This window comes from Ovis canadensis, chromosome 5, assembly GCF_042477335.2.
Source record: "Ovis canadensis isolate MfBH-ARS-UI-01 breed Bighorn chromosome 5, ARS-UI_OviCan_v2, whole genome shotgun sequence".
NCBI lineage: Eukaryota > Metazoa > Chordata > Mammalia > Artiodactyla > Bovidae > Ovis > Ovis canadensis.
The window spans coordinates 31,884,325-32,008,180 of record NC_091249.1 but is presented as its reverse complement, the minus strand read 5'-3'; the positions used below and the strand labels follow the sequence as shown (position 1 = coordinate 32,008,180).

Sequence of the window (123,856 nt, the reverse complement as noted above, 5' to 3'; positions counted from 1 at the left end):
ACTCTCACATCCATACATGACCACTGGAGAAACCATAGCCTTGACTAGATGGACCTTTGTTGGCAAAGTAATGTCTCTGCTTTTGAATATGCTGTCTAGGTTGGTCATAACTTTCTTTCCAAGGAGTAAGTGTCTTTTAATTTCATGGCTGCAGTCACCATCTACAGTGATTTTGGAGCCCCCCAAAATAAAGTCTGACACTGTTTCCACTCTTTCCCCATCTATTTCCCATGAAGTGATGGGACCAGATGCCATTATCTTGATTTTCTGAATGTTGAGCCTTAAGCCAACTTTTTCACTCTCCTCTTTCACTTTCATCAAGAGGCTTTTTAGTTCCTCTTCACTTTCTGCCATAAGGGTGGTGTCATCTGTGTATCTGAGGTTATTAATATTTTTCCCGGCAATCTTGATTCCAGCTTGTGCTTCTTCCAGCCCAGCATTTCTCATGATGTACTCTCCATATAAGTGAAATAAGCAGGGTGACAATATACAGGCTTGCTGCTGCTACTGCTACTGTGGCTAAGTTGCTTCAGTCGTGTCCAACTCTGTGCGACCCCATAGACGGCAACCCACCAGGCTCCCCCATCCCTGGGATTCTCCAGGCAAGAACACTGGAGTGGGTTGCCATTTCCTTCTCCAATGCATGAAAGTGAAAAGTGAAAGTGAAGCCGCTCAGTCGTGTCCGACTCTTGGCAACCCTATGGACTGCAGCCTACCAAGCTCCTCTGTCCATGGGATTTTCCAGGCAAGAGTACTGGAGTGGGATGCCATTGCCTTCTCCCCACATACAGGTCAGTGCATAGCAAATCAGCGCAAGTCACATACAGCCTTGATGTACTCCTTTTCCTATCTGGAACCAGTCTGTTGTTCCATGTCCAGTTCTAACTGTTGCTTCCTGACCTGCATATAGGTTTCTCAAGAGACAGGTCAGATGGTCTGGTATTCCCATCTCTTGAAGAATTTTCCACAGTTGATTGTGATCCACACAGTCAAAGGCTTTGGCATAGTCAATAAAGCAGAAATAGATGTTTTTCTGGAACTCTCTTGCTTTTTCCATGATCCAGCAGATGTTGGCAATTTGACCTCTGGTTCCTCTGCCTTTTCTAAAACCAGCTTGAACATCAGGAAGTTCATGGTTCATGTATCGCTGAAGCCTGGCTTGGAGAATTTTGAGCATTACTTTACTAGTGTGTGAGATGAGTGCAATTGTGCAGTAGTTTGAGCATTCTTTGACATTGCCTTTCTTTGGGATTGGAATGAAAACTGACCTTTTCCAGTCCTGTGACCACTGCTGAGTTTTCCAAATTTGCTGGCATATTGAGTACAGCACTTTCACAGCATCATCTTTCAGGATTTGAAATAGCTCAACTATTTCAGATAGTGGAAGAATTCCATCACCTCCACTAGCTTTGCTCGTAGTGATGCTTTCTAAGGCCCACTTGACTTTGCATTCCAGAATGTTTTACTTAGTCATAAAAAAGAACCAAATCATGCTATTTGCAGCAACATGGATGGACATAGAGATTCTCATACTAAGTAAGCCAGACAAAGACAAACAACATGATATCACTTATATGTGAAATCTAGAATATGATACAAATGAAGTTATTTACAAAACAGAAATAGACTCAGATTTAGAAAACAAACTTATGGTTACCAAAGGGGAAAGGTGGTGGAGGAAGGGATAAGTATATATAAAAACTGAATTCCTTTGCTGTACAGCAGAAACTAACACCGTATTTTAAGTCAACTACACTAGAATTGTTTTTTAAAAAAGGAACTTGAGGAAAAATTTAAGTCCCCCTAAGCAAAATTGGAAAGCTGACAACCTATTTAGGTACCCTGATTTAAAAAAAATCAGAGTCTGTGAAATTCAAGCACCTGGAATTCACTGTCATATGGGGTAAAAAACTCAGTAGAAAAAAAAAAGGACTTCAGGTGGGAGGGGGAGAATCCCTTTAGGATTGTATTTTTGAGCCCCTATTAAGGCTACCAGATTATATTTCTGTCTTTCCCACAGGTTAGGGAGTTCCTTGGGAGCAGTTACTATTTCCTGTTTTTTAAGTTAAATTTTAACTGCACAAGGGTATATCTGAATATAGCCCCCACGAGGCTACAAAACACCCTAGAGCAGATTAACCTCCTCAGCAGCTACTCTTTTTAAACCAACCTGGATCCCTCCTCTCCAGAAGATTTACTTTTCTAGGTTTGGGGATGGCCTTGTTCTGCGTGGGGCCACAGGCAGGTGGCCCTTAGAAACCACACAGCCATGAGTTGCCCTGCTTTCCTTTCCATAAGACACTGAGTTGTGCACCATCCTGCTGCTGTCCACACGGGTGTAGGGGGGAGTCATTCCTTGACGGGTACTTGTAAATCTACCCCTTTTTAATGGCTACATAGTTAAAAGTATTCCAAAATTAGTTAATTATCTAATCTACAGGTGGATGTTTAGAGCACAACACTGGAAACAAACGAGTACATAACTGCAGCAGCTGCTGCTGCTGCTGCTAAGTTGCTTCAGGGGTGGCCGACTCTGTGCGACCCCATAAACAGCAGCCCATCAAGCTCCCCCGTCCCTGGGATTCTCAAGGCAAGAACACTGGAGTGGGTTGCCATTTCCTTCTCCAATGCATGAAAGTGAAGAGTGAAAGTGAAGTCGCTAAGTCGTGTCCGACTCTTAACGACCCCATGGACTGCAGCCTACCAGGCTCCTCCGTCCATGGGATTTTCCAGGCAAGAGTACTGGAGTGGGGTGCCATTGCCTTCTCCGATAAGTGCCGCAGTATCCTTGAACTAGGCAAGCTCCAAACTCCACAGCCTTTTCAGAGTCCAGGACCTCCGGAAATAGAGCGTAGATGCCCTAGCCACGTTATTATGAAACGTCCAGTTGTCCGATTGACACTCTACCAGATAAAAAGGGGCGTGGCCAGCTACTGCCTGGCATGCAATTAATAACCATCATGATGATGATCGCGCAAACCTTAATTACATGCTCACTTTGCCAAGTCACATCAAACGATTTACCTGCCTCCTCTCACCTGACTTAAACTTTCCAGGAGAGGGGCACACGGTGAGGGATTCTATCGCTCTTGTATCTATTTCACAGGAGAAACGAGGCTCAACAAGGTTACTTCGACCACCGTGAGGCTTGTGGGCCCAGCTGAACTTTGAACTTAAGTCAGGAGGCACCAAAGTCCTCGCCTCTCTTATGTTTTAGGGATCTCGCAGAAGGTCACCTAGCTTTATCCGAAAGCCTTTGCAAAGTTTTGTGGATTGTGACAGAAATGAACTTGGAATTTGTGGGTGGTGGGGGAGAAAGGAGAAATGGAGGCAGAGGCGCTTGCTGTTTGAGTTTTACTTCTCCAGCTCTCAGTGCAAGTTATCTTTGCTATCTCCTGATTGTGAGAATTGGAAAACGTTGAGCCCAGTTTCCGGCTCTGGGTCTCGAACCCCCTCTTCGAAGCCTTCAGGCGCGATGCTGATGCTGTGCTGAGTCTCACGTACTCAGCTGCAGCCTGATAACCGGGGCGGGATTCGGGCCGTGATTGGCACCCGTCCCTGCCAGTCCGCGCCTGAGGCTGATCCTGTAAGCCAATATTCTCTTGCCCCCTTGCGGTCGTTGGGCTGTCCGAGGCGCCCTTGTCAATCCGAGCCCTAGCGCCGTCGGGTTGGTTGCAGCCTCTTAGCTGGCGTGCGCAGCCTGCAATGAGAACCGAGCCGGTCACCGGGCACGTGGGTAGGCGCCGGCGTGTCCCCAGCGGCCGGCCAATGGCGAGGCGAGGCCGGTGGCTGCGCCCGCCCAATCGAGGGGAGCGGGGGGCGGGCCGTGCAGTGTTGATGGGCCCGGTGGAGGGGAGGGGCGGAGCTGTCAGCGAAAGCCAATAGGCGCGCGGGCGTGGGCTCGGGGGCCAATGGTAGCCGGGGCGGAGCTGGCGCGCGGCCTTATAAGCCCCGCCCGGGGCGCTCGCGGAGGGCTCGGCCGCCAGCGACCGAGCGGGGCCCGGCCCGAGTGGGGCCTGGGGGTGCGACGCCGAGGGCGGGGGAGCGCGCGCCGCTGCTCCGGACCGAGCCGCGCGCGCCGCCTCAGGTGAGCCCGCGGGGAGGCGGCCGCCGCGTCCGAGCGCGGCCCCCACCGTCGCCGCCGCCCCCGCGCCGCGCCCGGGGCTGCGGGCGGGCGGGCGGGCGGGCGCCCGGGACTCGAGGCCCAGGCCTCGGGCGCGGCCTGCTCGGGCCGCGGTCGCCGCGCTTTGTCCGGGCCCGCGAGGCGGTTGGGGGCGTTAACCGCCCGGCCCTGGGCGCCCGCCCGACCTCGGGCGGGGGCGGTGCGGCTGGACAATGGCGGGGCCAGGGGCGGGAGGCGGGGGCGCCCTCCCGGGGTCGGGGGCGTGCGGGGGCTGGGCCGGGGCGTCCCTGCCGGCCCCGCACAAAAGATGACAGCGTGGGTGGCCCGGCCCGGCTGGCCCTGCTTGGCGAGGCCCTCCTCTTCCATTATTCACAAGAATCCTAATAATTAAAAAAAATAAAGAGACAGAGATCCCAGGCCCTGGGATCAACCCGCCTGCATTTCCGGCCCTTTGGGAACCGGTGGGGTAAACGGGGCGCTTCCCAGTGGTGTCCCCCGAAATGTCCATCATTGCATCTCATCATACTGCCCGAGTCAATCCGCGGTGCCATCGCGGCTTCCAAACTCGCACCCCATTTCCCTGAGCCTCCCCTAAAATAAGCATGCAGTCTGGATTTCTCATTTAAAAAAATGTATCCACTTGCTATGCACAGAACAGTTTCCAGACGCGTTCCCCTAGGGCCTACCCATCTCTGCCCGATCGCCATCTCAAAGCCCCCCTTCTCTGTAGAGGTAAATCCTGGAGTCGCTCCCACGGGGACCCCCTGGGCTGCCCTTTGCCGCCGCTTGGGAGCTGGGGGACGGACTCCTGCCCAAAGGGACCTGCCCCAGATCTTCCAGGGCCTGGGTCTCCACCCAGTGGGCGCGATGACACCAGGCAGAATGGTGTGCAGGTCCACGGGGGCCAAAGTGGAAGGTTCTACCAAGGATTTTTTTTCCCCCGGGAGCGGGGGAGACGTGGACTGCGCCCTGGCGTGTCCCCTCTGTTTGGTCCTGGAGGATCTCTTGTTTTAATAATTCAGGTGCACCTGGGAACTGTTTCCCCAGTTATGAAACTAGTGAGAAGGTTCTGTTAAGTGGAGCCGAACGAGCCTGTTAAGACGTAGTGTGTGCCCTTTTCCATGTGTTTCTGTCCGCGGCATCGACTCAGAAGCTCCTTCGGGTCCCACTGGGAGCCAGCACTGTCTTAGGGTCGGAGGTTACTCTCCCTAGCCCTCCGCAGTCATTCCTCCAAATGTCCCCAGGCTGGAGGAAAGCCCTAAGAGGGGCTCATTACAAGAGTCCTCTGGGCTTTGCTGGCTGCCTTGCAAGAGCTGATGGCTCCCCTAATTCTGAAATAATAGCTTCCTTATGAGGCGTCGGGAGGGTTTGTCAACTCCTGGGTCAGCCTTTCCTCGCCACCCTTGCGGAAGCAGTGGGCAGCCTCTTTTCCTCCCGCAGTTTGCTCTTTGGAACCCCGAAAGGATGGAGTGTAAGAATCTGGAGTCAACTTGCGATGATCTGAGGGGAGGGGTTCTGAAACTCGCCGGCCCTCTTTCCGTGTTTCTGATTGGACGCTTGGCAAACGTTGGCGCTCCCCTCTGGTGCAGTGGGCACCTCCACGGTCAGACTGCCCCGCCCCGGGGGGAGGTCACTGAGGGGAGGTCACCCCGAGGGGAGCGGAGGTGCAGTTGGAGAAATGCTCCCAGGTTTCGCAGCGATTCAAGCAGATAACTGTGTCACGCGCTGCGTGTGTGCATGCGTGTGCGTGTGTGTGCGAGCGAGTGTGCGTGTAGCTACTGAGATGATAGGTATACAGGTCTTACTAACAATTGGTTTTCTCACCTTTTCTAATTCTTGCCTCTCTGGGGAGTGGGCCGCTAAGGAGGTGTTAAGAGCTTAAAGGTACAGGCTAATCGGTCATTCGGGACCCCGCCCTCCCTTTGTTGTACTTTTCTGTCTCCTGGTGGAGACTAGTCCCCAGTCCCTCTGGGGTGATGTTGGGGGCCCTCCATGCCCCTCTCTCCCAGGCTGGCCTCTCTGCTGTACTTGACCTCGAATTTCCCCACCTCCTATGCATTTTTTTGCCCCTGCCCTCCTGTGCGCTGCCTCTTCCTGGCCCATCAGAACCTCAGCTCCAGGGAACCCATCTGTTCCTTGGTTCCATCTGACACTCACCTGGCCTGGGCACGTTGTGTTTTGAGCTCTGGGGCAGGTTGCTTGGGTCCCTAACTTCAGGGGGTGCTGGGTCTGGCGGGAGAATATGCCGAGGTGTGGGCATACTGCCCACCGCCAGCCCCCCACCCCCTCACTGGCTCAGGGAGTGGGCATGACAGGCTGAGGGGGTGAGGGCTGATATATGGTCGAACGACCATTTCTGGGTGACTCTCTTCTGGGGATCTGGAAGTGTGTGGGGGGTGGTTCAGAGTTGTGAGACCTTGCACAGGTTACTTGCTCAAGAGCAAAGCTGAGGGGGTGGTCACCCAACCTTCCCAAACCTCCTGGTCAGGGCTGGTGGGTGGGGTGGATAACAAACTGTGGGCAGACTGCAGGGCTGTGAGGTCCCCACCCTTGCATCTCCCCCTGGGAGCCCCTGGCTGCGCTCCAGAGACCTGCTCGCAGGCTCAGCGCGGCCTTACCATCAGAGCTCTGACCCATCAGAGGGCTTGACCCTGGACTCTTCTGACTTGTATCGTCTGTGGTGTTCCTGGATTCCTGCCCTGATCTCCATTGCCCAGAGTCTGAAAGACCTACCCCTCCTCTGGGGCAGGCCCCTTCATGACTCTGGGCCTGGCTTTCCTCATCTGTAAGATGGGTATAATAAGAGCCCATGCCAGGGATCAAAGGGGATGAGAGTCAGGGAAGGGCTTCACAGGGCGCCAGGGTGCTCTGTGCTCTGAATCCAGCTCTGGTTTCTCACTGCCCTAGGCTCCTCCCTGCCCTGCCATGCCCGCGCTCAGGACTGGGTTCTCTTGTGGGAGGTTTGCTGTCCTGGACACTGGGGTATTGAGCAGCATCCCTGGCCCCCATCCTGATGATACCAGTACTCCCTCCCAGTTGTGACAACCACAGACGTCCCCAGACGTGGGCAAGTGCCCTCTAGGGGGCGCTGTTGCCCCCCCCCGCCCCCGTGACCCCCCTCTCACTCTTTAACCTCACAACAGCTTGATATATATAAAATATTTAACCTTGACCCTGATCAACCTCAAATTCTGAGTCCCTTTGTCTGTTTCTTCCCTGACCCCTTCCAAAAAAGAGGCGCTCCTATTTGCAAAGTGTGTCCCTCCCACGCTCTGCCAGCTCGCCCCCTGGAGGAGAGGAGCTTGCCTGCAGATGCACCCAGCAGGGGGCCGGCCAGGTGTGAAGTGGGGGTCTCCCGACCTCCACAGGGCCCCCACCCAGGCTTCCACCCACTCCTGGGGTCTGGAAGTGTGTGGGAGGGGCCAGGTTTAGAGCTGCGTGGCCCCTGCCTGTCTGTTGGCTCTGGCCGTTTTCTTCAGGTCGGCTCTGAGGTGAGTCAGTGCTGTCGTCTCTCTTCCTGAGGGTGGCGCCTGCAGCTCTGGGACTGTTACTGTGCCAGCTGCAGGCGCTCTCTGCACAGTGCACTGGACGGCCACACTTACTCACAAAGCTCTGTGCCACTCAAGGCCCGAGGGGATCCGTGAATCGACCGTGTGGTTGGAGGGACTGATTTTGAGTTTACTCCCGGCTTTGATGTGTTCAGGGAGTTTCTCGTGGGCTGGACAAGGCGTCCCAACTAGTCTGTCAATTCCTACTCCGGCTCCCTCGAAGGGCTTTTAGAAACTTGAAAAACCATCTTTCTTTGCTCAGGACCCTCCAGGGGCTTCTTGTCCTTGGAAAAAATTGCAGACCCTCTGAGGGGCCCTCCACTTCCCACCCAGCCCCCATGCCTGCTCCTTTCAGTTGAAACCACCTTAACTACCTTCTCTTCCTGCCTCAGGGCCTTTACACTTGCTGTTCCCTCTGCCAGGATGCTGTTCCCTCAGGTCTCTACCCAGCTGGCTCCTTGTCATTCAGGACTCAGAGAGGCCATCCCTGACCCCGCTGCCCAAGTTCACCCTTTTGTCCACCTTTCTCTCCGTCCTGCCATTCCTTCTTTGTATTCAGCACTACCAGAGATGCACATCCGTCTGTTCACATATTTACTGTCTGTCTCATCCAGTAGGGCCTAAGCCTTTCCTGTAAAGGGCTAGAGAGTGATGATTTTCAGCCTTGCAGGCTGGAAAGTCTCCATTCTGACTGCTCCTGTCTACCCTTGTAATACAAAGTACAGAAACCAGTGATTGCGGCTTTGTTCCAATAAAACTTTTATTTGTGGTCACGGAAATGTGAATTCCATGTACATTTCACATGATGAACTATCTTTCTTCTGTTGATCTTGCCACCCACCCAACCATTAAAAGCCATACAGAAACAGGAGGTGGGTTGGATTTGACCTGTGGGCCATTGGTTGGGCACACCCACAGTAGGATGCGAGGTCCCCACTGTGGGGATGACATCTGTCTTGGTTGCCGTGTGTACCCCCAGCATCTTGGACAGTTCCTGCCCACAGTGGGTGTTCAGTAAACATTCATTTGTTGGATGAATAAGTTTCCATCTTTCCTACAACAAAGTATAGTTGTACTTTATACGTTAAAAATGGGTCTTGGTTTGTTTTGAGGAAATTTAAAGAGCAGGGAATATAAAAAAATGTTCTGGCCCTATCCACCAAAACAATCTCAAAATTCAGAAGAGTAGATGTAGGGACTTCCCTGGTGGTCCAGTGGTTAGGGCTCCAAGCTTCTGCTGCAGGGGCTGCAGGTATGATCCCTGGTCAGGGAACTAAGATCCCGCATGCTGCAAGGCACAACCAAAAAAAAAAAAAAAAAACTGGATGTAAACAAAGGCAAAAATTAATATTTCATGGTTGGCCTTGTTGACCTCTCCAGAGTGTCACCTTTCTTTTGCAGCCCCGCAGCAGAAGATTGGGAAGGAGTGTACTCAGCCTAAGCTGTCTGTTTTGATCTGGCAGAGGCTGAGGGTTTAAAAGAAGGATGCTCTTTCCCAATCATTTTGTTTTGTAAGCATCAGACCCACCCTCCTTTGGCCTTCCGTAATGGCTCAGTGGTGGAATCTGACTGCAGTGCAGGAGATGTTGGAGATGTGGCTTTGATCCCTGGGTTGGGAAAATCCCCTGGAGGAGATCATGGCAACCCACTCCAGTATTTTTGCCTGGAGAATCCCAGGGACAGAGAAGCCTGCTGGACTACAGTCCACAAAGTTGCAAAGAGTCAGACACAACTGAACTGACAGCACACCACACACATGACCCATCCTCTTTACCAACATCATGCCCCTTCAGAAAGGACAGCATGGTCCTAGGTTGCAGCCACCCAGCTGCCCGCCTGCCTGGAGATGCTTGTGGGTGTGAGAATTGAGCTTTGTGGGGTGAGTAGAAGAGGGATGGCTGTGGAGAAGAATTGAGTCGGTTAGTGCCCATGGCCTTGCTCCCCCACCACGACTTTTGGGAGCGGAGACAGGCTGACGGGTGATTTCCAAGCTGGGCAGATCATTAGTGGCTTAGATCTGGGTCTGTCCCAGGAGTGTTCTGACTTGTCAAGGAAGCAGACTGTTAATTTACGGTCATGGCTTCTCCAGCTGATTGAAGTAAACAACCTGGAGAGTGTTGCTCAGAACTTCTTTGCTTCCCAAAGTTGCTTTTTAAATTTTTTTTGCTGGTCTGTGTCTCTCTCTGCCCCTCCGCCATCTCCTCCTTCCTTCCCGCCTCTTTTCTTTTCCTGTGGCTCCCGTGGCCCCAAGGGCATTGATGAAAAGTTTGCCATGCTGTCTTTGCCTCGAGGGCGGCCTGTGGTTCTCGCAGTGGTCAAGCAAGATCTCTCTGAGACTTGTGTGTGTTTGTTTAGTGGACAAAGAATAAGAATCAGAAAGCGAGCCTCTGAATGGGTCTCTGGTTGTAGCACGGAGCCAGAGGTAATGTGTTTGGCCCCAGCTGCCAGGACTGGTGATTGGTGCTCCAGGTCTCAGGCAAGCCTGGAGGGTGATCTGTGAAGAGGCGATCTGGGGTAGGAAGGCAGGGTTTGTCCCCAGACCCACTTCCTTTCCGTGTTTGCCATTGGGCCCAAGCGAGGGCTGCTCCTGGGCAGGTAGGGGTGGAGGTGGACCCATTTTCATGGTTTTGTGGCTGCTGGCCCTGGTCTCAGGGGAGAGAACGTTGAGAGAAGCGATTTGCAGAGGATGAGCTGGCAGGGGACCTGGAATGGTGCTTTGTGCAGAAGGAAAGCAGGGATCCGGGGGGCCTCCTTTGAGCAGGAGCCAGCCCGAAGCAGCCGGTGGGCTCTTGAGTGGGCTAGAGAGGGGCTGTATGTGCGGCCAGAGCTCAGGACCCTGGCCTGTCTGGGCAACCTATCTGGCGAGGCGGCAGCCTGGGAGCTGCCCCCAGGGTGTCTGGAGGACCCTGGCTGGGCAGCTGGACCGGGACCTGCTCCTTGCATCTTCAGACCTCTGCTCTTCACCCATCTGTCCTTTACAACCCCCTCCAGCAGAAAAGTCGGCCTCCGCCAGCCGGCTCCCTACCCTGCATGGATCTGATTATCTCGGTCACGAGTCAGGAGTGAGCCTTGCTGGTCTCCCGCTTGCGTGTGAGCAAAGACCCTGGAGCTGAAAGTCCTGATTCACTGCTCTGCTCCAGCTCCTTTCCCCAAAGAAGAGGAGGGAGCGGTGAGGAAAGAGAGCTCGGACACCCTCCTGGGAAGGAAGGCGTCTCGTCTCTTGGCCTCCTGGCTGCTTCACCCATGGCCTGAGCCCAAGCTGAGCTAGAGACCAAGGGGCAGCGTTGTTCTGGAGAAACGGGCTTCTCTGCATGTCTAGACCCCCAGACGGGGCCCCATGGAAGGAAGGGTGGTCGGAAGTCCGGTAGACAAGCTTTGGGGGGGGCGGGTGCAGGCGGGTCTAGGTTGACTGGGGTGGGGAGCGGGGCCCTAGTGGCCTCTGCAAATATCCAGCCATGCTGTTCTTCAGCCTCGAGGTGAAGACACAAAATCAGACCCCGCAGCAGCCCTTTCACATGGTCTTAGCCTGGTGGTCAGCAGCTTGGTTTCTCGATCCGACAGACCTGACTCTACAGCAGACCCGCAGCCATCGGGCGTGCGCTGAGCCTGGGTCCATCTGCGTATTTGCTGTCACCCAGCCGGTGGTCCAGCCGCGTGCTCATGGCCAGGTGAACTACATCTCTTTCCTGCCCATGGGGGTCAGGGCCCGCAGTGGGAGCCTGGAGCCGGGCTCTCGGGAGCATCGGGGACAGCAGAGACTGGGGATGCAGAGTGGCTGAGACAGACGCAAACGGAGCACAGGGCCGGGGTGGCATATGCTGCTAGGGTGGCGGCCAGTGGGCGGCAGCAGAGTTGCCACCTGGGCTGAGCCTTGTTGTTATGGGCGAAGTGGCACCAGGCGGAGGACTTGGAGCGGGCACTCGGGGCTCTGCCTGGGAGACCTGCTGGAGGAGGCCAGGGAAGGAGGGAGCTCTCCAGCCCCTTAGGCGTCTCTGGGGACTCCCCATGCCAGGCTCCAAAGGTTAGGGGCAGAGGGCAGCAGCTCTGGCCTCAGGGAGCATAGTCTAGTCAGTGAGGCCAGACCAGAGTTGTTTGAGTCATGTGGGACCACAGAGGGAGCCACGGATGGCTGCCTGGTGACTGGCTCCGGTGTGCTGACCAGACCTCGAGTTATCTAGGACAGCCGCTCCACAAATGCGCCTGCCCTGCCTTTTTAAAAATATGTTTTTAATTGTGATATTCATCCATGAAATTCATCCTTTTAAAGGGGACAATTCAGTGGCTTTTAGAACATTTACAGAATTGTAAACTGTCACCTTTATCCAATTCCAGAACGTTTTCCTCCCCCCGAAAAGAAAATCCCATACTTGCTAGACAGTCACTCCCCGTGTTCCTCTCCTCCTTGGCGACCAGGAGCCCACTCTCTGTGTCTGTAGACCTGCCTATTCTGGACATTTCCCATCAGTGGACTCACCCTGTGAGTCCCATGTCTGCTGCTTTCACTGAGCATCATGTTCTCAGGGTCTGTTAACGTGGGAGCGAGTCTCAGGGCTTCTGTCGTCTCCGTGGCGCATTGATGCTCCCATGTGTGGGTGGACACGTTGCGTGTTCACTGCCTGCTGTGGGGAGCTGGTAGTTTCTACTTTTTCCTGCCCCTTCTTCTCTGAACCATCTCAGAGTTCAAGAATTTCAGGGCTGGGCATTCAGAATGCTCACCCAGTGCTGTGCCCTCCCACACCCCACCCCGATCCCCCGCACAATCCTTTCCAGGATTCTGCGCCCCGCTCCCCCCACATCTCGTGCCTGTATGGCCAGTGGGTTTGAACACAAGCTGCTTCCTGGGCCACTTCCCTTTCCTGGTCTGCTCACCCCGGCCCTGAAGGGTTTGTGGGTTGGGTCTTTGAAGGCAGTCCCCTGTGTTGTAAATATCCCCACCACCCCCACAGGGCCCTGTAAGGTACACTAGCCTCTGAGCAGAGTCCTGCCCAGGCTCCCTTGCCTCCAGGGAAAGCGCGGTCATTAGGCTGGGTGATTCGGAAATGCAGCTGGCTTCTCCAGGGACCGCAGGGGCTGGACGGGGTGTGGCTTCATAGCCTCACACAGTGCAGCCAGCCAGCTAGCGTCGGTCCTTCCAGCAGTCACAGAGATGTGACATGCGGATCAGACACTTGCTGCCCCCCCCCCCCCCCCAGCAGAGGATATAGGAGACCTGGGGGGTCCTGAGTGGCAGGGAGGCAGCTGCCTGTGGCACGGGAGGACCCCGTGGGAGACACGTGTGGACGCTGACGGGATGTCACTGCAGGAACAGCAGACTGTATGGTGCCCCCCGCCAGGCACCGAAACAGGCTTGAACGTGAGAGCTGAAACAGCAGAACCCTCAGAAGAGGAACAGGTGAAAGTGTAAACAGTGGCTTTTCTGAGGCATCGCTGCCCAGTAAAGATGCAGAGCAAGCCCCGTGTGTCCTTTAAAGTTTTCTTGAAGGTGAAAGGAAGCAGGAGAAATTAATTTGAATAATGTATTTTATCTAAACCAGTATGCCCCAGAATGTTGCCATTCCAACGTGTGATCATCATAAGAATTGTTAGCGAGCTGTTTTCCTCTTCTTTTCTTGTGGTGCTGTCTTCAACATCCTGTGTACATTTCACATCTCGCGTTGGCCCTGGGTGAGCTGAGCGCTGGGGTGGTGGGGATGCTATATATGGGGGTGCCCATCCCCCACCCCATTCCCACCTGCCTTCTCAGTCCATCAGAAGTTCTGGATCTGTTAGCTTCTAGCTGGGGAGACCAGAGAGACCCAGGAGAAAGCAGCTTGGGGTGAGTGCAGTGGCCTGGCCCGTAGGATGTCGGCTGGAGGGCCAATCCCCATGGGCGGGGTGGCCTGGCCTGGGCCTTGATCCTTCCCATGGACCCTTGTAAGCAGCCTCTCCTCTTTAACCTTGTCCTGCCTAGGTCAGAGCTCAAGGCAGTGCGTGTGTGGCATGGGTGCTGACTGTCCTGGGGGCTTTCAACTTGGGGCTCAGGGTGGTTCTGTGAAGAGAATTGCAGGGACTTGGGGTGCTGCTTTGGCCGTGGGAAAGCTGAGACCTGTGTACAAGCAGAGTTCGGCAGTCACATCCCAGAGCTGCAGTCTTAAGTGGCCTGAGGTATCAAGGTAGGACTACCAGTGGGATCGGCCACTGGAGGCTGGTACCCGCGTGCCTGGCTTGCCTGGGCTTAGATCCCACCTCTGCTGGGTGTGTGCCCTTATCGCCAAAGTGGGGGTGACAGTGGAGAGCTCTGCTTCAAGGGTGGATGAGATTTAACTGAGTTAACCCATGGAAATCCTTCAGGGAAGTAGTTCCCGCCCTGGGGCAGTCCTGCCCCCAGAGGACCCTGGGTGATGTCTGGGAACATCTGGGGTTGTCATGACTAGTAGCGGCTTCTGGCATCAAGTGGGTGAAGGCCAGGAAGACTGCTCAGCGCTCCCTAGGGCACAGGGTGACCCCCATGGACAGTGACCGGCTCTGATGCCACTGTCTCTCTGGCCCAGGGAGAGCCTTCAGAGATGACAGCGGCAATTTTCCTCTGGGCCTCTGCCTTTCCCTGACTGTGACTCAAGGTGTTGCAAAAGGAGTTTCTAAAATCACTTTCCATCCTGGAATAGCCCATGTTTTCACACTGCTGTTCTGTACTCGTGCAGGGAAGAAAGTTCAGGAACAACAGAGATTACTCAAAGGCACCTTGAAAACAAGTTGGTTTCTTCTCTTCCTGGAGCTTCTTTATGTTAAAGGGGTGGGTGAGAGGGTTTGGCTGGGCTTTTGGACCGGGAAGCTGGGGTGGTGGTCTTTGGGGCGGCTGGACTGGAAGCAGCCAGTGCAGAGCTCAGAGCCCCTTGGCCTGTCCCGCACGCCTCATCCAGGGTCCTCATCCGGTGACTTGGGGTTTGCTGTGGGCCACCTGGCTGAGGACGGGGTTTCTGGGTGAGTGGTGTCCCCCTGGGCAGGATGGTGGAGTTTGCAGATGAGCTCCGGGTGAGGAGGAGGACTGGGTTAGGCGTCCTTGGTGTGGCTGCCAAGATGGGGACGTGGAGCTGTTGCTTTGGGTTCCAGCACCTGCTCCTGAGGCCCCAGGTCTGCCCGTGTTGGTTAGTTTAGCCTTTAGCCAAGAGAAGGCCTGAGAACTTTGGACTGACCAAGCCAGAGTGGCTCTTTTTCTAATAGGACTGCAGGAGAGACGGTCATTGTAAAAATAATGATCTTCCCCATGTAGGCATCAGCAGTTACAGTGAGACAAAACCACATCAGCGAAGGCTGCCGTTGGTCCCTGCTGAGTCCCTGATGTGCGTCCAGGGGGCGGTGTGGCATTGGGGGTCTCTGTGTGCTGCCAGGATCCAGTGGTTGTCTTGGGGGGTGACAGGACATTCTTGTGACCCTGAGAGGCTCAGGCAGTGGTTGGGGAGGCAGGGACTCCCATGTGGGACCTGTGATGTCGCCCTGGGACCAACAGGCAGGGGTCTTGTCACACAGGCTGGCCTCCCGACCCCAGTGTGCTCCAGGTCACTCAAGGGGCAGGGAGTGGGCATTGCTGAGTGGTGGGCCTGCCCCCCCACTCGCCAGACGGGAGAGAGCCTGAACCCATGCTCCCCTTCTGCCTGTAGTGCTGGCTGAGAATGTCCCCCAGACCCGTGGTTTTGTCTGAGCCTCACTGGGCTCCCGTGAACTTGATTGGGGCCATGGAGATGGGCCTGAGTGGAGAGAGTGGCCCAAGAGTGGCCCTTTCTGGAACCTACCAGAACCCTCCTCTGTCTGCCCCCATAGATCTGCATCCAAGCTTTTCTCCCTGGGCACGGAGCAGCCCCACAGCCCTCGCCTGGGATAAAGAGCCCTTGCTAGCGCCCCCTGAATGCTGCTGTGGTGTCCTGGGGTGCTCACCCCCTTGTGGCTCTCAGATGAGCTTGGCGGTAGGGAGGGGCAGTGATGGCCCGAGTGATGGGACTCGGTGAATCATCTTCCCTGGAAAGTGGGGCTGTGCTGGGGTCCCCTGGCACCCCTGTGTACAGAGACCCCTAGCCGTCCAGGCTCTCAGAGGCCCAGGGGACTTTGTGGGGGTGACCAGCTTCTCCAGGGGTCTCTTGGGCCTTAGCCCCAGGCAGTGCTTGGTTTGGAGTCTAAAGCCCTAGCTCAGCAAGTGACCTGAGTGCCTGAACTCTGTCACTGCCACCAACATGGGGTCCCGGTGTCCTCGCATGCCCTCCTTGTTAGGTGACAGCGAGCTGTAAACGGGGTGTGTGTGTTAATAAGTGCTAGTTTTCACCCCTGGTTGCGGCTTCACCTCGTGGGGGCTGTGGTGGAGGAGACAGCAGGAACCCACAGCCCCTGTGGCCTGGGCTCTGCTGTCAGCCGGCCGGCTCCGCGTCAGTCCTGCAGGCCAGGAGCCCTGGAGCTGGCAGGGGGCAGTGGCCCTGTGTGTGATGGGGACCAGGGAGAGGTCTGATCACTAAAGCTGTGGGTGGTGCTTCCTTCATGGTGCACAGGGAAGGCCCCTCCCAGCTAACATTGGGCAGAGATTGAATGACTTGAAGGGGCAGGAAGCTCCTTGTTGAAGCACAGAACATGTGCAGAGGTCCTGAGGTAGAAATGCCGGGGAGGCTGCTGTGAGTGGGAGTGAGTGCGTGCGTGTGGAGTGTCAAGCTCAACTCCCCTGGGAGGTCGAGGTGTGGTCCACGTGCCCAGCCCAGGGGCAGCACTGGCTTCTGGGCCACAGTCGCTCGTCCTGTTGGTTGAGTCAGCCGGCTGTCCCTTTGTTGTTCTCCCTTTTAAATCTTCTCATTTGGGGAGAATTGAGACCTTGCTATTGAGCAGATCATTTCCACCTGGAACCAGGGATTTTGAAATGGAGAAACCTTTGCAGAACCCGGGGCACTCCCTCCCGCCATCTCAAATGCTGTTTTTAACACTATCGTTCTTCCCAGCAGTGCTTCATGGTGGTCCAGTGTCTCATTATGATCCTTGTTGTGAAAATACTATGGTAGGTGTTTCGGGGAAGACATCAGATGAGATGGCAGCAGTCCTGATGGTGGGACATCTCTGAAGGAGATTCGTGAATCCGAATGAGGAAGGGGTCAACATTGTTATGGCTCCCTTTGTTTTATATTTTAAGATTTTTCATTACTAGGAATTTGAACACACAGAAAGGTGCACAGAATCAGATAACCCTGAGTACTCATCACCCAACCCCAGACCATCAACCTGCGTGGCAGTCTGCCCTTCCATCCGTGATGGATTATCCCCTGTATTTTTTTTTTTAACATTAAAAAAAAAAATTTACTTAGACCGTGCCATGCAGGTTGTGGGAGCTTAGTTCCCCGACTAGGGGTGGAAACCATGTCCCCTGCAGTGGAAGCTCAGAGTCCTAACCACTGGACCACTAGGGAAGTCCCAGAACATTTTGTTTTTAAAAATTATGGGGACTTCCCTGGCAGTCCAGTGGTTAAAACTTTGCCTTCTAATGCAGGAGGTGTGGGTTCAGTCCCTGGTTGGGGAGCTAAGATCCCATGCCTCTCCTGACCAAAAAACCAAACCATAAACAGAAGCAGTATTGTAACAAATTCAATGAAGACTTTAAAAAGGGTCTGCATCAAAAAAAGAAAAAAGGAGTTGTGGACTTCCAAGAACTTGCGAAACATAGAACAGGGTGGGTCTCAATGTACTTTTCCCCTGGTGGTGACATTTTGCATGACCAAAATCCACTGTCAAAACCCAGGAACTGGCATCGGTACAGAACACTACAGACCTTACTCAGATTTCCCTCATTTTAGCATGAACTCATTTTTGTGTGTTTCTGTGTGATACCATCACCCGAGCAGACTTGTGTAACCATCATCACAATCAAAATACAGAGCTGTCAAAAAACAAAACAAAACAAAACCCTACAGACCTGTCTTATCAACACAGACCAGCTCCCTCTTGCTCCTTCCTTAAAGCATCTCCCACCCAGTTCCCACCCTCAGCCCTCAGCAACCACAGGTCTGTTCTCCAGGTCTATAACCTCGTCACTGTGAGAGATTCAGGGAATTGTAGGTAACCTTTTGGGATTGGTTTTTTTCACATAAGATCCATCTGAGTTGTTGTGTGCATCCACATTCCATTCCTTTTTCATTGCTCGTAGCACTCTAATTATCAAGTATTGTTATTTTAAAAATATTTATTGTTTGTTTACTTGGCTGTGTTGGGTCTTAGCTGTGGGTTCTTTGTTGTGGGACGTGGGCTTCGTGGGCTTCCTTGCGACCAGGGATCAAACCTACTTCCGCTGCATTGGAAGGTGGATCCTTAACCTCTGGACTGCCTGGGAAGCCCCTCCAGTCTTGTTTTATCATCTTTATTTCTGTAAGGTAGGTGGTAGTAGTGATGTCCCGGCTGACATTCCTGATTTTAGCAGTTTGAGCTTTCTCTCTCCTTTCTCTTGATCTTTCTACCTAAATGTTTGTCAGTTTTGTTGATCTTTTCAAAGAACCAACTTTCGGTTTAGTTCATTTTCTCAGTTTTCTATTTCTGTTTTGTTAATTTCTGCTCTGATCTTTGTTATTTCCTTCCTTCTGCTTGCTTTAGGTACTGTTTGCTCTTTTCTTTCCAATGCCTTTAAGGCAGAAGTTTAGATTATTGATCTGAGAGCTTTCGTTTTTGCTTCAAATAGACAGCTATAAATTTCCCTCCCAGTTCTGCTTTTAGCTGTGCTGTGTAAGTTCTGGTTTGTTGTGTCCTTGTTTTCATTCACCTCAAAGTATTTTTTAAAAAATATCTATGTATTTGGGTGCGTCGGGTCTTAGTTGCAGCATGCAGGATCTACGTTGCATTGCGTGGGATCTCCCGTTGCACGCACGGACTCTAGTTGTGACGCAGGCTCCGTCGTATGCAGGGTTAGTCGTTGCTCCAGGGCAAGCTGCCCATTGAAGCTGACTGGTCTGTGGCCCTGATTCTGCCTTGGGGTCCCACATCTGGGTCAGTGTGCCACATCCACGTGGAGGTGGGTCTTGGGGCTTAAGCAGTGCCCGGTGCAAGGAGTCCCAGGTCAGCCTCGAGATAAATTTGTGGCAGGCCAGCGAGCTGGTGGGGCTCTGACTTGGATGTTCACTGTGGCTCTTTCTGTGAGAGTCCAGGTGGGCAGCTTGGCAGGTGGCAGTCAGGATGGCTCTGGGCAGAGAACCAGGGCCAGATAGAGTGGGCGCCTCTGGTCACTGACATCATGGGCGGCCACGAAGTTCTGGGTACATTCAGTTAAAGCTTCATAATAGCATCAGAGTTTTGATCAGAATGTTGGGGAGCTCTCATGCTTCTTTTTTTTTCTTCTGGCTTGGTGTTTTTAAAATTTAATTTTCATTTATTTAAAAAAATATTTATTGAAGTGAGTCTTGGATATACCCTCAGGATCTTTGTTGTGGTGCTCCAGCTCTCTAGTTGTGTTGTGCAGGCTCAGCTGTTGCCTCTCATGGGCTTAGTGGCCCAGCTGCGTGTGGCATCTTAGTTCTATGACCAGGGAGCAAACCTATGTCCTCTGCACTGCAAAGTAGATTCTTAACCACTGGATCATCAGGGAGGTCCCTTGGTATTTTGTTTAATAGCAGATTATTAAGTATTATTCACATCCACACAATCCACCCCTTTAAAGTGTACAGCTCAGTGATTATTAGTATATATAATGTGCTGTATTATATATACATATACATACTTACACATACATACAGGGATGTGTGACAGTCACCACCCTCGAATTCTAGAACGTTTTCATCATTCCAGAAGGAAACTCCGTACCTGTTAAACAGTTCCTCTCCATTCCCCGCTCTTCCTGGCAAGCATGAACCCACTCTATGTCTCTGTGGATCGGCCTCTTCTGGGCGTGTCCCATCCGTGTAATCGCAGAGCCCCCCAGCAGATCTACCTGTCTGTGGGTTTGCCGGCGTGGGTGCTCCGTAGAGAGAGCCCCGCGCTGGGCGGCCTTTGGTGTCTGCTTCTCTCGCGCCTCGTGTTCTCGCAGACTCTGGGCGGCCTTTGGTGTCTGCTCCGCGCGCCTCGTGTTCTCGTGTTCCCTGTCGACGCGTCAGACATTCGTGTGCAAGTTTCTGTGTGGACACAAGTTTGATTCTTTTGGGTAGACACCTAGGAGTGGAATTTCCGGGTCAGATGGAAACTGTGTTTGAGGCTCTAAGAAACTGCCGAATTGTCTTCCTAAGCGGCTGCACCCTGGTCCAGTCCTACCAGTCATAGACGAGGGTTCCAGTGTGGTTTGGTGTTATAAATCTGAATTAGGTTGGGGACCATGATCATTTTGGTGATGGTTTATTCCCAGGCACTCTGCCTCTTTATCCTGAGGTCAGCTCCTGTCCACCTAGATGGACCAGCCAGGGAGCTGCTGGAGGGACAGGACCATGGGTCCTAGGTACAGCCCTCCAGGCGGTTCTGAGTCGTCTTTGTTTTTTTCAAAAGTGACACAAAAGTGTTGTCAGTAGAGACAGAAGCCTGTGTGAATTACACGTTTCCCCAGGTCCTGCCCCCCAGAGACCCGTTCTTGGTGTCGACTGTCTGGCCATCACTCTGTGTCCGGTAGACGTCTTTCTAGCTCATCAGCTCCACATTCCTTCGTTTTGTGTGAGTGGGTATGATTTTCTTACTGCTGCTTCTCTCTTGTTTTTTAATGATTTTTTTTGGTTGCATCTCGAGGCATGTGTGATTTTAGCTCCCCGACTAGGGACTGAGCCTGCACCGCCTGCACTGGAAGCGCAGTGTTAGCCACTGGACCGCCAGGGAAGTCCCACTGCCTCTCCTCTTAACTTGCACTGAACTTACTTCTGTTTTTCCTCTCTAACACTGCAGTGAACACCTTGGCTGCTGTCTCCTCGAGGTAGACTCCCATGAGCGTTGTTGCTCAGGCTCCTCTTCTGTCTGGAATAGTGCTTCTCAGTTGTCCCCAGAAAGCTGGGAATACTCTTGCAACAGCTGGAGGCTCTCGTCATCCTGGTGACAGCCCCAGCTTTTGTCCCTCCTTCTAATCTGTCACTTCCTAGTCAAGCTGTTTTAGAGTTGCCAGTTCATAGCCATCCCCCGTATTAAATTGGGGTATTTGTTTTCTGACTTTTAATGGGGATGTTCAGCCTCAGCCTGTGGATATGTCTAAGCCAGACCCTTCTGTGGGGCTGCCCTGGGCCTGGGGGTCTGAACAGCACCCCTGACCCCCACCTCCGCTACGCTAGGGGCCTCTTTCCTCCCCCGGCTGTGACAGCCACAGATGTCCCCGGATGCCACCAGTGTCCCCTGGGGGACAGTCGCCTCTGGCTGAGAACCAGTGTTCTCTTATAACCCTGTCTATATTAGGGCTATTAGCGTCTTTTGTGTTATACACTTTTTGTCAGTTTCTCGTTTCTCATCCAACTTTATTTTTGATGTGTTGTTACATAGAATATTTTAAAGTTTATTGCCAAATTTGTCCTTTCTTTTAAAGCGCCTGATCTTGTGACCAGCCCAGAGAGGTCCTCCCTTCCTTAAGATTACCACAATGTTGGTCCACTTTTTTTCTCCTCCATTTTTCCAGTTTTAGAAGGATCCAGTCTGGAGGCACTGGGTGGGGCCTGAGCTGCCTATTTTTCCGTGTGGCTCCTGGCTGTGCTGGTCTGTGTGGGTTGGTGAGGCTCACTGCTGGGGCTGTGATCTCGAGCTGGCTCCCCTGGTGCTGGCTGTGTGATGCCAGCTGCCCCGTGCCTCAGCTTGCTCATCTGTGAAATGGGCAATGGCAGCAGTACCTGCTTCCAAGGATCTTGGGGGCTGCTTGAATGTGCCTGGTGCTTAGAGCTGGCCTGCACCTGGTGACCCTGGGTCCCCATCTTTGGCCTTTTCATCTGTCCTGGTCATCCCTGACCCTCACACCAGCTCTGAGGGAAGCCCCAGGCAAACTGGAAGACAGTGATGTTCACGAGGTCAGGGAGTCCATCCAGGGTCCCTGCCTGGGGCCGTGGATGATGGGCAGGGGCCTCTCTGGGCACAGAACGTGTGTACATGTTCATCCTTCACGCCTACACAGATGCCCACAAGATTAGGAGCACATTTGCAGAGAAATAGGAAGATGATTCTCTTAACGATTACTGTTTTAAGTGGTTAGTCATGGAGCGTCTAAGACCTACACACGTGAATAGAGAATGGGCTGGTGTTTTGAGTGTCTGCCAGGTGTGGCCTTCTGGCCAGGCAGGCTTGCTGGGGCGCCCCCTCCCAGGGCGCTGGCATCCACCCCTCTCTCTGTGTGGTGCCTGCCCCTTGCCTGGGCTCTGGGCCAGGGGGACAGGTGGCCTTCACCCAGGCTGCCTCCCTGACCCCCCGAGCCCAGTGAAGATGTAGGTGGGCCGGTAGGCCGTGTTCTTGTCCACGACGTTCCAAAAGCAGGTGCTGGCAGCCTCCGGGGCTCGCTGGCCTTTCGCCCACGTGCTTCCTTTTATTTTTATCTTTTCAAGCCAAGTGCTTTCTTTCTCTCTCTCTTTCTTTTTTTTGAATAAAATTATCTGGGGATGTGATTTCAGTTTTCCAGAAAAGTCACAAGAACGGCACACAGAATCCGCAGACGCCTTTCCCCCTGTTCGCTAGTTCTCCACGAGTTCGCTTTCAGTTTGCTGGCTATTATTCCTTTTCTTTTGTTTTTGGCCTCTCTCTCTCTCTGCACATTTTTTCCTTAACTGTTCCAGATACATGCCTCTTTACCTCCCAACACTTCAGTGTTCATCTCTTCTGAACAAGGGATGCTCTTAATCACATTATCAAAATCAGAAAGTGAATTCCCAGAGGAGAGTCCAGGTTCACTCCCTGCATTTCATCCATCATGTTGCTTTCATTTCTGTGTATCAGAAATGGGTCAGTTTCCGAGTCTGCCCTTTAAGCTCATGGCTTGGGCTTTGGGAGAGTTCAGGCCTGTTGTCCTGTGGGGCGTTGCTTGATGTGGGTGTGTCTGGTGGTTCCCACACGTCTGTCAGGAATGTCCTGGAAGTGGTATGGAGTCCCTGGTGTCTGGAGCCCACTTCTGTTGACGTCAGCCTGGCCTACTAGGATAAGGGCGTGTTCACCAGATTTCCCCACCCTGAAGTCACAATTTTATCATTTATAATTGATAAGTTTCTTGCAGCAGGTCCTTGGGGACCGTGTAAACATGCTGTTGTTCCCCAAACAATCACTGTTTTTTTGGGTAGCCATCATTGATTCTTTTTAAAAAAATTAATTAATTGGGCTGCACTGGGTCTTAGTTGGTCATAGCTGTGGTATGTGGGATCAGGGTCCCTGACGGGGGGATCGAAACTGAGCCCCTTGCATTGGGAGTGCGGAGTCTTAGCCTCTGGACCACCATGGGAGTTGCAGTCACAGTCGATTCTTGCAAAGTAGGGGGTTGTCTCATTTCACCACTTCTTCCGCACTTGTCAGTCGGCTTTCTCCTGGGAACAGCAGCTGTCTCTTCATCCCCACTTGTTCGTTGGTGTCAGCGAGGCCGTGTGCATCCTCACCTGACTCTGGGTTGTAACCCATGGCTGTGCTTGGTTTCTGTTACTCCAGTGGTCCCAGATCTCCCCCGGGGCGGGGGGTGGTCTCATCACCTTGTGGCTCCTTGTGTCCTTCTGGCAAGTGCCCGAAGCCTCTGGGCACTTAATTCCCTGCTTTGGGGCCTCAGCTCTGGGCTTGACTTCTCCAGGGAGCCCTGGTTCTTCTTGTGGGTGCTTAGAAACCAAGACCTGGGTGTTTAGAGTGCTCACTGCCAAAGGGGCGTCTCTGCTGCTGGGCCCTCTCGCCTGGGAAATACATGTGTAAATAAGTACACACGTGCACAGTGTATCTGTGTATGTATACCACACAGACACCACATCTATTTCTGCTTTGGCACACACACGCTAGTGCCCATGAATTCACGTCGACACCTGCACTTTCAGGCCTCCGTGCGGACTGCGTGCCAACCTCCCCTTTCCTGTTCTGTAACCCCTGACTCTGTCGCTGAGAACCCTGCGTCACCCACAGTAAAAGAAGCCTCTGGAATAAGTCAGTGTTTGTTTTATCTTGATCTCAAAGGCATGTAGCTCCAAAGCCATGTCTAAAAGCCACATGGGCCAGTTATTCCTTTTCCTCATCCTTGTGGTTGTGTTATTTACTTGAAATTCGGTATGGTTTGCTTCTGTTTGTATTTCATTGTAGGATTTCTGTCCACCCAAGTTCTTGTTGATTTCATTCATTCCCTCTTTCTTTCAATATGTGGGACATAGCATGGTTCAGGGTCAGAACTGTGCAGAAAGGTGTCTGGAGAGATGTCAGTCCCCCCCTCCCTCCTCAGGAACCATCTCATTAGCTTATGTCTTAGAAGGGCAGACATTTTTTTTTGGCTGTGCAGCACTGAAGTGACTTAGCAGCAGCAGCAGCAGCAGCATGGCTTGCGGGATCTGAGGTCTCTGACCAGGGCGTGAACCCACTCCCTCAGCAGTGCAAGCGCAGAGTCCTAACCATTGGACCTCCAGGGAAGTCCCATGTATGCTTTCTCATTCATGAAAAGTGCCACAGTGGGTTCTCTGGGTCAGAAGATAAGCACAGGTGTTAGCGTCCACCTGGGTCCCTCCCAGGAGGGCTGATGGGTTTGTTCCTCCGGCAGCACTGAGAGGGTCTGGGCCCTCAGCCTCACCAGCAGGGGGCTCTGTTCTCTTTAGAACAGACCTGCTGTCCTGAGCCGTCAGTACCAGGGTCTCTGTGTAGTTTTACTTGACATTTCCAAAAATGAGGAGTGAGGTTGAGCATCACCTAATATGTGAAAAGCCAGTTTGATATCTTCTGTGAGTAGTCTGTTGATGCTTTTCACCCACTTTTCATTGGATTTGTGCCCTTTCCCCCCTAATTTTGTAAACTTAGTAATAATATGTCTTAGGGAGCCCTTTGCAGCATGTATTACAAGCCTGTAATCTCAGTGTCCTGGGTGCATTTTGGCTTTTTAATGGTGGTTTAATTTTGTTGAGATAGTCAGAGTTACGAATCTTTTGTTTTTCTTGTGGCTGCACTGAGCGGCCTGTGGGGTCTTAGGCCCCTAGCCAGGGATTGAACTCGCGCCCCCTGCATTGGAAGTGCAGCTTAACCGTTGGACTGCCAGGAAGGCGCCTGAATCTTTCCTTCTGCTGCCTCTTTTGAGCCGCCGTTGGAAAGCCTTTTCCTCCGTGTTCCCTGTCAGTGCTTGTGTGGGTCCTCTTTCCTCATGAGTTCCTTGTGGATCTGACTTGACCTTCCTCCCAGTGGTGGACCCCCATCCCAGCCCCATTGTTTAAATTCCATCCTTCCCCAGTGCTTTGAGATGCCACCCTGCCTCCCCCGCCACCTGACCTGTGACCTCCACCCCCAGTCCCCAGAGGGGGTCACCCTCTAGAAAGCTGTGTGCATGCACCTCCCTTTGCGGCATGCAGCGCACATACAGTGTGCCCCTCAGGACTTGGTGGGTCACTTTCCTGTGTTTCGGGCCCACGAAATCTGGGCCTGGTGCTTGCTCAGAAGTCTGTTTCTTAACACCCTCCCCACACCCAGTCACCAGGCCCTTGTGCTCCCAGCCCTGCAGGGGCTGTTCCTGCAGAGGAGCCAGGTTGGACAGGGAGGCCATGTGTCCAGGTCATGAAGGCCTGAGGGCAGCCTGCTGGAAGCAGGTGGGGGTATTTTTTTCAAAAATGAGATGCTGCCAGACTGCCCTTGGGAGAGGTCCTGGGGGCCTGTCATCAGATCTTCCTTTCTGGTCCTGCTGAGGCTCCTAGGTGACATGGCCCAGGACAGCTGCCATTTACGAGGGTGTACTTTGCGCCAGGGTTCTCGGATGCCTCTGTCTGTGGTCAACAGCACGAGCAGGCTGTGGTGCCCCACTTGAGAGGCGAGGAATCTGAAGCACAGGGATTAGGAACTTGCTCCCGGTCATGTGGTGGGTGGGGACCAGGCCTCTAGGGATCCGTGCCGGCCCCTGGAGCCCCACGGTGGTCTCTAGAGAGTAGAGAAGGATGTGCAGTGGGAAGTGTGATCGTGAAGCTGTGTGAAGCTCCGCCACCCGGGAGTGGGCTCTAGAGGCCGCCTCTGGGGTGTAGCTTCTTTTTGTCCTTGGCTCCATTGCTGCAGCATCTAGCGTCTTCTCAGGTCCTTGTTGGCTGCTTCTAGATCTCCTTCCAGGAAGTGTCCATTTAAGTCCTTTACCCACTTGTGAATCAGATTTTGTGTTTGTTGTTGTTGAACTGTAAGAGCGCTTTATATATTCTGGATGCAAGTTCCTTTTGAGATCTAAGGTTTGCAGATATCTTCACCTTTCCTGTGGGTTGTCTTCACCTTCTTGATTATGTCCTTTGAAGCACTAAGTCAGTTTGTTACTTTTTTTCTGTAGTCACTTGTGCTTTTGCTGTTGTATCTAGACACCATTGTCTAATCCCAGGTCACAAAGGTTAATTCATGTGTTTTCTTCTCAGAGTTTTCGCACTAACATTTAAACCCGTGAGCTAATTTTGAGTTAGTTTCTGTCTGTCGTGTGAGATAGGGGTCCAGCTTCATTCTTTGGCACGTGGACATCCAGTCGTCCCAGCACCATCGTGGAAAAGACTGCTCTTCACCCCTTGGACAGTCTTGGCAACCTCATTGAAAACCAGCTAACTTGACATGTTTATTTTTGGACTGTCCACTCTTGTCCACTGAGTTCTCTGTCCATCCTGAGGCCGGGACCACATTGTCTTAATCGCTGCGGCTTTGTCACCCCAAGTTATTTTATTTCGCCATTGATTTATTTGGCTGCCCAGGGTCTTAGCTGCGGCAGGCGGGATCTTTGGTCTGTGTTGTGGCATGCAGGATCTTTAGTTGCAACATGTGGAATCCAGTTCCCTGACCAGGGATTGAACCTCAGCCCCCTGCTTTGGGAGCGTGGAGTCTTAGCCCACTGGACCACCAGGGAAGTCCCCCAAACTATTTTGTATCTAGTCTCAGGGGTGGACGTTAAAGAGAAACAATACAGTTCTTATGCCTCCAGGTGATGAGGTGAGAGCCTCCCTAGTGGGGATCCAGACAACGCAGAGGACCCACCTCCTCTCTGAGCCATCACCGCTTCCGCAGGGGCATTTTGTTGTCCATAAGGACACAGGATCTGGGTGAGATATCTGTACATGAGCGGCTCTTGTCCCAGGACGTGAAGGCGGATGAAAACACTAGCTTTTCAGGTCTGTCAAACAGGAAGCACCGGGAACTCATGTTCAGCAGGTTGGGTCTTTAATCGGCCCTGAAACCGGACTGCAGGCTGCTGTCAGCTGGCTTCTGCTTTTCTTAGAGGTTTGGATCTTTTGACATCCAGGCTCTCCTCTTCCAACTAAGACCCGCTGTGTGGTGAGCTTCAGAGGAAGAAGACAGAGGTGGTTGTGTTTTAAAGTTTTTTTGTGGGTGTGCTTTTGATACTTTATTTTGAAATAATTTGAGAGGCACTGAAATGTTACAAAAACAGTACCGAGAGTTCCCTGTGTTCCTTTCAGCCAGCCTCCCCGGATGTTAGCCCCTGACGTAACTGCAGAAGGGTGACCGGAAGGAGTGATAATAATAGCTTCAGATTTGATTAGGGTCCCAGTCCCCTCCCTGAGAGGGCTTGACCCTCTCAGCCCTGTTTCTGCTCAGGACCCCAGCCAGGACCGCAGTGAAGGTGTCAGCCTCCTTAGACTCCTCAGAGCCAAGGCTGTTTCTCAGTCCGCGTGGCTGTCATGTCCTTGACACTTGTGGAGAGCGCTGCTTGGGGGTTTTGGAGCATCCCTCACCTTGGCTTGGTTTCTCACCGTTACACAAAAGCTGGGCGTTTGCTGGAGGCTGCCCTGGGGTGATGTGCTGATGCGTCTCCTTGCCTGTGGGGTCAGCCTTCACCCCTCGGATAAGGTGGCCCTGGCCGGGATTCTCTGATGTGAAGTTTCAGGCTCTCCTGCTGGGACCTCGAGACAGCGTGCCTGTTTCTTATCAAGTATTTGCGTGCCGCTCTCGGTGTCCACCGTGGGTTTTCCTGGCAGCGGTGGTCACTGTGTGGACTCACATTGCATTGCATTTATGTGCCTGCATTCCTCCTGCATTTATGAACTAGAACGCTTTTTTTTTTCCCTTTGATATTTATTGACTTGGCTGTGCCAGGTCTTAGTTGCAGCCCTTGAGATTTTCGATCATCCTTGTGGCATGCAGGATCTTTGGTTGAGGCATGTGGGATCTAGTTCCCTGACCAGGGATCAAACCCAGCCCACCTGCATTGGGAGCCTGGAGTCTTAGCCACTGGACCACCAAGGAAGTTCCTATGAACTAGAATTCTTCTCTAGAAGACAGCTGTCGCTTCTTCCCCTTTCCATACATTTTGAATTTCATACCTAAGGATGGGCATGTGTTTATAGTATCCTGTGGGTTACAGTCCAGGATGCTAGCTGTTCATCTTGTCCTCACTTTTGTCGTTGGGGGCCCCCATCTTTTAGTGTTTGCACCCTCCCTGCCCCCACAAGGGCTCCAGCTCACCTTGTATCTTCCCTGCCCCCGCCCTGCACTTGACTTTCTCCAGGGAGCCCTGGGTCCTGCTGTAGGAGAGGGTGGTTAAAAGCCGACATCTAGGTGCTGGTATGTTCAGTGCTGTGGGTGGCATGGCTTCCCAGGCCCTTGGGTCCATACAACCTGGAACTGTGAATGTGAATCCCTACATAGGGGACATCTGTGCTTATTTCTGTGTCTTTCCGTGTATATTTTTCAAAAGCCCTTGAGTTCATGCTACTTTGATGATGGAGGCTCTGGGTGGCCTCCTTGCCCAGTGATGGGCACACAGAGCCCCTGCAGGCCAGGCTGAGTGACAGGAAGCTCCAGACCCCTTTTGAGAGCTTCTTAGGGCTCATGGCCGAGGGCAGAGCAGGCCAAATCGAGCCCTGAGCCCTCCTGGGTTAGGTAACACACAGGCGCCTGCTTCCTGCCTTTCTGGGCAACAGACACTGGTCAATTTGTTGTCTCTCAGGCCCTGGGCCCAGCTCCAAGGTCATGTGGGTGGCATAGGTGGCTCCACCTGAGGGCCAGCCCTGGGTGGCCCAGGTACCCCTGTGGGGTCTCCATAGATGCCAGCAGTCAGTGGCAGTTCCGGTGCCCCAGCATGTAGGAACAGATGGCTCGTCCCTTGTTCTGCCGCTTCTTCTCTGCCCCACCTGCCTGCCCTGTGCGGAGGGCGGAGGAGGAGGTGAAGGAGGAGCCATCAGCATCTGGGGCGTTGGCGGGTGCCTCCAACAGCGACATCATCTGATCGCCGCATGGCGCTTTTTAAAGGAGAAATGGTCAGACCGTGCCTCTTCGAGGTGGTGGTGTCTGAGGCCTAGCCTGTCATCTTGCTGCCTACCCCCACCTACTGGATACCCCCGTCTACCCTGAGTTCTGTCTTCAGCACAGGCTTTCCGGCCCTGCCAGCTTGTACGGTGGGAGACACCAGGCCTTTCTGTTCTGTTTTCCTTAAAAAAAAAAAATTACTTAGACTTTAATTTTTAAACAGTTATAGATTTATAGAGAAATTGAGGCTGGTAGGGCGAGTTCCCTATACCCTTGACCCCGACACCCAGTCTCCAGTTACTCTGTGTTACATGATGGGTGCGTTTGTTGCAATCCATGAACCTTATGGAGACTTTCTTGTAGACTAGGGTCCTGCTTCATCCAGCTTGCCTCATGTCTTCCTGGTGTCCTCTTCTGTCCCAGGACCCTGATCAGGACCCCTGTGATGTTGAGACGTCCCGTCTCCTCAGGCTCCTCTGGGCTCTGGTAGTCCTCAGACTTTCCTTGTTGATGCCCTGGATGGCTTTGAGGAGGACTGGGGTCAGAGATTTTGTTTAACTTCCCTCCGTGGGAGTTGGTGTTCTCTCACGGTGACACTGGGGCGCTGGGTGTGGGGAGAGGACACAGGTGAGGGGCCGTCTCATCCTTCATCTTGGGGTGCCTGCCGTCAGCATGACTCCTCCCTGCTGGTGTTGACCTGGGTCCCCGGGCTGAGGTCGTGCTGGTCAGGTGTCTCCACTGTAGAGTCACGCCACCCCTCTTCCCATGCCGTCCCCTTTGGAAGGAGGTCACCGTGCCCAGCCAACTCTTAAGCCCCCTCTGATCCCTTCGTCCTGGCTCCCCTTTGCCAGGTTGGCTGTGGCTGGGAAGGAGGCCAAGCCCCTGGTGGTGTCCTCAAGCCCTTATGGGAGCAAGAGAGGTGGGTGAGCCTAGCCCTGCATGGTCCGGGTGGACAGAGGCCTTGCCTTGCCTGTAGCCTGAAGACTGAGCCATGACCTCAGCCTCAGAGCTTGCAGCCTCCTCTCCTGGGGTCAGTGCTGTCATCCCCCAGAGCACGAGGGCAGGAGGACCTATGGTCTCAGTGACCTTGCAGCTATGGACGGCAATAGACTGGGGTCTGTCCAGCCGAGGACCACAGGCTCAGGTGGTCTCTGCCTAACCACCAACGTGCTGCTGGGTCGTCATTGTCCTCCGGGGGGAGAGTGTGCTGAGAGGCAGTGACAAGTGACAGGGGAGACCCGTGGTCCATTAGACATGCGTGAAGGGGGGGTACCTGTGGGCACTGGGAGTGAAAGGGCGCCCTCCTCCATCATCAGGGGGATGCGTTTGGAAGCTGCCGGGTCAGTTACTCTTTGCTGCTGTAACAAATGACCACAGACACAGTGGCTCAACACAGTGTGAGTCTGTCGTCTCACTTCCCTGGAGGCCAGAAGTCTGGCCCGGGTCTCCCTGGGTTGGGACCAAGGCCTAGGCAGGGCTGTGTTCCTCCTGGAGGCCCCGGGGGTGAATCTGTCCTCTCCATTTCCAGCTTCTAGAGGCGCCGCCTCCTCGGCTGGTGGGCCCTTGTCTTCAGAGCGCGTCGCTTTGACCTCTGCTGACTCTGACCCTCTCACCTCCCTCTCCTAAGGACCCTTGGGTGACACCGGGCCCCCTGATAACCCAGGAGCATCTGCCATGTCAAGATGCTTAATCCTGCCTGTGGTCTGTCGCCACTGAAGAGTACAGTCGCAGCTCCCGGGGACCAGGATGGGAATGTGCCGGGGGCCATTGTTCCGCCAGGCACAGCCGCGTGGGGGCGTGGAGGGGGATGCCAGAGTAATTGAATCCCCAGACACCAGCTCTTGTTGCTGGAGGGGCAGGTGGTAGCCGGGCAAGTGGGAGAGGCCAGGGAGCCCTTTGGATCTCACGTTGCCATGGGCGGCTTAGCAGGTTCAGAGGAGGCGGCAAGCACCCGAGGCTGGTAATTCCACAGCTTGGTGTGGCCTTTCAGCCCTGGAGGTGGGACCTGTTAGAAGGCAGTTAGATCAGGACTTCCCTGGTAGGCCAGTGGTTAAGACTCCACACTTCCAGTGCAGGGGCCACAGGTTCAAAGCCTGGTGAGGGAACTAAGATTCTACATGCCATGTGGCTCAGCTGAAAAAAAAAGTGTACAGAAGACCATGAAATCAATTTAGTGGGTTGTGCCCAATAATTTTAGTAACCCAATTAAAATAAGAAAACGTCAATAGGCATTGTCTATTGAAATGGTGTTTGTGGGACTCATGCTATTTAAAGCTACTGCTGAGTTGGGGGAAGTACGGGGGACCTAGTTCCATGCAGCCAGGACCCCAGGGCCCTAGGACCTAGCTGCCCAGCCCAGAAGGTCAGCCCTCAGCAACCGTGGGCAACATGTGCGATGGCACTGGCAGGAAGGATCTGGCAGACCCCAAGCCCCTGTGTCTGGAAAGTGGGGGTGGGGAGGCCAGACTGCTGGGGCCCTGGCACCACACCCCACGTTTGGAGTCTGGTCCTGTGTCCATTCATCTAGTGTCCCTGAGCCCGGCTGTGAGTGCTGTGATTGGGACCCTGTGCTCTGTGAGGGTCTCAGCTGCACAACGGCTGCCCCTGGGGGTGTAAATGGCAGTCACCGCGTGGCAGTTCCCGTCCAACTGTCCTCCTTCAGGGGCACCTTCCCTGCCTGCGGGGTTCCCAAGGAGGCAGGACTTTGTGTTCATCTCCCAGGAGGGCCTGTACCCTAAGGCTTCCAGAAGCTTCTTGGGTCTGATGTGATTGTTCATGGAGGCCCTCACTTCCTCAGCTGATGTTTAGGAGCTGCGTGTAGACTAGGCCGTTTTCGGGAGGCTTTGGGGGAAAGGTGCCCATGGTTGTGGATTTTCATGTCCCTGGAAACGTCTGAACAGAGGCAGGCGTGCCTGGGCTACACGCAGCTGCGAGCTGCATAATTTGGAGTTGAGATCCAGCAGCCATCAGTTTCGTTCACCGTGCTTTTATTCTGTGCGTTTTAGAAACCATCGCCATTGCTGAAACCCAACAGAAACCCTAAGAGAAGCCACTTACTGGGCTGTTGGTCTCTGCGGCCTCGCTCCCCACGACCGACAAGGAACCGTGAAGTAAGTGCTGTGTGGTTCCCAGGGCTGCTGGTGGAGAAGGCGGCCCTGTTTGGTTCTGAGTTCCTGGGGTGTCCAGGGACCTGATGCCCCAGGAGGAGCCCAGACCCCTCAGGGTGGTTCTGCTGGGTGGGTCTGTTCTCCTATGGGCTCCATGTCTGCACGTTGGGTCCTCGCTTCTAGAAGCCCTGAGAAGCCTCGTGTGTTTCAGGGGACACCACCAGGCTTGCTCAGGACAAGCAGCACTGTCTGTGTCATGTCCCTGGGCGGGATGCCATATCTGGCTTCACCGAGGGGCATATTCACCCCACCCCAGTCATGGGGAGAGGAGGGTCTCTAAAAATGAAGGATTATTTTTTGAATCCTTTGAAAAGAATCCTGTGGCCCAGCTGCTTCTGAGTTTCAGTTCCAGGGTTTCCACCTTCTCCCAGACTTTTCTAATTAACCAGGGACAGAGGGTTCACAGGGGGTGGCCGTGACAGGAGAGGGTGCAGCCTGAGTGTCTTGTGGTCAGCACCCACGGGTCGGGGAGGATTCAGGGTGGGACGGGCGGCCGCATGCTCCAAGCCACGGTGAGGAAGGCTTGTGTTCAGTGTTTACCTTATCCGGAGGCTCCTACCAAGGCCTCATGGCTTATGAGGGCCCTGCATGGACTAGAACGTGGTCTTGTGTGTTCTACCATGATTTAGGAACCCAGGAGTTGGGCCGTGGAGCTCAGGTTCCCCTCTCCCTGGGGTGGCGTGCAGTTTTGCTCCTTAAAGGGTAGCTGTCAGGCTTCTGAGTCCGTGGTGTGGCCTGAGGACCCCTTGGCCCACTGTCTGTTCTTGTAAATAAAGTTTTATTGGTGCATAGCTGCATCTGTTCATTGATGTCTCCCTTCTCACAGTGGTGTGGTTGAGTGGTGCCCAAGGGGCTCTGTGGGCAGCCTCATGATGGGCACATCCTCTTGAGAGGGTCGTGACAAGGAGAGGTTTTTTTTTTTCAAAGTTCAAACAGATACTGAAGATCAGGAGCAATTAGCCCAAGTTTTTCAGTGGAGAAATGAGCTAAATGTTTCTTGTTTGCTCCTGTCGTTTTGAGTAAAGGCCCCGACCCTAGGGTACACGTGACTGTTGATTCGCCTGCCGCCTGCAGTTTGGGGGGAGGTACTTAAGTGGAAAGACTGGGTGTCGAACCAGGACACCCTTATTGCCCGAGGTTGTGACCACGCCATTCATGGGGCTTTGCCCCACGTGGCTTATTGAGGTTTCTGTGGGCCAGTGCTGCTTCCAAGTGTGTGGGCCTGATCCTCGCTGTTCCCGGGTGGTACATGCTTGCTCTGGGATCAGCCACGGGGCTCTGGGAATGTGGAGGACGGGCCGAGCCTGGGCATAGAGCTCCAGGGCGGGACCTCTGCCTGCGGTGTCACATAGTCCAGCTTGCAGCTCACACCTCCTGACTCCTCCCCACAGCTCAGCCGAGTGGCAGGGGGTCTGATGAGGTGACAGCCTTGCACCTGCCTGCAGGAGCACTGGCACCAACGTGAAGATGCAGGCCAAGGTCACCTGGGGCGGGGACAAGTGGCTGGAAGCAGCTTCCAAGGCTCTCTGGGGCCTCAGGCTGTGCCCGTGAGTCAGCTCTGCGGCCAGAGAAAGACTCCAGGCTCTGTGCATGGTGGGAGGACAGTGGGGATGGGGGGCGGCATTGCAGACCACGGGGTATTGCTTGGTCCTCTTCCTGGTTTTCTAGAAACTTCTGTCTGAGCGAGTGGGCAGAGGTGTTTGTCCTTCCAGGCCGCCCCTCACAGACGCAGTCCCAGGTGGCAGGGGCGTGGTGACTGTTACTTCTTTCTTTCTGTGATGGATTTTTTTTTTAATACTCTGTAAAAAATATATTTTTGGCCCTGCTGGGTCTTGGTTGCTGAGCGCATGGTTTTCTCAAGTTGCGGTGAGTCGGGGGTACTCTCTGCTGCAGAGCGTGGGCTTCACGTTGCGGAGCACAGTGTGGGCACGTGGACTTCAGTAGTTGCGTCTCACGGGGCTTAGTTGTCCAGAGGCATGTGGACTCTTCCGGGACCAGGGATCCAACCCGTGTTGCCCGCATCATGAGGCAGAGTCTTAACCACTGACCTGCCAGGGAAGCCCTATGTGATGGATTTTTCTCGTGGTGTTTGAGGGAGATGGAATAGTGACCCCCAGGATGCTCAGGCCCTAATCATGGGACCTGTGAAGATGCTCCCTGACCTAGCGAGAGGGTCTCAGTGGCTGGGACGATGTTACAGATCAGGAGATGGGTGCTCAGCCTGGGTTATCTGAGCTGTCTGACAGCATCACAGGAGTTCTTCTAAGAAGGAGATGGGTTCAGAGAAGGAGACTGGTGATGGAGGCAGAGGTCAGAGAAAAGAGTCTGAGGGACGGGAAATGCCGCACTGCTGGCTCTGAGGATGGAGGGAGGGGCCTGAGCCAGGGAGGTGGCGCTTCTAGCAGCTGGGAGAGTCAGGAGCCCCCCAGAAGGCACACAGCTCATGAGAGATCCGCACAGGACTCCTGGCCCTCACCTCGGAGGGCACTCTGCGCCGTTGGAGCCCTGGGTTTGTGGAGCTTGTCTGGTGGCTGGCAGGAATGTGCACAGAGCTGTGGGCCGCTCTTCCTCTGTGGCTGTCAGCCTTGGCGTCGTTCAGATAAGCGGTAGGAGGGACCCAGCCTGGCCCTCAGGCCCCGCCCCCGCCCTGTGCCCACACAAGCCCCGTCAGGCTGTGGCCTCCCAGCGTCCTGCTCTGGGGCTCTGCTCGCCTTGTCCATCTCACCCCTGGAGCAGGTGCAGTCCAGTGTCACGGGGCGGACTCAGGTTGAGGCCGTGTCCTCGCGTCCTCTGAGGGGCCCCTGGCGCCTGTGATCCCCCGTCTTAGTGTTCCTGCTGTGTGGAGGCAGCACCCTGAGCCCCTGGTCCAGCTGCACAGGCCAGGGAGCAGAGGGGCAAAGGTTCCTCCGACGTGGGCTGGGGATGTGGAAGGGCATCAGGTAGTGGCCCTGAGTGCCCCCCTGGACTTCAGGCCCTGTGTGATCAGGGAGAGTGCCTGGTGCACAGAGAACCTGGGTGGACTTCAGGCTCCGTGTGATCAGGGAGCACGCCTAGTGTGCAGGGAACCCAGGTGGTAGACGGTGCTCCACGCAGAGAAGGAGGAAGTGGGGAACTGTATGCAGGTTCGAGGGGCACGTGACAGGGTGCCAGGCCCATGTGGTAGGCTGGAGAGGAGGTCGGGACAGGGCTGGGAATATCACGCCCTGCCTCCGTGGTGGGTTTCGTCTTGGCTCTTGTTGGAGGGGCAGCCGTTCCTCCTGGGCCCAGTCCTGCTCAGGGGCCCCTGGTTGTCGTCCCCTGTTGGGAACTGTGCTTTGGTGGCAGGAGCTGAGCCGAGATGGGGGCAGGCCCAGGGCTGGCCAGGAGTCCCAGGGAGGCTGGGCTTTTCGTGGCAGCAGGTGGAGCAGGTGGAGCAGGTAGAGGGAGGGGCCGGGGGAGAGATCTGGGGGAGAGACACCTCTGGGGTGGGGGCATATTGTACTCGGAGAGCCCCGGAATCCTTTTCAAAGACAGAGCACTCCTCAAGGTTTAGCTGTGTTGTGAGGTTCCGTTTTCTCCAGAGGACATACCTTCCCACACACTGTATTCTTGTCAAACCCCAGAGTTGCAGGTTCCCAACGTCCAGTTCCTGGACAACATCTGCCATTAGCTTCAGAAACCTTTAGTCCAGGGCCCACTGGGTCAGAAAGACGAGACTGTCTCCTGGGGAGGCGGCGTCCCTGCCAGTCACCTCTTGTCTGAATCCTGGGTCTCAGATGGACAGAGTGTGCTTGGCTGTAGGAGGCCCACCCCTTGGGGTGTTTCTTACCCACCCTCTCCTTCCTGAGGCACTCAGGCTCAGCATACTCCACTGTCCCGGGCTCCTGGGGGTGCTTATCCCAGGCCAGGGTCCAGATCCAGAGAGCCTTCTGCTCCTGGGAGGGGCGGGAAAGAACCCTACCTGGTCACCGCAGTGCAGCACAAGTCGGGTGGCAACCTTCGTGGGGGGCAGCCAGAGTACCCCCATGGCCCAGCCCACGAGTCCCCAAGTTTGAAGGCCACTGGGGGAGGTACCAGTGCAGGAGGGCCCCTCTGGGCTGGACTCACTGGGACCTAGAGAGTGGGGGATCCCGTCAGCCTGACTCAGTGCCCTCTGTCGTCAGCTGTGCCTTGGTGAGGAGGAGCCGCCCAGGACGGCCGGGAAATGCCCGTCCCGTGTGGTCCTGCTCCTCTGTCCCAGGCGGTGGGGTGCAGGGGGCCTGGGGGAACTGAGCGACTTCACTTTCACTTTTCCCTTTCATGCATTGGAGAGGGAAATGGCAACCCACTCGTGTTCTTGCCTGGAGAATCCCAGGGACAGCGGAGCCTGGTGGGCTGCCGTCTATGGGGTTGCACAGAGTTGGACACAACTGACGAGACTTAGCAGCAGCAGCAGCTTTATTGAGATTGACTCCACCCACCAGCCAGTTCCTCCATTTAAAATATATAATTTTGACGTGTGTGTTCAGAGTCCTGCAGCCGTCGCCACAGTTGACTGGGGAACATTTCCATCGCTCCCTACAGAAACCCGACCTTGGCCTCTGGGGCCCTTCTGGGTCTGCTCCATCCCACTGTGGCAGGTGTCAGGGCTTCCTTTCATTCCGTGGCTGAGCCACGCTCCCGACGTGCCGCTGAGTGGAGGGGCTTGGTTTGTGTACCTTCATTTGCTGATGGACACTCGAGGTGCTTCCAACTTTTGGCTGCTGTGAGTCATGCTGCTGTGGACATCTGTGTATAAGTTTTTGTGTGGACAGATGTTTCTTGGGTGGGTACTTAGTGGTAGGATTGCTGACTGTGCGGTCAGTGCCACATTTAACTTCGGGGAACTGCCGGGCTGTTTTCCCCAGCGGCAGGCCAGCTGGGAGTCGGGCTTCCTGTTTCTGCGCCTCCTCGCCTGCCCTTGTCATTACCTGCTTTCTCACTCTGGCTGCTGAGGGCAAGGTGTATCTCTCTGTGGTTTCCATTTGCTTTTCCCTGGTGGCTGACCGCCTTGAGCATCTTTCCATGCGCTTATTGGCCATCTGTGTCTCTTTGGAAAAATGTCTGTTCGAGTCCTTTGCCCACTGTTTAATTGTGCTGCTTGTCTGTTCACGACTGAGTCGTTAGAACCCCGCTTGTCTTGCCACGGCATGGTCTGGTCAAGAGTGTGTCCGTCTTTCTGGACTGTTCTGTGAGTTCCCTCATGGGGGGTCCTCGGTCCCCCTGTGTTCCCAGAAGGTTGGCCCAGGGCTGGATTTCAGTCAGATTCCTTTTGTTATCTTTTTAAGTAAGCACGTGTTTGATTTTCATTTGCCCTCCTTTAAAGAAACGTGCCACGGGTTATGGAGTATTGGGATTATAAACTGTTTTAATTTTCTTTTTCATATTTACTTACTGAAAGCTTCATTGCAAAGGGCACGAATAAGAGGAAAAACCTCACACTCGCCTCCCTGCTGAGCTGAACCTACATGGTGGTGGCGGGTGGAGAAGCCGGGGCTCTTGCTGGGTGCAGCTGTAGGAAGCTCCACCTGCTCGCATCCCCGCCCCTCGATGGGAAAGTGGAGGGCGCTTGGGTGGGCAGGACCCTGGGGCCACCCCACCCTGCGCAGGACAGGCTGGTCTTGAGGGGAGACAGGTGTCCTGCTTGGGCTCATCTCCCACCAACAATGTGGGGCAGGGATGGGGGGCAGTCCCTGAGGAAGGGTGGGCTCCCCGCTTGGTGATACAGTGGTGACCCTGTGTGTGCCAGGACCCCCAGAGCCTGTACCAGTTCTGCCAGCCGTGAGTGTGACCGTCACAGCGGGGCCTTGCCTGCCGCCCCCGCCCCTGCCCTGTACGCCCAAGTGTAGCATGGGGTGGCCCAGGGCCCAGCCTGGTTCCAAGGAGCTGCCTGGCTTGGCGGCTGTTCCTGGGCCTGTGGTGCCCTCTAGTGCCCACTGTGGGGAGTGTATTTGGAGAGCTGGTGGCTGTGACTTGGTGAATGGACACCGCCTGCCACTTTCCAGACAGGCAGGAGTCCTGCCCTTCTCACCCCACCCCCGCCGCCCCTGCTCACTTTGTGGGAGTGTGGGCTTGGTGAGTTTTCCTCTGAGTTCTGGGTGTGCGTGCACTGGGGTTCCTACCTTGTCCACATCCTGGAGCGAGTCTGGTTTTCTCTTCTTTGGAGAATTTAATCTGCCAACAGGGACCCTCCCCCTTTGTGTATCCCTCAAGTGTCTCCCTGACTAGAATGGGCCACAGCCTCCCTGCTGGTCCCTGTGACTCTCAAAACAGGATGGGCCTCTCTAGCCTGCAGCCTTGTCACCTGGAGGAGGTCCTCCCACCCCACTGACTCTCCCCCTCTATGCCACGTGGTCCAGGCTTGGCTGTAGCCCGGGGTGATGGGGCTCTGCTCTCCTGGTTTCGGGTCCTGCCTTGTGCAGCCTGTGGGTCGCTTGCATGGGTCGCTGGGGCCTGGGCTCCCTGACAGCAGCTGGCCCATTGCTTGAGGGACCCAGGCGCTGCTTGCCTGCTTGCCTCCTTGCCCATGGTGGCCCTGCCTGAGGAGGGCTTCCCTATTCAGGAAACACACACACATATGACCTTACTCCCTTTTCCAGTCTGCCCCATGCCGCTGCCCCTGGATTCCAGCTCCATGATCAATGTCAGTGAATCTGGACATGGCCCTGATATGAAAAGATTTTTATTTCCAGGGCCCCTTGTTTGAAATGGGGGCTCAGGCCTCCAGCATCGCAGGGGCTCTTAGGACGAGTCATCTCTCTTTGTAATTAATTGAAGTCATTTGGTCTTTTGTGTGGGAGATGAAGCAGCCCTGGCTCCCCTGGGCCCCATTCAGCTGCACAGCCTCTGTCCTTGGGTAGGGTGCTTTGGGCCCTTGTGGGGGCCAGGGGGCCGGCTGGCAATGGTGGTGCTGACGTCCTCTGTCTCTTCACAGGTGTGGCCATCCCCCCGCCGCAGCCATGGGGTCTGAGGATCATGGGGCCCAGAACCCAAGCTGTAAGATCATGACGTTCCGCCCAACCATGGAGGAGTTCAAGGACTTCAACAAATATGTGGCCTACATTGAGTCCCAGGGGGCCCACCGGGCGGGCCTGGCCAAGGTGAGTGACCCCTGGCCCTGTAGCCATTTTCCATGGCTGCTGCCCTGTACCCACCCCACCCCCGCCCCGGGACTTGGGGCCCATGAGGCACCCATTAATCCGCTCCTTGAGCCCCTTATTTATTAAGGACACCTGTACGTTCTTTCCCCAAGCCCAGCACTGTTTTGGGCACCAGGATCCCCGAGGGCGTGGACACAGGGTGGGACTCAGCGCGTCATGATGGGACCTGCAGCCACCTCACCTCCCTGGGGCTTCGCAGACTTGATGCTGAAGAGGGCTGACTTTCTGCCTTAATATTCCTCCTTAAACACATTTTTTTGGAGACTGTCATATACACGGGCAAGTTCAAACATTGTGATGGGGTCCAGGGAGAGCGAGCGCCCCCCTGACCCCAGCCCGCCTGCCTGGAGCAGCAGGGCACCGGTTCCTGCTTCTCTTCCCGTGCCTTTCCCACACGGTGTGAGCATGCGCACGTGCCAGAGCTGGCTGCCCACACCCTCCTGCGCAGCGGATAGGTCTCGGAGAGCTCCTTCGTGTGCACGTGAGCCTGTGTATGTGTGGTTCTGCCCAGCACGTAATCTGGGAGATTAATCTGGGAGCCTGTTTGGGGTTCTTTGAGTTGCTTCCCATATGCCTGCCATTGCGTCTCACACCCAGTCCTCTGTTAGTGATGCTGGGGGTCGCCCAGCCTTTTCTGCAAAGGCCAGATAGGAAATATTTTCACATTCTTGAGCCGGACTGTCTGTCACCACCTCTCAGCTCTGCAGCTGTGGTTGATTCGCATCCCCACAGGCCTGGCCGTGTGCCCATAAAACCTGATGTATAGACATCAAAGTGAAGGTTTCTAGAATTTTCACCCATTCTGAAATAAGTCTTGTCGTTTTCCCCTAACTGTTTAAAAATGAAAAAAAAAAAAAAACAAAACATGACATCAGCTTGCTGGCTGGACAGAAGCAGGTGGTGGGTGGTCCTGGGCCGCAGGCCCTGGGGTCTGTCCCCCAGGCAGTGTCTGCCGTGAGGGGCAGGTGTGCTGGCCTCCCCCATCCTCGGCTGGCTTTGGTGGCCGTGTCACACCCATGCTTTTTGTCTCAGCTGCGTGGAGAGTGAGAGGAGTGCCGTGGGCCTGCGGGGCCTCCTCCCTCCGATCTCTCTTCCTGGCACACCCCCTGCTCCCAACCCCCATCGCACAGACTCAGCAGAGCATTTTCATCAAGGCCCCTGGCTCTGGAAGCCCCCTGCCTGGTTCTTGTAGGTTCAGAGCCTGTGTTTGGGGCCGAGAGATTGGCTGGTGGCAGTTGTCGGGCCCCTTTCCCCCAGGTGCCCCATCTGTCTGGGGTGGAGGGGGACTCCTGAGGCCTCCCTTTATCTGGCACGTCTTCTGTCCCTGACCTCGTTCTGCGTCTGCTGGGATGCGGCGCCAGTTCTGTTTTTGGATCCCAGTCGTGCTTTCTGCCAGGAATCTTGTTAACATCATGGAATGTTCTGCCGGCAGCACCTGGCGCTCCCCCCAGCCTCTCCTCTCTGTCCTCTGCTGTCACCTCCGGCTCCCACTTCTGGGTGTTTCCAGTATTTTCTGTCGCAGGGCCACTCGGGGTGCAGACTTGTGTGCTGTGACCGAGTCTCGGCACAGACCTCGCCAGCCTGTATCCTCTGGGCTCTGCATCTCTGTTCTAAGCTCTTCAAGCTGCTGGACCCATTTTTTGCCAGCTTACTTGAATCAAAGGGAAACCACTCAGCCTGGATATTTTTGTGCGTCAGATGTCTTCAGGCACATCTTCTCTCTGCCCTTTGCTTGAAGGTTCCTTTCCACTCCTCTTAAGCGGTGTTTTCTGTGCCGTGTTTGCTATGGGCGGGCAGGCCTCTCTGGAAGGGCCAGGTGGGGGCAGGCGTGGCTGCTGGGAGAACTCCCCCGCTGTCACCAAGAGATGCTATGAGGAGAGTCACGCCGACGCACACGCTTGCACGCGCACCCGCCCTGCCCCCGTCTTCAGGGACGGCGTGCTGATGCCTCTCCAGGGACAGACGGGTCCAGGGAGGCACCCTGCCACGTCCCTCTTCTCACCCCCCCGCATACCGCGTATCACTTCTTCCCCGCGCAGCCCTCAGCCCTGCCAGTCTCCTTGGAGAAGGGGCTGGGTGTCTTGCTGGCCTGAGCGAGCTCTGCAGACACCAGGTCCCCTTCACTCTAGTCACCCCGGCCGTGACTGCCCTTCTGGGGTCGGGGTGTGTGTGTGGTGTTGGGGTTTCCTTTTCCATCAAAGATACGTTTGATGACTGCCCTGCAACACCAACAAAAGCTCTGTTGGGCTCAGGGCAGCTGGGTGGGGGTGGGGTGAGCACTCAGTGTGAGTGGAGGGCTGGAGCTCTGGAGGGTGGGGGACTCTGGGTATGTGTGGGACTTTCCGGATGACCAGCCATATTCCTCAGCTGTTCTTGTGCTCTGGGCCACTGCCCAGCTGGGGTCCTTTCCTCAGGCTGCTGGAGAAGGGCCGAGGGATGAGGAGTCAGGAGGGGGAATGGCCTGGGGTCCTAGGGCTGGGATTAAGGGTGGTTGGGGTCCTTAGTGCATCCCTGCCTGGCTCCTCTGAACACCAGGCCCGCCACCTTCAGGCCGGCTTGGGGTTCCACTGGTTCCCAGGAGCAGAGGCTGGCCCCTCCCTTGCATCTCACAGGGTCCCCTCCACGTGCACCCCAGCTGCCCACTGCTCCCGGCTTGGCCATTCAGCCCGTGTCCCTGTTCCCTGGGCTGTGTGGTCTCTTCCCAGGAGGTGTCCCGGAAGTGGGGCTCCTGGGATGGGTGTTCACTGCAGCATCCGCATCTCTGCTCTGGGGCCTCATCCATGGGAGTCCTGAGCTGGGCACGCGGTGGCCAGAGGGTATGAGAGTGGAGCCCCCGGATGCAGCGAGTGTATACTGTGCCAGGCAGCACCCACAGCCCACCCTGCCCACAGCTGCTCACTGTGTGATCACACAGATCCTAGGCAGCTGCGCAGTCTGCCCACTGCCCAAGCTGGTGATGCCCAGGTTGGCCTGGCCCTGGGGCTCCCGGGAGGTCGGTGATGTGGATGGGGGTGCCCAGTCCCTTGGTCTCTCTCCATCTGGCACCTGGTCCCGAGCAGCTGAGCCCAGGGAGGGGCCGCTGACCACTCTGCTGGTCTTACAGATCATCCCCCCAAAGGAGTGGAAGCCGCGGCAGACGTACGACGACATCGACGACGTGGTCATCCCGGCGCCCATCCAGCAGGTGGTGACGGGCCAGTCGGGCCTCTTCACACAGTACAACATCCAGAAGAAGGCCATGACGGTCGGCGAGTACCGGCGCCTGGCCAACAGCGAGAAGTACGCAGGCTGGGGCGGCGGGAGGCGGCGGGCGGACCGTGCCCACAGAGCCTGCCTGGGGGCCCTGGGTGGGCCCAGCACCCGAGACTCTCAGCCCCCAGGTTCTTACGGGGCGAAATCCAGCCCCTCACCTGAGCCAGGGCCACGCTGTGCACGCTGAGTGGCCCTCAGCACTGACTGCAGAAGGCTAGCCTTTGAGGGCCCGCCCATGTCCCCCGGCCCTGGAGTGCCTCCCTGCCCCTCCTGGGATGTCTCAGCTCTGCGGCACTTCCTCAGAGGGAGGCCCCCTGGCAGGGTCTCTCCGAGCTCCTGGTTCAGCAGGGCCCACATGGGCACACACTCCAGCAGCCCGTGGACACTCTCCCTCTCTGTGGGGCTCTCAGCCTCCCTGGCTCGCTGAACCCGTTGGTGCATTGCTCGCAGTGTGCTTGCTTGTTTGCTTTCAAACAGGCATCCTGTGAGGCAGGCGTTGTCTGCCCCCACCCCATGGTGCCCGGCCCGTCATTGGTACTGTCTATATCTTCAAGAACCGTCAGAGACCAGGTCCCTCCTCCAGCTCCCATGCCCCTGGCCTGTGGTCTGATGTGGGGGTCCTGGGCCCCGAGAGCTGGTGAGACAGGACCGCTGGGCACTGTTCCAGGCTGGACTGCCCGCCCGTCCACCCACCGCCCCGATGGTCGTCACACCTCGTCCTCGTGCTCCGGGGCTGGGCCCGCTCCTGGGTGGCCTGCGCTTGAGCAGAGCTCCTCCCTTGGTTCACCCAGCAGATGCCCTGAGCCCCAATACCCGGTCTGTCCCCAGGTACTGCACGCCCCGGCACCAGGACTTCGACGACCTGGAGCGCAAGTACTGGAAGAACCTGACATTTGTGTCACCCATCTACGGGGCTGACATCAGCGGCTCCTTGTACGATGACGTAAGTACTGAGGCCACCCGGCGTCTGGATGGACAGTGAGGGCGAAGGGGCCAGTGGGCTTCCCCCGGAAGGTCAGGGCAGGGATGATGCAGGGCGCTCCGTTGCGCTTCTGCTGGGGCTCTACTTACAGGTGGGTGCCGAGCTCAGGATGAGAGAAGAAGGCTGGAGGTCTGTAGACTCTTTCCTGCCAGGTCAGAGTGTAGCCCTGCCCGGATGGCATGCTGGGCCGCTGACCTGCAGCCTGACCACGGGCAGTTTTAAAAAGACAACAGCTACATTCCGTCCCTTGTCCCAGTTGCTGTTTCGTCTCAGTCGTGTCTAACTCTGGCAACCCCGCAGCCTGCAGCCTGCCAGGGTTCCCAGTCTTGGCCTCCCAGGGCCTCTGTCAGTTCCCATTTGAATGCTTTTCTGCTCGAGTTTCTATCACCGCATCTTCCTAGAGACCTGGGAGCTGAGTTCCCAGCCAGCCGAGCTGCCCCTGGCTGCATCCCGGCCCGTCCCTGTGCTGCCTTTGGGCCTTGCTGCCCGAGGCCTGTCCAAGGGGTGAGACCAGACCACTCCCCTGCCTGAGGCTTGATGCCAAGGCCTCGGGCAGTGCTGTTGTCCAGCAGAGTGGGACCATGTTTTGGGGGGATGGTTTGTAAATATTTATGGGACCTCGAATATTTGGGGGGATGGTTTATAAATATTTATGGGACCTCGGATAACCCTGGGATGGACCTAATGGGGTTCATTTCAGGGTTCCGAAGCCTGGCTCTCTCGTAGGTGTTCTGCATTGGTAGGATCCAGGCCTCTCCACTCCCCCTCTGCCCTCTGCGTGCCCCCCACTCTGTCGCTCTGAAGGTTGTCTGCTGAGAACACTCTTGTCCACTCAGCCCTGCTCCCCTGAGGGCGGCTGTGGGCGCCACCTGGTCTCAGGCTGGGAGGTAAGGGTGGGAATAAAGCCCCTCCTGAGAGAAGGGTCAGGACCGTCCCGGGCGCCCAGGGGAGGAGCATGTTAGAACCAGCGGCTCGTGTTTCCCAAGAAGCATGGGAAACGTGACCTTGCTTGGGTCCCGAGCTGAGTCGCTGCTGGTGTTTCAGCTTCACAGAGCCCGTCTGACCTGCAGCGTCTTCCCTCTTCTGCTAGCGGGTTTGCCTTGTGGTACAAGGCGCCAAGGGCATTAGTTTGTTGCCTGGGAGTCGCGGGTCAGGCTTCTTCAAGTGAGCTCACCCATGTCCGCTAGAACCCAGAGAGATACCCTCATCCTGGGTCCAGTACCGAGTTTGCCCCCGACCCCTGCCTCCTCCTTTCTGGGCCTTGGTTTCCCCATCAGTAAAGTGGGGCACCGCGAGCGCAAGGAGCCCTTCACTGGGGGTATCCCAGACCCTGAGCTCGTCCGCTTGGCCTTGACCCCAGAGTCAGGTGACCTGCAAACCCAGCCCTCCTCTGGACCAGCACGCAGCCCCTGGGAGCAGGGCAGTGCCTACTTGGAGGGCACGGCACAGATGCCCTGTCGCATGCGCTGCTGCCTGGGCCCGTGACTGCCCCTGCGCCATGCCCCTGCCCCCAGCATGTCCCTGCCCTGTGCACCTCCCAAGCACCTCGCCCCGTCTCCTGGCTGCACACCTCTGAACACCGGGACGTCGAGTTTTGCAGTTACACCGGTGTGTTTTTGTACCACCAGTCAGCTTGCCCTTGGGCCAGTGCAGAGGTTCCAGTGTCAGATTGATGGGGGGCTAGTGGGGCCGTGTGCCTTGCACTTCCTGGTGCTCCTTGGGGTCCATTCATTGCTCCCCCTGCTTCTCTGCTTACCTCAAGGGCCTCCAGACCCAGGGAGAGGGGCTTCACCTCCAGGCCCCCATTTCCCACATCAGGCCACTGAGGCCCTGAGTTGCCCTCCCTAGAGGCCAGAATCAGGGCTGGGCTCCCCCACCTCTCTCTGGTTTCATTGTTTTCATGCCTTCTCCTGGGAGCAGCTCTGGCAGAGCCCTGCGGTGGGCATCCCCAGGGCTGCGTCTGGTCTCTAAACACAAAGAGGGCTATTTCCCTGGGTGGGACAGAGCCCCTGTTCTCTAACTAGCACCCTTTCCCTTCGGACGCTTAGTCCCTACAGGAGCTTCCCCAGCTCTGAGTGGGGACGTCTCGGCTCCATGGCCGGAACCTTGCTGCATCCCGCTCCGTGTCCAGTCCCAAGCTGGTGTTAAAATCCAGGCCGGCTGGCTGGCGGCCCCAGCTGCCTCTGTTCTGCGCCTCCAGCCAGCTGCCGTCCTGATTTGGCCATGGGTGGGCCTCCGTGTGGGCGTGGTGGTGGGGGGTCAGTGTTTGCCTCCCTGCCTGCCCGAACAGCCTGGCCCCAGCTGGCCGCTCTGCTGCTCAGTTTATGGATCGTGACTTCTTGCAGGGGAATTTGACCCCAGTAGTCTGATGGGGCAGAAGAATGGAAGTTCGTGTGCTTGAGTACAGGGTGCGTGTGGAGTTGTACGCCTGTTGGTCAAACGACCCGTCATTTTCCACATAGAGTTTTGGAAAGTTAGTGCCAGTTGGGTTGCTTTGTTTATTTGTTGAGTATTTGAGTCATTGCTTTTTAAAACATTATTAAGATATAATTCACATACCATACAAACCACTCGTTTAAAACATGTTTGATACTGTTTAGTTGCCCGGTTGTGTCCGACTCTTTGCGACCCCATGGACCGTATAGGCTGCCAGGCTCCTCTGTCCATGGGATTCTCCAGGCAAGAATACTGGAGTGGGTTGCTCTTTCCTTCTCCAGGGGATCTGCCTGACCCAGGGATCAAACAGGCATCTCATACATTGGCAGGCAGATTCTTTACCACTGAGCCACCTGAAAAGCCCTATTTAAAGTGTATAATTCGGTGTTTTTTGGAGTTACATGGTGGATGTGTAGGCCTGACGGCAGGGTGAATGCACAGGGCTTTGGGGAGGTGCCCCCTAACGTCAGGCAGCTTCTACTGGAAGTGACGCCAGGCTTCTCATGCTTATGGTGGGGGTCTGATCCTGGCCTTCCCCTGCATCCTGGGCTCCAGCCACAGCTCACCTTGTAGAGACCTACCACTGGCCCTGTGAAGTCAGGGCCTGGAACGTGGATGCGGCATGAGGCAGGGTTGGATCTGGGGTATGAAGGAACACCGCCATGTGCTCAGCATCTCAGCATCTCCCTGAGGCTTCCCCAGGGACTGGGAGTCGATGGAAGCGTGTTTTATGAGCTCTCATGACAAGACTGGGCTTGTTTGCTTGCGGCATTAGGAATAGATGAACCTGGTTGGCGGGGATCCTCCCGCGTTTGCCTGGCTCTGAGCACCGTCCTCGCCTTGCGGTGGGAAGGTGCAGGAAGGCCTGTCTGGCTCTTGACTGTGAGGTCCCGTTTGATGTGTCTTTCCTCCCTCTGTGTCAGTGAGCTCAAGGCATGTCAGTTATTCCTCACTGGCCATGGCCTCTGCAGCGTGGCCTTCACTGCCCGTGATTCCCGCACAACCACGCACAGCTCAGTGCAGGATTGGGGGAAGCTGCATCTGACCATCTGGCCCAGGGTGGGGGCTGGGCGCGGCCCAGGGTGGGTTTTAGACACCAGCCTGAGCGAGGCTGTGAGGTGGGTGGGTGTGCGGCTGGTTGCTGCCTCTTGGTCCCTGTGTGGGGGTCATGTTGCTGCAGGGGGGCTCAGAGGGAATGATGTAGGTGTCTCACTGCTGGCATCTGGGGGCGGGGGTCAGGGGAGCTGGGTACCCAGGGTGGCCAGTGGGCTGACCGTGTGCTCGCCCTGCAGGACGTGGCCCAGTGGAACATCGGGAACCTGCGGACCATCCTGGACATGGTGGAGCGTGAGTGTGGCACCATCATCGAGGGTGTTAACACTCCCTACCTGTACTTCGGCATGTGGAAGACCACCTTCGCCTGGCACACGGAGGACATGGACCTGTACAGCATCAACTACCTGCACTTCGGGGAGCCCAAGTCCTGGTGAGGGCAGGCAGGGAGATGCGAGGGGCTCTACAGGTTGGGGGATATGGCTGCAGTGCTGGGTAGGGCTCTGCCAGCCCAGGCCCCTCTAGACAAGGCCACGCAAGCCCCCCAGAAACAAGCTTCAGATCCCCAGAGCTTGTGGTTTCAGCTGGAGAGCCTCACACTGAATGTGCCCGTGGCCAGGCTTCCGATAGTACCTCGTGGGGTTATGTGAGGCTGTTGTCTTGGGGCTCGAGGAACCGCGGTGTCAGCCTCCCTGTACCTCCCTCTTGACCTCCAGGTTGGAGTGGGGTTGGTGTTGCCCCTCCTGATTTCTGAGGGGCGGGCTCCACCTGCTGTTTATAATGTGGACGCGGGCATGTAGGCCCCTGAAAGGCAGTCTGAGAGCGTCGGGCCCCGCAGGCGCGGCCGGCTGTCCCGTGCGGTGGTCTGGTAGCTCGAGCTGAGCGCTCCCCTGACACGGCTTCTGCTGGTGGGATGGCGAGCGGCTGTCGGTGCTCCTGCGTCTCCAGCAGAGACTCCTGAGCTGGGGCCGCTGGGGCCCCCTGCCTCTCCCCAGCCGTTAGGAGGCTGGTTCTGTTGTCACAGTAGTTGTTGCAGCTCAGAAGGGGACGGGAGCTGGGGAGCAGAGGGAGACACTCAGGAGCTCAGCTGGAGAGCTGTGCTTGCCTCTGTTGCGGGGCAGCAGGGTCCCAGGCGGGCCCTGGCCCAGGTGCCCTGCCTTATCCCAGCAGAGAGCTGAGCTCTGAGAGGAAGGTTACCCTCTGCCCCTAAGTCATGGGGACATCCTGGGCCATTTGCTGAGGGGCGGGGAACAGGCCCTCTGGGCAGAGGGCCCAGAAGCCAGGCTCCCCTGTTGGCTGCTGGCTTGCGACCACCTCTCCTTGCCCCTGCCGTGGACAGGGCGAAGCCCCCACCCACCCCAGTCTGGCCATGGTTCCCGCTTAGTCGGGCAGGGGAGGCTGGGGACGTGTGGTTTCCCAGGGCTGCTGTGACAAAGGATTACAGGTCTGGTGGCTTTACCTCCCTGCATATTCATTCTCTGAGAGTCCTGGAGCCAGGAGGCTGACCTGGACCTCATGAGGCTTAATCCAGGCACGGGCAGGGCTGGTCCCTCTGGAGGCTCCAGGGAGCACCAGCTCCTGCCTTTTCCAGCTTCTAGAGGCACCACATCCCTGGCTTACGGCCCCTCCCTGGATCCTCACAGCCAGAAGCTCAGCATCTCCTGTCTCTCTCTGCCTCTGACCCCCCCGCCCCCCGCTTACAAGGACGCTGTGATGACACTGGGGCCCTAGGGATGCAGGCTCGTCCCCATCTCAGGGTCCTAGGGATGCAGGCTCGTCCCCATCTCAGGGGCCTAGGGATGCAGGCTCGTCCCCATCTCAGGGGCCTAGGGATGCAGGCTCGTCCCCATCTCAGGGGCCTAGGGATGCAGGCTCGTCCCCATCTCAGGGGCCTAGGGATGCAGGCTCGTCCCCATCTCAGGGGCCTAGGGATGCAGGCTCGTCCCCATCTCAGGGGCCTAGGGATGCAGGCTCGTCCCCATCTCAGGGGCCTAGGGATGCAGGCTCGTCCCCATCTCAGGGGCCTAGGGATGCAGGCTCGTCCCCATCTCAGGGGCCTCTGCTTAACGCCTCCTGCAGAATCCCCCCTGCTGTGAGGTGACAGGTCGTCAGATCGTAGGACTGGGCCACGGCGGTCTGTGGGGCCGTCTCTCTGCTGGCCGCAGGCGCTCTGGTCTGGCAGCTGTGCAGTATCGTGGGTTGCTGGGCTCTTGTTGCCCTCCCACAGGCTTCCTGTCTTCACCCTGTGCCTCTTCTTGTGTGCCTTTCTGTGGCTTCCCATGAGCCCACGATCATCAAAACCTCTAGGCCCTGGGGGTATTCATCTTTGGGAGAGATTTGGAGAGAAGTTGGTGGGGTTGGTGATGGTGGCCTGAGTCTCGCGCCTGTGGTGTGGCCCTCTGCACAGAGCAGAGGGGCTTCCTGGTCTGAGTGCTGCCCAGTCTGGGTGCTGCCCAGAGCTGCCCCCAAGGCCCCCCGACAGCACAGCTCCCCGCACAGCAACACTGGGCTGGGACTGCCTGGTAGGAGGGGCCCTTGTTCTGCCCAGGCCAACATCTGGGGGGTGAGGAGGGTTCTGGCGCCGTTTCCCGCAGGCAGTGCGCTCCCCATGGGCCTGGTGGGCAGAGTGCGGACAGATACCCAGTCTGGGGCTGCATGTGTGCATGTGAGTGTGTGTCTGTGTATATGTGAATACATTTGTATGTATTTGTGTGTGTATTTGTGTTTGTGTATATACAAATGAGTGTGTTAGTGTATATGAGTATATATATGAGTGTGTATATATGAGTGTGTGTATATGAGTGTATATGCTTGTCAGGTATCTATATATGTAGTGTAAATGTGTGTGAGTGTGTGTGTATCAGGTGCCTGTGTGTGTGTATATTGTGTGTGTGCTGCTGGGCCTAGCTCCCTGGCCTGGTCGGTGGAGGAAGAACAGCCACCAGGGTCTCTTGAGTGGCTGTGTCCAGTCTTTTTAATTAAATGAAATTAAAAGACGCTTGCTCCTTGGAAGAAAAGTTATGACCAACCTAGACAGCTTATTAAAAAGCAGAGACATTACTTTGCCACAAAGGTCCATCTACTCAAAGCTATGGTTTTTTCCAGTAGTCATGTATGGATGTGAGAGTTGGACTGTAAAGAAAGCTGAGTGCCGAAGAATTAATGCTTTTGAACTGTGAGGTTGGACGGTCCCTTGGATTGCAAGGAAATCCAACCAGTCCATCCTAAAGGAAATCAGTACTAAATATTCATTGAAAGGACTGAAGCTGAAGCTCCAATACTTTGGCCACCTAACGCAAAGAAATGACTCATTGGAAAAGACCCTGATTCTGGGAAAGATTGAAGGCAGGAGAAGAAGGGGATGACAGAGGATGAGATGGTTGGATGGCATCATCGACTCGATGGACGTGAGTTTGAGTGAACTCTGGGAGTCAGCGATGGACAGGGAGGCCTGGCGTGCTGTAGTCCATGTAGTTGCAAAGAGTCAGACATTACTGAGCAACTGAACTGAACTGTTCAGTCCTGCCCCGACACTGCTCCCCAATGACCACTAGATGGCACTCTCACCCTTCTCTCCTGGCCATGGCTCCAGGCGCAGTGGTGGAAATCTCCCACTTTCTTCCTAGACTCTTTGCCTGGTAGGGGCAGCGATCTGTCGCCCCCACAGCCTCCTGGGAACAATGGCAGGAGGAGAGTCTGCCTCCTGGCAGTGGGACCGCTCAGCTCTGCTCAGCCCTGGGTTTGGTTGGCATCTCTCATCAGGGGGTCCTAAGAGGAGAAAACCCACCTCTTCCTTATAAAAAAGAAAGAAGAAAAAGCAAGCCGCCGCTGCTAGGTCCTGGCATGTGCTCGGAATGGGAGGTGGAGCTTTCAGACACAGGCCTGCCTGGAGATGGGGTGACCCCTGGAGACTGGGGCCCTGTGTGTTCTCTGGGACATGAGGCTGGGGAAGAGCAGCGAGGGCCCCCCGCAAGAAGAGTGCGCAGGCACACTGGGGTCCAGGGCGATTGGAAAGCAGTGGGACTGGGTTCCAGGGAGGTCCCTGAGAGAGGGGATGCTGGGGACACGAGGGCCAGCAGCCCTGGGTGACGGGGCAGGGTGGTGTCTGGCTCTGCACACTCCCTGTCCCCCGGGACGGCCCCCAGCACCTTGCGCCCTGTGCTGCACCCCTGGTTTGCTTGGGGTGGCCCCTGCTGTTCCCCCCGCCACCTGCCCCCTCCAGCCCGATTCCTGAGTGCTAAGAAGCAGCCAGAGGGGTGTGCTGACCACAGCGCTGGTTCCCTGAAGGAAGAACATTCTGGAAGGCACTGGACATGAATCTTGGCTTCTGGTTCAGAGGGGGTGGGAGTGCACGTGGGGTCCCTCATGCTGCCAGTGTGGCTAGTTCAGCTGGACAGGGTGGGGACCCCAGATGCTGGCACGGCACCCCATGCTCGTCCTTCAGTGGTCACGTGCAGGCTGTGTGTGATGCAGGTGTCAGTCTTTCCCTGCCAGACATGGACCCCATGGAGTCAGGGCCTTCGGTGCCCCCTGCGTCCCCATCCCCAGCAGCCTTACATGGGAGGGGGAGGGCTCTGACTACCAGGAGAGCTGGGAGCACCATGGGCATGGAGATTCATGGCGTGTGGAGGCCACATTCCCTCCTGGGCCAATGCAGACATCACCCTGGGGGCAGGGTGGCAGGGGCTGCCGAGGTGTTCTCTTGTCCCTGGGCTGGGGATTCAGGAGCCACCCAGGATCCTGGGAGGGCGGTGCCCTGCTCCCCACCCTTCCCCTGGGCCCTGAGTGTTCCCCAGTGGATCGCGCGCCCACATCTGTCTCCCTGATCACACCACGCTCTTGTGTCTGCAGGAGCTTAATTGCAACTATTTCAGTGTTACGGTGGCAGCACTCTTCTTTAAGTGTTGACTTACTCAGGTTGTCTTCCTGAGCCTTTCTGAGCCTGTTGTTACTTTGGCAGTGTGACTTGAGTGTCAGCGTGATGCGAACAGCCTGGTGTCGATAAAGTCGTGGAATTTACTTTGCGAGGCCGGCGCTGTGCCGCACTCAGGCAGCAAGGCTAAGGATACCTGCAGGTCTGAGGCTCCAGATCCCTTTATAGACAAGATTTAAAATAGACCTGGCCTTCCCACAGCCTGGACCTCGGGCAGTGAGGCCAGGAGGTCGTGGGTGGCGGGAGGCAGCCGTTGTAGTTCTGTGTGATTCGGGGACCCCTCCTGTTGGGCTGGGCCTGGGTGCAGGTGGTGCTGGGTCAGCATCCCAGGGTCCATGTGTCTTCCCGGGCTCCCTGGGCAGCACGCTGCCAGAGACCACAGGTGAGTGTGTGGCACACCTGCCTATGCTTGCTGCCTGGACATAGGGCTGTATATCCATACGTAGCGGTCGGGGGACTGGGCGGCGGGACCAGCTGTGTTCCCTGTGGGGATTGTCCTGGCCGTGACTTTGGACTCTGCGGTTGGTTTCCCCCGGCTTCCCCAGCTGCTTGTGGTTGCTGGGGCATCAGGCTCGCCCGAGTCAGGGCACGGAGGAGAGGCTCTTAGGTGCTCAGTCCTGGGGTATAACGGGCGGATTGCCGCAGGCAGTCGGTGGAAGAGGGTGCAGGCGGGAGAGCCTGGGAGTGGAGAGCCTGGCCCTCTCCCTGACCTTTTAAGGAGCCTGAGCGCTGCTCTAGGCGTGGTGAGAATTTCTCCTTTTGACTGCTTGGCACCTGCAGTTTTTCTTTGGCATCTTTGCTCAGGGGAGTTCTGTAGGAGAGGGATCAGGCAGGCTTTCTTTTGCTGCTGGGAAATGTAACGCCAAGCAGGCAATTGGCTGAGTCTGCACTTGGTACTCTGGAGGTGTGCGTGTGTGTGTGTGAGTGTGCATGTGTGTGCATGTGCATGGGCATGAGTGTGCTCGTGTGTGCACAGGCACATTTGAAGGTGTGTGCTCCCTGCCTTGGGGCCCAGGGAGGACGCCAACTGGTGTTCCCTGCCCTTTGGCTGCAGCTTGGGGAAAAGGCTGTGAGTTAGGCTCAAGTCTGTTGCTATTTGGGGGCGGGGGCTGCTGGGCTGCTCCCCTCCCCCTTGATGAGTGCCCTGCTGGCCCCTGGGGACCCCCTTGCAGGCCCAGCCCAGGCAGCAGCTGCCCAGTGCCCAGCTGTGCCTACTGTCCCAGGGGACCAGCTCCTCCCCACCCCCCACCCCCCACCCCCTCCTCCTCCCTGACCACAGGCTGCAGGCTCCCACTCCGCCTGCAGGTGGCGCTGCTTTACCACAGTGCTGAGCCCACTGTGAGGGCCTTGGCTTTGTTGTCCCCGGTGGCAGAACTGGGAATTCTGATGCTGGATGGAGCCAAGCAGAGAGATCCCATGCGACCTCCTAAAGGCACAGGATGCTGGCACAGGGCTGGGAGAAGCAGTTTAACAGGAGCCCAGGAGGGCTGAGCCCCTGGGGCATATGGGAAGCACAGCTGTGTTACTCCCCTTCCCTCTGGGACCTCTTCTCCTCCCCGCATAAAGCCCTAGGCCCCTTCTTGTCCGGACCATGCTGTCTTCCCTGATGCCACCAACCCCACCTTTCTGCTTGTCAGGGTTGTGTCAGAACTCTAAAACCAAAAGCTGGCCTTGGCATTCGGAAACTAACTCCTGGAGTTGGAGAGACCTCCCAGTCTCAAACCAGGGCATCGAGTGTCATCAGGCTGCGAGGGTAGGATGGCATCGCTACGTATGCTGGCGGGTGAGACAGCCAGCAACTTCAGAGGGTTTTGTGTGGCGTGGCTCAGCATGGTTTGAATCACAGATCAGCCTAGTTATCGGACTGCTTCTCGCCAGCCTCGCTTGCACTGACCCCGTGGAAGCCTGGTGCTGCTCCTGCAGAGCTGGACAGTTTTGTCAGTTGACAACCCATGCTGCAGGCACCTCAGGTGGATTGGGCACCCGGGAGATCCCAGGGCACCCCTGGGGGCCTGCGCCCGCCTACTGCCCGCTTGGCAGTGGGATCCAGTCCGGAGGCTGCTTCCTGGGATCTCGCAGTGCTGGGGGTACAGGCACAGTTGGTGTTCGTTCGGCGATGCAAAGCGGTTTCACTTCACACTAGGCAGAGCTAGGTCAGCCTTCTGCGGAGGAGGATCTCACCATATGCTCTACTCCACAGCCAGTGAGGCTGAGGGGGGTGATCCGCTGAGGTTCCTGGTGGTCTGATGCCTCGTGGTGAGCCTGGGCAGCCAGGAGGCACTCCGGCCCAATTGGCTTCTTGGTGGGCAGGGCTGGGAGGGCTCGTGACGCAGGGTGCCCTGCACAGGTGGTTTGCGATCCACTGAGAGACCATTTTCCCTGTTCTTTCCGTGTTTGCCACGAGCTTGTCTGTTTACCCACTGTCTTGGTGGCCTACTCCCTCCCTCTCTTTTTACAAGAGTTTGTTTTTTAGAACTGTTTTAGATTTGCAGAAAACTGAGAAGCTAGCGCAGAGTCCTGTGCACCCACCACCCAGCTCCTCCTTAGTTCAGATGTGGCTGGAGCATTTGTTGCAGTTCATGAACCTTATGGAGAGATTCTTGTTGACTGGGGTCCTGCTTCATCCAGCTTGCCTCGTGTCTCCCTGGCGTCCTCTTCTGTCCCAGGACCCCCGTGACGCTCAGACGTTCTGTCTCCTCAGGACCCTCTGGGCTGTGATAGTCCTCAGAGTTTCCTTGCTCTTTTTTATTTTTTAGAAATTTATTTTATGGAAGTACGTACAACAAAGGGATTTAGTTATATGTTTGTATATATACGTACACACACACGCTTTTCATGTTCCTTTCCACTGTGGCTTACCGTAAGGTCTTGAGTATAGCTCCGTGTGCTCTACAGTGGGGCCTTGTTGTCTGTCCATCCTAAAATAATTTGCGTCTGCTCATCCCAAACTCCCACTCGACCCGTCTCCCCTTGGCATCCGTAAGTCTGTTCTCTCTCTGTGCGTCTGTTTATTTTTCATAGATAATTTCATTTTCTCATATTTTAGATTTTATTCAAGTGCCATCGTATGGTATTTGTCCTTCTGTTTGATTTACTCCATGTAGTACGATCCTCTGTAGGGCCATCCATGTTGCTGCAAATGGCATTATTTCATTCTTTTTACTGGCTGAGTAATATCCCATTGAATACATAAACCACATCTTCTTTACCCACTCATCTGTGGATGGACAGTTAGGTTGTTTGCGTGTCCTGGCTATTGTAAATAGTGCTGCAGTGATCACTGGGATGCATGTATCTTTTCGAATTACAGTTTTCTTTGGATATGTATGCCCAGGAGTGGGGTTGCTGGGTCATGTGGTAACTCATTGTAGTTTTTTGGGAGAACCCTTATGCTGTTCTTCACAGTGGATGAACATTCCACCAACAGTGGGGAAGGATTCCCACACTTTCCTTGTTGTTGATGCCCTTATGATTTTGAGGAGGACTGGGGTCAGAGATTTCATAGAGCTTCCCTCCGTGGGAGTTTGTCTGGTGTTTTCTCACAGTGACACTGGGGCACAGGATGTGGGGAGAGGACACAGGTGAGGGGCCGAATCATCCTTCATCTTGGGGTGCCTGTCCTCAGCATGACTCCTGCCTGTTGGTGTTGACCTGGGTCCCCGGGCTGAGGTCGTGCTGGTCAGGTGCCTCCACTGTAGAGTCACGCCACCCCGTTCCCATATGGCCTCCCTTTGGAATATACTTTTTTTTCCCTTCAGTGCCTCAAATTTCAGAAAAGAAAAGAATAGTGAGCAGAACAGCCTAGTGTCTGACACCCAGATTGGACAGTTGTGGCCGATCAGGCGTCCTTCCGTTGGACGTCTTTCATCTCTGTCTTCCGCCTCCCTCGCGCTGGGCGGTCTCTGTTCCCCACTGCTCCATAGCTGATCCCACAGATGGACATCTCACGGCACCCAGGAGCAGGCCTGCTGGGGCCTTAGTTCAGGGCCTGAGGCAGAGTCGAGTGGTGGTGGGCCAGGCCCCTACCTGGGGCTCTGGAGAAGGTCCACTTGGCACTGGGGGTCCTCTCACACTTGGACCTTCTGACTTAGGGTGGGCCCAGCGCCTTTCCAGGGCTCAGCTGATTAGGTCAGGCCCACCTAGGAGGTTCACCTCCCTATTTTAGGATCTGCTGATTTGGGGCCTCAGTTGTAACAGCCAAGTCCCCTCCAGCAGCACTGAGAAGGGTGTCGGAATGACCGAGCGCAGGGGCACCCGAGAACGGTGCCTGTCATGGTGCGCTCCCTTCTCGGTGGATGTTTTTATCGTGAGACTTAACACAGAACAGAAAATCATATGGAATGCGTACTTGTCCAAGGGAAGATAATTACATGCAGTTTATCAGATGGCTCCCCGTCACCTCTGTGTAAGCCCCCAGGAAGGACGATGTTGGAAAAGGAACTGCCTCATTCCCTGTCCCTGGCCCACAGAGCTGAGATCACCCTCCCGATTCTGGTGGTCTTCCTGTCACTGCTTCTCTGGGCTGTTTTCCACGTGTGTCTGAGTCCCTGGGGGACACGGCTGCGTGCTGGCCGGGTTTGAAACCCCAAATCCTGGGCTGATTTGTCTCACGTCTCTGCTCTGGGTCTGTGAGGGTGTGCCCTGCCACACGTGGTGGCGCTACCCATCTTCACGGCTGCAGCATTTCCTGTCACGTGGCCGCGCCTCCATCTGTGTGTCTGTCCCCTTGTGTGTGGACGTTCGGGTTGTTGCTTCCAGTTTGGGGCCTGGCCACACTGCGTATTACCTTTTACCTGCTGCTCGTGAAGAAGTCAGTCACTGTACGTGACAACGTGACATGACAAGAAATAGCAGCAGCAGTAGCCACGTTGTCTTGCCCGCAGCTCCTTCACAGACAGGACCAGATTGCTGAGACCGTGGCTGGGGAGTGGGGGGCTGGGGCCGGGGCCAGGCTGTGGGGTGAGCCCACATTCCTAACCACTGCTCCGCCCTGCCCCTTGAAGCATCGTCCTGCAAACCAGGCAGGTGCTCCCATGGGGACAGGCTGTGTCCCAGTTGGCAGAGGGGGCTCGAACTCCGAGGTGTGGATCCTTTTCTTACAGAGTCCCCCAGACATCTCTGAATCAGGCCTGCTGAGCTGAAGTCAAAGCCTGTGGATCCTTGTGAGAGATGGAGAGGCTGCGGGGCTCTGGGGCCCAGGCCAGCAGAGGCTCTGCCACCTTAAACACATGGCTTCTGAGGTCACCCTGGGCAGAGACATTCCTGTGGGGCGGAGGGAGGTGTGTTCCTGGAACTGTGATGGGCGGGCTAGGGAGTCAGTACCTGGCTTCTGCCCACGTCTCCTTGGCCAGTGCTGGGTCATGGGGCCACACCTTCCAGCACTGGAGCCAGGAGTCATGGTCTGACCGTGTGTTGGGAGTGCAGGGAGGGAAGAGGGCAGGTGAGCCATAGCCTTGCCGCCTGTGGGTGCTGGATGAGGTGGTTTTGAGGTTATAGAGGAGATGGGTCAGCTCAGGCCCTGACGAGGTGCTCACTCTGGGCCGACCGTGAACCACACCAGGGCAGATGCCATCTGTCAGGGCAGGAGCTTGTGTGTGTAGCCCCGCTGTCCCCCACGCCCAGCCCCAGTGGGGCATAGAGGGCCAGGCAGGAGGCAGGCAGCAGCTGGGACCACTGAGATGGATGGAGGCAGGGAGGCTGCTGGGCTGAGGCTTGTGGGAGGAGAGGCCACTGGGAAGCCCATGGAAGGGCCCTGATGGAGGGCGGGCAGGCAGACCAGGAGCAGAGAGACGGGAGGGCCCTGAGTAGGGAGTTACCCCATGATTCCAGAAAGAGCCCTCCGGCCAGGGGGACGCTAGCTGTGGAAGGGAGACCGTGGGGGTTGGTCTGGCAGGTTGGGGTCAGCCCTTGCTGCCTGGGCAGGCCGGCCTGCCTCTGTGGGCACAGCCATCTCCTGTCTGTTACTCATGGCTGCAGGCGTGGCTGGCCCGTCGCACAGCCCTCACGCTTGGTCTGGCAGGAGCAGATGGTCCTTCATTTTGGAGTCTTTTGTTCAGAGTGGGCACTTTGGGGTTGGAACGGCCAAGGCTGTGCTGGCTCAGGCTGTTTGAGTGATCGCTATGTTTTTTGCTTTAGGGTAGCAGGGGCCAACCCCCCGACCCAGAACTCCAGGCTGGGGCACCAGGCTAGTCGCTTAAAGAAACCGTTGGTTCTAGAGAAATGTCGTCGCTGGGCATCTGTCCATCCTGAGATGCCCCCACCAGCAGTGTTTGGATTAGAGGTTGGTTCAAACCTCCATGGTCTTGGCCCCAGGAGTCGCTTACCCTCCTACCCGTCCTGTAGATCCGGCTCTGTGTTCTGGGTCTCGTTTCCATGGCAAACTTCTCTGCTGTTGGCCGCTTTCAGCTCCCTGGAAGGGAGATCCCTGCAAATCTGAGCTGAGGGCGTCTTCGTCAGCTTTGCTCCAGAACCTGGCTGAGGACGAGTTTCCCCTCACGTGGGCACAGCAGCAGGAGGTGGAAGCAGGGCTGCGTGGCCGGCAGGCTCACGGGGCGGGCGTGAGACGCGCTGCAGGTGCTCTCTCTCCGGCTCCTCTCGGCCTGTGTGCTCTAACTCTCCCGAAGCACCAGGGTCCCCACACGTGAACAGGCTGGAGCCGCTCCACTTCGAGGCCGCCCTGGCTCTCGCAGCCCGAGGACAGACCTGGACCCCTGGGCACCCTCTCCAGCTCCCCCAGCTCCCCCCACACCCTGGCCTGGCCTGTGATGTCCAAGTCCTGCCCTGCAGATGCTCCTGCTCTCTGTGGACCTCCCTCTGTTCTTTCCTGTTCATACCTTCTGTGTGTTTCTGCAGAAATAAATCGAGGAGGGAGGGTTGTCCCCCACTGGAGCGGAGGCCATGGGCCTCAGCACACTGGCAGGCTGCCTCCTGGTTTTATAATCAGCAGTTGAGGCCAGTTCAAGGGGGAGATGGCGGTGGCTTTTCCGGTGGGATTGGATGCTCACTGGCACTGCGTCCCCACAAATTGACCCCCCGTCACTGGCAGCACGAGGCCCTCTTTCCACTCTGACCTGAGGCTGTACTGATCGGCTCGCCTTTAAAACCTTACCTGAGAAGGGCCCCCACAGCTTCAAAAGCAACGTTGAAACCCAGCTCACATGTGACTTGGCATTTTTTGGTCCTGTTGTATAACAAAAATAATTCAAGGACCTGAAATAGACTAGGGCTGGAGATCAGATGCCTCCAATTCAGCGTTTAGTTGCCTTTAACACTTGCCTTGTAAAGCCTGCTCCTTAATAAAAGTGGTGACCGTTTCTTGTGAACCGGGCCCTGGGGCTGGGGGTCACTGAGGTGCTGACCCACCCCCAGGTTCCCTGGCCGCTCACGGGGCGAGTGTGCAGGCCAGGACGCCGTCCACCCACTTCCTGAGAGGCCTGGGTGGCCCCTCCGCCTGCAGAGTGTCCCCCGGGCTGGCGTCCCCACCTGAGGCTCCGCATTTTCTCAGAGCAGATGCTCCCAGGACTCTGTTTATCTCATGCTCCTCTCAATGAAAATGTCACTATTTGAAATCACTGACACTGCTGGCGTGAGACACCAGATTCCATCGTCTATTGTCCCGTGAAACGATCCATTAAAGATAAAACCGCCCGCAGCTCAGTGAGGTTCTATCCTGGGGACAATCCTCCTAGGTCCTTGGCTGATCCTATCTCCCCAGCAAGTGTCTGTATCTGTCACATAAAGGGCCCCAGTTCCGGGACAGATGAGGGGGGCGGCCTCCTCGTGCAGGCTGCGCCTCGGAGCCCGAGATGGGAGCTCCTGATAGAAGCAGGCCCTCCGTCCTTTCCTTCGCTGTCAGGCAGTTTCAGTCACTCTCAGGAAGCCATGCCGCCCTGCCTACGGCTCTGCACAGTGGTGCTCCAGTAGGGGAGGGGGGCGTCCCTTGGTGGGGACCCCCACCCTACCCACCCCCCCAACCTGGGCTGGAGTCTGACCTGGAGGCGCACTTCCCTGCTCTCCTCAGTGTTTAGAAAGGGCTCAGTCCCTGCTCCCCATGCCAGCAGGAGCTCTCCCACCTGCCCAGGCAGATGGGGTTGGTGGCAGCTCTTCGGCCGTGCCCTCCCAGGAAGGCAGGGGAGCCCGGGCATCCCGGTGTTCCCAGGGCTGTCCGTCCACCCAGCCTTCAGACCCGCTCCCTCGTGTTTCAGGGGTGAGCAAGCCTGTCTGCCTCTCTCGTGTCTCTCATTTCTCCTGCCTGGTGCTGGGCGGTCGCTTGTCCCCCTTTAGCCCTCCTGTCAGTGTGACTGCTAGTAACGTGCCTTTCACGTTTGAACCATCATAATGAGGCCGCCCGCTTGTACCTGACAAACTAGCCTGCCTTGTGTGCGCTCTGGAGTCACTGTTGTTGTGATCACATCCGTTATTGCCTCCTTTACTGAAGGACAAGGTTGGGGGCATGGGGGCGTTTTGTGGTACAGGCTCACCTTGTTTTATTGTGCTTCGTAGATGCTTCGATTTTTTTATAGATTGAAGGTTTGTGGTAACCGTATGTTGTCCAGTAATAGTTAGCACTTTAGAGTAAGAGAGCATTTTAAAATTGAGGTATGTGCAGTATTTTTTTAGATATAATGCTCTTACTGTACACTTAATAGACTACGGTAAGGGTACGGTTTAAATGTACCTTTTCTTATGCACTGGGAAACCAAAACCTCACGTGGCTCAGTTTATCGCGGTGGCCTGGGACTAAGGGCACCAGATCCCTGAGCTCTGCCTGTGCGCGTCTTGCCCTGGCCCGCTCCGGGCGGGGATACCGTGTGGCTCGTTGGTGGCCTCGCTGAGGGCTTGCCGGTCTCCTGCGCCAGACTGGGGATTCTGTGAGGGGCGGGGGCCTGCCCAGGTTTCTGTTTGCCCTCGTTTGCAGTCCAGAATTCCTGCTTCTGGACCCCAGACAAGGGAGAGGGTTTACCTTAGTGGTTTTTGTAGTCTTCTGAGAAAGTACAGACGAAGCCTGGCTATCTATGTACTGATTTTTTTTTTTTTAAATTCTGCACCCTCACTTAACTGTTTAGTTCTTTTTTTAAAACGTTTTATTTAATTTTTAATTTTTTTTCTTCGCTTTTTGGCTGTGCTGGGTCTTCTTTCTTACTGCAAGGAGGCTTTCTCTAGTTGCGGCCGGCCGGGGCTACTCTTCATCATGGTACACAGGCTTCTCATTGCAGTGGCTTCTCTTGTGGAGCACAGACTCGAGGGTGCTCGGCTTCAGTAGTTGTGGCTTCAGGGCTTAATTGCTCCACGCCAGGTGGGGTCTTCCCAGAGCAGGGATCGAACCTGTGTCCCCTGCATTAATAGGCGGATTCTTCACTGCTGACCCACCAGGGAAGTCCCTGGACTATTCCGTTCTTAATTTCCCAGCTCTCTCTCTTAGAAGGTCATATTACTTTATGTGAGAAGTGTGTCTCCTCCCTGTTGACCATTATTCCCCTTATATCTTTTTGTCGGCTTCTCCCCTGGCCAGCGTCTTCATTGCAGTACCATGGACCGCTTTGCCCCGACTTTCTGGGGTGCCTCTCCTGCCTCACCCCGGTGAAGTGTGACCGTGGGAAGGTCCCTTCCAGTTCTAGATAGCTAAGAATTTTTTATACTGGATGGTTTGGAAGTTTATATAAATGAAAGTCATCTGAAGTTCAGGGATGGGTCGGTAGAGCAAGTCTCTGTGGCTCATCTCCGTGTGGCTCATCTCTGTGGTAATCACATTCAGGGTAACTGTGTTTCTCTGGCCACTTGGCTCTGCACTGCTGAGGAGTGGAGCGTGGCTGCTCTGGCCGGGCTCATCTCTAACCAGTGTGGAGACGGTGCCTGGGTAGCTGGGAGTGTGAGGGGAACCCTGCTCTGTGACCAGGTTTTTCTGTTTGGCCCACCCAGACCACGGGGCAGTGAGCTGAGACTGTCCAACTGACGGTGTGGCTGGAGAGCACACGGGCCATGATGGGCTTTGTGCTTGAGGATCACAGTAAACACAGCTCTTCTGTCTGGCCAGCACGTGGGGCTCTGGGGCCGCTGGCGTTGAGAGCTGCCGGGGTCTCCCAGGGCGCGTGCGGGTGGCTGGCTCGTGCCTCGAGCAAGCGTGGTCTCGGCACTTCCCTGGACTCTGCCTTCTTGTTTCTGTTCCTGTCATTACAGCCTGTTAGACGGCGAGGGGCCTGTCTGCCCCGGCCTTGTGCAGACACTGTGAAATTAACTTCCTCGCCCTCCGACTCGCATCGGGCTGAACTGACATTTCCAAAGGGCTCCTGGCTGGACCCCTGCTCTTGGCTCACGTTCCTTGGCAGAGAGGAAGGGGGAAGCTGAGCCTCATGCTGGGGGGAGCTGTCAGGCCAGTGATGGAAGAAATCCTGAGCACTGTTGTCACCAGCGAAGTCACACGCATCTCCGGGAACAGATACCGTCCGTGTCATGGTGCTTCCACCCTGGCTCCAAGCAGGATGGTCCTGCAGGCCTGGGCAGAGGCCGGGTGCCTCGGGAATGGGCAACAGGGTGTGAGAGGCAGGCCCCCTCAAGTCTCGTTACCCTGGCAGCTGGCAGGAGCATGTGGGAATTACCTTGTTGCCATGGCAATGTGCCCTGCTCACAGGGAACTCGATCCTCTCTGCCAGGCCCTGCAGTCCAGGGTGGGCGGCCAGCTGAGCCAGTGGGCCCTGTGGGGGTACACTCTCTCCCACTGGAGTGGGTGTTCCTTGTCCTGAGAATTTGTCCCATGACCTCAGGTTTTCCTGCTGGTCTGAGAGGCAGTACCCACCTGTCGTTGTCTGTCCATGGCCCGGAAGAGGAGGGGCAGAGGCCAGCCCCCTACTTGCCTCATCTTCTGAGGTCTCATGTGGCTGTCCCAGGGCAGTGGCACATGACTCCCTGGACCTTTGGGGGTCAGTTGGACACACAGGTGCTGTGGTGCACACCTGCCAGTGTAGCCGTCCCTCCAGGGAGGTGATCCCAGGCGCCCACTCCCGGGCCAGAGGGCACTAGGTGCCGGGAGTCCACACCCAGAGAGGCCCGGGTACCCTTGTGGCCTGAAGCCACTTGTTCCGTCGGCAGAAGTGATGGCCCTTGAGCAGGTCCCTACTCCCCACGACGGCCTGTGTTCCTCTTCCTGACACACTCATTTAATTTTTAACTCACAAGGCATTTGCTTATTTATTTTCATTATTCTTGATAATAATTCTAAGCCATTAGAGGGGAAAATTATATTCAAAAATGCTGTTTCACACTTTATTTGTTTGATGATTTAGAGCGATAGAAAATAGCACATTTGCTGGCTTTTATAGTCTGATAATTATTCACATCCATCAAGCCATTCCAGGGGAATAAACAAAACACCAAGAAAATGACACTATTAATAGCATCCTTTGCTGCGGACGGGAAGACTCTCCGGCCCGCTATCTCTGCAGGAATGCAGGCGGCCCATCCCCGGCCCAAGGTGAGAGCTGCCTGCAGAGGGCATTTCCTTTCGATTGCCCTGTGTTTCTGGGCTCAAGAGCCACCCTCCTGCTGGACTGAGGCCTCTGTCCACCAGCACCCAGGAGCCCCAGCTTCCTTACTAGACTCGGCTTGGTTGAAGCAGGGCCCGTGGGATGCCCACCTCTGTCGTCCAGTCTCAGTGTGTCCCTGGCCCCCGTAAGCATGTCCAACCCCCACACCCATGTCAGGATGTGGATCTCAGATGTGATTGCTGGCAGCCATGGCCCCAGGCCTCCCTCTTACCCTATGCCAGGTGTGTGGTTTCTGCATTGCCTTTTTGGGGGTGGCTGTGATTGGGGGCGAGGGGTGTGTATCCACTCCTCCAGGCCTCAGTTGTAAAAGAAGAACCTAGAGGAGAGGCTGGCAGATGCCCACCTTGTGGTGCAGCCCCCCTGTCTCTCCCCAGACCAGGGGGCCGCTTCCTTCTGGATCATGACATCTGGGCCATGATCACCATCGTTCCCAGAAACATCTGTCCTCCTCAGCCGGTCACTTGAACAATAAAACTGCTGGACTGGGCTTGTCTCATCACTGTCATGTGGCTTTGCACACATCTTGTGTCCCCGCCTGGGAGCCAGCTCCAGAGAGACCTGGCTTGGTCTTTCCCATCACCTCCATGGCTATGCAGCAGATCAAAAACCATTTTATTGTCTCACTGAAGCCCTTGATACAGAAGACTGCCTTTTTGAAAAAGGCATCTGGCAAGCAGTGCCCGAATTCGTCTCTCTCGGCCTCCTCAGCGATTCCACAACATTAAACCTGGAGTTATGGAGCCTGTCAGGCCCTGCTGCAGCCTCGCGGGGTCCCGTGCCTGTGGTTGCAAGGGCCACCAGGCCAAGAGCACTGAATTTTCCACAACTTTCTGGTTGAGTGTTGGCCAGAGTACTTTGTGTAAGAACTGTCACCACCAGAGAGAAAGGGTGGAGGAAGAGGGGTGCATAGGAAGGGCTGGGAAAACACGTGGGAAGGTCCAGAGGGACCTGCCTGGCCGGCCTCGGGACTGAGGCTCCCCATGCTGTGGGTGGAGGAACCAGTGTGGCCCCCTCCGCGGGTGGCCTGTCCCTCTGCAGCCTCCCCCACAGAGCTCCCCTATTTCCGACTCTGTCCCCCAAACCCCCGGTCTGTTTTCCCTCCCAGTGGTCCCCAGATTCTGGGAGTGGCGCTACCCTATCCTGTCTGGCCTGTCCAGGCTCTTCTGCCGTGACTGGGCCGTCTGGGACTGGACCCTACCCCCCGGGAGGAGCGAGGGGCTACTGGACCAGGGAGATGGCTGTAGTGTAGCAAGACTTGCAGAAAACTAGCCTTGCTGGGGAGGGGCGCTCATGCTGGCAGAGAGCAGGATTGGGGAATGAAGGGGGCCTGGGTGTGGGCTGGGGCAGGGCCGCCTGCCACCCGGGAGACCTCACACCAGCCCAATTGTGAGGCGGATGTGGTCCTGGCAGACAGTCTGTCCATCAAAATAGGCATGCATCCTTTGCCACCCAGGTGACCAGGGCTGCCACGTCCAGAGAGCAGCTGCCTGGGATCACAGGCGGGCAGAGCGGATTGGTTTTGGCCATGAGGTTTGACCTTGTGTTGGGGACAGGGTTCCTGGGGAGCAGGACAGACTGCTCCCGTATTGGTGACCAATAAAGCTGACTCTGTTTTATGGCCCCGGAACCTGCTCTCTAATAGCCAGACAGATGCTTGCTACCTTGAGGGTGAGTAAGCAGCCCGGATCAACCCAAGGAGCCCCTCTGCCTTCTTCCTTTCTTTTTTCTCCTTCCAGACCCGAGCCCAACCCGGTGGTGTGATGCTGGGTGGGGCTGTGATGATGTAACATGACCTGGGCCCTGGCTGGAGACCCCGTGAGGTTCTGCCATGAAAGCCCCTTGATTTGGGGACTTTCCTCCAGTGGTGAATGTCTGCTCTGCAAGGGAGGCCAGTCCTGTGGCCCACTCACCTGGGCCTCCATTGCACTGCCCTTGCTCAGGGGCCCCAGAGGGGAGGGCTGTGGCTGGGTGGGGGCTCGGTGGGCACCTACATTGCCACAGCCAGTAGAATTCGGGGAGCCTCACGGCTGCACGGATGAAGCCTCAGACACCCTCCCTGCCCTCTTTGTATGGATGGTCCACACTCAGCGCTTACGTAGTCAGAACTAGCACCCTGCCCTCCCCTGATGATGGAGGTTTTCATCCTTCAGGGTCCCTGGAGGCGGGAGGGGGTAGCTCTGGGGCCTCTCAGCACCCCGAGGGGGTCGCCCGGTGGTTGCCTCGTGGCAGGCGCCACGTGCTCTTGGCTGTCAGAGTCCAGACATCCCCGTGGCTGCTGGCTTCTGTCCATGAGTCCTTTCTCCTCTCTCCAGGGGCTGTCCTTCTGAACACTCGGCCCGCGTCCTGCAGTCTGTACTTTCTGATAACAGAGGAGCCACGTGCCAACATATTCAACTTTTAACATCCACCAGATTCAATTAATCTTATCTTTACAACTCCCAGTTACAGGCGGTAATTAAGTGAAAGCAGCATTGTAGACCCGCGATATTGCATTAATCATCACAGCCTTGGAGCCGTAAATTAGTTCCTTCCCGGCCCTGGGCATCTTCCCAGAAGGGACGGAATGTTTCATTCTGCTGTTTGTGGGGGGTGACATTAATCCCACCAAGGTGCCTTGGATTGGGATTAACTTTGATCATCTTTATGTAAGCGATAAAAGGCCGTTTAAAAAAAGAGTCACCTCCTCTTTGTCCAGATAATGGGAAATTCTCTGATGACAGCAGAATTACAGGTGCCACAGCTGCCGCCTCCAGGGCCCCGAGCATGCTCGGAAATTCATTGTTTTTATCCTGTTGGATAAATGAGGCGGCATAGCGTTCACCTACCTCCTCCCCTCGCCCCCCTTTATTTTATTAAAGCAGTGATAAACCTCTCCATTGGGGTGGGGTCAGCTGGCCGCCACGTCTGGGCGATCTTCAGTGTTCCCTGCGGTTCCCCCATTTGGCTTCGTGCTCTGGGGGTGGCGTGGGGTAGGGGGGATGCACCCTGATAGAGTCTTGTTCTAGAGTTCCAGGTGTTGCCGGGCTTATTCAGGAGCACAGTCCCCCTCCCCTCCGCACTGCGGCCTTGGGCAGGTCACTCTCTGTGGGGGTGGGGGGCATGGAGCAGTATCCCTGCCCCCACCCCCTTGCTGCCAGGACCCCCCCCCCCCAAGTGGTGACAACTGGAAATGTCTCAGACGTGGCCTGGTGTCCCCTGGGGGGAGGATCGCTGGCTTGAGAGCCACTGTCTGGAGTTTTTCCCAACAGGTCTGGAGGCAGATGGTCTGATGACTGTAGTCGGACGCTTTACCACCCTCGCTCCTCCTTTGGACAAAGGACACACCCCACATTTGTTTGAAAATTGAGGTATCCACCTGGACACACACTGTCAACTCTGACATGCCTGCCTTCTCTCGTAGGTATGCCATCCCCCCGGAGCACGGCAAGCGCCTGGAGCGGCTGGCCATCGGTAGGTGCCCGGGGCCCCGGGGCTGGGTGGGCGGCGGGCGGCAGCCCCACCCTCCCCGGCTCCCTGCTGTTGTCTGGGTGTCGGTGTCCCGCGCCGTGCCTGCTTGCTCCCTCTGGGTCAGGCCCTGGTTCCCCCGTGGGTCTGTCGCTTGACGCACGCTGCACGAGCGTTGGTGCTTCACACTCTCGTTTTCTAGACTCTGGGCATGGAGTGTGGGATGTGACCCCAGGCTTTGCAGGCTGGAGGCAGCCAGTGTTCTCGCCCCCACCCCCCAGCTCCTGGGGCTCCATCCCACACTCCTCTGTCTTGGTGGAGCCTTACATGAGAAGTTCAGTTCGGAGGTCCTCACAGTGCTGCACGGCCGAGGGGGCGCCATGGGGCTGTCGGCTGTCCGTGCAGGATTGGTTTGCCTGGGCTCCCTCAGTAATGTCCCGCTATCTGCATTGAGGCCGTAGCTTGGGCCTCTTGGGCTGACTGGATTTATCAGAGAGGGTCCTGGGCTGTGTCCGGACAGGGGGCCACTGACCACTTGGATATAGGAAGGCCCTCAGGGCATGGAATCCTTCAAGACAAGCAGACACCCCGGCTGGGAGGCCCTGAGGCCTCTGTGTGCCCCACCGGAGGGCCAGGCCATGGCCCTGAGTCACTCTCACCATGGGCCTGCCCTGTCCCCACGGAGGCTCTTGTGTCATGAGGGTGGATGGCTGTCGGTGCTGGACAGACAGTAACAGACGCCTGGCCCAGCCATCAGCCCTTGCTCCACAGCCAAGAACGGCCCCTCCTGCACAGGTTACATCCAGGTGGGGGTGAGGGTCTGCCTCTAGACAGCGCTGGGCCTCTGGCCACCCTGACCTCTGTGGCAGCAGCAGGCAGCCCGTACCCTTAGGCCGTGGAACCTTCCAAAGCCATGGCTTGGTGCTGACGAGGCTCCCTGATGGCTCGCCACTGGCCTCCATGCCATTCCCACTCTGGGGAGCATGTTTCTCCTGGTGGAAACTACAGGACAGGCAGTCCTGGCAAAGGCCAATTGCGCTTACTTCCTATGATCTAAAGGGAAAGCCAAATTAGATTTTTTCCCCATTATCTGACTTTTTAAAATGCCAATTAAAAATGTCTTTTCCTGTTGTATTAGCTTCTGGTTGATGTAACAAATTACCACAAACTCCCAGGGGGCACTAGTGGTAAAGAACCCGCCTGCCAGTGCAGGACACATAAGAGACCCAGGTTCCATCCAGGAGGGAAAGGGAAGATCTCCTGGAGAAGAAATGGCAACCCACTCCAGTATTCTTGCTTGGAGAATCCCATAGTCAGAGGAGCCTGGCAGGCTGCAGTCCTTGGTGTCACAAAGAGTCAGACACAACTTAGCACGAACGCATCACAGACTCAGTGACTTAAAACAACACAGATCCCCTCAATTTTGCTGTGAACCTTAAACTACACTTTTTAAAAAAGTCCTGATTAAACCCCCACAGACTTGTGTTCTCACACTTGTGGAGGTCAGACATCTACAGCGAGCCTCCTGGGGCTGAGGTCGGGCATCAGCGGGCTGGCTCCTTCCTGAGGCCCCCTTGGTGGGGTAGGGTCGAACGGAACCCAATCTCTGGCCTCTCTGACTCCTGGAGGCGCCCCGTCCTGGACCCGGGGCCCCATCGCTCTCGTCCTGTCTCGCTGGCCCATGGCTTCTGCTGCTATGGCTGGGCCACCCTTGCCCCCGTCTTAGAAGGACCTTCTGGAGGCCACAGTCCCCATCCCCAGGGGTCCAGGCCCATCTTAACTCAGGGGCCTGCACTTGGTCCCATCTTCAGAGCCCTTTTCTCCAAGGAGGGGACCTTACATGGGCTGCTGGGATCGGGGCATGGGCGTCTTGGGGGAGCCATAGTTCAGCCCCCACCTGCAGAGCCAGGAACATCAGCACAGGTGCTCTCTCTGGGGACCCTAGGCCTTGTCTTCAGCATCTCTGCTCTTGCTGTTTGGTGGGGGGCCAAGGGTGTTTGCAGCTAGCCACACCCAGCTGTTCTCCCTGAATGTGCCTTCTCTATTGGAAGAGTGTGGGGTGATCTGAGCAACTAGAGAAGCTGGAGGCAGCCGGAACTGCTGCCGGGGCCTTTCTGACACCTGGACCTGGATGCTGGCTCGCTGCCTGGGCATCTGTGGATGGCTTGGTTTGGTGGCCAGGGCTGGGAGAGGATGGGTGGGTGAGCAAGCAGGAAGGTGGCCCTTGTGATGTCAGGCTGCACCTGAAATTCAGGAAAGGGGCCGGCAGATCTGGAGGAGGGGTGGGGGACCTCATGGTTCCTCTACAGTCCCTCGCTCTGGCTGCTCTCCCCTCCTCAGAGGAAGGATGGAGGAGGCTCCAGGGCTGGTGACTCACTGCCCTCCTGGGTGTCCCTTCCAAACTCTTTGGGGGCGTGCCTCCTGGGCGGCTTTGTTGAGATGGGTGGAAGGGGGTTGCAATTAATATGGAAAATGAATAGCTGCGCTCTGAATGGGCTCACTGGGAGGGTTGTGCAGCCCACGGGGAGAGCGTTAATGTGTTGGTGCATTATTGGTGCTAATCACTTAAAATGTGCGCCTTTATTAGAGCTTTAATGAGAGCCACTTAAACTGTGCATTAAAAAGAGGAACTGCAGAGAGGGCGGCGGGCCGGGCGGCAGGCAGCCGTAACTCTAATGGAAATGCTTTTAGTGCAGAGCAGAGTGTGGGATTCTGTCGTCCTGGCTCTTTCCAGAACCTCCACACTGGGTCCTTGCCTTCAGGAGCCTCCTCCAGCCTCGGCGTGTGGGTGGGGCCATGTGTGCACACAGACACGTGCACACACGCACACACACACGTGCACACGTGCCCGTCGAGGATGTGTGCTGGCTGGTCTCACTGGAAGGGCCCCGGGGCCACCCCTCACGCTGCTGCCTTGGGGACGTGTCTCACACCTCGAGGAGCCGTGTGGCCCTCCTGTGCCCACTCTGTGCGGTTTAGGGTGAGAATCTCAGCCACCATGGGCAGAACCTGAGGTTGGCTTTTCCTTAACCACGAGACTGGCTTGTTAGTGACTTGAGTTTCAGCCAACATGTGATGTGGGAACAGTGCTGAGCTGTGCTGGTGAAGCCTGGTATCTGGGTCTAGGTGTCTGGGCCTCCCGTGGACTCACGGATCATCTTTTAAATTAGCTGCATGGCGCGCTCTGGGGCAGAAAGCAGAGGGGCTGTGAGCACAGATAGAGGTGCAGGCCTGGGTCGCCCACTCTACCCCCATGCCTGTGGGTCTGGACCACAGGTGGGTGGGTCATATGACCATGTGGGTAGAGAGTCCTTGCCCACTCAGGCAGCCCCCCTCTTTGTTGTGGACTTGGTCAGTGAGTGGGGGGTCTCACACTCACTCCACTCACTCCTCATCCCACAACTTGTCAGGCCCTAGAGAGCAGCTCCGCTGTCCTGTCTCGTGGTGGCTCTCTCGCGTGGCCAAGTAACCGTGTGGAGGCCCCAGTGGGTTTTGCCTGAGGGGAGCTCAGAGTCGGGGGCAGTCTGTGGGCAGTCGTGCCCCAACTGCACACCTTGTCTGTAGTCACGAATGTGGTGCTGTGTGTGGGTACATTCCGCCTGGTGGGCCCCTGCGTGGCCTACGGGGCCACAGGAAGACAGGGCTGCCTGGCCACCCCGCCCCGTCTGGCTGACACTGTCTCGTCTGCTCCAGGCTTCTTCCCCGGAAGCTCCCAGGGCTGCGATGCCTTCCTTCGGCACAAGATGACCCTCATCTCGCCCATTATCCTCAAGAAGTACGGGATCCCGTTCAGCCGGGTATGTAGGGGTGGGTATGTAGCCTGCCAGTGGTTGGCTTCTGGGCCCCGGGCCCTGCTGACCATGAGCACCTCAGGAAACTGGCGTCTTCATGCTGGAGAAGGTTCTAGAAGGACCGCAGGCTGGGGTCGGGCCATACTGTTGGGCCATCAGCTCCTCCATGGTGGCGGTGAGGGTGGAGGTGGGTATCAGGAGGGGCTTCCCTCATGGCCCCTCCCAACCCAGACTCGAATATCTGTTGGTCCTAGGGTCAGACTGGGGAGTGAATGGTGGGGTCAGCTCCTGATGACCCTGCAGGAAGTGCTGAGGAGCTGGGCCCCACTTTGTGGGAGCCCCATGCCCAGGGCAGACGGCCTCACTCCAGAGGGAGTGGATACCTGTTTAGAAATGAAGCGTCTGACTCGCCCGCAGCATGAGAGCTGCGATCTCATGCAGTTTCCTGTAAGGTGTCCACATGGGGCTGTGAGGGGTGAGGTTGCACTGGGGGCTAAGTTGGCAGGGACCCCACCACCTGGGGGAGTGGGGTGGGCAACAGGGACTGAGCTCTGGGGCTGGGCGCCTCTGTCCCAGGAGTGTGTCCAGCCGTCGCCACTCCAGGCCAGTCCCTCCCCATAGACAGGTCTCCTGGACACAAGGGTCCAGGCGAGTGGCCCATGCCTGGAACTTTCTGGAAGGCATGTGGGCCATGGCCCTGAGGGCAGAGGCAGCCCAGCTCCTGCAGGTCTCCCCAGAGAGTGATCTGTCAGGCACAGAGCGAGCTCTGCGAGCAGACTTCCACGCCTGCCTTAGCCTGGATGTCAGCAGGTCGGAAACTGGTTCTGATGTTTGAGGCACGCAGCCGCAGTATCACCACGCAGATGGGGGCGTGGCCTTCCTGCCAGGGCCGCCGCCGCCACTCGCGCTCTTCAGGTAGCGGGTCCCTGTTCTTCTCTCTGCCCCCTCTGTCTTCTGGTCGGAACGTTGTTTGTTACCAGGAACCGTGCAGACAGATCACAGCCTTGCTCACGAGACTGAGAGGTCCTTGTTTCCCATCACTTTGTCCAGAACATTCTCAACTCCCTGCATCCTGGAGAGGGATGCTGGTCATGGGAGTCAGCTAGTGGGTGCTGTCCATCCTCCCAGGTCGGTGCCAGTGTGGTCCTGCAGCTCATTTGTGAAATATCTAAGCATGACCCACAGGCAGTGGCCTCCTGCTGGTCACTCTGCTGGTGACCCAGGAGAGGTGGGGCTCAGTGGCCATACCGGCTCCCATGGGGCCAGGACAGAGCTTTACCCTGAGGCTGTGGGACCCAGGCCCTTGTCCGGCAGCAGAGAGCCCTCCGTGGGCTGCAGGCCTGGGGACCAGGCTCCAGGCCCTGCAGAGTCAGGGATGGACAGACACCTCTCTCAGGGCTCCACGTGTAGCCCCTCATCTGAATTCCTGGTAAAAGAGTCACTCCACACTTCACTTATAAATCTTTGTAATGGTATTTACTTCTGGAAGAAAAAGCAGATCAATAGTGGAGCTTTTTAATAATTAAAAGTGTCTGTTTCTGTGATCTGCCACAGACTTCCTCATTCATTCTTCGAGAGCTCGAGGGGCAGCCCAGCTCCGGGCTTCCCCTGTGACTGGCATGCGGGGCCCAAGCTCCCTCCCCTCCTGACTGCTCCGCCTCAAGGCCGATCCATCATCCCTGACGCCTTCTAATTTATTGTCAGGCTAACGTTGATGGCGGCGACATGGAGGACAGCCTCCACGGGCCCGAGGTGGAGCCACCGAGATGTAGATTTTCTCATGGGAGCATAATCTTCTTGTCATTCCAAATGAGCACACCTTCCTTTCTGGGCCTTGATTTATGGGAGGGGTTGGGCGGGGGCCTCCAGCTTGGTGACAGGGACCCCGCTGCCTCCCTGAGGCTTGAGCAGACCAGCGTTGCTCAGAGGCATCAGAGGAAGAGTGATACAGCACTCTCTGGGATCAGCTCAAGTAGGATGAGAAAATCAGTAACTGGGTTTAACAGGCCATCCCCAAACCCGAGTTTATTTACCATTTCATGAACTCCTGAGTCCTGCGACAGAAGCCGACCCAGGGGGCCCTGCCTGAGGCCGAGGATGCCGGCCGCTGGCCCTGGGGACGTTGCCCATCCCCACCTCCCCCTCTCCTACTGTTGCTTCATCCCTGCACACAGCTGTCACTTGGACTGGAATTTAAAAATATAACTTAATGCACAGTGACTTCCCTTGATTGGTGCAATTCATTATTTGAAAAGGAAAATATCAGCGTGTTCTTAAGGACTGGCTTTCCTCCAGGCTACATCAGTTTTGATTGATTTTTGACTCTGTGGTTGGTTTCTGGACGTCTCACTCCCCACCACCTCCCACCGCTCCCCTTCCCCTGCCGAGGTTTGACTCCTCGTCAGTTCCGTAGATAAATCCAGCGATTTCTACTTGTCTCCTTGGGGTTATTAGCAGGGCGCAGAACCACAGTCAGTGACAAAGCAGTGAACGGCCTCCAAGTGGGGCAGGAAAATTGAACAGACACACTTGGCAAAAGGAGGCACACGCCTGCAACGGCAGGTCCAGACACACCAGGACCAGATGTGGTGGGTGGCACCTGGCAACCTGGGGGCAGGGCTGGAGCCTGTACCCCCCACTTGGGCCACGAAGACTCCTGACACTGCTGAGGGGGCAGGGGGATCTCGCTGTCACTGCCACGTTGGTGCAAGATGGGTAGCTGTCATGGAAAGCCGTCGGGCAGTTTCCTGGGGCCCCAGTTCCCCCTCCGTGTCTGTTTACTCTGGAGAAACACCAGCACCATCTGGAGAAGTGGTTCCACTGGCCCCGCCGCTCTGCTCGCTGCATCCCGACCAGGGAACAACCACAGGCCTGTCAGCAGGAGGCCAGATGAGCAAGTAGGACACGTCCTCGTGACAGGAGGCCCTGTAGGAACAAAAAGGAGACAGCGGAGTGCCCACTGGGACGGATAAACCCTGAGGATGTGCCAAGCGGAAGAGGCCAGACCCAGAGTACAGACGATGTGGTCGGTGTCTGTGAAACCCTAGAGAGACGTGGAGGATGGGATGGGGCGGCGTTTGGGGCCACAGTCCCTGGAACTCTAGACAAGCTGATCTCTGCTCCCAGCTCAATCCAGGAAATGATGGCCCTCCGGGTCACTCCTACACACGCCTCTATTCCAACAGCTCCACCTTGCATCGCAGGACATCATGAGCGGACGTGCTGGCTGCTGTTACTTCTCATCCCTTTCAGAACAGCCTGCTGTTGGAACGACTGCTGATGGCTGGGGGCGGTCAGTGGGGAGGGCCCTGGGGAGGAGGCTGCAGCCCCCACCTCCTCCTCCAAGTCTCAGGGAGGCAGTACTGGATGCCTTTGTGTGGTGTCATCATCCCTCGCCCCTCATGCCCAGCTCCTGGGTTTGGCGTCTTTGATGCAGAGGCTGGACCAGAGTCTGGCTGTCCAGACCATTTTGAATATGCCTAGAAACATCAGCTCCTCCTGTGGGGTTCTGACCTTGACATGTGTCCTCCCAGCCCGCCGACACGTCACTTCAGTCGCTCTGTCCTCACTTGGAAGGACCTACGTCTTAGGATCTAGTGGATAGGCGCCCTGCTAACAGTGGTGGGGTGACTCAGGCCAGGAACTGGGGCCGTTTCATGGGTGGGCCTACTCCTTTCTCGCATGAGGACTGGACGCTGTACTGCAGGCTCACACGTGTCCTGAGCTCCCAGACCTCTGAGCGTCCCCAGAGCTGACCGGCCCACCTTGCCAGCCCTGATGCCGTGTGGGAACATCTCACAGTGGACAGGAGGTGTGATAGCCACCTGTCTACAAAGCAGAAGCCGCCCCCCACGCCAAGCAGAAAGCACCTAGCGTCCCAGTGCTGCAGCTCGCCTGTCTGAGAATCCAGACTGTCCCCTTGGGCCCGGTGGGGCCTCTGTGAGCGGTGGGGCTGGCAGCCACCCCAGCCGCTCGCCTCACCTGCTCTACCAGCTCCGTGAGAACCAGGCTGCAGCCTGTAGAACCTTGGCCTTTCGCCTGGCCGCCTCCGTTGGCTCCTGAAGTCAGGTCCCCACACTTGGTGAGGTGTCCTGGAGCCCACATCCCCCTCCTGGGCCCCTCAGTGGCTCCTGGTGGCTTTGCTGCCAGCCTGTGATGCCCCATGTTAGGCGTTTCTTCCGGCTGGGCCTCATCCCTCACCTATCACCCCTTCCTCCTCAGATCACACAGGAGGCGGGGGAGTTCATGATCACGTTCCCCTACGGTTACCATGCTGGCTTCAACCACGGATTCAACTGCGCCGAGTCCACCAACTTTGCCACACTGCGGTGGATCGATTACGGCAAGGTGGCCACCCAGGTGAGTGCACGCTAGCCACCCACCTGCCCTCCCAGCCCAGGGCCTAGGTTACAGCCACTTATATTCAGCCTGGGGCTCAGACTCTCCATCAGGGTCTGTTTCTGGATCCTCAGCAGACATGTCCTCAGCTCATTCCTCACTTGGAGGGAAGAGGGCATGGGCAGCTCAGGTGTATGCAGCAGCCGGCGCCTGGCCGGGCCTGACTCAGGGCTCCCTCTGCCCTGGCAGGCCCAGGTTTGCCCCCACCATCTGGGGGCCAGGGAAGATTTGTTCCTTGTTAGTTGACTCTTAAGGGGCCTCTTGGTCAGGTGCGGGGTTTGCTCTGGCCCCAGAGCCTGTCTTCACCAGTCTGCAGTGTGTGTGTGTGTGTGTGTGTGCGCATGTGCGTGTGAGTGCATGTGCAAGAGAGAGCAGCGCCCTGGCAGGGCAGCCCTGTGCTCGAGCCCAAGAGCCCAAGAGCTTCCTGCTGCCTCACCATCCGCAGTGGTCACTCAGAGCCCAGGAGCCTCATTTGTTTTCCGCAGTACTTTGCCGACCTGCCCCCAGAGGGACGATAATCAGCCTGCAGACCTGACGCTTGAACTGAGTGCTTGTTATCAGCTTCTTTTTCCCCCGCATGCACCCATCTGTGGTCCTGATGGGCAGCTCAGTGGGGCTCAGGGCCCCACAGTGGCGTGTCCAGGGAGCAGCTGGATAGTGGGCAGGTCCCTGGGAAGGGGATGCTGCTAGGAGGGCTGTTGGGCATGCAGCAGGCCTAGCCCTTCTTTGGCAGCTGGGACCAGTGACCTTCCTCCCAGGACTGGCACCATGACCGCCCTGAGGAAGCCAGTGAGCTCCACCCATCCGGCTGGGCTCTGGCCGAGTGGCCCCGGCTCTCAGGTTTCAGCTGCTTGAATCTTTTCTCTCCAACGCAGAAAGGGGCCTAGCCTTGCACACATCTCACTCTGGCGCTGAGCACAAGGAACAGGAGAGGCCCCTCACTGCCTGTTCAGTGAAATCGGGGTTCCTCGTACCAGCCTCCTCAGCAGAGCCCTGGGGGTCTTCCATGGAATCACTCAGCTGTTCAGAGTCAGGGCCTAAGGTTAGGGAGCATGGTGGGTTTCTACCAGACACGGAAGTGGGGGCAGTGTGGACCAGAAGAACCCCGAGCCCAGATCTTGGTTTGGTCAGTCCACCTTTGACCCCAGATCTTTGCAGAAGTGGGTCTAGGCTGTGACGATTGGGCATCATAGCCTGGAGATATGGCCTCATGGGGAGGGAAGTTGGCATCCAGGTGCAACATGTGGCAAAGAGCAGGAAGGCCCAGACTGAGGGTTCTCAGGATGTTCACAGACTTGAGCTTGGGAGTAGACAGGGTTAAATGAGATCCATTGTGAGAGGGAACATCTGTTTCATTTCATGTTTGAGTGGGGTGAAAGACTGAGTGTGCTTAGCCGCTCGGTAGTGCCCAACTCTGCAACGCCATGGACTGTAGCCTTCCAGGCTCCTCTGTCCATGGGATTCTCCAGGCAAGAAACCTGGAGTGGGTTGCCCTTTTCTCCTCCAGGGGATCTTCCCCACCCAGGGTCAGACCTGCATCTCCTACGTCTCCTGCGTTGCAGGTGGATTCTTTACCCACTGAGCTATTGGGGAAGAGGGTGAAAGACTAAGAAAATTAAGCTCTGGGGGTGGCCTTGTGGCACATCTCTGCTATACAGCACGGTCTAGACGGGTTGGCTCATCTCTGTTTTTCTAATGATCTCTCTAACTTTGCTGTGTCAGTGCAGTTGAGAAAAGGAAATAGGCTTTGCAGCCAGGAAGACTGGAGAAGCGCCCCGGGATGTGAAGCGTTGGGCTTTTAGACTTAATTCAGAAAATCGTGGTGAGAGTGTCTTTGGCAGAGAGTCTGACTTGGCTAAAAGAGGAGAAGTGGGGACGTCAGGATTGTCCGCTTAGATCCAGAGGAATAATTACACCTCCTGGGGCGTGTTCGCATTGTCGCCGAGAGTTCCACATGTGCAGGGCTGCCTGGCTGCATCGGGCGCTGGATTGAGTTGTCAGCCCGGCGGGGGCTTGTTCTGGAGGCACTGCTGGAGCCAACCCTGCCACGGAGCCAGTGGGGACTGCCCGGATATTAAAAGCAATTTTGGGTTCAGCCATGTGTTCACAAACAAGTGACATCTGGGAGGTGCAGCCTGAGATGGGGCTCCACGCTTACATTGCCAGGCGGCGTAGCATGAAATTACTGAACCAGTGTGGTGTTCTGAGCCGGCCCAGGGTTCCAGGGGCCTGGCAGCTGGGGTAGGGCCCCCACAGGAGTGGCCCCTGGCCCTGGGGTGCCCATCTGTGTCCACCTGATGTCAGCTCCTGGGCTGTTCGGTGGTGACCCGCTGAGCTCCGCTGCCCTGTAACTAGTCCGGGATGGAGAGGCTGCCTGGGTGCTTGGCCTCGCAGATGACAAGCTGAGCTATCAGGGGCAAGGGACTGTTCAGGTTCCGTGGTGCTAGGGCTGTGGATTTAAGGGAGGGGGTGGGGTAGAGGGGCAGCCAGAGCCCCCTTCCCGCTGAGCTGGGGCCTCTCCTTGCAGCCTGAGTGCCTGCCCCCCTAGTCTGTGTCCCCTTCTAGCACATTCCTCAGACACAGCCCAGGGGGAGAACGTCCACTTCCCAGGTTCTAGAGACCCTTTTACTTGCTGGTTTATTAGCTTCTCAGGCTCCCAGTGAACCCCCGCTCCCCCCATCGACCCATTTCTGTCATTCTCTCTGTTGACACATGAAATGCTGAATGCCCAGGCTCGCCAGACTGTGTGAACTTCAGGCGTGCCTGTTCTTTCTTCCAGATCAGCGTCAGCAAACAGGGCCCACAGACGAAACCTGGCTGGCTGACTGTTTTTGGTACTGTCTGCAAACAGCTATGCTTAGATGTCTGTATTCTTCTGGCCACGTCACGTGGCATGTGGGATCTTAGTTTCCCAAACCAGGGATTGAACCTGCGCCCCCTGCAGTGGAAGCTCAGAGTCTCAACCACTGAACCTCCAGAGGAGTGCCGAGAGTTAGGTTTTTAAAGAGCTGGGGGAAAAGAAAATCGAAAGAAGTTATATGTGACACATGGCAACTAGATGAAACTCACGTTTCACATCGATAGTTTTTTAATTAATCTATGTATTTGGCTGTGCTAGGTCTTAGTTGCAGGATGTTCGCTGATTAGGGGTTGAACCCAGGCCCCCTGCCTTGGGAGCTCCGGGTCTCAACCACTGGGCCACAAGGGGAGTGCCGATAAGTAGAGTTCTAGTGGCATCGGCGCACCCATTCATTGACATGCTATGCAGTGGCTGCTTGCATTCCGGTGTGGAGCTGAGTAGGCGTGACAGGACCATCTCACCTGCAAAGTGGAAAATATTTGCTGTTGGCTCTTGTCAGGAGTTTGCAGTCCCTGGTCTAAAGAATCGATTTTGTGGACACCCTGGCTCCAGGCAGTCAGGGCTGAAGGGTCCCCCTCACTCTTTCCTCCACAGCCCCCAGGGTCTGTGGCATCAGAGTGGCTATTCCCTCGAGCACGTTGGCCCCCAGCTGCTGCCTCATTGATTTTAACCAAGGAAAATTTATACCCATGACTGGGGGATTGGGTGGACTATGGAATATTATGTGGCCACAAAATTAGGTTCACTCTTTACTGACATGAAAAAATGGGCACGGCATTTTGGGTGGAAAAACTAGGTTTTGGATCATGAATATGTAATCCCATCATCCCATCATGTGTGTATGTTGGGGCGAGGGAATTTACCAAATGTTGATCAATGTTAGCTCCATGAGGTAGAATTTGAGGACTCAGCAGGGCCTGAGATCAGAGCCAGCAGCAGCCAGTCCTGGCTCAGGTCACGTGCTGCTGCTTTGGTTTTGAGCTATCCCTTTCCCTTGACCTCCTCCCCAAGCTCCGCAACCCCCTCCTGCAGCTACGTCTCTCTCTCCAGCTTTCCTGATGGATCTTGCCTGCATCAGGCTCTGATTCTGGGCCTCATGACCGGGCCTGCCGGTATTCCAGGAGACACCTTCTCCACCTCCGTGTCTCCCAGGCTGGCTGCCCCCTTCAGGCAGGTGTCCAGGGCTTGGCCTGGGACTGCAGGGGCCACCCCCGCAGGCCTGTGCTCCGTTTCCAAGAACAGAATTCCCCAGGCAGGCGTTGTAGTGGGATTACCATTCGGGAAGATGAGAGGGCTGCTCCGTCTTCACTGCAGAAAATGAAGTGCGCACACATCAGCCTTTTAGGTCTGAGCTCGAATTAGTCTTACAAGGCTGCACGCCACATTGGATTAGCTGCGTGGGCTCGTTGCTCCTGCGGTGGGCGGCACTGGGTGAAGCCTGACAAGGGCCTCCTGCCTCCACCGAGGGCGCCCCACAAGGCGCAGGAGTTGACTTCGGATTAAACAGAGCAAGAGAGATTTAGAACCCAGCTTGAATGCTGGGAGCCCCGCACGCTTAGTTGGTTTTCTGCCCATTGTCTGGGCCGCTGCCTGGCAGCGCTCAGCCTCCAGGCAAGTCTGCTCCCCGGCAAGGTGTCTGCTGAGAGTGGAGGGCCGGAAGATGTGGCCCCCACATCCCCCCACTTCTGGATCTGGGTTGGGGGACCTCCCCTGAAACCCCCCTACCTGGGCTACCTTGAACTTCACTGCTGTGAAATGTGAGCCAAATTGTCCCCGCTGCTCCGAGGACGCTTGCCTTCTGTTTGGTGACACTACACCTGCTCTGGGTGATTAACCCAGAGCCCCTCCCCATAAGGGGAGGTGACAGAATAGGGGGAGGCGGGGGCGGGCAGAGGAGGGCCTAGGACAGAGCCACGTCTGTCGCCCCCAGACGGACAGATGCTTCTCTGGCCCACCCACACCTGCGGTGCTGGCCTGGGCACCCTGACTTATGGAGCTGTGGTGGCCAGTGCTCAGGGTTCGTGGCCAACTACCGTAGGAAATATGCTTGCCTCCCCCAGGCTCCCTATCACTCTGTCCCTGCAGCAGCTTGGAGCCTGTCCCCCGCCATATCCTGCCCTGGGAACTCAGGATGCACACAGCAGTGTGGGCAGGAATGGAGCAGAGGGCACGGCCCCCGCTCTGCCTCCCCGCTCGCTTTGGCTTTGGCTTTAACTCTGATCATCTAGAACAGGTGCGACCTGATTTGGAAGGAAGGGTCTCAGGCAGAGTCTCCCTGCGTCACTGTGACCTTGGGTGGGTGGTAGGGGGTGGGGGGGAGCTCCCTCCTCCTTCCTCCCTCCGGTCGTGACCTGATGTCCTCTGGGCAGGGGTGAGAGCCTGGTCTGGAGAGAGGGTCGGGGGCAGTTGTCCCGCCATCTTTTCCATTGTCACCACCCCACCCCCACAGACCACTTGGACACTTTTGTCCTCTGCCCATCGTGAGGTTCTGACTCCTTGGGTACACCCCACGTCTTTTCAGAGGGAAGCCTTTCTGCCCTTGAGAAGGAGTCTTCTCCCCTGGGGACTGTGTGCCCCGCCCCCATGAGGACACTCCCAAGGATGGGTCTGGGGAGCAGCCTTGGAGGCAGAGAGAGACACCCCCACCAGCTCATATGCAGGCAGGACTTCCACCAGCCCTGGGTTCAGAGCCCACCTGTCACCCCTGCCCCACTCTCTGCTACTGTGTCTGGGGGGCTGGTGGGGGACATATATGCCCCAAGGCCCTCTGACACAGCTTTGCAGCTGAGAAGCCTTCTGTTTGTCTTCTGGGGAAGTCGTTGCAAAGAATCACAAATGCGTTGTAGCTGCAGCTCCCTCCCCCAGGGAGCGCGCCAGTCTGTTGCGTCCCCTGCACTCCCCTGGCTTGTGTTCATTCCGGCCGTCAGCCCAGAGCCCCTCTCCCCCACTCCTGTCTGCTGCCCCCCACCTCCCGCCCGGCTGCCTGGGGTTGTCGCCTGGGTTACAGGCGGCTGTGTCCAGGCTCCCCACTCAGAGGCTGGCCCTAGAGACACACACTGAGTGCTCTTGCGCTGGTCTCTCTGGGGGCTGCCCGCTCCTCACCGTGCCACTTCAGCCGGCGGTTCCCCTGGTGGGTTGCCAGCGCTGGGTTGTCCCCACCAGCAAGCACATGACCACATGGCTCTGGCCTGGGTGCTGGCCGCTGCAGGCTGCACACCCCCCTGGGCCTGCTGCCCCTTGTCCTCATGGCTTTGCTGTGTTTTCCCATGAGAACTGGGAGCGTGTGATTCAGATCCACAGACCAGAGTTTCTGCCCCTTGGCACTGTGAATCGCAGGACTGCACCATCTGTGGGCCGTCCCTGCTGGGGCCCCACCCACTCAGCTCCAGGAGCCCCCCAGTGTGACAACCACAGGCATCCCAGATATCGCCCAGTGTCCCCTAGGGCGATTGGATCCCATGTGTGAAAGCCATGGGCCAACGGGGCTCCTCAAGGGGGAATCTTTGCCCTGCGAAGGTATCTAGCCCGTATTGCCCAGAGATGCTGCTGGAAGGTCTGCTCCGGGAGAAGTGGCTGCGTCTGGCCCAGGGAAAGCGTAGAGGTCTTTCTTAGGTCAGGCGGTGGTCTGGGTCAGGGGACTTCAGGGGACACCAGCACCTGGACCTTTCTACTGTCCCACTGTGGACAGAATTTGGTTCTTGGCCATGATCAATACTGCGACTTGGGATGGTGAGGTTTCTACAGAGGGTAGGTGGGCTGGCTCCCCTTGGAACCTGGAGAACAGAGGGAGAGAAGTCCACCGGGTGTCCCGGTCACCAGCAGGGCTGTGGGTGAAGGGCTGTGGCGATGGAAGAGCTGAGGGGCTAGTGGGGTCTTCAGGCAGGACGCCATTGGGAAGCATGGCCCAGAGCGCCTGGTGTATTAGCATCTGGGTAGAGAGGGAGGAAGAAAAGCGATGACAAACCTGGACAGCATATTAAAAAGCAGAGACATTCCTTTGCCCACTAAGGTCCATCTAGTCAAAGCTATGGTTTTTCCAGTAGTCATGTATAGATGTGAGAACTGGGGCATAGGAAAAAATGAGCCAAGAGAATTGATGCTTTTGAACTGTGGTGCTCTTGAGTGTCCCTTGGACTGCAAGGATCCCAAAGGAAATCAGTCCTGAATATTAACTGGAAGGACTGATGTTGAAGCTGAAGCTCCAATGCTTTGGCCACCTGATGTGAAGAGCTGACTCACTAGGAAAGATCCTGATGCTGGGAAAGACTGAAGGCAGGAGAAGGGAATGACAGAGGATGAGATGGTTGGATGGCATCACTGACTCCACGGACATGAGTTTGAGCAACCTCTGGGAGTTGGTGATGGACAGGGAAGCCTGGTGTGCTGCAGTCCATGGGGTTGCAAAGAGTCTGACACAACTGAGTGACTGAACTGAACTGAGAAGGGGAGAGGGGTGGGGACCCTCACAGGAGGACCAGCTCAGCTGCTGGGCTGCAGCCACAGTGCCACGTGGATGAGGCTTTTCTGTGTGGAGGAGGAAAGAGAGTGACCTTCTGGTGGGGGTAGCATCCTGGGGGTCAAAGATTCGACCTGTGACCTTGCCCAGCCCCTAGGAAGCAGCCTCCCCAGCGGGAGCCCTGCACCTAATGGTTTTGTTTATGAAGCGCTTCTGAGGGCTTCCAGTGGATTTCCTAATGAACTGGTTTGTTATCCCGTCTCTGCAGCGAGTGGGTGATTACATCAGAAACAGGGGGCCAGGCTTCGAGCCGGCCTGGCAGATGCCGGCTCCTCAGCGGGGAATCTTCCCTGTCCCTGGGTGTTTAACGCTTTGTGGGCTGACACGCCCCCTGCCCCCACCCCAGGATTGTTCCCTCGGAAGCATGTGTGTCGCTCCCCTGTCTGGATCTGCTCAGCAGCAGCCACCCTGCAAATCCTGGGAGACAGGAAGAAGCTGCTCAGAGGGGGATACGGACGGGGGACAGGACACCTGGGATGCTCAGACTCCGGGAGACCACAGCAGGCACGATGTGGGGGACAGGCAGTATCAGCCAGCAGGGGCTTCTGGAGGAGGGAAGGTTCAAGACCCCGGCCCTGTCACACCTGCATCTCAGACTTCTGGCCTCCAGGGCTGGGCGGGGACAACATCCTGTGGCTTTTAGGCCCTCTCTCCTGTTGATGGCATTCTGTGACAGGAATACGCCAGAGTCTTGAACACTTCCATCCACCAGAGGAGCAGGGATGTGACCCAAGTCCTCCGAGGATGCTGCCAGCCCTGCTCAGACTGGAGCAGGGCTTCTCGAACAAGGGTGGAGGGCCGATCACCCCCAGCAGAGATGCTGCAGGGTGTGTGCATTCCTAGGGATCAGGTTCCAGTGGGCCCCCAGTTCCCTAGTTCCTGGCCCCTGGTGGAGAGGGTGGGGCAGGTGCCCCACAGGAGCTTCTTGTAGGGAGTACAGTGACTCTTTACAGAGTGCCCCCCGGGGTCCTTCCCGCCCGCTTCCTACAGCACAGAGGGGTCTTACCCTCAGTGGGGGAGATCTGGCTTCCTGCCCCTGCTACAGCCCTAGACTCTGTCCTCTGCCTCCACGAGATGGGGCATTTGTGAACCTGGAGTTGGGGGTGACTGTGGTTATTAGTGGCTGCCCAGGTTCCCCTCCCTTTGCGATGCCTTCTGCAGCTGAGAGGCCGAGGGAACCCTGAACTGAGGGCAGACACCCCAAGGTGGGGAGGGCCGTAGGGATGTGAGGGGGTTTCTTTCAGAATCGGAGCTTTGAATACTGTGGACTTAACACGTGGGATAAAGAAAGTAGAACGGAAAGGAAAAAGCAGGTCACATCCGTCAGGAGACAAGGAGATGGTTGCCGTTAGCAGAGTCCGCCGAGTGAGGGAAGTTAATAGTCACCATGGCCAGGGCCGTGCCAACTCAGTGCCTGTGTGTTCTGAACCACATGGCAGGAGACTGGAGACGGCGTGATGCCCACGTGCGGATGGGCCGTCTGTCCAGGCGCCGAGACACTGCACCCCAAGAGGAATGAGGGGCTGGTTGCCTGCTCCATTCCAGGGGGAGACACATGGGAACGGTGGTGGGCGGGTCTTCTCTGGGAGGACAGGATGCCTCTGTCTTGTGTGGGGATGCAGAGGATACGCCTGGAAGGAGGAAGTGGGAACTGCGGGGTTGCGGATGGAGTGGGGTGGGGGAGCGGAGCAGGCCTGAGTGTCTGTTGCCCTCTGTTCCTCAGACTCTGCACCCTGCGAGGGGCTGCCTGTTAGCCCAGTCCATCCTGAGCTGCGTCCCTGGGCAGCTTGGGGGGCTCTGTGGGGGGGGAGGGCCAGGGAGGGGCACGTTGGTGAGCACCTGCCAGGAGACGGGAGCCCTCACTCTCCTCTGGTGAGGATCCCCCTGAGTCCTGGGCCCTACCTTCTTTAGATCTCAGGCCTCAGAGCCCAAATGGTTTGGTCCAACGTGTGGCTTCACAGTTGGTTTTTGTGTGTTTGTTCCCCAAAGAGGCCCCCAGCTTGAGATGAATACAGAGCCCCTGGCAGTGCCTTCTGGGTTTCTTGTCTGAAGTCCTGACCAGGGAGACCCACAGAAGTGGAGGGGGCCTCAGGGTCACCGGGAACAGGCTGGGGTCAGGGAGTGTCTCAAGTGAGGGCGGGGTCAGTGGAAACCCTCTCCAGGCCGTGGGGCTTGACATGAGGGAGAGTTTCCTTTTGTGCTGAGGTGTTAAAGGAAGGTCTGGCTTTCAGTAGGTTTTTCATTTGATCTTTCATTACACTTTCCCAAAGCACGTCGTTTTATATGATTTCAGTTTTGCTGGGGATTATTAAAGTTTGTAAAGCGTAATTCCTTAGGCTTTGAGAATGTAGTAGCAGGCTGGGAAACCAGACAAAGAGCAGCCTGGCTGCCTTTCACCGTACAGATGAAAGGGAGGAAGGGGGCCTGGAGGGGAGAGGTTCAGAGGAAGAGGAGGGAGGGTTGGAGGGGTCTTGTTTTACTATCAGGATGCCCCAGTACTGGGAACATTGTTTAGGTGATCCCATTTCCAACCCTGATGGCATGAGGCAGAGGAGAGGATGTGCAGCCTTGTGCCGTCACAGTTGGAAATGAGATCACATGAGCAAAGCTCCCAGTACTGGGGCATCCTGATCCTAAAACAAGATCCTTGTCTCGAAGGCAAGCCAGCGCCACCCTCCCTAGGAAGGTGCAGGGTGCATATCTGAGCTTGTGGGATGTTGCTTTCTGATGCCTTCTTTCAGTTCAGTTCAGTCACTCAGTCGTGTCCAACTCTTTGCGACTCCATGAATCGCAGCACACCAGGCCTCCCTGTCCATCACCAGCTCCCAGAGTTCACTCAGACATCCATCGAGTCAGTGATGCCATCCAGCCATCTCATCCTCTGTCATGCCCTTCTCCTGCCCCTAATCCCTCCCAGCATCAGAATCTTTTCCAATGAGTCAACTCTTCGCATGAGGTGGCCAAAGTACTGGAGTTTCAGCTTTAGCATCATTCCTTCCAAAGAACACCCAGGGCTGATCTCCTTCAGAATGGACTGGTTGGATCTCCTTGCAATCCAAGGCACCCTCAGGAGTCTTCTCTAATACCACAGTTCAAAACCATCAATTCTTCGGTGCTCAGCCTTCTTCACAGTCCAACTCTCACACCCATACATGACCACTGGAAAAACCATAGCCTTGACTAGACAGACCTTTGTTGGCAAAGTAATGTCTCTGCTTTTCAATATGCTATCTAGTTTGGTCATAACTTTCCTTCCGAGGAGTAAGCATCTTTTAATTTCATGGCTGCAATCACCATCTGCAGTGATTTTGGAGCCCAAAAAAATAAAGTCTGACACTGTTTCCACTGTTTTCCCGTCTATTTCCCATGAAGTGATGGGACCAGATGCCATGATCTTCGTTTTCTGAAATGTTGAGCTTTGAGCCAACTTTTACACTCTCCTCTTTCACTTTCATCAAGAGGCTTTTTAGTTCCTCTTCACTTTCTGCCATAAGGGTGGTGTCATCTGCATACCTGAGGTTATTGATATTTCTCCCGGCAATCTTGATCCAGCTTGTGCTTTTTCCAGCCCAGCGTTTCTCATGATGTACTCTGCATATGAGTTAAATAATCAGAGCGACAATATACAGCCTTGACGTACTCCTTTTCCTATTTGGAACCAGTCTGTTGTTCCATGTCCAGTTCTAACTGTTGCTTCCTGACCTGCATATAGGTTTCTCAAGAGGCAGGTCAGCTGGTCTGGTATTCCCATCTCTTTCAGAATTTTCCACAGTTTATTGTGATCCACACAGTCAAAGGCTTTGGCACAGTCAATAAAGCAGAAATAGATGTTTTTCTGGAACTCTCTTGCCTTCTTTACATTTAGCAAAATGCTTGCTGAGGGGACCCTGGATTCAGTGGGACCCACTGCAGCACTGTCAGTGGCTGGGCATGTCCTGGGAAGCCCTGGGGAAGGGTAGGATGCTGGGGTGCTGGAAGGAACCCTCATTCGCTTTCTCTGTAGACACCCTGCTCTGACCTTACACTAGAAGTAGGCATCCTCTGGGGACTCGGAGAAAGGAGCAGGGCAGTAACGTTTTCTGAGACTTTCTACCTCTGGAAATAGGGAACAAACAAAAAGGGCAGAAAAACAGCACAGTGGAAAGGCTGACCCTGGTGTCTGAGGCGCTCTCCGAGGAGTTTCTACTGAGGACAGGGCTGACGGTTTGGCTGGGTGTGGAGTCTCTGTGGGCAATGGTTTCCGCCAGAACTTGGAGGTCTGACTCACGCGTGGTTTTTGTTCTCTACCGTGGCAGAAAGCCAGCTGCTCTTCCAGTCCCCCATCCTGGGTGGGTGGCAGGTGTTTCTCCGTTCTAGAAATTTCTTGAATCCTCTTTGTGTTCTGAAGTTTCTTTATTACGTCCTTGGTGTGAGTCTGATTTTAGCCACCTGACACTCCCTCGGCCCTTTTTTGGTACACCATGCTGGACACGACTGAGCGACTTCAGTTTCACTTTTCACTTTCATACATTGGAGAAGGAAATGGCAACCCACTCCAGTGTTCTTGCCTGGAGAAATCCCAGGGATGGGGGAGCCTGGTGGGCTGCCATCTGTGGGGTCACACAGAGTCGGACACGACTGAAGCGACATAGCAGCAGCGGCGGCGGCGGCCCCAGGTGCACCTGTCTTATGAGTCCCTTAGCTGTGGTTTCAGGAGAGCAGGAAATGGCTCATTTAGACCCCAACCATCTGGCCATGGTACTGGCCTCCTCCTGCCCAGCAGCCATGGGTATGGGATGGCTCGAGGGAGAGTTTCATGGGCCTGGAAGGGTCAGCAGGTAGAGTTGGACCTTGTCAAGGATCAAAGCCAGAGATGAGTGAGGGTGCAAGGAGGAATGGAATGGGGTCCCCTGCTCCCCTCTCCCCACTGAAGCCTGGCTTTACTCGGGCCCCGCAGCTCAGAGACAGAGCTTCCTTCCCCACAGGAACGAGGAGTCCCCAGGAGGCGCCACTGCTCCACGCCCTCCATGTGGGGCACCCTCCTTCTCGGCCTGGACAGCTCATGCCGAGCGCTGCTGGACCCCAGGGGCCATCCTCTCTGATCCACACAATTCTCATTTCTGTTTTTTCAAGCTATGGAGAGGAAAAAAAATCTATTTGTGCTGCTTGGCTCCCTGCTCTGGTCGCCAGAGGCAGACCTTTGCTCTGCCTGTTTGCTCATTGTCCTCAAACTCGGCTGTAGGCCCTGCAGGACCCAGGCACGCGTGTCACTGCTCTGATGCGGCAGGCTTCCGATGCAGGTGACAACCCCCCTGCCCCAGCTGGGCGCTTGGAGCAGGCCCAGGGCCCCTGAACTCCACGGGCGTAACTCTCACCGTTTGTCATCTGGAAGTGACAGGCATGCGTCCTGCTGAGCCTCTGGCAGGCGCTGTCAAGACTCGGCCTTCTGTGCGAGGCTGTGATGGGATCGAGCTGTGGGGCAGGGGTTCACGTAGGTGGGTGCTTCCATGGCAGGAGGCGCCCTGTTGGGGCACCCTGTGTGGGGAACAGCCCAGGCCCCAGCGGCCAGGGTGCTGCCCTGTGTGGAAACCCTGATGGCCCTGAATCCTCCCTGCCCCCTTCCTTCCTAGCCCCTCTGTCCTCTCCCCTCCCCCATTCACCCCCTTCTCTCTGTGAATCCCTTCCTTCTGCAGAACTGAAGCAGGCCGGCCACATGTACACTGGGGTCCTTGGGGACCCTCGTGAGTCCCTGGGGCTCAGTAACTGGGAGGAAGGTGAAGAGGCAGGAGGAGCGCTCCTACCCCCCGCCAGGGCCTTGAAAAGGCAGAGAGTGCCCAGAACTGGAGGGGCTGGATTGGAAGAACGCACAGCGGGCCCCTGGTCCTGGCAGCCACGGGGGGTAGCTCAGCGGGACCTCAGGGGGTGTGGCCCATCTTGGCCCTGAGTTCCTGCCCCCCTCCGCAGGTATTTAAGGAAGTTTCTCCCCATCTCCCTGGAAGCTGCTGCAGGGCCAGGCCTGTCACTGGGCTGAGGGGCCACAGCCATTTAGCCTGAGTAGTAAGGAGGGCGTGACGGTTCCAACGTGAGAGCTAAAAGTGGGAAACCATTTTGCTCTGGGACTTTACGGCTTCAATTGCCAAATCTAATTTAGATCAGAGCCTGTCTTTTTAAATGCCCAAATCTCGGGAAACTGAAGCCTTGGAATGTGCTTGTCAGACTGTTCTGAAGCTCCAGGAAGGTTCGTATCCGTCTTGCTCTGAGATGAGACGGAGCCAAGCCTGGACCTTGGGCCTCGTCTTAGATGCATCTCTGAGGTGTGAATAGAACATGGCTGCTGGGGGGTGCAACGTATTAGGGTGGATTCAGTAAGAAAAGGGGCCCCACTTGCACACCCCCCAGCATGAGAAATAGAATAAAACTCACCGTCAAGACTAGCCCTCTTGTGTCTTCTGCCAGAGGCCCTGGCAAGGTGACTGAGGGACTGACCCCTTCATTCTTTAGGTGTCATTCAGGGACCTTGATTCCCATGTTCCTCTACTTGTGAACACTGGCGTTGTTAAGTCAGAAAACCTCGGGCTGGCCTGGCAAAATATGAGATCTGTGGCTTGAGGTTAGGAGCTAGCACTCTCTAAGAAGCAGACTTGGTGCCCCCAGACTACATGGGGCTGGTCCCTTTGTCCAGCCTCCCGGTCCCCTTTGAGATGGGGTCCAGGCCCAGCTAGGGGGTGTGCGCCACTGGCCCAGGCCCACCAAGGTCCCAGTGAGCTCTGGGGGTGGGGGTGTGTTCTCCCAAGAGCAGCTGGCTTGGGTTGCTGGTATGAAGGCAGGTGCAGCCTAGAGGAGGTGATTCCAGGGCTGGGCCTCCACACGCCAGGTTCTAGGTGCTTCCTGGTACCTGTGAGCACCGGATCCTGACAGCAGGTGGTGGGGAGTGTGCAGCTCACTCTCCTCAGTGAACACTGGGCCCATAGTAGGTTTCCACATAGATACCAGTCTTCTGTCAACTGAGGCTGCTGGATCGCAGTACTGATAACTGGGCAGCTGAACTGCAGATACTTATCCCTCGCATTTCCTGAGTCCGGGAGCCTGAGACCAGGGTGCCGCTGGGGTTGGCTTCCTGGTAGGAACTCCAGTCCTGGTACGTGGACTGCCAGCTTCCTGCTGTGTCTTCACCTGGGGGTGGCAGGGGCCGGAGTCCTGTTTGTCTAGCCTATTCTTCTTATAAGGACACTGGTTCTATAGAGTTAGGGCCCCAGCCGCTTGACCTCATTTAACCTTCTTCACCTCCTGATTCCTTCTCTGTATGTACAGACACATTGAGGGGGTCAGGGCTTCAGGATACCTTGTAAGAGGGATTTTGTGACTTAAGGTTTTTCAAACTTTCTGTAAAGGATAAGATAGTGAATATTTGTGGATTTGGGGGCCTTCTAGTCTCTGTGTGACTGCTTGGCCCTGTGGTAGCATTAATGTGACTGTAGCTGGGGCCATGTGCCAATAAAACTTTATTTACAAAAACATGTGGCAGGCCAGATTCCATAATCTGCCTGGCTCTCAACCAACTTAAATGATGTACCTGCTCAATAAAGAGATTTGGAAAGAGAAAAAGCCACAAAATCATTTAATCCCCATTCTCCCATAGAAAGAACTGTGGTTGGGGTTTGACAAACGCCCTTGGCTTTCTCTGAAGATTTTTGGTTGTAACTGGGACTGTACTGTAATTGTGATTATGCATGCTGTATTTCTTATGACAGCAGACCCCTCCTGAGACCATTTCTGTAGTTGAGCTGGTGTTTAGGACTAGTTACCAGCCCCCGCAGGGCTGTCTGCGGGCTCCGCACCTGTCTAGTCTGTCCGCAGGTGTAGAGTGGTGTGGCTAGAGTTGTCCTGAGGTGTGTGCACGTGGTGTGTGCGTGCACACACAGTGTGTTTGTGTGCTGCAGCAGCAGTCTTTGGATTTCACGCCCTTAGGTGTGGTCCTTGGGAGGGGAGGCCTCCCCTCCGGTGGTCAGAGCTGCGCCCTCACCCTCCCTGTTGCCAGCCTTCCGCTCTGCATGTTGCCGCTGTCTGCTGCCAGGGCAGATGGGGTTCATCCTGTCCCTCCTCCTCTGGTGGGGGATGTGGGAGCGGAGGCCTTGTGTCTCCTCTCTGCTGTCACTTTAAACAGCTCTGTTCCTTCTGCGTCCCGCTGGTTAATTAACTTGGCCAGTCAAGGGCTCTCTGAGCTGCACTTTGTGGGGCTGTCGGACCCCCTTGATGAAAGGCTGCATCTGAGCCTGTTTTGTTCTGAGTGTTGAGGCACTTCCTCCCTCTGCTTGCAACATGGGGGGAGGCCACAGAATTTGGGGGTGGGGCCCAGTCAACGGGGGCCCAGAGCCCCCTGTGGACAGGCCCACCCTGGAGGTGGGCAGGGACCCACAGCCAGTGCAGCCTCTCGCCTCCTGGCCACGGGGCCCAGGCCCAGTGCAGCGTGTGTCCCACCCCAGCCCCTGCCCCTTGCTTTGCTCCTGCTGTCTGCGGGTGGCCCCTTGCCCCAAGTGCTGCCTGGTGCAGGACGCTCCAAAACAGGAGCCCCGCCCTGCAGCTCTGGGGGCCAAGTCTTTAAGGTACAGAGGCCCCTGGGGCACGCTCAGGCTACAGGGGGCCAGCAGTCCTCCCCGCCTTCCAGCCCATCTCTCCATCAGAACTACTGGCTGGCAGGCACCCGGGGAGAACGCTTTCCGGCTGGTCCCAGCTGACAGGGCTGCTGAGCACGGGCACTGGAGGGACAGTAGAAGATGCAGTCAGCTTTAGTGGCTCTGGCAGGGCCTCAGGATTGGCTGGGAGCCAGACAGGCTGCCCTGAGGGTCGTGGCCCGAGCCCCCTTTCCAGGCCAGCCCGGCAGCTCATGGCCCCATCCTTATTCACAGGCCCAGATGAAACAGCGCTGTGGGCAGTTCCACTGTGCGGGGGTCTTAAATCAGGAGACGGCAAGGGTTGGGGCTGTGGGGGCGAGGGGGTGCTCTGGTGTGCTCAGCCCTGCAAGTTCTTTTCGCTGGTCTTAGCAGATTTCTCTGCCAAACTGTGAGCTGAAACAAGGTGATGGGTCTATGGTGTCTGCAACCCTGGGCTCAGCTGCTCTGCCCATGGAGGTGACTGTTTCCCTGTCCTAAACCAGAGGTATCTCTTCTGTCCCCCAGGACCCATGGAGCCTTGCCTCCGTCCCTCCCACTGCTTTCTCCCCAGTGCCCATGCTCCCCGCACCTCCATGCCCACCAGCAACCAGCCCTGCCCCACCAAGGACCACACGGAGACATGAGGGCTGCTGTTCCTGGCACTGACCCTGGCTGGGCTATAGGCCATGGTGACATGCCCCAGGTCTGCGCCATCCCCTCCAGGGCGCACATGGGTGCTTTTATTAATTACTTAAGGAAAAGCAATTGCATGGTCACTCGATACAAATCCCTCAAGCTGCTGTTGGTGGCCACACCGACCAGGCCGCAGCCGGCCAGGATCCCAGAACCCAGGCGCCATCTGGACCCCTGCCACTCCACAGCCAGATTGTACTGCCAGCCTCTCTCTCTCATACAATTTTTCATTAAATGATTGAGTTTGCTGGAAATCGCTGGGTCGTAAGTATTCCCTTGCACTTGATGTGGTTGGCTTATTGCTGTCCCCACACTGAGCTCCCAGATCTGGCCTGGGAGCAGGCAGGGTTGGGGAGTAGGGGCTGCAAGAAATGCTACGTTTGCCCCCCACCTCCCTGCCCAGCATCCTCAGACTTCCAGGTTGTAAATATCTCACTGTTTCTGAGCCAGCTGAGGGAGGTTGGGAAGGACTTGTCAGTGTAGGTACGTAATTGCTGCATTCAATTAAGTCTTTTCCTTCTGCTCCCTTCATTTCCATTGAGAAAGTGGCAGTGACGGAGGTGGTTGTACACGGAGACGGTTGTACACAGAGGCAAGATGCGCATTTAACATGGAAACGCATTCATAACATCCTTTGAAATTGTATGGGATGAAAAAATAAGTGCATATCCAATTATAAATGCATTCATACATATGCGCATCCATACACACACTTGCATTTACCTGCGGGGGCGTGTGCATACACACTCAACCTGGGACATAAAAATCCTGAGACATTTTTAAACTGTGGTTTTGGGAATAAGCATCTCCTGTGCCTGTTTCTCTGACAGGCGGGCATTGGAGCAGAGCTGCAGAGGTGGCAGTGCAGGTGCTCCTAGGGGCAGCCGCCCTGCGGCCTCCTGTTGCCACTCCTGGGACCGGCGTGGCCCCCTAAGGAGGCGAGGACCATACCCTTCAGAGGAAGGCGAGCACAGCCCTGCAGGTCAAGCCCACCCCAAGGAAGCGCCTCTCCCCGAAGCTGGCCTTTCCTCTCCAGCAGTGGTTCCCAACCTTTTTGGCACCGGGGACCGGTTTTGTGGAAGATGAAATTTTTCCACGGACCTGGGAATGGGGGGTGGTTTCTGTTTTGCCTCCTGGTCACCTCCTGCTGGGCAGGAGGTTCATAACAAGCTGTGGACCAGGACTGGGTTGGGGATCCCTGCCCTGGAGTCTACCCCTGGAGCTGGCAAACCATGGCCTGTGCCACATCCAGCCCTCTGCCTCTTTTGGCAGTAGTTTCACTGGCACTCGCCTACCCCCATGCGTTTATAAGTTGGTCTTGCTGCTTCCCAAGTGACGACAGAGCTGAGAGGTTGTCACAGAGCTCAGTAACCCATGGAGGTGGAAGCTTCCAGTCTTTGGTCCTTTCCACTCTCTGTGGGCAGGTCACCAGCCCTGCCCTAAACAGTGGTCCCCTCTGTCCCTCCTACTATCTAGCCATGGCCTCGGCCCACAGGTAAGTGGAAGGCCAGGGCTGCCTGGCTTCCTTCTCTTGACTGAAGGTGCGCTGTCCTGAGCCCAGCTTCTGCAGTCCTTGCCGGGCTTCTCCAGCCCCCAGCTCCCTGGGACATCCACGGTGCCTCCTGCTTGGGGCCTGGTTCCGGGGCATTTCTGACAGTGCGATACAAGGGAGAGGCTCCCAGAACACGTGGTGTGTGTGTGTTGAGGTGTTGAGAGTCTACACAGCAGAGGAGGGTGCAGAAGGACCCCATCTCAGCCCATCCTCCTCAGGCTTGTTTGCCCCTCACTTACCATGCCCAGGCACAAGGGGCTCCCCTGGCCAGGCTGGCATTGTGGCAAGCTCTGCCCACCTGGGGTCCAGTGCCAAGCCTCCCAGACTCTCAGCCTCCTCCCCTGAAGCCAGTGGCGGGGACTCTGGGCCGTTTGAGCACCTTCTCCACATCACCTTCACTTCTCTGTCTGGCCCATGGAGATGGACAGCTTTCCCCTCTTCCTAACCTTTGTAATCACCGCTGTTACAAAACACTGCATGAGCGTTTTACCTGGTCGGGGGCACGTGCGTCTGACTCAGGGGGGTTTGGTTTGAAGTGACTTCAGGTGGCCGAAGCTCAGACCACGCGGCCTCTGGGCTCCTGAGTGGGTCTGGGCACCGCAGTGGACCCACTGCAGATGGGGTGTGACTCGTGGGGGGGGCCAGGGGTGCCCGCGGGGAATGCAGCAGCGTCTCCCCCCCTCCCCCTCCCCACTGGGGTGAGAAGAGGCGCTTTCCTGTCTCATGAGAGAGCTGGGGAGGACCGGGTGGGTTCGGCACGCCCCAGGTGGGGTGGGCTTGCAGGCCCACGGGCTCAGCCGTCTCTCCCTTGCCCCCATGCAGTGCACGTGCCGGAAGGACATGGTCAAGATCTCCATGGACGTCTTCGTGCGCATCCTGCAGCCGGAGCGCTACGAGCTGTGGAAGCAGGGCAAAGACCTGACGGTGCTGGACCACACGCGGCCCACGGCCCTGAGCAGCCCCGAGCTGAGTACCTGGAGCGCCTCCCGGGCCTCGCTCAAGGCCAAGCTCCTGCGCAGGTGAGCTGCCCGGCCGCCGTGGCCGCTGCTCCTCCAGGCAGGCGGTCCCCCATTCTCCCTCTTCTCGTCTCTCCTCCTCCACCACCCGCCCACCGCTTCCCTCCTCCACCATTTCTCCTGCTTCGGAAGCAAAGTGTATTCTCAGGCTGACTTCTTCCTCCAACTCCTAGGGCATCGCCGCCTGCGCTGTCTATGTTGCCAGGGTCTCGGGTTCCCTCTCACTCCTTGTCTGCCCTCTCAGGGCCCCACACACTGTCTGTCTCAGGTGTTTGGTTCACTGTCTTGGGTGCGAGAGCCCCATTTCTGGATTGGGGCTGCGGGACCCTTCTTGACTCTTGAGCGAGGACAGGAGCTGTGGGGCCTAAGGTCTCCCCCTACCCAGATGGGAGCCTCACTCCTGCCCAGCGTGTCTGTGGCTGCTTGTTCTGGTGCCTCGGGTAATGTGTTCCTTGCATCCTGTTTGCAGATGGTGGTTATGGTGGTTACGGGGGTGGTCACATAGACCTGTCCCCTGGACGCTCTCTGCCCCCCATTCCACCTCAGAGGCCTCCTCCCAGCCCTCCTACCCAGAATGCGTGTTCCTGCCCAGCTCCTGCCTGGTGTCAGGTGGGGAAGGAGAGGGCACCGTGGCCACCCCCTCCCGGCATCTGTGCTTGGCATCTGGCCGGGAGGTTGAGGGTGGCAGAGAAAGACAGCATCGTGCAGCCTCGGAAGTGTCCATCTCCATCGTGTTCTTTCTCTGGGGAATATCCCGGCTCTCGAGGCCTGAGCTGCCCATAGACAGAGTTGAAACAGATTCCGTTTTGGTGCCCAAGGAACAGTCAGCGGATCCTCACCGGGCTTGGGGCATGGCTAGAGCAGATGGGGCAGCCCAGAGCATCACATGTGTCTGTGTCTGGGCTTCGAGGCCCAGCAGGCTCTCCTGTGACCTCTCAGCTCCATGGAGGTCACCCTGGATTGTAGACAGTCTGTTAACAGTGAGTGTGGTGTGTCTCAGTACTACTTTATTTATGGACATTGGAGTGGGAATTTCATACCATTTCCACATGCCATATGAATGTTATTAGCCTTTAACTTCTGAACCACTGAAAAACATGAACACCATTCCCAGTTTACGGGCTACACCAAAACAGACAGTGAGCAGATCCAGGCCTCCGCGAGGCTTCCGTCTGTGGCCCTCGGTCACTGCTGGCAGAGCTTGTCCCCACTGGCCACGGATGGTGCCTCCCCAGAGCCTGGTCCCTGAAGGCTGAGGGGCTCGGCCACTTCACTCCTTGGGCAGTGCCTCCTTGGTGGCGCCCTGGGAGAAATCGTCCTGGCTGAGTGGGCACACCACCCAGCGCCTTCTCTCCCAGGGGGCTGGTCGCCTTTCTGTGCTCTCACCCGTGTGTTTCCACCTTCACCCCCTCTCTGAGGACGTTGTCTCAGCGCTCCCGCTACTCCTGATAGCCTGAGGGAGGGGAGGCTCTCTGCTGATCGCTTCTGCTGTCTCTCTCTTTGATTTCCCGCTCTCCTGTGTGTTCCTCCCCGAGAGTACTGCCTCAGGGTGGCTCTTCATCTCTCCCAAGAGCGGGAAGTGAGCCTGCTGACTGTCCAGCTTCTGGCTCCCAACCCGATCCAGCGTTGCAGGACGGTTGGCTGGTGGTGGCTCAGGCTAACTGGTCAGTGGAGCGATTCAGGGCTCCCTCCAGGGGGAGGAAAGGGATGAGGGGCTGTGAGAGGAGCCTGCCCAGAGGACAAGGACAAGGCCTCAGGCCAGGCCACGCTGGAGCTGTCTGTGTACAGAGGAAGAACCCTGCGCCCCCCAGCGACTCCCCCGCCCCCGCCAATGTGTCCCACAGCACAGGGCTCCTTCCCACCTTCTCTCTCTGTATGCCAGCCTGGGACTGAATGACCAATTAGGTCATGTTCCCAAGGATACGTTTAGTATGTGAGATAAGGCCGAGTCCCCCACTTTGTGGGGGGGCATTCTGTGAAGAGGCTGACAGATGAAGGGCTCAGGTGTGGAGCCCCAAGCCTTAGCTGGGTGCTGAGGCCCCGCACTAGCAGCAGAGGCCCTTGTGAGCTTCCCTGCTGGCTGCCCTGCCCTTACCCAGCTGTGCCTGGCCTCCAGGGCCACCAGCTCCCTGAGCCTCCCTTGTTGGAGAGTTGGTTGAGGGGGGGGCACCACCCAAATATCCTTGTCTCGGGCCAGATTGTTGGGGGAGAACAGAACAAATTGTGGGCGAGAGACAACAGAAGCGCTCAGCAGAGAGCCTCCCCTCCTCTTGGGCTGCCGGGAGCAGCGGGGAGCGCTGAGACAACGTCCTCAGGTTGGGATAAACTTGAGTCCATCCCTAGGCCAGAGTCTCCCTCCAGGCCTGCTGACATCCTCTGAGGGGACCGTCCAGGCTCTGGGGGTGCTGGAGCAGCAGCATCCTAGGCTCCACCCACTCGATCCCAGGAGCACCCCCCAAGTGTGACACCCACACACGCCCCCATTGGGGTGGGCTCCTCACCTGCCGTCTGTGGGCCCCCCTGCCCCCCATGTCCCTGTGTACCCTCTGTACCCTCGCCACCTCTTCTGGGTCACTACAGTGGCTCCTCAGTCCTGGCTCAGACAGCTCATCCAGCCGCCGCCACCCCCCGAGGGCCCAGCCTTCCTGCCCCCTCCCAGTACCACACCCCAGATGTCACCACAGAGCAGAGTCTGGTGTTGGCCCCTTTAGGAGAAAAACGACACTCGTGGATTTACTTCTAATCCCTAAATCTTGTCTAGTGAGCTGACCCCACCCTGTGACAAACAGGACCCATGACCTGTGACCTTGTCCTTGCTGGTGCTCTGCCCAGCTGGTGTCTTGGCCACACTCCCCCGCCCCCACTCCTGCCTGAGCAGCCCTTCTCCGTATGTAGACAGTCTTTTCCGCTCGGCTCCTGATTATTTCCAACAGGCGCTGTGGCGCCCTCATGTTGCCGCAGGTGTGTGTTCTGCCTGCCCGTCATGTGCACCCTGCACAGAGCATCTGAGCAGCCAGGCTCGGTTGGGGGGCGGCGTGCTTGTCTCTGAGTACATGGTCCTCGTCCCTCCCCAGCCTCTGCTGCTGCCTCTGGTGGGACCTCCAGCTGCCCCCATAGGAGGCAAGAGCCCACCAGCCTCACTTACCCAGCCCTGCAGCTCCCACCCACCTCCTCTCTACCTACCATCCCCACTCACCATGGAAACGAGGAGTCAGAGAGGACATCCCTGTCCCCTCTGCTGCCCCCAGACCTGTGAGGGGCTGGCCTGGTCTCCCCACCTCCCTGCGCCTGATGCCCTGGCCAGACTGGACACCACTGTGCGTCCAGCTCACTCCCACCAGCTACCCTGACCATGCCGTGCTCCTGAGCCTTCCCCCACCATCACCTCCTGGCCTCTCAGAAGGGGCCATGACCACAGGCTGCCCCCTAAACCTCTGAGGAAATTCAGTGCAAAAGGGTCTCAAACAAAAAGCAGGACCTTGCAGAAGAGGCCGACAATGAGCAGAAGAAAACTTACTTCTTCCCTGAGAGAGTGGGTGACTTGACATTTATGGAAGAACCTGCTGCGTAAAAAAAAGACTTTTAGAAGAGGTGGCACTTGGGCATTTAAGAGAGAAAAGAGATGTAAGAGGTGGGTTGGGAGACACTTCACAACATGGGTTAGACAGAAGACACCCAAGCCTCTGGAACGAATAAACAGGTCAACAGAAAGAACATGGGGCCCAAATGGAATCGAACTTGGCGATTGTGATGCTGCAAGCTAGTAGACAAAGGACAAGGCCCTCAAAGGTCAGGAGAGCAGTCGTTTCAGCCCAGAAGTATGGACCCAGCCAAGTTACCAACCACGTGTGGGAAGGGAGCAAGTCCCAGGTTTCCCCTCCTGCCGAAGAAAGCTGCTGGAGGATGTGCTCCGGCTAAACAAGGGCATCAACCACGAGAGACATGCGGTCGAGGAAACTGGATCCAATTCAAGAGAGTCCAAGGCAGCCTCAGATAAGGGGGTGGCCCTGGGTTGTCATTTGGAAGCAAATGAGCCCTGCCCAGGAGGCAGCACTGAGAACTTGGAGATAACTAGGAACACTAAGCATCAGGGATAGGAGGCCAGTTACTGACTCCAGGACGAGAAAGCAAAGACTGCAGTGCAAGCAGGTCAGCTGCTCATGGACAAGCTATGTTTATGGGATCAGAAAGACATGATACGGAGGTGGCCTCAGGGATCCCGTGGCAGCCAGACAGTGATTAGGGTGTGTGAGGTGATGTACCTCCTCCAGCTGTTAGCCCCGGATCCTCCCAGTGTTGTTCCCAGCTGATGTTCTCACGAAACAGATTCTTCTTTGCATGCAGCATTCACTTTGCTGTCCCCTTTGCAGGAGGGCACAGCCCTTTGCCTTTACCTTTGTGCCTAGTTTCACTTATCATGGGGAGTCCTCAAACTAGTGAGGCCCAGTAGCTGCTGGGGGTTTTGGTGCTAGGGACAGAGCTCTGAGTCCAGTGGTGTGTTTGCTAATTTTATATATTTATGTATTTGTGGCTGTACTGGGTCTTCTTTGCTAGTCAATGAAGACTTTCTCTAGTTACGGCTTTCTCTAGTTATGACGATCAGGGGCTACTCTCCAGGTGCACGTGGGCTTCTCATTGTGGTTGCTTCTCTTGTGGAGCACAGGCTTTAGGGCGCATGGGCTTCAGTTGGTTGGGGCGCACAGGCTTAGTTGCCCCGCGGCATGTGAGATCTTCCCAGATCAAGGATTGAACCTGTGTCTCTTGCACTGGCAGGCGAATTCTTTACCGCTGAGCCACTGGGGAAGCCTCTCAGTAGTGGGTTGGGGGCTGAGGAGAGTCTGGGCTCTCTAGGGACCCTGAAAGTGGGCAGGGCAGGGTCTGAAGTGGCCTCTGGGGCTGGTTCCAGGTGGGGGGAGGGAACTTGCTGCAGGACACAGAGGCCAGGTGAGTGGCCAGGAGGAGGACAGCCTTCTGGGTGTGGTGGCCAGTGTAGGGGTTCGCTTGGGCACCTGGCCCTGCAGCGTCCCCAGACCCTGAGAGAAGCCTCCAGGTTACCGTGAGTGAAAAGCCCGCAGCTTCCCACCTGTCTCTGAGTCAGGGCTTCACCCAGTGTGGAGAGTGTCCCCCAGTGGGCCTGAGTCTCTCGGGCTCCCTCCCACCTTGCCATGCCTGCCTGTTCTCCCGCACCCCTCCCCATCGCCGTGCACCCCTGCACGCCATGCTGTGTGTGATGCCATGCTCTGCCCATGCCACGCCCTCCCTGGAATGCTCCCCACTCCCGCCTGTGGCCATCGGGGTGGTCCATGCTGCCAACATCAAGTAGGGCGTGTCACACGCTGGGCCATGCCTGGGCTCAGGGCATAGAGCAGCTGCCAGCCAGGGGTAGGGGCCTGCTGGACAGGCAGCCAGCAGCAAAGGACCAGCAGTGGTCAGTGGTTAGCATCAGGGGACAGTTAGAAGTAGGCTTTCCAGGAGCCAGTGTCAAGGGCTAGGGCCACCACAGACACCCCAGGAGGAGGTGGGGGTCCTGGCATTTGGAGCCCTTGGGGGCCCCGCCCACCCAGCCCCAGTCAGATGGTTCCTCATTGAGCGCTTGGTCCTTGTTAGTGCCTAGACTCTCCGGGAAGGTCTTGGTGTCTGAGCCCGCCAGGGCACCTGGAGCGCTCCCCCGGGCGGGAAGCCCTAGCCTGCAGCCTGGGCTGGTCTATTGTCCCTGCCTCAGGCAGGACCTCTCCACACCCCACCTCTGCCCCAACTCCTGGGCCAGTCACACACCTCCCGTGGTCTCTAAACTGCTCTGTTCCCTCCCTGGAAGGTTCTGGGAACTGGCAGAGACATCCTCCCAGCCCCGAGCCTGGCAGAGGTGCCCTGGCCACTAACCTGCAGCCCGCCCCCCTTATCGCTTTCCTTTCTTCTTTTTAACCCTGATTCCCCCTGGTTTTCACTAAGAAGCTGTAGCTCAGCCTAATCTGGGATGCTCACTTGGGGCCCGAGGACCTCCCTCAGTCCCTGGAGGCAGGGGCAGGGGTTGGGGGCCGGGTGCAGCTTAGACAAAGGGTTGCGGGATCACTGCAGGCTCTGGGCACAGAGCTCCTGTGGGTGGAGACACAGGGAAAGCCCAGGCGGTGAGCCATCTGGGGTTAACACGAGCCCTAGAGAAAAACCCCCTGACGTTTACATTCTAGACAAATTAGTCTGAAGGAAAACAGACACTGGAAAAAGACTGAGGAGGAGAGAAAACCCAGTCTAGAGAGGAAGAAAGAGCAGACCAGGAGACCGGGGCTCTCGTAAGTGCACCATTTGTCCGTCACGCAGGCATTTTCCACCAGCTGCTATTTCCACCCGGGTTCACACTCCTGTCTCCCCCGCGCCCTCCACACACAGGCTCTTAGAGCCGTCCATCCCTGCATCCCATCACGAGCTGCCATTGCACCTGCTTGATACTGCCCATCCTCGCCATCATCCTCCCCTCCCCCAGGCCTCTCTCCCTCCACCACCCCTGCCCCCAGGAGCCAACCCCACCCAGGGGCCTGCTTCCCCTGCCCTCCTGGGGGACGCTTGTCTGGGTTCTCTCTCTGGGCTGAGTGCACGGCCCAGGGCTTCTCCCTTACATCATTTCACCTCCCCTCTGATGCGTCTCCCTTTCCAGGTCTCACCGGAAACGGAGCCAGCCCAAGAAGCCCAAGCCCGACGACCCCAGGTCTCCTGGAGAGGGGGCAGCCGGGGCAGCCCTCCTGGAGGAGGCAGGAGGCAGCACGAAAGAGGAGGCGGCACCAGAGGCTGACCCAGAGGAGGAGGAGGAGGAAGCCCAGCTGCTGCCACAGGGCCGGGAGGCCGAGGGCTCAGAAGGTCAGTCCAGCTTGGCAGCCTGCGCTGGCCAGGCCGGAGGCCCTGCGCTTTCACACTCCAGTCTGTGTGCGTCCTGGGCAGGAAGGTGCTTTCTAAAGATGCACATTCTCGTGTGGGGTCGGGGGGGTTGCTCCGGAAAGTCCTTCCCCTCCCAGAAACCGAAGAGAGCCTGTCCTAGCCCGTCTGGTGGCTGGGGCAGCGTCCACAGGCCAGCAGCTGAGAGTCTTAGGCTTTGCTCACTGGTGCTGAATGCTGGAGCTCAGGGTGCTGGCGTGGCCCCGTTCTGGGGAGGGCCTGCCTCCTGGTGTGCACACGACCCTCTGTCGCTGTGTCCTCAGCCTTCTGGTCTCTAAGGTCACTGATGCTTCGCCAGGGTCCCCCCCCTTGACTCAGTCACCTCCCAGCCCCGTGACGCTGAGGCACAGAGTTCAGCGTGAACTTGGGGAGACAGACATTGAGTCCGTAACAGGTGCCATCTGGTCAGTCAGGGAAGAGGACGCCCTGCTGCTAGCTGGACATGGCTGTGGTGGGGCCGCCGTGCCTCCCTGCTGGTGTTGAGCAGAAAAGTGTATCTGGGCGCCGTGGTGGGGTGTCTCAGAACTGTGCCCTTTACACGCCCAGGGGCTGTTAGCCACGAGTGTTACTCCTTGAGTGTGTGAACGTCTGCCACACCCACATTTTATGCGCTGCTTTTCTTTTCCACAGCTGGCTTCGTTTTCCTCATTTTCAGATTCAGCTGCTCACATGTTTGCACGTAGCACCTGCCCCCCCGCCCAGGTGTGAAGGAGGGGCTGGGTGAGGCGAGGGGCCTTTGGCAGATCTCCAGGTAGCCCTGCCTCAGGCCCCCATCACAGGCTGTAGGTTCCTGGAGGATTCCAGGCAGGGCTCCCGGCCTGTCCTCAGGCCTGTGTCTTGTTGCTTATGAGTTCAGCATGGCCCCTGCCCAGCTTGGGGTCAGGCTCTCCTTGGGGTCCTGTGGCTGGTGTCACAGATGATATGGTGTTCGAGGTGACTGTCCATGTGACTTTGTGTGTGGCGGGCATGAACCTTGGATGTTTCCACCGGCTGGAAGGGGGTGTGTCCCTGCAAGGGGCCTCCTGAGTTGGAGACAGGGGAGATCAGAAAGTTTCCTGGGAAATCACATTGGTGCGTGTCCGAAGATAGCCTGGCATGCTGCTTACCCGGTGGGCCTCGTGAAATAGCCCACCTCCACCCAGGAGAGTCTGGACAGCCTGAGGAGGCAGGCAGGCCAGGGGGAGGGAAGTGCATGTTGGCACCATCTGGGCGCAGGCGAGATCACCCCATAGAAATAGACCCAGAGCCACATCACACTTGTTTACAGAACACGTGGTTTTCACAAAGATCCCACTTGTGATAAAAGCAACCAGAGAGTGATGCAGTCTGGAGCAAATCTCCCTAGAAATAAGACCTTTATGGGAAAAACCAGAGATGTTTTTGAAAGACAAGGAGGAACCAAACACAAATGGACTTGTGCGTGTTAGGAGGATATGTTGATTTCACTGCAGCCAGAGGGATGCAGGCCCAAGGAAGAGAAGTCAGGAGAGGTCAGGGCTGCAAGACCGGAGGCAGGAGCTGTCCCAGGCTGCAGTGAAGACCACCACTCCTCCCCAGGGCCACCGATCTTCACACGCAGCCTCGTATATATATATATAACACTTGCACCCATATCCCAGTTACTTAAAGTTCTGAAAACAGGCCAGGCAGACACTGGATGTTTAAGGAGCATCCGAGTCTGTTCAGCTGCCCTGACCGAGGCCCCGAGTCGGGGCTTCAGGAACCACGGGGCAGTGTCTCCGGTCTGGAGGCAGGAAGTCCAAGGTCAGAGTGGCTGTGGGGCTGCTCCTACGTGGGGGAGGGTCTGTTCTGGCCTCACTCCTCGGCTGGTAGACAGCCAGCTTCACACTCACACAGTGAGCCCGTCTCCGTCTTGCCCGTTCACAAGGACACTGGTCACGCTGGCAGAGGGCCCACCCCGATGATGACCTCATCTTAGTAACTCATCCCATCGACTGTTAAGGGACACCCCCCGCCCCCATCACCACCTGCTGGATGCAGCCCCTTGCAGCAACACTGCCCCCGCCTCAGTGACTCGGGATCCCGAGAGCTGGCCTCATGCCTACGCTCAGCAAGGCCTCTTCCACAGTGAGACTCTGGTTCCTCTCTGGTTTCCCTGTTCTGAGCAGGCTGCCACCTAGACAGTGGGAGATGTGGCAGGTGGGCTCTGTGTCCTTTGAGAGGGAAACGTGCTGCAGATAGGACTGGGCAGGATGCGCGCCCGCCTCCGTGGCTTCTGTGCCCCCTCTGTTCTACTTCCAGGGCCCCAGCCCAGGGCCCCAGGACTTCTCCAAAGGGCTGCAGGGCCCACGTTCTTTGGTGAGCTCCTTGTTGTGTGGCTGTGGACCCAGGAAGAGTGGGGACATTCCCAGGGAGGCGACCCTGCTCCCCAACTCGTCACCCCATCCCTGTTCCAACCCAGAGCCTGGGCCCCAAATAGAAGGAGCTGGACTTTCGGGCATCTTCTGCAACATGGGCCCCTTGAGAGAGGAAGGGGTCCCTTCAGGGTGTGGCAGGGGGCTCCCACAGCAGGGAACCACGCTCTGGTCAGCGGCTGTCGGAGATCACTCTGGCGGAAGATCGCTCTGAACGCATCAGATAAATAGTGCTCGCAGCCAGGGGTGTCAGCAAACGTGTCCAGTAATGAGTGGAAGACTTTAAAGTGGTTTCTAGACTTCCTTTCATGCCAGCTTAAAGTCTCTCAAAGCTATGAGTGTAACGACTGCCTTGGGCATGCAGATGGAGTCTTTGTTCTATGTTTGCATCAGGACCGCACGTGCCACTCACACTCAGGAGGCTGCCTGACAGAGGAGGCACGGGGTGGGCAGGGTAGAGGAGCCTGGACACCACGGAACAAGAGGAGCCAGGCTGGCTGATGTGTCGCTGGGCCTGGGGACGGGGGCTGCTTCCCCTCCCGCCTGCCCCGGGCCCCCACCCTGCTCCATCAGCTTCCCCTGCCCCCAGCCTGGGCCCTGGGCCCTGGGCCAAGCCCTTAACAGAAGGCAGAAAGGCCACCCATGTCCACCTGGCCTGCTGGGACCACGGGGGCTCCCTCCTCCTGCCGGGCTGTCTGGCCAGCTCTGGCTAGGCGTGGCCGCTGACCCTTCTCGCAGCTCTGGAGCCGGGGGTGGCAGGAGCAGCCAGGACTCCAGGAGGGCTGGTCCCAGAGCTCGTAGTCCCCACCGTCCCCCCCCCCCCCAACCCCGCACGGTGCTGTCCTGTCTCTAGGCAGAATCCTGCCCGAGGGCTGGGAGGGGCCGTGCAGCCCTGCTGGGTCACTTCCCTTCCCCCACGCCTCTGCCATTCTGCCCCCACAACAGCCGGGGGCGTGAGAGGGGCTGTGTGCTGGAGCTGCCATCCCAGCTCTGTCAGGCAGGCCAGCTGAGGGGCTTTCCACACGCGGCTCCCCTTGGGCTGCGGTGGTCCCCATGGCATGAGGACGGGGCCCTCCCCACTGTGGTGTCCCTCTTGGCCTTGGGTTGTCCCCTCACGGGGTCCTCTGGGTGTGCCCCCTCCTCAGACTAACATCTGTGTGCCTGCGCTGTCTGAGAGCCAGAGGGGACAGTGGTTTCCTCAGAAAACAAAGCCACTCACCTGACAGCCCAGCCCGTGCTGCGTGTCGGGGCAGCCCCAGGGCCGTTTCTGTAAGTCCATAGATCTCAGCCTTGGCCGCCTCCCGGCCGGCCGCTGTCACCAAGCCCTGTGAGTAGTGCTCCCCCGTCTCCCCCTCCCCATCTCCGGGGACAGAGGCTGGCCTTCCGTTGCCAGGACCTTCCACGTCCAGCATCTGCCAGGGAGGAGCAGGTTGTCTGGTCTTTTCTCGGCCAGATCACTATTCCTGGGATGCTGGTGGTTGAGGTCCCTCTGGGTAGGCGAAGGCATGAGGGATCCTGCTGCTGTCCTTGCCCTTGGAAGGTTCAGGGCCAGAGGGCGTGGGGACTGGCAAGCACTCCCTCCTCTGAGCATCTCTTGAAAAGCGTGGCTGCCTGCCCAGGACCCGTGGGCTGGCCCGCCATCACTGCGGGGCTGTGGTGAGCAGTGGACAGAGGGGCCGCCATTGCTATGGGCCAGGCTGGCTCTGAGCTCACCCGGTGGGGGCTGCTGGTGGGAGTTGGCTCTCTCCCAGCGCTCAGGCCAGGGGTCTGCCTGGAGGAAGGGAGAGAGGATTCTTATTTGATCCCTTCCTGGGTCAGGTTGATCAAGGACTAGATGGATGGTCTTGCCCTTGGGAACATCGTCCCGATTGTGCCGTCGTGTTTGGCTGAGGGACGTGGGTAACATTTGGACAGGTTTTTATAGCACAAGATCAACGTGGATGCCGGGTGGCCGACCAGACCCTGTCACACACCCCATTGTCACGAGTTTAGCAGGAAGAAGGACCAGTACTTCCCCCTTGAGCAGTCCTTACTTTCCCAGCCTGGTTTGCGGGGGCCCAGGTGGTGACACGTCGGCACTGACAGCTCACGGGTACCAGCAGCAGGACAACCAACTTGTCTTCTGGGCATCAACCACTGTCACACCTCATGTGATGTCACAAGAATGGGGACGCAGGCCAGGCAGGGAGGGCCTGAACTCGGTGCCCATTCTCCAGGTGGGCAGGCGGGGCCCAGGGGCTGTGCAGGCCTTGTGGAGACCCCCACCCGCACATGTCCCCAGTGACTGTGTGATGATATGACTACAGACTTGGTGCCTGGAAGTAACTCTCTTTTTGTCTGACGTTCCTAAGAGTCAGGAGTCCCACACAGATCCCACTGGGCTGAGATCCAGGTGTGGGCAGGGATAGTCCCTCCGGAGGCTCCAGGGAGCACTGGCTCCTGCCTTTTCCAGCTTCTAGAGATACCGCCTCCCTGGCTCACAGCCTCTCCCCACCCTCACAGCCAGCAGCCCAGCATCTCCTTGAGCCCAGCGGGATCCTCTGCTTTTGAGGACCCCTGTTAGCACTGGGGTCCACCTCGGGGTCCTTGGCTCACCCTGTCTGTGGAGTCCCCGCTGCCAGTGTCTGGCTCCACGTCCTCAGGTCCTACGCTACGGCATGGGCGGCCTTGGAGGCCGTCACTCCTCTAGCCACACCACTCAGCTCCGTTTATTTCAGGAGCTGCATGCCCACTGTGGCCCTGAATTAAAATGCTGCTGAAGACACTGCCCACCTCCCTCCCCACCCTGCTACCTCTCAGGAAGCCCTCCCAGTGCTGGCCCTCAGGGGCCAAAGAGTGTTCAGGCCCTGAGGACACTTCTGTCCCCGACACGTGGAACCACTTGTTTAAGGTTTTGCTTTTAAAAAATTCTACAAGCTGTGTGTGGCAGCCACAGAAACGGGAAACCCAGATACAGGAAAAGAAAACGTATCCTGCTTCTGCCCCTTCCCCTTTGGAAGGACCTTTAGCGTGGGTCTCCCCCCAGCTACTTGGCGACAGCTCGACTCGGTGCCCCGTGCGAGGACACCGCTTGGTGCTCTTCCAGAAGGTTCCCTGGGCCCCGGGGCAGAGCTCCACGGCCAGGTTGCCGCTGCTTCCAGCTAGGCTGCCTGTCAGGGGACCTGGTTGCAGGTGGGACTGCCCAAAGCCCAGGTTCCTTGGGCAGGGTTGGGGAGGGTGGCCTGTCTTGGGCAAGGGGGCTGGAAGGGGGCTTCTGGCCACTGACCCCTGGGGTGCCCTGGTCCCTTCCTCTGACTCATCTCTCTTCTGTCCCTGCAGAGGACGGGAGGGGCAAGCTGCGGCTGGCCAAGGCCAAGAGTGACCGGAAAAAGAAGAGCTACGGCGCCCCACACCCCCACTACCCGCTGCTGCCGCCACCCCCGTCCACCCAGTTCACTGAGGAGGCGCCCTTGCTGGAGATCCCGGGACCCGCCCCCGGCCTTGAGGCTGCCGAGGAGAGCCCCCCGCCACCGCCCCTCAACGTGGTGCCCCCCAAGGTCCCTGGCGAGGAGCCAGAGGCAAAGCCGCGCCCTGTCATCCCCATGCTGTACGTGGTACCTCGGCCCGGCCCTACCGGCAACAAGGGCCGTATGTCCTGCCAGCAGGCCTCGGAGCACTTTGCCCAGAAAGGCCCCACCTGGAAGGAGCAGGCCACCCCCATGGAGCTGACGGGGCCCGAGGAAGAGAGCGGAGCCAGTGAGGGGCAGGTAAAGGGGCAGTGGGTACTGGCTGGGGGGGGCGTCCCCCACCCCTGTGTGCCGACCGTGGCCTCGCTTGTCCCAGATGAGCCCTGTGGCTCCCATCCCGGAGGCCAGTGACACAGATGTGGTTTAGCAGCCACCGCGGATCGGGGCTGCACTTTCCTGGGGTCTCCTGCCCCCGACTGGGGACTCTGGGGTCCTTTGGAACCGGGCTCTGGCCCCAGAGAGCAGTCCCTGCTTCTGGCCCCAGAGCTGCCCCCTCAGAGGCCTCCTGTGCTGTTTTAGAATCCGTCCACCTTTTCCAAGTTGAAGATGGAGATCAAGAAGAGCCGGCGCCACCCTCTGGGCAGACCCCCCACCCGGTCCCCGCTATCCGTGGTCAAGCAGGAGGCCTCGAGTGATGAGGGTGAGTGAGGGGGTCACTGGCTCTGCTGGGTCCCTGCCCCGCCTTCTTCTGCTGCCCGCCCATCCAGCCTGCTCACTCCCACCCCAGCGCCCCCGCGCAGCATCAGACCCTCTCCTCAAATGCCTCAGGGCTAAGGTGTCCCCCTGCCTATTCTACAGCTCCCAGGTCCCATAAATGAGCACCTTGCTTTGGGCAGATCCCTGGGGACCACCAACACAGACCAGGGTGGACGGCACCCCAGTGCCCTCAGGGAACGCAGGAATGGGCCTTGGGGCCCGGGGACAGCCGGCCAGGAGCCACAGCCAGCAGAGGCCTGCCCAGTGACAGATGGCAGGTTGGGCAGGATGGATGTCTGTTGGTGGCCTCCATCTTACAGGACGTGGGGGAGACAGTGTCCCCACCCAACTTCCAGGGGTCTCTGCCCCCCGCCACAGCCCGACCACCCTGTGTCCTGTCCCCACGTGGGATCGGCCCTGAGCCGGGGACCCATACCCGAGCACACTGGGCAGTGGGGTCCTCAGTGCTGACACCCCTCCCCACTCCCCTTTACTTCAGAATCCTTCCCTTTCTCCGGGGACGAGGACGTGGGTGACCCTGAGGCCTTGAGGTCATTGCTGTCCCTGCAGTGGAAGAACAAAGCATCCAATTTCCAGGCCGAGAGGAAGTTCAACGCGGCAGCCGCCCTCACAGAGCCCTACTGCGCCATCTGCACTCTTTTCTACCCGTACAGCCAGGTGAGCCAGCGCCGTGGGACCCCAGGTCCACACCAAGCCAGGAGTGTCTGCCTGCTCCTGTGGGCGCTCCGCCAGAAGCCAGCCCTTGCACCCTGAAGAGAGGGTGTTGGGGACCAAGAACCCATTGTTTTGGGGCCACAGTGGGCTCAGGGGAGAGCCTGGCTGGCGGGGCATGAAGCTAAGGCCCCAGTGAGGGCTACGGGGAGAGAGCCTGGGGTCTGAATTTCACTGGAAGGTAACTTACTCACAGGTATCAAAGAGGATACAAGTGCAGGAAGCGCTGTTCTCTGAGACGCCCTCAGCCTGACCCCGGGGCCCAGGAGTGGGCCAGGGAAGGGCCTGCGTGGTGAGCAGGGGTCTGGAAGCCCTACCAGCATGGGGCTGATGACGGTGGGCTGGGGCCAGGCAAAGAGTCCCCGCGTGGCCTGGCCCGGACACAGCCCCGACTCTGTCCTGAGTTCCCAAGTCGTGAACCTGGCCTCTCCCCGCGTTCTGCCCTGAGCCGTCCACTGCCAGGTTTCCTTCTTCACCTGTTTGCTGCCCTGGCCCTGACCGCTGCCTGCCTCCTGCCCTTCCTGCTAGCGTCTCACCACAACCACACACGGCCCGGATGGAAACGCCCAGCCCTCGGCCTCTCCACGTGCCCCACAGCCATCCTCTCCTGTGACGCCTGCCACCACCCCCACATAGTATGCCCTGTGCTGTCCCCCAGCATCTCCCATGCACCCACCCAGCTCCCTGCCTGGCCAGGTGGATTTCTGTACATTCTTTGGTTCCATCCCACTTGCTACCTCTTCCAGGAAGCCTTCCTGGATCTGCTGTCCCTGGCTGACTCAGGCCCACCTCTGCTTTTGCTCCTGCCCTCTGTTTATCAGCCCTGGAGGAGAGAATCAGATCTCACTTGCTTTGTGATCCCCAACTCCTAGCCTAGTGTCAGACGTTTTCCATGCATTAGCTGGGCTGACCGAGGTCTGTGCACCATGCTGGGGTGGCATGCCTGTCTCCCGGGCCCTGCTGCTCTGAGCGGCTGGGACCTGCTATCCCTAAGCGATTCAACACCTGGTAGTGGAAACAAGTAAGATGTGCCATCCGGACATCTTTGCCAGGCGTGACCTCCTCAGTGCTGCTGGCATCTGTGCTGGGAACGTCTGCTTAAGAGGCGCATCTCCTTAATTCCAGTGGCTAAGTGAAGCATCATGCCTGAACTTAATCATGCCCATGGTGCTGGCGGGCCTCCACGGCCACAGCCCTCAGCATCAGGGCCAGGCTCTGCCTGTCCTGCGTCATGGGAAGAGCTATGGCTGGACGTTGTGCCTGTCTGGAAACTAGCCAGTCCCCTCATCCAAGGTGGACCCCCCATACAGGCACATACAGTGCATCAGACCAGTGGTCCTGGTGACCGCTTTCCTTCTGCTCGAGCTGGGCAGAGTCCTCCCCTCACTCTGGGGGTGCTGGGGAGGCTCATCTGGGAGCCCCACCATCCTGTGACAGGCCCAGTGTTGCTGGATTTTCATCACAGACTCTTCATCTGATTGGATCTGGGGGGCTTGGGGGACTGGGGTACAGCGGTCATGGCGTGCAAGTCATAAGTATAGATACACAGGTAATATGGCATCAGGTGATGGTCAGGACCACGAGGCTGACAGTGGGCAAAGGCTTGGGGGCTGCTGGTCACGTGAGCGAGAGATGAGCACCCCAGATGGTGGGAACTGCACATGCAAAGGCCCTGGGGCAGGGCCCAGCCTGGCATTTGGGGTGTTGGGGAGGGACAGCGAGGAGGCCCCTGTGGCTGGAGCAGAGCAAGCCCAGGGCAGTGGGGGCAAGCCAGTCAAGGACTGTGGGGTGGCGTCTGTGCTGGGTCTGGATGTAACTCTTAAGTGGGAGAGTTTGTGGCTGGGTGGGACACGATCTGACTCTCTAGAGGAGGATCTCTCAGGGGACTTCTGAAGCAGGGCTGGGGTCTGGGAGGGTGTCAGGGAGAACTTGTGGTGGGGCAGCTGCAGGTGTCCCAGTAGGGTAAGCTGGGGCTGGAGGTCCCGCCTGCCCTAGGGTGGGCTCTCTGCTGAAGGCGTCCGTTCCTGCAGTCCCTGCAGACTGAGAAGGAGGCTCCCCAGGCTGCCCTCGGGGAGGGCCCGTCGGCCATCCCACCTTCTAGAAGCGGCCAGAAGACGCGGCCGCTGATCCCCGAGATGTGTTTCACGGCCAGCGGGGAGAACACGGAGCCGCTCCCCGCCAACTCCTACATCGGCGACGACGGGACCAGCCCGCTGATCGCCTGCGCCAAGTGCTGTCTGCAGGTCCATGCCAGTGAGTGCTGGGCCAACACCTGGGGGCTGTAGGTGGGCGGCGCGTCTGCGGGGCAGGGCCGCCCCTCCCTCTGGCTGCTGCTTCCAGCATATAGAAGGACCTGGTGTCATGGCATCAGGGTCTCCATCCTTGGGGGGCAGACGTCCTGCTGCCCCCCAGTCAAGGTAGGCCTGCCCGACACTTCCTTCTGGAAGGTTCCACTGTGGCCTGCCCTCTCCTCCCAGGGCCTGGGGGGCAGCAGATCGGGTCCCTATCAGGGTCTGTGACGCTTTTAAATGCTGTGCCTTGGGGCTGAGGCTGGAATTGATGGTAAAGCTGAGATTCTGCAGAGGTCCAGGAATCTGATTGCAGAGGTCCAGGAATCTGATTTATCTCTCCCGTCGGTGATTCCCCCCCCCCCCCACCTCTCCCCAAAATCCTGAAAGCCCAACCTACCAGAGATAGGAAGATGGATGTCTGTTCCCTTCTTGGGTGGAAGGGGGTGGCGAACATCAGATTGTGGTCCAGGATGGCGAGAAAGCTTCCTGGAGATGGTTAGTTTTGGTGTGGCCTGTGGAGGAAGCTCGCCATACATCTCTGGCGCCTTGCCCCTGCCAAGGCCTGCCTGGAGCTGGCTCTGTCTCCTGGCTGGCGTCTGGCTCTGAGACACGCTCCCTGGGTGTTGGGTGTGGGGAGCGGGTGGCAGCAGCGGAGCCCACCACCCTGCTTCCCTCGAGGGGCCCCGCCCAGCTACGTCAGTGGAGAGAAGGCTTAGGAGACAAGGCTCAGCACAGGCGTCTCCTTTGGGACCTGGCACTAGACAGAGGGGGAGCCCGCACCTCCTCCAGGAGCTGAGACCACACCCCCGGGTCCAGCCTCGTCTGAGGGCCCAGGGGACAGAGTGGGGGCCTCTTGGGTACCTTGCTGGCCCTCAGGGGCTCAGTGAGGACACAGAGCCCCCTTCCTGCTGTCCTGCTCTCTCCTGGAGTTTCCCTGGGGACCCCTTGGTACTGCCTGACAGCCCCCTGAGACTTCAGAGCCCATTTGGTGGGCAACAAGCCCCAGCTGCTTGAGGGTCCCTGCAGTATTACTGGGTGGCAGCGCCGATGAGGCGGGGCCCTGGGGCATGGCCCTCCACCCCTCCTCCATTCCCCCTCCCCATCTGTGAACCCAGCCACATCCCACAGCCAACTCCCTGGGTAATTACAGGGCCTCTCACTGCTTTCAGAAGCAATGGTTCTGAACTCCGGACTCCCAAGGCCCACTTTTCATCTTATGCAACGTCTGGGTCCCCTTGCTGCTCTCTCAGCTCCTCCCAGACTGGGGTAGGGGGCAAGGGCCAGGCTGAGCCTCCGACCCGGAGGAGCTCTGGCGGCAGAGTCGGGGGCGGGGAGCCTGCTGTCCTTCCCCATCCCTTTCCAGACTTTCTCGGGCTCTGTGTGCAGTGGTCCGGATTGAGGCCGAGCAGGTGGTGAGCGCAGTTACTGCATCCGGAACCCCCCGCCCTCCCCCCACTGGCCTTTGATAGCCTGCCCGCAGCCATGGCGACAGACTCGCTTGCCCTGTCTTCTAGGTTGCTACGGCATCCGCCCGGAGCTGGTCAACGAGGGCTGGACGTGTTCCCGGTGCACGGCCCACGCCTGGACTGCGGTAACTCGCCCCTGCAGCTGGGGTGGTGCTCTGAAAGCCAGCGCGGCCTGTGGGGGAGCCGGGCCTGGGCCCCGGGCTCGCCCGATCCCGCGGGGAGACCTTGGGCTGGCTGCCTCACCTCCTTGGGTCTCGGGTGGAGCCCATCGCTTCGGTGGCCGCTAGTGTGAAATGTAAGGACCGCTGGCGGGGGCCGAAGCAGATTCCGGAGCAGCAGGCGGGCGGTCCCGCCCTGCACACCCCTCAACGAGTTGTCTGGTCCCCGCAGGAGTGCTGCCTGTGCAACCTCCGGGGAGGCGCTCTGCAGATGACGACCGACCGGAGGTGGGTGGAAGGGCCCCTTCTAGGGGACGGGGGTACCTGAGGGGCGACTCGGGACAGGGACAGGACCAGCAGGAGTAGATGAGGTCCTGTCGGCTTGGCAGGCCCATGCCCACAGCTTTGATATGACCCTAGAGGGGACGAGGCCCACCTGTGACCCCTGACCCCTTCCGCTCCTCCCCCAGGTGGGTCCATGTGATCTGCGCCATCGCTGTGCCGGAAGTGCGGTTCCTGAACGTGATGGAGCGCCACCCCGTGGACATCAGCGGCATTCCCGAGCAGCGGTGGAAGCTGGTAGGGGGCCCTTGAGTGCTGCCCCGAGGGTGGGGTAGCTGCCTCGGAGCCAGGAGGTGGTTTCAGTGTGGCCAGCAAGTTACTCTTTGAGTAGGCAGGGGGTGCCTCTCTGTGGCTCAATTTCCTGCTTTTTACACAGAAAAGCCACCGGCGCTCTGCCCAGTTCTTTCTTGCTTAACTTGTAATCGGCGATCAAATGGAATTTTAAGAACATAATAGGCAAGAAGATCTTCATCAGACGTAACTGAAAATTCACACACGTTAAATAGCAGCTGCCAGTTTCCCTTCCCTCAGCCCCAGAAATCACCTGTCCTCTCTGCTTCTGTAGGTTTGTCCTCGCTTCCTCTTGGACATGCAGATTTGCAGCAGGCGACTCGCTTATTTCACGGAGCATAACGTCCTCAGTGTGCACCTGTGTGGCTGCAGATGGCAGGGTTGCCTTCTTTTTCATGGCCGAGTAGCATTCCATTGTGTCTCTACAGTGCGTCGTCTTCGTTTTCTCTCCGCGGATGCTTAGGTTGTTTCCAGGTCGTGCCTGTTGTAAGCAGTGCTGCTGTGAACATGGGGGTGCAGGTATCTTTTCAAGACAGTGATTTTGTTTCCTTCAGCAAAAGACCCATGAGTGGAATTGCCGGATCATATGGTAGTTCTTTTTTAACTTTTTGAGGAACCACCGTACTGTGTTCCATAGCAGCTACGCCAGTGTGGGTTCTGACCAGCAGTGTGTCATTTCCTTTTCTTTCTGTCCTCGCCAATACGTGTTATCTCGTGTCTTCTGGATGGTGGCCATTCTAAAGGTGGTTTTGATTTGCACTTCCCAGATAATTACTGATGTTGACATCTGCTTACATAGCTGTTGGCCGTCTGTATGTTTTCTTAGAGAAATGTCTAGGCAAGTCCTTTGCCCATTTTTAAACTGGGCTTTTTTGCCTTTTTTGCTCCTCAGCTGTGGGAGCACTGTCTCTGGCTCCTCTAAGGAGCATAGCCATCCTTGGGCAGGAGTGGTCTTGCAAGTTTCAAGTTCCTCCGGCTCTTGCTGATAATGTCTCCTCCCCACCCTCCCCCGATCTGGGGCAGCCTTCGGGGCAGTAAGCCGTAGTCAGTAAGCAAACACTGGCTTTCATTCTCAGCTCTGCGACCAGCCAGCTGTGTGACTCCAGACAGAGTCCTTGATCTCTCTGTGCTCAGTCTTCTTCTCCATAAAATGGGGCTTCTAACAATCCCCTGCATGGGGAGCATGAGCTGGGCCACAAAGGGAAGTGCACCAGCGCCTGCTCCCAGGTCATCACCTATGAGTCTGCAGGGTGGCCTTGTGGGGAACATGTAGGGAGTGGGATGTGTCTTACAGCCCCCAGGAGATGGGTCATTGGCCCGGGGTACGGACAGCATCCTGGCTGTTCTTGCCTGGTTTATTTCCCAGCTGCCTGGGACAGGGCCTGGGTACAGAGGCTTCCAGGCCTCCAGCGGGCAGGAGGCAGAGAAACAGGGCTGTAATTGGTGAGCCTGGTGAGAAGGCCCAAGTGAAGGCTCAGAGGCACCACCCTGGAGCTCCTAGGTGCAGGGCCTCCGGGCAGGGCAGAGTGGGTGGCTGGTGGGAGCCATGTGGCAGGGGAAGGGGCCTGGTCAGGAAACGTGGGGCTCAGGCCAATGCCAGCCCCGCCGGTCAGGATGGGTGTTAGGAAGAGGCTGCAGCGGCAGTGATTTCTCCAGGATCGCGGGCGGCAGAGGCCTCATTATTCAGGTGGAGTGATGGCGCGGTGTGCGGCGCCAGATAGATCCTGCCTCCCAGACGCTTTATGGATCATCTGACATTTCCAGCTTGCAGCCTCTTCATTACCGGCACTTGTAACGATGAATTAAAAATCCTTTTACACGAGGCTCGCTTGTACTGCCTAATGGAGCCTCACAAGGAAGCTGGCAGTTAACTCCTGCTTGTCCGGCCGCCTGCCTGCCTTCCCAGGGGCACGTGCCAGCCGCAGGCCTGGGGACGGTCATGCCTGGCCATCTGCCCATCCTTCCGTCCCCAGGATTCTCTGGCCGCTGACCCTGGTGAGTAGCGGCTGCCCCAGCCGGCTGGTAGCTTGAGCCTGCTGCCCATCCCCTCACCAGCCCGGATCAGCTTAGGGGGCAGTAGAAGTGAGGCTGTCAGGGCAGGCGCTCAGACCAGCTCTGCCCTTCTCCTCAGCTCTGCCTTGAGGTGTCACATCTTGATGGAAGGGAAGGTGGATGTGTTTGCCAAAATTGGCAGGAAGGCCAGGGGCGGCAGGGAATGGCTTGACGGGGGAAAGGCCTGAGACACAGGACTGTGCCTCGCGGCCTCTGTGGCTGTTGGTGCAGCAGCTGCGGCCCTCAGCCTCCTCCCACGGCCCATCCTGCACCATCCCCCGACCCCCCGTCTCCTGCCCCCACCTCACAGCCTCCAATGAGGGAGATCCGGACAGGACTCAGCCTGAGGTCATGGCCGGGCAGACGGCCCCATGGGGGCCTGGCCCGCTTTCCTCATGCTGTGGACACTCAGAGCGGCGAGCTGCCCACCGGCCGGGCTTCTCCCGGGCCTTGGCTCTGGGGTCTCTGCCTCCTGGTGCGGAGCCCAGTTCTCAAGGGCCATGTCATGTGTCTCCCCTCCCCGCCACAGGCCAGCGGGAGAATCAGGGATCAACAGTCTAACAATGAGATTTCATTGCCATCGACCGGCACGGGGCTGCACTCCTGCAGCGCCCTTGCTGTGGGGCTTCTCTGGCTTTTGAACGTGGTTTACAGAGCGATAAAGGCCGGCTTATTAAACGCCCAGAGTCGTCGGCAGGTGGCTGCTGAGTGGCAGCAGGGTGTGGGCATGGGCACAGTGTTGATGGCTTGGGAGCTGACACCCAGCAGGGCAGGTCACCCAGGCGGGTGTTCCCACAGTGAGGGCCCCCTGCCCCTCCTTATGAAGGGCCACACTGCAGTGTTTTTCATTCAAAATTAAGATAAAATCCCCCATTTCAGTGGCTTTAACTCCATTCACAGATTTAGGTAACCATCATCTCTAGCTAGTTCTAGAACATTCCACCGCCGCAGAAAGACCGGCCCCCCTGATTGGGTGACTGCCAACCCCCCGCCAGCCCCTGGAAACCCCTGACCCCACTGCCTGTCTCTGTGGATTGGCCTGTTCTGGACGTTTCCCATCAGTAGAGTCACACCGGCTTTCTGTGTCTGCTTCTCTCGCTGAGCATGCTGTTTTCAGGGTCCCTCCACATGGTAGCAAGGTGCCTGCTCAGGCAGCTCTATGGAGGGGCTGGTGGAAAAGAGGTCTAGAGGTGCTCCTGGGGGCCAGCTGCAGGCTGAGTTGGTGGGCCTGGGGTGGTCAAGACGCTCCCAGGATGACCCCTCCATGGGGCCAGGCCCCTGCACTCCGGCTTCGGGTTTCAAAGTCACTCCCAGGAGACAGACCTAGGGGCCCAGCAGGGCAGGGGCTCCCAGCGCCAGGGGGCGGAGGTGCCAGCCGGAGCCCTGTTCCCACTGCCGTGCCCCCACAGAAGTGTGTGTACTGCCGGAAGCGGATGAAGAAAGTGCCGGGCGCCTGCGTCCAGTGCTCCTGCGAGCATTGCTCCACCTCCTTCCACGTGACCTGCGCCCACGCCGCCGGCGTGCTCATGGAGCCGGATGACTGGCCCTACGTCGTCTCCATCACCTGCTTCAAGCACAAGTCGGGGGGCCACAACGTGAGTGCCCGTCTGCCCCCCGGTCTGTCCCCCTGCCCCTCTGTCCCGCTGTGTGCTGACATCCCCTCCACCCGCAGGTCCAGGTGATGAGGGCCGTGTCCTTGGGCCAGGTGGTCATCACCAAGAACCGCAACGGGCTTTACTACCGGTGCCGCGTCATCGGCACCACCACGCAGACCTTCTATGAAGTGAACTTTGATGACGGGTCCTACAGCGACAACCTGTATCCGGAGAGCATCACTGTGAGCGGCGAGGGGCGGGGCAGGGGGCAGCGCAGGCGCAGGGCGGGCATTGCCCTTAGGATGCTGGGGGGTGGCCCGATTCCTCACGGGCATCTCCTGCTGGAGAGTTCTGCAGGAGGGCAGGCCACAGGGCAGGGTGGCAGCAGACGCTGGGCACCCGCCCATAGCTCACCCTGACAGTTTAAGCTGAGAGCACCACCTGCTTCTGGTTGGGACCTTTCTACTGAATGGGACCTTTCTTAGCCCAGGCCAGCGTGGTGACCAAGGCCAAGGGCGCCCCTCACCCCGTCCCATCCTTCCCTCCACAGAGTAGAGACTGTGCCCGGTTGGGCCCGCCACCCGAGGGCGAGTTTGTGGAGCTCCGGTGGACTGACGGCAACCTCTACAGGGCCAAATTCATTTCCTCTGTGACCAGTCACATCTACCAGGTGAGGGGGTCCTGTTTGCCGGGTATGGGCTGGGGTGGAGCCCTCAGCAGGGTCCTTTGGAGACTGTGGAGCTAGCCTCTGAGGTCAGCGCAGGAGGGAAGGCAGGAAGGCCTTCTGACTGTCCCATATTTTCCCCTTTGGAGATGTCTTCTCGATTGTGTGTGTGTGTGGTAGAACATACTTAACGAAATTTACCACTTTCACCATTTTTTAAATGTACAATTCAGTGCCCCTGATTTTTTTTAAAAAATCAAGTTGGTTGTGAGTTTTTTCTCATGATCATGGAAGAAAAGTTATTGACGTGTGAAATCTTACAAGAAAATTCACCCCCTATCCCAGTGACGAAGACAATGACGGGTGACCCTGTGCTGTTTTCCCAGCGGTCGCCTGCAAGCCAACCGTGAGTGGGTGGGCACGGGGCTGGGCTGGGTGGGCCACTAGCTGAACTGCATCCCCTTGGCAGGTGGAGTTCGAGGATGGGTCCCAGCTGACGGTGAAGCGTGGTGATGTCTTCACCCTGGACGAAGAGCTCCCCAAGAGGGTCCGGTCCCGGCTGGTAAGTGGCCAGGAGTTGGGGCGGGGGTGGAGGCATGGCTGCCTTGGGGAGCAACCCGTCCAGGCGGCCTTGGCATCCTGCCTTGGCCTTTGCTGGTTTTGAGGCAGGAGGGGCAGTGGGAGAGTTGGCCCGGCCAGTAAGGAGGAGACAGCAGCACCCGAGCGTGGATCGCAGCTGCACGTTGGTGATGCAAAAGGGAACGAAAGAAGCTGGCCTTTTCTCATGACTTTTCGCCATCTTCTTTCTTTTGGGTTTAACCCAGAGGCAAACTTTTGAGAATCAGGGGCTGCGGCTGTGGGTGGAAGAGCCAAGTCAGAGCTGGGGTACCCAGATGCGAGGTTCCTTGGGGGACGGACAGGAGCTGCTAGGCAGACCAACGGCCTGTGTACAACCCGGCCTTGCCTCCCAAGTTCTCTGGACGGCAGGGCTCCCCCCCTGCTAGGGGGCCAGTGGCTGGGAGGCTAGGCCCCTCCTCTGCCTGCATGGGGGGGGTCACTCGCAGGACAGGATGGGGGTTCACGCAGAGGCAGGAGGGGCTGTCCCCAGCAGCCAAGGGCCATTGGCCTCCAGCAGGGCAGGCATTTGTTCCAGCCAGGCCCCCAAGCACAGCCTGTATTTCAGTCCATTCTGGCTGCTGTACCATACTGGACAACTTAAACAATCTCGTAGGATTCTGGAAGCTGGAAGTCCAAGATCAAGGCACTGGCAGGTTCAGGGTCTGGTGAGGGCAGACCCTGGTTTACGGCTAGCTGCCTTCTGTGTCCTCAGGTGGTGGCGAGAGAGAGGGCGTTCTCAGGGGTCCCTTGATAACGGCACTGATCCTGTTCTCAAGGGCCATTCTCTCATGACCTCTTCTTCCCCAACCCCATTGTGCTCTGCTGGGGCGGGGCTTCAGCATAGGACTGGACCTTGGGGGACACAGATCTCCACCCACAGTGCCCTTTCCACTAACCCCCACGCCATCTGCTCCCCTGTAGTCGGTCAGCACAGGGGCCCCGCAGGAGAGCATCTTCTCCGGAGAGGAGGTGAAGGCCGCCAAGCGCCCTCGGGTGGGCACTCCTCGCGTCGCAGAGGACTCAGGGCGGAACCCGGACTACCCGGCCTTCATGGAGAGCCTGCTGCAGGCGCAGTGCTGGCCCGGAGCCCCCTACTAGGACCACCGGCCGCCCGTGAGCCCTCGGCCCAGCAAGGCAGGCGCGGCGGGCCCTGGCGTTTGCTTGCTGTGAATCCCTGTCCTCGCCTCCCAGCCCGAGAGGCTACCTCGGCGACAGGAGCGAGCAGGACGCCGCACGCGCCCCCGGACTCAGGGAGCAGGGCCAGGCGGGCTCTGGGGGGCCGGCGGGGGTGCGCACACCACCCCCTTGACCCAGATTCGTAAACCACGTAAGCTCTTCTTCTCGTAAAAGGTGCTACTGCATTGCCTGCCTCCTGAGCAGCCGTGGAGATTGTGACTTCTGTACATACATCACCTTTGTGAGGTTCTTTCTATAAATACCTATTGTTTAAAAAAAAAAATGCAAGAAAAAAAGGAAAGAAAAGGAAAAACCACATCCCAAAGTTGTTTTCTAGATTTGTGGCTTTAAAAACAAAACGAAATGAAACAAATGTCTTTTTTTCTCAGAACCCGGTGAGCTGCCCAAGATAAAAGCAGCTCAGCTTTTTGTTTGTCATGTTTTCTGGTCTCACTTGCTGTGAGCGGTGGGGATGCGCTGTAGCAGCGGTGAGGCCTGGGGGCACTGGGAGGCAAGGGCAGGATGCCCCTGACGGTGGTGCCAGGTCACTCACTCACTCCCAGTCGTGAGATCGAGAAGGTCTGGGCAGCTGGCACCACGAGGCCAGCACCCAGCGGGAGGAGGCTGGCAGCTCCTCTGGTGGCCTCCCCCTTCTCTGCGTGGCCTTTTGCAAAATAAACGCTCTCTCTTCTGGTGGCTCCATCTTCTGCTTCTTCCCCTGGGAAGAGCCATCTCCCAGCTGAGGCCGCAGGTGGGCGGCCCTCGGGTCTGGCTGCTGCTCACACGTATGCAGGGGGTCTTCCCCAACCCCGAGGGCCTGGTACATCCTGTACAAGCTCTGTGACGCGTGAATTTGTGTGTCTGGGAGAGAGAGCTCTCAAGAGGGAATCACGGCTTTCAGCTTGGAGGGAATCTGCCCCAGAAGGCTTATGGGCTGAATTTCCAGGCAGAAAAACATGTTCCTCATTCCAGGCTAGGGGAGGAATGGTGCTCCCCACCACATCTCAGCCACCCCATGGTCCCCTGCAGAGGAGTTGAAAGCGTCATTTGCTTGTATAAAGATTTTTTAAGTTTAAAAAAGAGGTTCTAACAGTTGCCAGGCCAGAGAGAACCAAGTAAGGAAAGTGGAGAGAAGCTCCCTTGGTGGGGGGAAGGGCAGGTGCCCTAGAGGGGCGGGCGGGGCGGCGGGAGGTGCCGGGGAGTCAGCGGAATGTGGGGGTTCCCTCTGCATGCAGCAGGCCCCTGCCCCGGGGCGCTGTCCCTGTGTTCATATGTAGTTTGAAAATGCTATTTATATTGTAAAGAGAATAAAAAGAAGCAGGCAGACGCCCCTGTGGCTCCGGGTCGGGCAGGTGGGCCACCCCTGTGGCCAGGCCCTCTGGGTTCCACTCCATCCATGGTGGGTTCCTGGACCACTTGTGCAGACAGGCAGTGGCGCAGCCAAGGGGGAGCGTGCTTTCCCTATGAAGGTGTATTTGTGTCTGTTTGTGAAAGCAAGAGACAAACCCCCCACCCACCCTGATTTTTTTCCACCTGAGGTTAAGGATGCGCTGTATTTCTGCCTAATTCCCCTGCCTCTAGGTTCATAATGAATTAAAGGCTCGTGAGCACTGCGAATTACAGCTCTAGGTGGCTGCAGCGTCTTCTTTTGTCTTCTCCTCTGAGTGGGTGCCAGGGAGGTGGGCAGCAGTCTCCAGGCTGGGGTGGGCTCTGGGTGTGCCCTCCAGGAGGGAACAGGTGTGGTTCCTCCCCAAAGGGTGGCCCCACAGCCTCTGCTTTCTGCCTCCAGGATGGAGGAAGTTTCCATACAGAGCTAGACATCTAAAGCTTGTGTCCACACAGACATCTGGCCCCCGAGGCTTTTGAGTCTCCCTGGGGCGAGGCCCTCTCCCCCCTGCCTTCCCAGCCTCTGCCCAGTTCTTGTGACACCTGAGCCAGGGGTCGTATTTTGTGGTGGGCAGCCATTGGGCCTATGTGAGACAGCAGGGTCCACGTGGGGTGAGGCTGTCCCCCCCCCCCCCAGTATTCGTGAACGTGTTACTCATTCAGCCAGTACCCAGGATAGAGCAGTAGTTGTGACGGAAGTGGGAGAGGTGGACGGCATATAAGATGGGATGTCAGCTGGGATGTAAACAGTAGGAGGTCCTGAGGAAGATGAGAGGGTGAGGCAGGGGGACATCTTGGGGCACAGCCAGTGCAAAAGCCCTGGGACAGCACCATGCCTGGATTTCGTCCCTTGCACAGCTTGTGGGATGTTAGTTCCCCAACCAGGAATCAAACCCGTGACTTCTGGCAATGGAAGCACCAAGTCTTAACCACTGGACCACCAGGGAAGTACCCATGCCTGGTATTTTGGAGGAATAGTTGAGTGGGACCATGTGACTACAGCAGAGCAAGGGGGAGGGAGGGAGGGGGAGAGAGGGAGGAGACGAGGGCAGGGAGGGGATGGGACAGGTCATGTAGGGTGTTGTGGGCTGCAGGAAGGCTGGGGCATTCACCCCAGGGAAGTGGGAGCCTGAGAGGGTTGTGGGCAGAGGAGAGGCGGGGCCTGACTCTGCCTCTGCTCACTGGTGCCCTGCCCTCTGACCCCTGAGAGGAGGACAGACCATGGGGTGAGGTGGGAGCCTGGGGACCAGGGCAGAATGGAAACACTGAGCATCTCGAAAGATGGCTTTTGAGGTGAGCTGGGCTCTCACGGCTAGACATGGGGCTGAGGGCTGAGAGAAGGCATTTAGGATACATCAGCAGATGGGCCTGGGGGCTGTGGACAGGGCGCTCCTCTGGGCCTCAGTTTTTCTTCTGCAGAACAAGCATCCTTAAGGGTGCTGTGTCCTGAGCAAATTTCCTCCAATGAAGTATCCACCCAGCCACTGCCACCCTCAGCCTGCTTCTCCGACCCTTTGCAGAGATGCTGCCTCCGGCACCCCACAAAGCCCCCAGGACTCAGTTTCCCTATCTGCTACAGGGGACTCTCTGCAACACTGACCAGGTGAGTCAGCATCCTCTGACCCTCCCCGGGGCCTGGAGGATGTGGTCGGTCCTCAGTGGTGAGGAGGGGGCCACAGACAGCAGCAGCGTGAATGGCTGACCCAGGTGGTCTCAGCACGGTTGCAGATGGATCTCTGTCCTCAATGCTGTCCGAAATATTATAAAATGGGGAGGTAGTTTGGGACAGGCCACCATGGGCTGAGGCCAGGGCCAAGACACCAGGCTGACTCCACGACTGAGCAGCCGCATGGAACCTACGGGATCTGTGGCATCCAGGCACTGGGCCCAACGCTGGAGTCTGATAAAGTTATAAGGTGGCAAATATCAACTGCCCTGTGCCAGGACCTGGGAGGTGGCTGAGGAAGTGGGGGTAAGATCACTGCTTCTCTGGAATTTATATATAGAGTTCAGGAAAGCAGGCAAGTGATGAAAACATAAGGCACCATAAACACAGCTTTGACATGTGCCCTGAAAGACGAGAGAGGGAGCAAGATGGAAGGTAAGCCATGCTCACAGAGACCTGTCAGGGTCCCAGAGAGGTGATATTCAGATCTGACCCCTCAAGGGAGGTCGGTCAGGTTCAGGCGGGGCATGTGGTGCATGGTATGGAATACCCCAGCCTCTGCGGTCAAGGTCCCTGCAACCTACAGCCCTCAAGTCAAATCCAGCTCTCCTACAAATAAAGTTTTGTTGGCACATAGGCATACCCATTCATTGAGTACCATCTATGGCGGCCTTTGCTCTACAAGGGAGGGCTGAGCAGTAGCGGTGGAGACCGCCTGGTGCCCCAAGAGCTAGACATACACTGTCTGGCCCTTTACAGAAAAAGTTGCGCTCATTTTAGAGCGAGTGAGAAATGGCAGCCTCCTTACGCCTGCCCTGTACCTGGGACAGAATCATTTTCCCGTGGGGCATTCCTCAATGCCCAGACCCGCCTTACCTCCTAGAGGCCCCTGGTTAGGCTCACTGTCTATAGCCTCCACCCCTGCAAAGAGCGTGGTGGAAAGAGGACTTTGGCTTGGGCCCCTTCATCCATTTGTTCATCCACCAAGGGCTCCGCCCTCCACATCTGGAGCATCCCTGCTCATCCTGCTGATTGCTGAAGGGAAGCCCAAACACGCCCCATGTCCAACCCATTGGGCTGCCCCACCTCCCCAAGTTGCCTTCTTTGGCCAGTGCAGAGAGGGACAGTGGGTCTAGGCCTCTGTTGGCCTCTGTGGTCTACAAGTCCTGGCTCTAAGCCCCACTGTCATGATTCACAGCTTTTATGAAAGTGAATGTGATAGTCGTGCCCAACTCTGCAGTTCTCCAGGCTGGAATACTGGAGTGGGTAGCCATTCCCTTCTCCAGGGGATCTTCCCAACCCAGGGATCGAACCCAGGTCTCCTGCACTGCAGGCAGATTCTTTAGCAGCTGAGCTACCAGGGAAGCCCAAGAATACTGGAGTGGATAGCCTATCTCTTCTCCAGCAGATCTTCCTGACCCAGGAATCGAACCCAGGTCTCCTGCATTGCAGGCAGATTCTTTACCAGCTGAGCTACCAGGGAAGCCACAGCTTTTATGCTGGTGCTGAAATCTTTGTGTGCCCGCTCCTCCC

General features: G+C 57.2%; 1 protein-coding gene across 10 annotated transcripts; it reads left to right on the top strand.

Moving 5' to 3' along the window:
• Window positions 1-3,950: 3,950 nt before the first annotated feature.
• Window positions 3,951-120,893, top strand: KDM4B (lysine demethylase 4B). Of its 10 annotated transcripts, none has more exons than XM_069591415.1 (24): window positions 3,951-4,087; window positions 31,971-32,075; window positions 39,064-39,229; window positions 42,393-42,568; window positions 43,370-43,484; window positions 47,252-47,445; window positions 66,886-66,935; window positions 70,623-70,726; window positions 74,942-75,079; window positions 94,192-94,388; window positions 100,571-100,672; window positions 101,035-101,234; window positions 107,003-107,430; window positions 107,710-107,830; window positions 108,386-108,564; window positions 110,649-110,871; window positions 112,424-112,500; window positions 112,766-112,821; window positions 113,004-113,112; window positions 116,628-116,813; window positions 116,891-117,055; window positions 117,364-117,483; window positions 117,947-118,039; window positions 119,017-120,893. In XM_069591415.1, the coding sequence occupies exons 3-24, from the start codon at window positions 39,089-39,091 to the stop codon at window positions 119,191-119,193; spliced, it is 3,351 nt and encodes a 1,116-aa protein (XP_069447516.1). In that variant the 5' UTR covers window positions 3,951-4,087; window positions 31,971-32,075; window positions 39,064-39,088; the 3' UTR covers window positions 119,194-120,893. The 10 variants fall into 10 exon arrangements, 6 of the variants coding, with proteins under 6 accessions (XP_069447516.1, XP_069447517.1, XP_069447519.1 ...); XR_011257218.1 differs by having other exon boundaries at window positions 3,963-4,087; window positions 112,424-112,670; window positions 119,017-119,596; XM_069591416.1 differs by lacking the exon at window positions 100,571-100,672 and having other exon boundaries at window positions 3,963-4,087.
• Window positions 120,894-123,856: the final 2,963 nt, after the last annotated feature.

Excerpts from the sequence above, each read along its gene's own strand:
- KDM4B (XM_069591415.1), top strand. The coding sequence starts at position 39,089 with ATGGGGTCTGAGGATCATGGGGCCCAGAACCCAAGCTGTAAGATCATG. Across the intron at positions 70,727-74,941 it reads ACGGGATCCCGTTCAGCCGG|ATCACACAGGAGGCGGGGGA; the intron begins GTATGTAGGGGT and ends CTTCCTCCTCAG. Across the intron at positions 75,080-94,191 it reads ACGGCAAGGTGGCCACCCAG|TGCACGTGCCGGAAGGACAT; the intron begins GTGAGTGCACGC and ends GCCCCCATGCAG.